The sequence below is a fragment of the Mustela lutreola genome, chromosome 8 (genome assembly GCF_030435805.1).
Source record: "Mustela lutreola isolate mMusLut2 chromosome 8, mMusLut2.pri, whole genome shotgun sequence".
NCBI classification, from domain to species: Eukaryota; Metazoa; Chordata; class Mammalia; order Carnivora; family Mustelidae; genus Mustela; species Mustela lutreola.
In genome coordinates this window covers 73862623-73973661 of record NC_081297.1, presented here as the reverse complement: position 1 = coordinate 73973661, position 111039 = coordinate 73862623, and the positions used below count along the sequence as shown (strand labels likewise).

Sequence of the window (111039 nt, the reverse complement as noted above, 5' to 3'; positions counted from 1 at the left end):
GACCACTAAACACTCATAACTGAAACAAAAATAGATCTCCAGTCAATGATCTCAGCTTCGAACTTCAGAAACGAAAAGAAAAAGCAAAGCAAACTAAGTAGGAGAAAGGAAATAATAAGGGTCAGAGTGGAAATCAATGAAGTAGAAGGAAGGATATAATAAAAATCAGAGTGAAAATCTGTTAAATGAAAAACAGTAATAATCAATGAAACTAAAGCTGGTTCTTTAAGAAGATTCACAGAAGTGATAATTTTCTTACTGGCTGATCAATGAAAAAAAAAAAAGAAGACACACATTACCAGTGTAAAGAATGAGAGAGGTGACATCATTGTACATTCCACAAATCCTAATAGAATAATAAGGGAATATTATAAATATCTCATGCCAAAAATTTTGTGAAATGGACATATTCCTTAAAAGAGATGAACTACACAAAAAGAAAAAGATAATCTGAATAGGCTTAGGTCACTAAGAAACCACTCGCGTGTAATTTAAAACTTTTCCATGAGGAAAATTCCCAGTCCAATTGGCTTCACTGGTGAAGGTTACAAAACATTTAAAGGGAAGATAATACGATTTCACACTAACTCTTTTAGAAAATTGAAGAAGAGGGAATACATTAGCATTATCCTAATTCTAAAACCACAGTCATTACAAGAAAACTACAAAACCTTCATGTACACAGATGCAAAATTTCTACATAAAGCTTAGTTAATTAAATCCAACAATATATTGAAAGAATAATACATCAGGACAAGTGGGTAGTCCTAGCAATGCAAAGTTCCACTCAAAAATCAATCAATATAATTCACTATATTAAAAACTTAGTTTAAAAAGCCATATGGTCATCTCAACAGATGCAGAAAAAAAATTGAAAAATACAAAATCCATTTCTGAATAAAGAAAAAAATTCTGAGCAAGGTAGGAATAAAAAAACAATTAGGGACCTGTGGAAAATATTTGCAAATTTTATATCTGATAGAAGGCTTATATCCAAAATAAATAAAATACTCTTGAAATTCAATTATAAAGCAAAAGACTCAATTAAAAGATGGGTGTAATAACCAGAAAAACACTACACCAAAGACAACATATGGATAGTAAATATGAACTTGAAATTATGCTAGACATTCATTAGTCAACCAAGACATATAAATTAAAACACATGATAAGTTAATTTTATGTACCTATTAGAGTGACTATTCTACACACCTAATAGAATGACTATGCTAAAAATAAATGTACTGACCATATCAATTGAACTTTCATCTGTCAGTGTGAATATTAAATGATACAACCACTTTTGAAAAAGCTTGGCACTTTCTTTAAAAAGTAAAAAAATACATACCTATTCAATCATCCCACTCCAAAGTATTGCTCTATGAAGATAAAAATATATGTCCATACAATACTTTGTTAATGTTTATAGAAGTTTTAGTTGTAGTGGACAGAGAATGAAAAAAAAAATGTCCATCAACAAATGAATGGACACACATGGCATACGTGTAAAAGGACAACTGATCAACAATACAAAGTAATGAGCTATTGGTGCATTACAATATCCAGGAATCTCAAAATAATCGCACTGAGTGAAACAAACATGACAAAAACAGTACACACTATAGAATTTACATAAATAAATTTATATAAATTCATTTGTGTAGTTATATAAAGTTTATATAAAGTTATTTTTAAAGTGAACTAATCTCTCATAAAAGAAAGCAGGTATTGGTTGTCTTGGGAAGGCGTTGGGGGAAGGAGGACAGGGGGAGAAAATTTCAAAGGGTCTCAAAGAAGTATCTGAGGCAGATGGTTTTGTTCATTACCTTGATTGTGGTGATGGGTTCTCAGTTGTCTACATATGTCAAAACTTACCAAACTGTATACTTTATATATATGAAGTTAACTGAATGCCAACTATACCTCAATAATGCTGTCTTTTTTTTTTTTTTAAGATTTTATTTATTTATTTGACAGAGAGATCACAAGTAGGCAGGCAGAGAGAGAGGAAGGGAAGCAGGCTTCCTGCTGAGCAGAGAGCCCGATGCAGAGCTCAATCCCAGGACCCTGGGATCATGACCTGAGCTGAAGGCAGAGGCTTTAACCCACTGAGCCACCCAGTTGCCCCAATAATGCTGTCTTTAAAAGCTTAAATACATCTTGTTTCAGGAAGACATAAAATAAGTTTTTTCTATTTTATATGCTGACTTTATTATTATTTAAGCATGTAAAATCTCTTGTCCACTAGGATGGGCAGGCTGCGGGCCAGAGAGAAAGAGCAGGTTTCCGCAGAGCATCATGAAGCTGCCGTATCAGCTATTTTCTGCCCAGTCCTGCATTCCTCAGACATTAGAAAAATGGAAAGCACCAATTTTGTAAAAACCACTGATCTTTGGATTTTTAAAATTTTTTTTTTTTTGGTTTCAAGCAGTTCAACCAAAATCTTGACTGATTCAGAAGTGATATCTGAATAGTAATACTAAGACATTAAAACATTAAAAATGGAATTGTTTATTATTATAATTCCCATAAAAGTTAGGTGCCCTAAGAAATAAGAAGTACATATTTTAAATGTAGAATTTCTTCTAGATCAAAAGTAGCCATAAAAGACATATATACATACGTGTGTGTGTGTGACATATATATAAAAATTCACACATATATATGTGACATACACACATATATATATAGTTTCACAAACTATGAATCATGTGATATAAGCATATCCTGCTTACGAGTGGGCTTATGAGACTTCCATGAGAAGGCAGAAGAATCAGATATTCATAAATTGAACCTGGTGATTTGATTTACATAAGCTGTAAATAGCACTCATGTGTGAATACAAGCAGTGCTAAACCTATTCCATCAGTCGCTAACAAGAAGCCAGTCACCGTCAAAACCAGAAGTTCTGGTTGTGAAACAAATCAATGACAGTTATGCTGAAATTTGATTGGGATGACAATGATTTCCTCACCAAGTAAGCATCTTTCAACTATTAAACTATTAGAACTAAGTACAGTTGATCCTTGGACAATACAGGTTTGAATCTCATGGGTCTACTTTTATGCATTTTTTTCTTTTTTTTTTAAGATTTTTTAAAGATTTTATTTGTTTATTTGACAGAGAGAGACACAATGAAAGAGGGAACACAAGCAGGGGGAGGGGGAGAAGCAGACTTCTGGCAGAGCAGGGAGCCAGATGAGGGGCTTGATCCCAGGACCCTGGGTTCATGACCTGAGCTGAAGGCAACAGCTCAATGACTGAGCCACCAGGTGCCCCTTTTCATTCTTTTTCAATAAATATATTGGAAAATTTTTTGGAATTTTGAAAAAACTCTCAGATGAACTACATAGCCTAGAAATACCAAAAAATTTTGAGGGGCTTCTGGGTGACTCAGTCGATCATTTACCCAGAGTCCCAGAATCAAGCCCTGCACTGCGCTCCCTGCTCACCAGAGAGCCTGCTTCTCCCTCTGCCTCTCTCCCTGGCTTGTACTTTCTTGTTTCTTATTTGCTCTCGCAAAATAAATAAATAAATAAAATAAATCTTAAAAAAAAAAACACCTGAAAATATTTGAGAAAAATTAGGATTTTTTTTTTTTTTCCTTAGGTATGTCAAGAATATATAAGCTAGGGAGGCCTGGGTGGCTCAATTGGTTAAGCCTCTGCTTTTGGCTCAGGTTGTGATCCCAGGGTCCTGGGATCAAGTACCACTTCGGACTCCTTGCTCAACAGGGAACCTGCTTCTCTCTCTGCCTCTGCCTGCTTGTGTGCATGCTCTCTCTCTGACAAATAAATAAATAAAAATAATTAAATATATATATATATATATATAAGCTATATGTAGATATCAGTCTATTTTATTGTTTACTTACCATACAATATACATGGATCTATTATAAAAAGTTAAAATTGATCAAAACTTACGCACACACAGATGTTGCATGATGCCATTGGCAGTCCAGAAGAATGGAAACAAAGATAAACATGATGCAGTACTAAATTATAACCGCATAAAATCAATTGCAGGACATGCTGGACTGCCGTAGTAATTTTTTTTCTTTTTTTTTTTTAATTTTTAAAATTTATTTTCAGCGTAACAGTATTCATTGTTTTTGCACCACACCCAGTGCTCCATGCAAACTGTGCTCTCCAATACCCACCACCTGGTTCCCCCAACCTCCCACCCCCCACCCCTTCAAACCCCTCAGATTGTTTTTCAGAGTCCATAGTCTCTCGTGGTTCACCTCCCCTTCCAGTTTCCCTCAACTCCCTTCTCCTATCCATCTCCCCTTGTCCTCCATGCTATTTGTTATGCTCCACAAATAAGTGAAACCATATGATAATTGACTCTCTCTCTGCTTGACTTATTTCACTCAGCATCATCTCTTCCAGTCCCGTCCATGTTGCTACAAAAGTTGGGTATTCATCCTTTCTGATGGAGGCATAATACTCCATAGTGTATATGGATCACATCTTCCTTATCCATTCGTCCGTTGAAGGGCATCTTGGTTCGTCCCATAGTTTGGCGACCATGGCCATTGCTGCTATAAACATTGGGGTACAGATGGCACTTCTTTTCACAACATCTGTATCTTTGGGGTAAATACCCAGGAGTGCAATTGCAGGATCATAGGGAAGTTCTATTTTTAATTTCTTGAGGAATCTCCACGCTGTTCTCCAAAGTGGCTGTACCAACTTGCATTCGCACCAACAGTGGAAGAGGGTTCCCCTTTCTCCACATCCTCTCCAACACATGTTGTTTCCTGTTTTGTTAATTTTGGCCATTCTAACTGGTATAAGGTGATATCTCAATGTGGTTTTAATTTGAATCTCCCTGAGGGCTAATGATGATGAACATTTTTTCATGTGTCTGATAGCCATATGTATGTCTTGATTGGAGAAGTGTCTGTTCATATCTTCCCATTTTTTGATATGTTTGCTTGTTTCATGTGTGTTGAGTTTGAGGAGTTCTTTATAGATCCTGGATATCAACCTTTTGTCTATAGGTCATTTGCAAATATCTTCTCCCATTCCGTGGGTTGCCTCTTTGTTTTCTTGACTGTTTCCTTTGCTGTGAAGAAGCTTTTGATTTTGATGAAGTCCCAAAAGTTCATTTTTGCTTTTGTTTCCTTTGCCTTTGGAGACATATCTTGGAAGAAGTTGCTGTGGCTGATATCGAAGATGTTACTGCCTATATTCTCCTCTAGGATTCTGATGGATTCCTGTCTCACGTTGAGGTCTTTTATCCATTTTGAGTTTATTTTTGTGTTGCGGTAGTAATTTTGTAAACACCTTCTGTTGCTCATGCAGGGAACTCAAGCTTTGTGAGCAATTGTTTAAAATGCCCTGTGATGCTAATTGTCTCCAAGTGAGCAGTAAGTGGCCCTATCACAATAAAAGGTCTCCTTTCCCTGTTCTTGCTATTAGAGTGGTTTTGGGGAGCCAATGTCATACTTGGGTTTTCACCTGCATGTCCAGTTGGTGCTCCTGAGCCCTGCACCGTTCAAGAGTCAAGTGTACAGCGATGCTGAAGAGAATCAGAATTCATCATATTAACATTCGCATGTTACGAAATCTGAGCATATTTGAAATGTCCTTGTATTTTCTTTTTTAGTTCTAATTAAATAATTCAGTGATTGATTTTAAATTTGGTTTTAAATTAAGCCCTTTTTAAGTATATATATTGAAATAGTTGAGAGAACTTAAAGATCACATTATTTAGAAGATTACTATCCTTATAAGAACTCATTTTATGCTTGAAAAAATTTTAAGTCCTATAATCAGAGGTCTTAAGAAGGAAATTGAATATTTTATATTTACAAATATATTTTCAAAATATTTAAACATATTAAGTGGGACCTATCAAACATATTTCAGAAACTACTGAAATTTATTTTTTTAAAAGATTTATTTATTTATTTATTTGACAGACAGAGGTCACAAGTAGGCTGAGAGGCAGGCAGAGAGAGAGAGAGAGAGAGAGAGAGAGAGAGAGGAGGAAGCAGGTTCCCTGCTGAGCAGAGAGCATGAAGCGGGGCTCCATCCCAGGACCCTGGGATCATAACCCGAGCTGACGTCAGAGGCTTTAACCCACTAAGCCACGCAGGTACCTGAAATTTATTTTTTTTTAAAGATTTATTTATTTATTTTAGAAAGAATGGTGGGGAAGGAGGGGCAGAGGGAGAAGGGGAGAGAGTCTCAAGCAGACTGCACTGAGCTTGGAGCCCTACACCAAACTTGATCTCATGACCCTACAATCACAACCTGAGCTAAAAATAAGAGCCTGAGGCTCAACCAACTGAGCCACCCCTGTGCCCCCAAGATTTACTGAACTTCAAATAGAATAGTTACGTATGTTCAACTTGAGACTTTAAAGAAGAGTCTTGATAAATTACTTCAGATTTTAAAGTCAAAGGAAATCCTAGGATAATCTCTTTTACACTGAGTGTTCTTTTTTTAAAAAGATTATTTATTTATTTGAGAGAGAGAGTGAGAGCATAGCGGTGGTAGGGGCAGAGGGAAAGGGAGAAGCAGACTTCCCAGTGAGCAGGGAGCCTGAATCAGGGCTCAATTTCTGCCCTGGGATCATGATCAGAAGTGAACGCTTACCCAACTGAGTCATCCAGGCACCCCAGACACACTGTTCTTAAGGGCATAAAATTCTCACATTTAATGAGATTTTCCTGTTTTCATTATAAACTTTGTCCAACATTCCTATTGTCTCTTAAATTCTTACATTTTTTAGCCTACAAGTTATCCTGTCAGAGTATTTTCAAAGTATGTAATTCTCAAGGTTGCAGAGAACTATATATGTATATGTATGTGTTTCTTCTATTAGACTTTGAGTTTCATGAAAGTGGAGATTGCTTTTTATTCTTGTCTTTTATGCACTTGGCAGCAAGGCTGGCACAAAGTAGTTTCTTTCTTTCTTTTTATTTTTATTTATTTATTTATTTATTTATTTAAAAAAAATTTTTTTTTAAAGATTTTATTTATTTATTTGTCATAAAGAGAGAAGCGAGAGTGAGCACAGGCAGATAGAGTGGCAGGCAGAGGCAGAGGGAGAAGCAGGCTCCCTGCCAAGCAAGGAGCCTAATGTGGAACTCGATCCCAGGACGGTGGGATCATGACCTGAGCTGAAGGCAGCCGCTTAACCAACTGAGCCACCTATCGTCCCACAAAGTAGTTTCTTGATAGGTGCTCAGCAGGAGCTCAGAAATCACTGATGAACAAATTTGCTTATTTTTCTTAACTAGAGCTCCTCTCTAGACCTTGTATGCAATTAATCCCGGTATGAAGACCCTTGGCTCTTGTAAGCATACCTCTGGAGGCCTTTGGCAGCTTAGTATCTGACTCCCCCTCTGATGTTTAGAATATTTGCTAGTCTGCCAGTCTTGGTAAAGGTCTCTACAGTAAACAAAAAAGCCGGATATTTGTTCTCCATAATCTCTGGCAGCCACCCAGTGGGTTTATGGTGTAAATTAAGCCAGAATTTCACGTAGAGTTGGGGAAACATGCTCTGTTTGTAAAAGGTAACCTTAGGACAGAATCATTAATCAACCATTGTTTATCTTGTGCCTACCATATGCCAATTCCCCTAGGAGGTCATAGGTTCACAACAGTGAGAACACTGGAGAGATACCGTCCCTTCCCTTATGGAGCTTAACTTCTAGCTTTGAAATTAATTTCTAGTCTTAAAAATAAAATAAGTGCAAATTTTGGTATGTGTTCTGCAGAAAACCAATATAAGGATAGCTGACTTAAAAAAGAATGTCAGTCAGTAGCCATGGGGTAGCATTGGGATGCTTCATGTTTCCTTTAATGGGAAACATAAATGGCCAGGATAATATTTTAAACTAAAACTAAAAATGGAAAAAAGCTAGGTAAGCAGAGGAGATGGAAGACTGTTGGTGGCATAGGAAACATTGTTATCAAGGGACATGAGGTTGGGCGGAGTTTGTCATGTTCAAAGTAAAAGCAGATCATGTGACCAGAACAGGGGGCAGTGCGGTGGCGGTGGCGTGGGAGGGGGGGTGATTAACAGAGAATGAGATGATTTTAGAGAAATAGAAGGGAGGGATCTATGAAATCTTCTAGAAGGAATGTATTCCACTGATCAACTTCTGGTAAATTTTTTTGATCTTCCTCGATGTTTTCTTCTCTTCCCTTGATCTTTGGAACTCTAGAATAAGATGCCAAATCAGTCATTTACTCTTTAATATTCTTGCAAGGTGTTCTGCTCGTTAGCACTTTGTGATTGTATAGCAATTAAAATTTATTAATTTTGTTGTAGTTCAAAATAATTAAAAAAAATTTTTTTTTTAAGATTTAAAATCTTAACATCTTATTCATGAAAGAGAGAGAGTGAGAGAGAGAGCCGGAACAGGGGGAGGGGAAAAGGAGAGGGAGAAGTAGACTCCGCACTGAGCAGGGAGCCCAACACAGGGTTTGATTCCAGGACTCTGGGATCATGACCTGAGCGGAAGGCAGACACTTAACGAACCCACTGAGCCACCCGGAGCCCCTGATTTTTATTTTTACTGTTAATTCTCCTATCATCAGTGTCTCTGGTGCTTTTATTTTTTTATTTTTTATTTTTTTAAGGATTTTATTTATTTATTTGGCAGACAGAGATCACAAGCAGGCAGAGAGAGAGGAAAAAGCAGGCTCCCTGTTAAGCAGAGAGCCCAATGTGGAGCTCGATCCCAGGACCCTGGGATCATGACCTGAGCTGAAGGCAGAGGCTTTAATGAACTGAGCCACCCAGGTGCCCCTCTGGGGCTTTTAAATGCCTGCTTCTAACATAATCCCTGTAACGATGTTCCACCCATATGTATTTTTGCCTAGATATTCTTATATTTTCTCTTCGGTTTCACAACTTCCTTAAGGCATGTATTTTTTGTTTCCTTACGAACAGATAACCATCTTCCCCATTTACCTCTCAAGCAAAACTATAGCCTTCTATGTCATTATAGTGAAATATTTTTAAGAGTACTTTAGAATTTTTTTAAAGTTCAACTGTGTTTATTTTGTTTTTGTGGATGAATTTCCTCATTAATCTTTTCTTGTTTTGTTGCTCAAAGAAACATAGACTTGAGTGGACCGTGGAGCTTCTTCAGTCTTCCAACTTCATTTTACCAATAAGCTCCCTTTATTATTCATTATGCAGTGTTTAACAATCTCATATTTGAATTTCTTTTCATTCAACATGGCCTAATTTTTCACGATTCTTTACAATTGATATTATAAATGTCAATGTAGGCTCTCTTAGCAAAATTAGAAAATAGAATGTTTAAAACACATATGCACACACACACTGAGGATTACTCAACCCTAAACTCCCAGGTAAACAGATTTATCTGTTGCCCATCTTTTATACCAAATTTACATTCATATCCATAAAGTAATAAAAATGTTATTGCTGATATTAACCGTTTGATTGGAAGTAAGCAATGGGACAAATAAGTCAAAAGACAGGTAATTAAATTAGGTCCTATTGTGATACTCAGCCCTCCTTTGTAGAGCTGTCCAGGAGAGGAGTAAGGAGAGCAGTCAGGCTTCCCCAGTTCCCAGCTGGAGTCCTCCAGCCAATCTGCTGTCCTCTCAAGGCTGGGAGGAGGTCTGCACATGTCTTTCTCTCTCATTCTCCTTCATTTGCCAAGGCTGTCCTTTCTTGCTTAAGTAGTTGGCTGACCCAATAACGCTTTGCAGTTTAAACATGTTTAAATGTGTCCTTGGTCTCTGGTTGTCTAATCTGTTACTGAGAAGAAATGCCTTAGCAGAATTTCAGAGAAATGATGTTTTCAGGTATTGACAGAAAAATGCTGATCTGCACGTTGCTATGGCGTTTGTGTCTGTTTACAGTTACATTCCTTCAATGGCAGGTAAAGAACAGTCTAATTATCTGCAAAACTCAGCACTTCATCTTGGCAAGGTAGTTCATTAGACTTTGAAATATCTCCATAAATCAGTTGTTTTCTTAGTCTACTGCAGGCTCTAAATATATCTGCCTTAACCAATATTACTATTTACAAGAGCAGAATCCTGTTATTAAAAAGCTGCAGAGATTTTATGATGAAAACCATGAATTTTTTTTTAAGTGTCTTGGCAAAGAATAAGATTCCATTCGTGAGAAACTCTTCATAAGAAGAAAACGTTCCTATATTTTTAAGTGTTCTATCAGTAACAATACTGTCTATCCGATAAGAAAAGGTCATTACTGATCCTCTCTGCATCTGCCCTTCCTAAGGACAAGAATATAATGCCAGATGTTTTCATTTCCTCTTATCTCACACACTGCTGCTTTCACATGTGGAATTTCTATTAACTTGAAAGGTGGCACTGAACCCAGAATAAATAGGTATGTAAAGAGAAAATAAGGAACGTTACCACAGACGTGGGAAAATGTATTAAATATACACATGTACATTGCAACCCTATCTTTCACCTTCAATCTTGAGCATTAGGATACAGCAAGAGGAAAGTGCATATTGACTAATAAATTGTAAATTGATTGCTGCTATTTAAAAACAATACATCTAGGGGTGTCTGGGTGGGACAGTGGGTTAAGCCTCTGCCTTCAGCTCAGGTCATGATCTCAGGGTCCTGGGATCGAGCTCTCTCTCTGCCTGCCTCTCTGCCTACTTGTGATCTCTGTCTGTCAAATAAATAAATTAAATCTTAAAAAAAAAAAAACACATTACATCTATAAGTTAAAAAATAGATAAAACCACACTAGTGGCTCTAAAATGAAAAATAGAAACAGCCCTCTTCCCTTCTTCCCCACCCATCCCAGTTCTACCGGCACCATCCGCAAGGAGTAAGAAGGACCCATGATTTTTTTTGCTTTTAGTTATTTGGGTGGTTATCCTCCAGCTTGTTACCTTGTGGCTAGAGGAACTTCAATAGGGTCCTTCAGGTGCATAGGTCTCTGCCAAACCCCTGGGAGTGGTGCCATCGTGGATCTAAGTTATAAAGGGCCTCAAATTTATACATTAGGTAGGATACACCTTTAAGAAAAAGAAACACACAGAAAATTGCTAGTGCTCCTCCCTGGAAGGAGTCTTTGCAAATCAAGATTCCCAAAGCTTAAACTTTACTTGTTTTAGGGTCAGTTCACTCTGGGTTGCCGTTTATACATTTACCAACAACATTAGACAGTGTCTATTGATTGCCTACTCAGAAGCATATACCTATAAATAAACGTCTCTTTTTCCCACTTACCTTCTAGTGTTAGTCGTGCTGTCGTGTTATTACATCGATAATCAAGGTTTATGACAGTCTCCCAAATTATGTTTTTCATTCTTTGTAGATTCTTACCAAAGCCTAATAAATGGCAAATGCAATATTACTATATAAATTATATTTTCTATTGTATCAAATAATGTGGTTGAATGGCTAAAGAAGTATATGTAATCTTGTATCATTAAATTTTCCTACTTTAAGGGAAATCTTCCAAGCATCTTATACTTATGATATTCTTAATTTCTCTCTAGAATTTTTTTAAAAAGATTTTATTTATTTATTTGACAGAGAGATATCACAAGTAGGCAGAGAGGCAAGCAGGGAGAGAGGGGGAAGCAGACTCCCTGCTGAGCAGAGAGCCTGATTTGGGGCTCGATTCCAGGACCCTGAGATCATGACCTGGGCCAAAGGCAGAGACTTAACCCACTGAGCCACCCAAGCACCCCTCTCTAGAATTCCTTTTTAAAACTTTTCCTGGGTAAGAATTTACTGGCCCTATTTCTTGAATCTTTGCTTTCCCTTTCTTGTATTTCTTTTATACTTCCCTGGATTAACCCTTCAAGTAATTTTTTATGCCGTTTTGTAAGAGGTAAAGTTTATGAATGCCCTTCAAAATTGAAAGACTTCACAGACAATTGCTAGTTTCAGAAAGTGTTCTTTATGCAAAATTTTCAAAGACATGTTTAATTTAGTTGTCCTTTATGGATTTTAGCATAATAGCATGTCTTTAAGATAAGTTTCAAAGCAAATTATAGGAATGAAGGGAAGCATGGTAGGCATAGTGAGGTAATGTTTAATTCATCTTAAAGTAAATAAGACCATTCTGAAATGGAGTCACCCTTTGTAATTGCTAAAAGGCATGCATTTATATGGGTAAAAGCAAAGAGGAAAGAGTAGACATTACACTATTCAACCAAAAGAGTTACAATTTTCTAAAAATCTAAACATTTTCCCTAAAGGGTTTTTCTTCCTTTTTTGTATTCTTAGTATTCAGGTTAAGAACAGCCATGCCTTATGAACAACCAAAAACTACTCCAAATTCATATCTCAGAATGAATTCAGCCATAGAATAAACACTCCTTCAAAACAATTCAATACACTAAAAGTAAATCACCCTTTCTTATTGAGGTTTTTCTGAAATAAATTGTTTATATTCTGCAAGCTGAGGAAAATAAGCCATTCTACTACATTTTAATACTCTTCAAAATACTACATTTACAGTATCTAATAAGATTATATTTTCATTCTGGCAATTTCCTTAATATTTTCAACAATCATTACTGCTGGTGAAAGATGAGGATTCCATTCTATGTAACTTTTTATATATGTGTTAATGACTCCTTGTTCTATGGGCACCCAATCATTCTAACTCTTCCCCTCGTGGGAGAGAATAGGTTTGAGTAAACACAAGCTGACCTGCACAACATGATTGTTTTTTTGTGTACTTATTTTAAGTCCGAATTGCTGTCCTGTGGAGAAGGACGCTTTTGCAATCGTCACGAGTAGGTTGAAGCAGGATTTAAGAACTGCTTTGGCACCCCCTGAGCTTTATGTCCATTTCCTATCCCTGACTTTCCCAGTACCTCACACTTTACCACTGTGGCCATTGTATCCGTTGCTATTGTTTTTTAAGTCTATCCATCCATTTAGCTTTATATGACGTAGCCCTGTGCTACGTCATATAAAGCAACACTAAAATACTGGTAGAAATGCCCAAGTAGTTCATACTGAATTGGAATTAGAGAATACTGATGCTGAATTGTGTGATGTGGACTGACAATACAACAGGTATTTGGAGAAATAAATGGTCACTCTTGCTTGTAATTGTATATAATTTGGAGTTCTTTGGTTGCTAGTGAACAGGAACTGACTATAAAGGAAGAAAAAGAAAAGTTTTTTGGAAGGAGATCATGGTATCCTTACAAAATCTAGAGGAAGACTGAAGAGCTGCCCTGGGAAATGACATAATTCAAAGGTGGAGATGCCTGAGTTCCTTGTTTGTGTTGTTGCCCAGGAATAAGTATACTCCTTCTGTTTTTTTCCATGTTGTGTCACTTCACTCACATATCAAAATGTCAGGAGAGAAAATGTGACTGGATTTAAGTGAAGTAACAACTCCTTGACTGTGGGAGACAAGGGCACCTTGATTTACAACTCAAGAACTATATATGGACTCGTGCTTTTGCCTCTGATGGAGTGACACAACAACCAGCTGTTAGAAAGCAGCAGGCTGCAAATGACCTCTCTGTTCCTCATTGCACCTTTGTTCTTCATTTGGAATCACAAAACGACAATCCAAAGACTCCAAATCTAAACGTTTTTTCCACTATATTCACACCTGGAAACTGAATGATTCTTTTTACTATTCCAGATTAGTAATATCTTAAGCAACAGGTTTGGGATTGGAATTGTGGCCTAGATGTTTGATTTTGGATAAATTACTTCCTATAACCCCTCACTTTCCTGCATAGTGTGGGGATTGCAGCCCATTCATATAAGAACCTATCACAACAGATGCACAAGATACATGAAGGCATTTGTATTATTACTGAAGAAGCGAATGCATCTAGAATAGGCATAGCCAATGAAGCAGATAAAACTACTTTTCTGTTGGAGCACCTGGGTGGCTCAGTGGGTTAAGCCTCTGCCTTTGGCCTGGGTCATGATCTGAGGGTCCTGGGATCGAGCCCCGAATCAGGCTCTCTGCTCAGTGGGGAGCCTGCTTCCTCCTCTCTCTCTGTCTGCCCCTCTGCCTATTTGTGGTCTCTGTCAAATAAATAAATAAAATCTTAAAAAAAACACACAAAAAACTACTTTTCTATTAAATAAAATCTCTCAGACTTCGGTCCATACTTGCTAAAAATGATAATCCAATGCATCCCCTTCAAATTATTATTGAATGAGAGAAAGTATAATATTTTAAAGAGAAAGGAGAGAAAGGAAGACAGGAATTAGAGTTTTCTGAATTGGTTCCTGGGAAAAAAATTTCATATAACCTAGTCTTGTATTTTCAGATATGTTCACCCCCCTGTTTCTGTTTTGTTTTTTGTGTTTTAAGTTGATTGATGGTTTGGGGTCAAGTTTGTAACAGTAAAGCATGTCACCTGGTAATGGTAATTAGACTATTTGTGACTTCGATCAGTACTCTGTTAACTATATTTAATGTTATATTCTAAAGTATCTCATTGGCAATCTGTACATTGTTATGTTCCAGCACTTAGAGTCCTGAAATCTAACAAGAGGCAAAGAAAGTCACTTTGTGCTGCTGGTGGTAATTACTACCTATTTTTATGATGAGAAACTAGGTTTCCTAGTTTCTCCAAAATGAAGACAGGGAGACATACAGTGTCTAGGGAAGGCTCACTAGGTGTCTCTTGGTGCCATCATGCCTGGTGACAATTGTGGATGAAAAATTGCCCCGACCACAGCCTGACAAGCACAAGGAAATCAAGGGCCAGGGTAAGAGAATTCACAAATTGGCAGTGGAGAAAGGGGATAAATCATATCTACTATGGCCTTGGAATCAGATGCAGCATTGGGGGGACTTCCGTTTATTTCACTAACTTTCTTACGTTTGATCTTTACAATTCCAGCTCGCCACCATATTAAAGGGAATTCTGTAACTGATTGGACTTAATGGAAGGGAAAAAGAGACATGAGCAGCAGACACAGAGAATGGGCTCCTGGGTGCCTCTTCTAATTCTTTTATTCTCATTTTAGTTGTGGAGACTAGCTCCCATGAAGCCCTCAAACAGATGCAATCAGGTGCAGTTTGTGAGTACATTGCCTCGGGCTGACACTGAGCACCTCCTTCTTCCTGCTGGAGGGCTTCTATTATGCCTAGTCATTAGACATGACAGAATTCTCCCAGCATTCATGCTCCTGTAACTAAGAAGTTCAAAGGTGTTAATGCCCTGTGGCCTAGCCCTTGACCAATGGAGAAGGGAGATGACTGATAAATGCTTTCTCTTTTCTTTCCCTAGTGGATGATTGTGAGATGCATTTCATGAGGCTTTCAGATGTTCTTTGCAGGACTGAGGTTCCCATCATCCGAAAGTGGTTAGCCAAGTCAATGAGCATTCCTCTACTAGTTTTCTCTTCTTCCCCATTTTTACTCTCTCTGACTCTTGATTGCTATTGCCTGGGATCACATTCCCAAATAAATTGCTCTCAAATACAGTTTTTTCTCGGTTGCTACTTTTGGAAAAAGCTGGAGTGAGATAAGAATATAATATGTGTTCATTGAAACTCTATTAGAAATTAACTGTGATTCAAGGTATGCTTTATTTTTCTCACTTGTTTTTAAACAGATAAACTTACTTATTTCACAAATGAATTAAATAAATCTGGAATATTTTAAAGCAGATATCTGACATCTCATTTCATCTATAAACATATTAATATATATCTCTAATATATAAGGCTTGGGAAAACTGAACTAATAATCTCATTACCACATTCTTACAGTTAATAATGTTTTCTTAATATTATCTAATGCCTAATATATGTTTAGTTTTCCCTAATTGTCTCATAAGTGTCTTTTTACACTTAGTTTACTGGAGTCAGAATTATAACAATATTACACATTATATTCGGTCTCTCTTAATCTTTAGCAATTCCTTCTTTCCTTCCTTCCTTCCTTCTCTTTCTCTCTTTTTCTTTCTTTCCATTTACTTATCAAAGAAATCAGATCATTTGCCCTGAAGAATTTTACACATTCTAGGTTTGAATGATTGTTTCTTCAAAGTTCACTTTAAATACAAATCCTTTTTTAAAAATGTAAGCATCGTTCCTAGAAAGTTCGCTCTGCAAAATGTGTGTTACTGATTACTCTGGGAATGGTTTCCATCTCTGCTTCCTTGGTGCTGAATTTCTGATTTCCGACTTAGGAGTGCTTTGCATTCTCTAATGAGCAGAGGCAAAGGAAAGCTGATTTCCTGCTCACTTGGAGGAAAAAGTGACTTCTTGTATCTGTGCTGAAGATGTACTTCTGCACTGAGTTGTATTTAGTTATTTATATCACACCTCATTGCATAATTATTTGAGGTGTCATACAAACATAAATACAAATCAAGAAATTTAAAATATCATATAAAGAATTAAATGCAAAAGGAACGCTAAGGTAGGAAAAATAAGTATAAAACTCAAGGTGTCACTAAACAGAATGATGGGCACCAAGATGCTTCATGTAAAACACTATTGGTCATTCTCTATGATCATAATGTATCAATGGTACCCTTGTTTTTTCACTACTGTATGCCAGGTCTTATAATCATGTCCTGCCCATAGAAGGAGTCAAAAACTGGCTGTTGACCAACTACTTAACTATTTATGCCCAATCACATAGTCTCTATATGTGACTGGCTGAGGATATAATATGAACATAAATTTTATTACATATGCATTCTTGGTTTAGTCTTTCTGGGAATATGAAGACATCGAGAGTAGACAGCATGTAAGAATACGTTCAGTGGGTTTCATAGGTTTAGGTTCAAGTGAAGGACAGGGGAGAAAGCTATTTCTAAATCCTGGAAATAACAATTACTGTTTTCCTTCCATTAAAGAAAAAATTAGATTTATACATATTGATATATATTATATTTATAATAACACTGCAAGAATAAAGAGCCACTTCAAAATGAAATGGTGACTTGACATTTTACTTTAGTAACTGGGAAAAACACATTCTGTGATAAACAAAGAACAACAGTCTTCCGATTATGGTCATAGAAGTAATTTGCAGCTGAAGGTCATAGGAGACATGGGAATACTTAAGTCTGGAACTGTATATTTGCCTGAATGAAGCCTCAACTTTAAATAGAAAGTAAATAATTTAAAGCTCATTTAAAGGCATTATAAAACAAGAGATAGGCCATTTTCTAAAATTAAAAAAAAAAAAAAACTGAAACACCACGGAAATTTTCTTTAAAAATATTCAGACAAAAAAATTTAGACAAAATAGAATTTTAATTTTTAGAGCAAAATGAATCTACACTTTTGTTTATTAGAACCATTGAAGTTTCAGGAAGTTTAAATAAAATTAACATATCAACAAATGAGTCCTTTAAAATGTAAATTACTACATAAATATAAAATAAAATAATCAGCTCTTACTCTTAGCATTGTCAGGCACTGGAGGCAAGGAAAAAAGAAGCAAACAAATAAACCAACCATAGCATTTGGTTTTTGCCTGAGAGCTGCTGACAGGAACCCCGTGTCATGATAGTGTAATCAACTTTTCTGAAAGTCTCTTGTCCCTTTGTTCCATTACTTAGATCAAGGTATTGTGGTGGCCAGTGGTTTTTATACTCAAGTCCATACAAATATTTAACCAACTGAATGTTAAATCAAGCTCAAATATTTTTTTTCCTCAGAGCATACATACATGACAGATTGCAAAAATGGAGAAAATGAAACTGTCTAAAATATAATGAAATGACTTCTGTAGTACACCAAGCCTTCCTGCCTAAGAATTAACCAAAGTCAAACCCCAGTATTTAGTAGGTTTGATTTATGAAGGAGCATTTCAAGTAGGAGGACAGTAACTCTGAGTTTTTATGTTATAATAAAAACTATTATTATTATTAATAATTAAACCTAATATAATTGAATTGAATAATAAACCTAAGTAATAATTGAACCTAAACCTCTGAAACCCACTGAACGTATTCTTACATGCTGTCTACTCTCGATGTCTTCATATTCCCAGAAAGACTAAACCAAGAATGCATATGTAATAAAATTTATGTTCATATTATATCCTCAGCCAGTCACATATAGAGACTATGTGATTGGGCATAAATAGTTAAGTAGTTGGTCAACAGCCAGTTTTTGACTCCTTCTATGGGCAGGACATGGTTATAAGTCCTGGCATACAGTAGTGAATAATTATTAATATTATTATTAATAATTATTATTATGTTATAATAATGGACATATATTTAAGGCAAAACAAGTTTAGTTGATTCAGTTCACTTCTTTATTCATTAATTCAACAAATTTATCTTGCTCACTACTATATCCAAATACTGTGCTTAGTTCTAGGATCACAGAGGAAAGTGAAGTATATTCCTTTCCCTCAAGATTTGACAGATTAGTAGAGGAAATAGAAATAAATCTGGGATTACAATTTACTCTGATATAAACTGAGTTAGAAAGAGGTATGTAAAGTCAGGTTTATGTGAGCAAATAGGAGTTTAAAAGTTGGCCTGAGGGTATGCCTGGGGAGGTGGGGGTAAGAACAAAGAACCCTTCTTGTGGATAGTGGTACCCTAACTTATTTTTAATGGATAAAGGAAAAGTGAGAAAAGTATTTTAAGAAAAGGAAAACTGCATTATATATTGAAGGAAATCTAATTAATTCCATTTGGCTGGGGTGAAAGGTGATTATTCGGGATGATTGGAGTGGAGGATATAGTGGAAAGTGGGAAACAGCATGAGAATCGTGAGGCAAGTTTAAACTCTATTTTGAGAGGCATTGATGGATTTTTTAAAATTTTTATTATGATGGAATTATTTTTTAAAGATTTTATTTATTTGAGAGAAAAAGACAGAGGGAGCACAAGCAGGCGGAGAGGCAGAGGGAGAGAGAGAAGCAGACTCCTTGCTGAGCTGGGGGTCTGAGATGGGGCTCAATGCCAGGACCTAGAGATCACTGACCTGCTCTGAAGGCAGATACCCAACATGTGAACTATCGCCCTTGACACGCAAGGACAACAAGAAGCCCCAGTTCAGATGTATCTTCTCTCTCTTTATTTCCGCAAGTCTACACACTTATATATGTTTACATGACCAATCAGCGAGCAGGGTACAGGAGGGAGCGAATCAGGCTGTACACTTAAAGGAACAACTTTGCTAACAACCAATGCTGTTTACTTCCTCTTTTGGGCATTCCTCTTAGTCTCACGTGGCAATCCTATCCTGGCAACTAGCCAGGCGCCATCTTTTAATGGCAGAGGCCGCCCTGGTCAGGGGCCTGCCTCCGACAGTGAACCACCCAGGTGCCCTGAGAAGAACTGATGGATTTTTTGAGTGAAGATGTGACATGATCAGATTTTAAAACTAAAGAGATGACTCTGGAGCAGTATGGAGATTCTAAGTGAGTGACTGGGCAACTGGTTGGATGCTAGTGCAGTAAACAAGCTCTGAACATAAGGCACAGCATGATGAGGGAGGCTCATCATAAACAGTGTAGGGAGAGAACTTGATGGGACCGGTAGCTGATGCTGTGTAGGAGTGAAGGAAAAGAAGTCAAGGGTGGTGCTCAGACTTGAACAACTGGGTGAATGGTGGTGACTTTCACTGAGATAAGAAAACATCTAAGGAGTGGAGGATTGGAGAGAAAATACAGAACTGAATTTTGAACTGAGTTTGAGATGTGCTATCCACTTATAGAGTTTAGTAAGGAGTTGGAACAGGAAACATCAACAATTGAGAAGAGGACAGGGAAAGAAAAGTCCATGAGAGAAAGTGAAGAGGACTGAGAAACACGGAGAACTCAGAGAGCAGAGTGTCACATAGGCTGCTGCAGGAAAGATTCAAGAGTAAAAATCCATAAAATCATCACAAGCAGAGAGAGGTCAAGTAAGAAAACAAGATGTATCCATTGGCCTTCGTTGTCTCAGCATGGGCAATTTCAGTAGAAGCCACATTCTACTAGATGAAAGAGGGAATCATGGTGAGAAAGTGAAGATGGGATGTCAGTCCCCTGTAAAGAAGTCAGGCTGTGAAGTGTAGTAGAGATCTTAAATATTAGCAGGGTGGACCTAGGAGAGGTAAGAAAAAGAATTTTGATTTTTGATTTTTATATTTTCAAAGCATGAAAATATCGGGGGGAGAGAACCTACAAAATTTGAAGATAAAGCCGCTGAAGAGAAAATGATTGATAGCCAGTCCCTAAGGAGGACAAAAGACCAGGCTTAAAGAAGGAATGACATGAAGGGAGAGGACAAACTGAAGAAATTTGAGCTTAACTGGGTAATTCTCTTAGTCAAGTGCATGGCTATGTTTGCCCTGTCTGCTATGGTCAGATAGACATGATGTTGGAGTTTGATGTCAAGAAAGAAGAAACAGGAGCAGCTGGCACCACAATAAGAAAACATAGTGGATGTTAAAATATCTTAAAATATCTTGTAACAACTTCTGTCTAATACTTCCAAAGAGCTATTAATAATCTTACCCATTAAAAAAAAAAAACACTGTCATTCTTACTTAATGAAAATATATTCTCTGCTACAGCTGAGAACATCTCTGCTACAGCTTATCAACATCTGTCCACGCCTTATGGAAGAGTTTGTTTTCCAAATGAAACTAGAATAACAAGCCTGACATTTAATATACTTAATATGCAGTCTGTCTCATGATGCATCAATGAATTTATTTTCAATAGGAAATCTTTGGGTTGTAAAAGGAAATTACAAGTATAAATATATTTTAAATGTAGTTCCACAAATAAGTGCCACATATTTATTAACAGGGTTACTAGTTCATCTGAAGCCTTATGATAGCGTCCTTTATTGGAGGTATGATTTTACTTTAATAATAAAAGGTATTTTGTAGATTTGATTATATGTTTGAATTTTTACTTTAATAATAAAAGGTACTTTGTAGATTTGATTATATGTTTGAATTTTCCATTGAATTATTTATATAAAAGTCATCTGCTATCACGATTTCCTAATCATGTGAATGCATTTAATGGCATTGAACTGTACATTTAAAAATGGTTAAAATGATCAATTTATGTTATGTATATTTTACCACAATAAAAACGTCATTTGCTATATAATTTAATATTATGTAGGTTGGACAATTTCTTTATTGTAAAAATATAATATGGATAGTGAATTAGAAACTTCGATGTTGCAATGAAAGGGCAGTTGAGTGTTAAACAGTAGGCAAGCACATCAGAGAAAGGTCAGATAAGAATGAATGTCCCTACCCACCTCTATTACCCTCTGTTGGTGTGCTTTAGGAAAATATATTTTTAAAATTCTGCCCACAAGGCCCCATAGCTAATGAGAACTATGACTTAAGAAGAATGTAATTTTTCATAAATTAATCAAGGAAAATATGAAAGGAAACACAGGCATTCACCAAAAAGCTGATCCCTCTCCTTGGAAGCTTCCTCTCCTTGTTATCTTGGAAGGTAACATGGTTGGCAAGAGTACACATTTGACACATTTAGGATTTAGAAACCGAATATTTGAGCTATGGGGTTTGTTTTAGTCCATTTAGGTTGCCATAACAGACCCAAAGAAATTTGGGTAAGGACAGACTCATCAGCAATTACTCTCCATTCCTCTAATCCCCCACTTACCATAGGCAATCCTTGATTTACTTTCAATTTTTATAGCTCTATCATGGGTATTTCTTACAAATGAGATCATATAACACATGGCCTGATTGGCTTCTTTCACTTAGCATAATGTTTTCAAGTTTCATCTACATTATAGCATGTATCAGTACTTCGTTTCTTTCTTTTTTTTTTTAAAGATTTTATTTATTTGACAGAGAGAAATCACAAGTAGATGGAGAGGCAGGCAGAGAGAGAGAGAGGGAAGCAGGCTCTCTGCTCAGCAGAGAGCCCGATGCGGGACTCGATCCCAGGACCCTGAGATCATGACCTGAGCTGAAGGCAGCAGCCTAACCCACTGAGCCACCCAGGCGCCCAGTACTTCGTTTCTTTTTGTTGCCAAATAATATCCCATTTGTGGATATATCACATTTTATTTATCCATTAATCTGATAATGGACATTTGGGTTGTTTCTACTCTTTGGGTATTGCGAATAATGCTGCTGTGAGTATTAATGTCCATGTTTTTGCATGGATATATGTTTTCGTTGGGGGAGGCATTTTTCCTAGAAGTGGAATTGCTGATAATTTTATGTTTAACCTTTTGTGGAATGCCAGATTGTTTTCCAAAGTGGCTGCACCATTTTATTTATTTATCTTAAAAAATATTTTATCTATTTATTTCGCAGACAGAGATCACAAGTAGGCAGAGAGGCAGGCAGAGAGAGGAGGAAGCAGGCTCCCTGCTGAGCAGAGAGCACGATGCAGGGCTTGATCCCAGGACTCTTGGGATCATGACCTGAGCTGAAGGCCAAGGTTTTAACCCACTGAGCCACCCAGGCGCCCCAGTGGCTGCACCATTTTAAATTCCTACCAAATTCCTTCCTCTGCATTTTTGCTGACACTTGTTACTGTCTTTTTATTTTAGTCATTATCATCATTCATCTCCACATGATTTTGATTCATATACATTTGATGGCTAATGATTTTGAGCATCTTTTAATATGTTTATGGGGCATTTGCCTATTTTCTTTGGAGAAATGCTATCATTTGTTGAGTTTTAAATTGGATTATTTATGTTATTGAATTGTAATAGTTGTTCATAAATAGAAAGACTAGTTCTTTGTCCGTATATGATTTGCAAATATCCCCCCCCCCCCATTCTGTGGGTTGTTTTTTCATCTTTTTGTTGTTATTCTTTAAGGCAAAAAATAATTTAATTTTGATGAATTCCATTTGATGTGTCAGTTTTCTCTTTTGTCATTTGTGCTGTGGTGTCATACCTAAGAAGACTTTGACTAACCCAAAGCCATGAAGATTGACTCCTCTATTTTCTCCTAAGAGTTTTATACTTTTAACACATAAATGTAGGCTACAATCCATTTTGAATTGTTTTGTGTGTGTATGGTGAGGGAAACATCAACTTCATTCTTTTGTGTGTGGATATCCTGCTATCCTAGTATCATTTGTGAAAAGGCTATTCTTTCAAAACATTGCTCTTCTTTTACAAAATTATTTTGGCTCTTCTGGGTCTCTTAAATTTCTACATGAATTTTAGGATTAGCTTATCAATTTTTGCAGAAAAGCCAGATGATGTTTTGAAGAAGAATTGGATTGAACCTATATGCCAGTGTGAGTACCCCCTGCCATCATAACAATATTAAGTCTTCCCAACTATGAGCACAGGATGTCATTCCATTTATTTATATTTTGTAGTTTTCAGTATATACAAGTCCTACATTCCTCTTACTAAATTTATTCTTAAGGATTTTATTCTTTTTGATGCTATTGTAAAATGGAATTGCTTTCTTAATTCCATTTTCAGGTAGAACATTGCTAATGCATAGAAATACAGTTGAGTTTTGTATGCTGACATTGTACTTAAGTAAATATAGAAAATTTATTTCATTCTCTTTTATGTGGCTTTTTATACAGTTGTGTGTTTTTATGACCACCTTCATAATCATGATTCTTAGAAATCTGAATGATCTGAATGATGATTTAGCAGGTTACCTAGCTGCCTTTCATATAAATCTTGCACCTACTAATGCCTTATATCAGACACTGGCATGTTGGTTTAGGAAAGGGGCTCCCCAAAACTGACAGCTCTTCAGAAATACCTTCAGATACCGTTATCTCTCTTTTCATTCTAGACTGACTGAATCAGAATCTTTGGGAATGGAGACTGGATTCTGTGCTTTAAAAATACACTAAGTTAATTTGATGCAGTCTATCTGTGAGTTTTTATTGAGGAAACACTATGTTAAGTACAATTCTGTGAGGCAAATATATTCTTGCTTTAATAACTCACCTTGGTGCATCTATTAGAAAAGCAGTTTATTGATTCATCCAAACATTTCTCACTGTTTGCAATGAAAAAACAAAAACAAAAACAAAAAAAAACAAACAAAATAGTGAGCCAAATTAAATCCCCTGGTTTCAGGTAGCCGATATTTGAGTGTGTGGGGGGCGGGGAGTCAGACAATGAACAAGTAAATGGCAAGAAGGAATGTAAAGCAGGCTAAGGGTTTAAAGGATGACAGGGGCAGTTACAGACTGCGGTCAGGGACGGCCTTTCTGTAAGGGGATATTTAAGCAGAAACCTAAAGGAAGAAAGAAAATGAGTCATGAAAATGCTGAGAAAAAATGTCCAGTGCAGAAAGATTAGAGAGTGCAAAGATCTATGGAGGAAGAGGACGCTTAAAGCTTTCAAGAACAAGAAGGTCAGTGGATTTGAGGAGGGTGAGCCACTGAGAAAATGATAGCAAATGAGATAGAGAGGTGAGGACATTCCACATGACGCTGTGTGCGATGAGATCCATGCAAGGTGTGTACAGAAGGGTAACGTGATGTGATTTAGAGTGTTAGGTGGAGAACAGATAAAAGAACAGCGGGTAGAGGACTGTGTGAGTGGTCTAGTGTAGATCTCAGTATGTGGTCTAAGGAACCCCAGAGGAATATCAAGAACCTTTCAGGGGTCCCTGAAGTCAAAATTATTTTAATGGAAAATAAGATATTGTTTGTCTTTTTCACTGTATTGACTTCTGTACTGATGGTGCAAAGGCAGTAAGAAGGAACATACTGGCCCCTTTGCATGAATCAAAACAGTGGCACCAGACTCTACAAGTAGCCACTGCATGCCCCACAACCACAAACTCACATTAAAAAAAAAAAAAAAAAAAGTAAAGGGGTACCCAGGTGGCTCAGTCATTAAGCATCTGCCTTCAGCTCAGGTCATGATACCAGGGTCCTGAGATGGAGCCCTGCATCAGGCCTCCTGCTCAATGGAGAGCCTGCTTCTCCCTCTCCCTCTCTGGCTTGCCCTCCTTGTGCTCTCTCTCTCTCACTGTCTCTCTCTCTGTCAAATAAATAAATAAATAAATATTAATATAAAACAAATAAATAGGCTCCTTCACTTAAGTATATCCTTGATGAAGTAGTAGACATTACTCTTATTAAATATCAAACCTAGAGTACATTTTTAAAAAATTTTATTTATTTATTTGAGAGAGAGAGAGAGAAATAGGGAGAGAGAGAGAGCATGAGTGGGGAGGAAAGGGAGAAACAAGCTCTCTACTGAGCAGGGAGCCCAACATGGGGTTTGATCCTAGGACCCTGGAATCATGACCTTAGCTGAAGGCAGATCCTTAACCAACTGAGCCACCTAGGCACCCCTCTAGAGAACACTTTTGTTAATAATTCTGTATTATGAAATGGGAAGTGCACATAAAGCTCTTTTGCTGTTTATGAAAGTATGATGGTTGTCTAGAAGAAAAACATTTGTGCAAGTTGCTAGTTAAACTTGCCACCTTTTTTTTACTGAACAGAACATCATTCAAAGAACACTGATAGGCAAACTATATTCAGACTTGGCAAATATTTTCTTGAAAATGAACAAAGTAAGTTTGCTACTTCAGAGAAAACAGCTAAAATATTCGCTGGCAATGGTTAGCTTTGATTTTGAAGGAAGCACTAAATTTTGGAAAATGGCTGTCTATCAGCAAGAACTTGATGGTTCCCAATAATTCAAACATTTTAATGAGATTGTGGTGATAAGTAAAACTATGCCACTCTTTTTAACTGATTTTTTTGGAAATATAGTTATTGTTATAAATGTTATTTATTTATCATTGTTATTTTTCAAAGAGTAGTAAATTATAGCATAGGCTTTCAGTAGGACAAATACTGCATGATTCCACTTACATGAAGTATCTGAAATAATCAATGTGAAGAACAGAATGGTATTCCTGGAGTCTAGGAGCAGGGGGAAATGGGTAGTTGCTACTCAACTGCTATAAAGTTCCATGTGTGACAGGTGATTAAGTTCTATAAATCTACTCTATAACTTTGTGCCTATAGTTAACCATATTATACTGTACACTTAAAATTTTTTTAAAAGGGTAGATCTTGTGTTAAGTATACTTACCATAGTAAAAAAAGAAAAAGGAAAAGGAAAAAACAAAAGACCAGAGTCAAAGTCACTTGTGACTTTCGGAAATTAATTTAATCTCTTTGGGATTCAATTTCTTAATCTGCACATGAAGAAAATATCAACAAATCTTATAGGCTTGTTGTGAATATTAAATAAGAGGTGGTAAAATATTTAAAGAACACAGTATAATTATAAGCATATAAATGGTACATTATAATAGTGTCTTTATTTAAATATTCCTTCTTTTCAAGATTCTTTAAGTTTTTCTCCAGCATTATGTCAAACATTGGAAACAAAGTGTCTGCACTATGATGATTTAGATATGAGTTTTCTATGTTACAATATATTACAATATGGTTCCTTAAACTTTATAGAGATTATTTATCTGATATTTACTAGGGACAAATGAAAAGGACAAAGTAATATCTAATATGTGTAACTGAATTCATTTAACACAATTCTAAATCTCAAAATATAGGAGGATAAAATTTAAAACCTTTACTAATCAAATATTAAATCCCTGAGGCAGATACAGGAAATCATCCATCCATTCATTCACTCATTCATCCATTCATGCATTCATTTCTTTATAATAAATTCACCAAGACCATACTTTGAGTTAGGTACAGCTAGGTACTCGTAATTCAAAGATAAGCAATACAAATTGCCTCCAAACAATTTATGATTGCTGAGTGAGAATCACAAATTCAAATGAGCCAATGGAGTGTTTTGGAAGCATGTAGTAAAGTGTAGAGTAGAAAGACGGAGTACCAAGGATAGTAAGTTATTCTGCCTGTGGGAGATGAATGGCAGTCAGAGGAGGTTATCTAGGAGGTGATGGGCTCAATCTGAAAACGTATGTATTTTTGCCTGGTAGATTTTGGCAGTGGGGGTTGAGGAGAGCATTCTAGGGAGAGAAGATAATTTAAGCAAAGTCACAAAGGTATGAAATAGCAAGACATATTTTAGGGTATGCTGTTAAGTTGCACATGATGGGAAGAGGATTTAAAGATAGGTGGTAAGATAAAAGCTATGGTTGGGGGCTTGGGTGGGTTAGTTGGTTAAGCCTCCGACTTTGGCTCAGCTCATGATCTCGGGGTCTTGGGATCAAGCCCTCTGTTGGGCTCCCTGCTCAGTGGGGAGTGTGCTGCTCCCTCTGTCTGCCACTCCCTCTGCTTGTGTTCTCTTTCTGTCTCTCAAATAAATAAAGAAAATCTTAAAAAAAATATATAAGCTATGGCAAGAACAGGAGAAGCCCTGTATGTTTCCCTATAAGTGAGCCACTAAAAGACAAAATAAAGATCCATATCTATTCTCTGGCTCCATTCAAGTCCATCTAAGATATATTTCCAGGAATAGTGGTGCAGATTTCAAAAGTGTTTTTTAAATGAAATTTTAAAAGCTCTAAAGTACTTAAAAACAATCTGATACCTACTTCAAAAGATGCTTGAGTATGATCGGGAGATTTCCAAATACTGGACTAGAATTTATCTTTGTGATTCTCAGCCTTTTGCTGGCAGTTCCATGATGAACATCTGCTTGAATCATTGTAGTTTTTATGAAATTGTGCTGATCCGCAGAGAGAAACACATATTGTCGGTTTAGTTCCAACATGTAGTTTCTTCCTAAGATTTTGAAAAAAGAACAAAAAAAGTTATTAAGTTGATGTGGTACTTAAGAGACTTAAAACATCAATGCAAAGAGAGGTCTAGGGTTGAGCATTTGAAGATATTTATAACTTCCATGCACAAGGAAAAAGAACTCAAACACCTTCCCAGAGTTAATTCAAAATCAGAGACCAAAATAAGGATGTTAATATATTTTGGAGAGATTCTTTCTTGGCTCTATTTTCCATTGAACAAGAGATTAATCTTTATAGCAAACAAGAGAAAACAACAACAAAAACATCAATAAAACAACTTTAGAAAAAGATATAACTGTATTATCCTTATGCATGAAAAGTTTTGTGAAGGCCTCAATGATGTACAGTAAGTTGAGCTGAATATACGTAGCAAGACAGTCCCTTACACAGGGCAAATGTTATAAAGAAGAAAAGGAAAAGACATGTTGATATAAGATAGTGTGTTCCACCACTTTGAAGCTCTTCCTTTAGATCTTATATTCCTCTATCACTGGCCTACTGAGGTAATAATCAGAAATATCAGTGCTTCTTATTGTGGAGGAAAAGTCCCTACGGGAACATTGAATAGCTAAGTAGAATGATATCTGAAATATATGTTATAGGCGGGCATAGTTGTTCCTTCAAAAATAAATTGTGGATGTTCATCCATTTATTTCTGGTAATTAATGAAAAATTAACTCAAGGATAAACAAATTGACCAATGAAATAGAAAAAGGAGTCAGATCCATGTATAATTGAAACTTTATTTATGACAGAGTTACTCTTGCAGATAACTATAGATAGAAAGACCTTTCAAAACAAATTGTTGGAATAACTCTTTATGCAAATGAAAAATATTGAAAACGAAACGCTACCTTACATAAATGATGTACTAATTGTCTATTACTGTGTTACAAAGAAGCCCCCAATGTAGGGCTCCAAACCATAATAAGTATTGATTTCACACAGTTTGTATAGGTCAGAAATTCAGGAGCAGCTTATTTGGTAATTCTGCCACAGAGTCTCTCATGAGGTTCCAGTCCAAATGTTAGTCTTGTGTTATAGTTTTCTGAAAACATGGCTGAGACAGGAGAATCTGCTTCTAGGTCGATTGTCTGCATGGCTATTATCAACGAGTTTCCCACTGACTCTTGGCCAGGGAGGTCAGTTTCTAACTACATGGACTACTTTATAGGGCTATTCGAGTGTTCTCACGAGATGGCACCTGGCTTCTCCCATAGTTAGTGCTACAAGAGGGAGAGAGCAAAATGGAAACAGCAATTGCTTTTATTATCTAGGCACAGAAATCAAATACCATCATTTCTTTTAAAAAATACTATTCATTTGATAGAGAGAGAGAGCAGGGGGTAGGAGCAGAGGAGGAGGGATAAGCAGACTCCCTGCTGATCAGGGAGCAGGACATGGGGCTCAATCCCCGGGATCATGACCTGAGCCAAAGGGAGATGCTTAATGGACTGAGCCACCCAGGTGCCTGCAAATACCATCATTTCTGTGCATCCTATTTATTATCCAGGTTAGCCTTATTCAATGTTGGGAGATAACACACAAGGGTATGAAAACAGGCAGAGATTTTGGGAGGTGGTCCTGGAAACTGCTTACCACATGCACAAATTAATTATAGATGGGTTAGAGAATTCTGTAATACTTTTATAAACAATCTATGAAAATATCCTTATGATCTCAAGGCACAGGTTTCTCAAACAAGAATCAAAATGCTCCAATTATAAAGGACAAGATTAATTAATTCAATTACATTAGAAATAAGGCTTCTTTGTATCAAAGGACAGTATACAGAAAGTGAAAACCAATCGCAATTAAAAGATATTACAGCAAATCTAATTAAAACATGTTAATATTTAGAATATATAAAGAACTGCAAACCAATACTAAAAAGATAAAGAACTCAAGAGAAAAATGAACAAAATACTTGAGCAAGTTCCTCACAGAAGAAAGAATGCCCTATAAACATGAAAAACGGTCAACTTCATTAATAATCAAGATAAAGATAATTATAGCCAAAGTATGATGCAATCAATTTGATTTCACATCCATTTGATTTGCAAAAACTAAAAAATCTGGGAATATCAACTCATGATGATGTGGAGCTATGGTAACCCTTACACATGGCTGGCAGATGCGTAAAGGGTAGAACCAATTTGGACCATAATTTAGCATTATGTAGTAGAGTTGACAATAATTCCTCTCCTGAAAAAAATCATATGTGCATATAAACACACCCATATATATACATATATATGTATACATATATATGTGTGTGTGCACACACATATTAAAAAAACATGCACACGTATATTTGTAGAATCACTAATAGCAAAGAACTGGAAACAGTTCAAATGACCAATAGTAGAATGGATAAATAAATTATAGGACATTTATACTACTATACAGCTGGGGGAGGGTGGGTGTAAAGCTGAAGGGAGTTAAAAAAAAACAAAACAGAGAGACACTAGACACTAGATCATATTTGAATGCCCATCAGTAAGGAGGGGAAGATTGGTGATATAAAGAGAGAGGTGGCCCCTTCCATTTCTTCATTTTACATGACGGGTGAGGTAAAAGTGGTGTGTATTTATTTTAAAAATATTTATTGTTTACCTACTTCTGCCAGACCCTGTTGTTGATTACAAGGGATGCAGATAAACTTGAAAATTGGGTGAAGGAATTTGTAAAAGCTTCCATTTCCTTCCGAGGAAGGTGGTAAAGTCATCTCATGAGATGAGTAATATTGTTACACATGTATCTGATTAAGAATATTGAGGTTTAACACCACAAGTGCCCAGAACATAATGCCCCATCAGAAGGAAACTGATATTGAGAGACAGGCAATGGAAGGAATCTTGCGGATATATTTGCCCCTGCCATCCCCTGGCTATTTGGAGATGTAGAAAGTCTACACGTCCTGTGATACTTCAGTTGTGCGTCCTACTAAGACTACAACCAGGTCAGTAATGAACCCCTTTATGTTTTCCTTTCTTCTCTCCCTGCTTCATTTTTCTTTTTATCTCCTTCTTGCTTCCCTGGAATTTGACTTCTTGATAAAAACAACACAGCTTTATACATGCTCTGTCTTTCAGGGTACTCAGGGGAAGATAAAATTAATTATTTCTTGCTGAATTTGGAGGATCCAGTAGCAATTCAGGAAGGGGAGGGCAGGGAAGAGATGAGACAGAAGTGAGAAGATGAGAAAGGAGCCAAATGGATCACATGAAGCCAGGTTTTTAAATTTTTTTTTTTTTTTTTTTTTTGCAATGAAGTAGCAGTGAAAAATCCCCAGCAGTGGATAAGATGCCTGACATATCTTTAATAACTAGGATGTTTATTATTAGATATAAGATGATCTTCCTTTAAAGTCCCTCCTACTCCTCTCACTTTCCCAAATTTAGTAAGTTATATCACATACATATATATTTTATTATTTTTTCTTATTTTGTGGCACTATAATAAATGACTGTGTTTCATATCTGGGTTAACATGACCTATAATAGAAATGGTATTATCAGGTGGAAAGGTTATTCATCAGCTAAGCTAACTCAAAGAGCAAAACGTTAGAAGCCAGAAGGACCAAGAAAATGTTAGACCTAGGTAATTTCCAGAAAATTGGAGAAAAGTTTTATACTGACCCAGGCATGGAATGGAATGATGGAGGAAATTTGATTTAGACATTAGGGGGACTGGAGATCCCACAGGTCACCTGGGCTATATATAAAACACCTATATTGTCCAGCAATGGTCGTCATCAGGGGCTACTACTGCAATGATACTGATTTTTAGAGGTCACTTTAAATAAATAAGTAAATAAATACAGAAGTCTTTTATTTAAAAAAGATACACTTATTTCTTTAATCAATAAGGGTTTCTGACACTATTTATTGATGTTAGAATTGAATTACGGATGCTTCTTCCAGATATGAGGTTTTGTTGCTATGACTGTTGATATTTGGGAACTGCCATTTGAGACCATTTATTCAGTTCTGGGCAGCTGTATTAGGGATGCCATAAGCTGTTCACAAGAATCTTTAATTTCATAAAGGGAGTAGTTGGAGATGTCCATGCTTATTTTTTATAGGTAGTGTGACTGTTTTAAATAGAGCAAAAAAAGCACTATGTCTACTAAAAAGATAATACTGTAAAAGTTAGAAGTTATTTCTTCTTGTTCTGGTAGATATTTCTACTTTCTAATTTATTAAACAAACAATCATTTCTAAGATTACACTCATATGCACTTATCATGTATAGACAAAAGTCTTCCTAAAACCTTTCGTAAGTCACACTTCATGCATGTCAATGAAGCTCACAGATATCTGACATTTCCTAAATCAAAGTGACAGTGACGCTGCCTGTCATTTTTAGCATGATTCAAAATAGTTCAGATATGAGTAGTGCAGGACAACTATACATACTCCTCTTGCAAATAATTTATGTGAAACAAATATACTTTATTTTTAATGTTTTGATTGAGAAAAGATTTTTTAGTGATACTGCAATGACCTAAGGTCATAAACTCCTGCAAATCAAATCAAATAAAATTTAAAAAAGTTTCAGTTGTTATATTTATCTAGAAATTTATGTGATTTAGCAATTTGTCTTATGCCAATCAGTAGGTGGAAAAACATCTTTCCATTTTTCACTAAGAGTATAACAGTAGTACTTAACTTTTAAAAAACACCTTTTGTAAAGTGTTATTTGATAAAATAGGGACACTATAATTTCCTTTAATGTTATTTAGCAAGGAAACAGTTCAATGAGGTGGGTAGGGATATAGAACCTGGAATCAGACACACTTGTTTTTGAATACTAAGCACCAATTAGATTTGTGAGCTTGTACTTTCATATTTGAGTTTCCTCATTTTTAAAATGCAGATACTGAGTAGCTATTGCAAAGTATTATTGTGGTAAATAAATGTTATAATACTTTTATAGTGATTAGCATTTTGCCTGGAATGTGGAAAACATCTATTATTACCATCATCAGTATTAACTTTTAAAGAAAATTGAATATATTGATCAAAAGTCATCACAGTTCAGATATGATTTTTTCAAACTGCCTATTTTTCCATTTGACACTCCTGGAGTTCCCCTAATCCTTACTCTGTATCTCTTCCTCCCACCACAAAAATCTTTGGGCTCTGTCTTAATATATTAAATCACATCCTGAAAAAATCAATCTTTTATGATATGATGATCTGAAAATTGTTTTTCTAAAACTTATTCCTTTACATGCTATGTATAGATGGGACTTTGTTTAATCCTGAAACTTGATGACTGTGAACTGATGATATGAATTCCTTTAAAGTCTTTGTATACTAACCCTTGAAACTGGAATATGCATTTCAACACCCAAATATGATATAACAAACCAGCACTGGCTGGTATTTCATAGCACATATAATCACAATATCAGACCATTCCACTTATGAAGAAATTACTGTTCTATTCTTCCACATGGGTTGTATCAATTAAGACTATGTTCAACTTTACATAACAGATTGCAGTAGCTTACCTAGTATGAGCTCACTTCCCCCATGTAACAAGAATTCTGGAGGTAGTCACTGTAGAGTTGGTGCAGTTGCAAAATAACTCATCAGACCATCTCCTATCTCCCAGCTCTTCAATCTTTACTGTATGGCTTTTATCCTATTGACCACAACGTGGCTGTTCCACCTCCAGATGTCATGTGCATGTCTCAGGAGGAAGAGAGTAGAATGAAGAACAAAAATGTATTTTATTGGGAAAACAATAGCTTTCTTGCATGTTCTACCTAGGAGCCGCTTTTGTGTATCATAATTCTAAATTACATAGGAGCAACTCTAGCTTAATGACCATCTGGGAAGGAGAATTTTTTAATTGGTGCTACCTCTACAATTTAAGGAACAAAGACAAGATGAATAAATATTAGGTAGACAATAAGCAGTGTCTGCTACATAGGTCAAAAAGCTTTTACTTGACTTATAGAGAATGATATAGCAACATGATTATGTCACCAAAGGACACTGGCAGTGGCTTAGTAGGGAACTTTATTTAGTAATATAAATTACTATAAGTTACAAAATAATCAGCTAATAAGAGGAGGTAAAGTTCAAGATTTAAAAAAATCACACAGAGGACTAGAATAAATCCTTTTGTACTGGATTGGTGTCAGAGACTTCAGTATGAATTCCTATCTAACTGTCTACCTACCTACTTATCCATCCATCCATCCATCCATCCATGAAGCATCTATCTATAGCTAGAGAGATACAGAAATAATTATAGATATATGTGTATACATAGGTCAATATACATACATGTTTCCTGTTAAGAGGACTTAAAAACAGTGATGCCAGTAGCTATAGCACACCAAGGGTGCAGATCTTGGTCTCTAAATACCATTTGCCAATAATAGCATTAGGAGCTTTTTGGGAAAATAGTTGATTTTAGGGCTGGGTCAAGGTAAATATTAGAGGAACCTGGAGCATCTTGCAATACCAAAAAGTAAGGAAGTGCTTAAGAAAACAAAAGAATGGGGGCATGTGAAAAGGTCACAGGAATAAAAAAGAGATGTCAGTGGCCAAACCTGGAATGGCTTGGGCTGCAAAATAAAGTAGTATTGGATTATAATACAAAGCATAAAATATACACAGGTCCATACTGATATAAAGAAATCACTGAATAAACAAACAGATGGGGGAGAAGAGATACATCTTCCTTATGGAAAATTCCAAATAACATGTGCAGATACTTCCTCTCCCCCTCCAGAAGGGGGGGCTTAATTTTCTAATCCTCTTCCACCTTCAGTATGGGCTGGACTTAGTGATCCCCTTCCAAGGAAGAGTGAAAACAAAAAATAGAAAAAACAGCAACTTCATGTGGAAAACATGGCAAGCACTATTTTAACCTAGTGACTGAGGTCACATTAGTAATCATATTATGCACCTCTGATATGATGTGATGAAAAGGATAGTTATCTATACAAAACCTCCACTCTAGTCATCAGAAAAACATCAGACAAAACCACATATGGGCACAACTTACAAAATTCATATTCCTCGAAACTGTTAGGGTCATGAGAAACGGGGAAGTCTGGGAAAGTGTCACAGATCAGAGGAGACTAAAGAGACATGATGACTAAATGGAATGTGATTTCCTGGAAGGGAGTCTGGGGTAGGGAAAAACGTTAGAAGATGGAATACATTTTGGAGTTTAGTTAATAAATGTATCAATATTAGTTTCTAAATATTGACACATATAACATGTTAGTGTAAGATGGTAACATAAGGGGAAACTAGGTGAAAGGTATATGGAGAATCTCTATATTACCTTTGGGATTTTCTGTAAATCTAAAAATCATTGCAAAAGAAGAAGTTTTAAAAATCCCCACATAGTTAGAATTGAAAATGATACTAGACTATTAAAGAGATTTATAATGATAACATGAATTTATAACAAATGGTCTCCAAATCTTCGGATGGATAACTACAAATTGCTTAAGTTACTTAAAGTTACTTCATGAGTACTAGACTGGTTCAGGCTCTAGATTCTAAGGAAAGAGAAGCCTAAGTATAGAAAGTGTTTCTAATGAGATTTCTGAAAAACTCTAACCTTTAATAGGTCAAGTGAAAGGGGCCAGTAGGTGCAATTAATCATTCTATTGTCTTCTTCAAATTAAGATATTTGTTGTTAGGAACCTCTGTTTACAATTTTTAAAAAATCAAATCCTATAAGTTATTCCCCCCCCCCAACAAAATCATAGAATCACCTTGAAAAACCTCAAGGAAAAAATTGCCTCTACTTCAGAATATACATTTTTAGAGCAACAGCATTGGTAATCAGCTAAGATTAGTGTAAGACATCAGTACCCAGAATTTTAATCTTGCTTTCCCACTCATTCTTTCAACGACCTTGAGAAACTTATTTAGCATGTTCTTTGGCCATCAAATGAGATTGTTAGAATTCTCTAGGTTAAAAAAAAATATATATATATATATGTCATCATAATATATTTTTTATGACGACATAAAAAACAAAACAAAACTTAAAGTGTTAAATAAAAATATCTACTGAGGAAGGACATTTTACCATTTTGTGATAATGAAAGGGATATTTATTTCCTCCAGTTTCCTACTATTATAAACAAAAGTAGATGTCAGTAACAACAACAAAGTCATTTCTGCTGAAAAACAGACCCAAATGCTGTAATGAATGAAATAAAGTTAATCTTCAAAAGCATACCCCCCAAAAGACATTCAAAATATTTTTTTCTTTTAAAGAACTTCTTCCAGAAACCCGGTATGAATTTAAATACCTTAAGTTGCAATTAGCATAAGAGTCATTGAGCTTCAACCGTTAAAACTTTCAAGAAATTTAATTGTCAATTGCCTATCAAGAAAGACATCGAGTGAAAGAATCTCTCCAAAATATATTAACATCCTTATTTTGGTCTTTCATTTTTGAAGAAACTCTGGGGAGGTGTTTGAGTTCTTCTGTTCTCAAGGAATTTAAGTGTGGGGTTACACACAAGAACCAATTCAGGGGCACCTGGGTGGCTCAGTGGGTTAAAGCCTCTGCCTTTGGCTCAGGTCATGATCCCAGGGTCCTGGGATCGAGCCCCGAGTTGGGTTCTCTGCTCAGCAGGGAACCTGCTTCCTCCTCTCTCTCTGCCTACTTGTGATCTCTATCTGTCAAATAAATAAATAAAATCTTAAAAAAAATAGAATGTATAATTCAAAAGTGTTTAGGAGGGACATCAGGCTTATTCATTATACATTTTGCCACCTCACAGAGGTCCACATGGGGGCACTCTTTTGCTGAGATTTTTCTACACATTTTAAGACTAAAGATTTTATGATAAGGAAATTTGGTAATACACACACACGTTTCATTTTTCACATTTATTTCAATTTTATTATCCTAATCAATCTCTTCCTCTGCCATCTTTCTGCAGGTGACTTTTTTTTTTTTTTTACTGTGGTAAAGTAGACATAAGTTTTGTCATTTTAAAGTATACAGTTCTCCAAAAAATGAAGTGTACAGTTCTGCAGCATTAAGTCTATTCACATTATTTTACAACCACCATAATCATCCAACTCCAAAACTTTTTCATCTTTCCCAACTGAAGCTCTGTACCCATTAAACAACTCCATATCCCCTTTGCAACAGTCTCTGGCAACCACCAGACCTTTTGCCTCTATGAATTTGATTACTCAGGTACCTCATTCAAGTAGAATTCAAGTAGAATAATACAGTATTTGTCTCTTTGTGACTCATTTATTTCACTTGGTATAATTCTTCAGAGTTCACTCATGTTGCTCTAGATGATTCCTAAGATGATTTTTCTCTAACTCCACTAAGTACCCAAAACTTTAGAAAAAAATTAAGTTAAATGAGGCTCAAATTATTGGCACGTCTATATTTGTGCTAGAACTGTGTTGATCTGTTATCCATTTTTTTCTCCATCTGTCCACATCCCTCAACTTCCTAACTCACCATTATTTGGTGAGTCAAATTCACAACCATTATGTTTACCAAGTTCACTACAGAAAATGATGCCTTACTGTGAGGTTCAATTCCCATTTAAAGGATTTATCATTTCACATTTGCAGTTGAACATAATGGCAACTTTTACACAAAGTGAGCAATAGGGGCACGTGGGTGGCTTAGTTGGTTAAGTGTCTGGTTTTGATTTCTGCTCAGGTCATGATCTCAGGGTCATGAGACTGAGTCCTGCATATCCATGCTAGGCATGGAGCCTGCTTAAGATTTTCTCTTTCCCTCACCCTCTACCCCTCCCCCGCAAAAACAAACAAAACGAAACAAAAGTGACAGCACCAAAAAGCAAACATAACTGCCTATAAAATGCTTCCTGATCCAGTACTATGAAGACAGGTGGGGGAAAAGGGTGGTGGCACTGTCTCAATTATATTTACTTTGAGACTTCTCTCACCTGATACTATATATCCTTTTAAACAGTAACAATAAAAATGTCAATTTCTTCTTCTTCTTCTTCTTTTTTTTTTTTTTTTTAAGATTTTGTTTATTTATTTGAGAGAGCGAGAACATGAGTGGGTGGGGGCAGAGGGAGAGGGAGGAGACTTCCCACTGAGTGCAGGGCCCGACCTGGGGTTCAACTTGGCTGGATCCCAGGACATCGAGATCATGACCTGAGTTGAAGGCTGTGGCTTAACCAACTGCCACCCAGGTACCCCCAAAATGTCAGTTTTGTCACACAGGCAAGAGAAGAAAGTGTCAACTGGGAAAATTTTAACAGGCTTAATGAACTCTGAGATGAGATGATCTTCATTATTGTCATTTTCCCCGTCTGCATTGATGTTTCCAAAAAAACCATACACATAAATAATCAAACAGAAAGACCCACGATGTCTTTTGGGGTCCAATGTACCATTAAGAAAATGAAAGAGCACTTTTTCATGTGTCTGTTGGCCATCTGGATGTCTTCTTTGCAGAAATGTCTGTTCATGTTTTCTGCCCATTTCTTTATTGGATTATTTGTTCTTTGGATGTTGAGTTTGATAAGTTCTTTATAGATTTTGGACACTAGCCCTTTATCTGATATGTCGTTTGCAAATATCTTCTCCCATTCTGTCAGTTGTCTTTTGGTTTTGTTAACTGTTTCCTTTGCTGTGCAAAAGCTTTTGATCTTGATAAAATCCCAATAGTTCATTTTTGCCCTTGCTTCCCTTGCCTTTGGCGATGTTCCTAGGAAGATGTTGCTGCGGCTGCGGTCAAAGAGGTTGCTGCCTGTGTTCTCCTCAAGGATTTTGATGGATTCCTTTCTCACATTGAGGTCCTTCATCCAACACAGACACATGAAAAAGTGCTCCATATTACTTGGCATCAGGGAAATACAAATCAAAACCACAATGAGATATCACCTCACACAAGTCAGAATGGCTAAAATTAACAAGTCAGGAAATGACAGATGCTGATGAGGATGCAGAGAAAGGGGAACCCTCCTACACTGTTGGTGGGAATGCAAGCTGGTGCATCCTCTGTAAAACAACATGGAGGTTCCTTAAAATGTTGAAAATAGAACTGCCCTATGACCCAGTAATAGCACTACTGGGTATTTACCCTAAAGATACAAACGTAGAGATCCGAAGGGGCACGTGCACCCAAATGTTTATAGCAGCAATGTCCACAATAGCCAAACTATGGAGAGAACCTAGATGTCCATCAACAGATGAATGGATCAAGAAGATGTGGTATATATACACAATGGAATACTATGCAGCCATCAAAAGAAATGAAATCTTGCCATTTGCGACAACGTGGATGGAACTAGAGTGTATCATGCTTAGTGAAATAAGTCAAGCAGAGAAAGACAACTATCATATGATCTCCCTGATATGAGGAAGTGGTGATGCAACATGGGGGCTTAAGGGGGTAGGAGAAGATTAAATGAAACAAGATGGGATTGGGAGACAAACCGTAAGTGACTTTTAATCTCCCAAAACAAACTGAGGGTTGCTGGGGGGAGAGGGGTTGGGAGAATGAGGGTGGGATTATGGACATTGGGGAGGGTATGTGCTTTGGTGAGTGCTGTGAAGTGTGTAAACCTGGCGATTCAAAGACCTGTACCCCTGGGGATAAAAATATATGTTTATAAAAAATAAAAAAAAATTATTAAAAATTTAAAAATAAATAAATAAATAAAACAGTTATATAGAATGGCAAAAAAAAAAATAAAGAAAATGAAAGAAATATTTTTGGAAGAGCAGATTATAATATTGTAATGAAGCTAGCCTGAAAATACCATGGCAGTCTCCTTATAGGAGTCAGAGAAATTACTCCAGAAATATGAACGATCTGAAAGCTCTCGGTAGATGCTCCAGTTGCTTGACCCAGCCCTGCTGGAGGAGGTCATCAGAGGACATGATGTCTGATTGACCTCTGAGCTGAACTCCAGCAATCAGAGGCTACTTACCCCTTCCCTTGTCCTTGAGGTGTATGCTCTGCCCACTGTTCTCGAGATAGGAGCCACGTGAAGAACACAGCTGTGAGAAAGTGTTGCTGAGACCCTCCAGACTGAGCCCTTAAGGCCTATATAAACTTTCATGGGTTTGGTGGGCGGGTGCGGAAATCTGCTTGTTCTGAAGCCAAGAAGACCATCCTCATGTGTAAGTTTCCTTGCTTATTAAAACGGCCACCTACCAATCTAGAGTGGCCTGCCTCTTTCAACGGTCTTTCTGTCCTCTGTATGTGAGGGCCAGTTTCAGATTTTCTCTGTTGAACTTCCACGGTTGCAAAGTAACAAGCTAATTCCAATGGCTTCTGCTTTTCTGTATGTGATAAAATGACACTTGGGCATTGTTTGAGGAAACATCCCTGGTTCCAGAGAGGCAAGCTGAAGGAGTTTGTGATCTCTTGAAATTGTATGCTCATTTTTACTGATCTTTGAAGTTAGAGAAGGAATGGGTCTCCTCAAAGAAAAGACAACTGTAGAAGAAGAAGGTGTTCAAAATTCATAATCATATCAATAGGCATGGAGAGAACTAAGAGTAATATTCAAAATTATTTTCCTCCCAAAGAATCTACTTAAAGGAGGGAGCTGTATAGGTAGCCCCCCACCTCACCCTTCCATTTTCTGTTTGTTTTGCTTCCTGTTTGTTTTGCTTGTTATTTTATTTATTTATTTTTTTTGCACTTAAAATTTTTTATTGAAGTGTAGTTGACACAATGTTATATTGGTTTCAGGTGTACACATAGTGGTTGGAGAAGACTTTCTGCTATGCCACGTTCACCACAAATGTGGCCACTATCTGTTATCCTACAACATTGTGACAATATCATGGACTGCATTTCCTTTGCTGTACCTAGCAGTACATGGCAAACTTTTAAGAAAGAAAATGAGAAAAGATAGATCACATATTTTTTTTTCAGCTCTTTTTTTGGTAAAAGATATTAGTCCAGTCATGTTCTCTTACCTCTCAGCATTGGAAGAATATCCAAGACTTCCTAGCTCAGTACATCTCAAATTACTTACAGCAAAGAACAAGCTTTTTCTCAATTTGTTTTGAACATATATATATTTTTTTTAAAGATTTTTTTTTTTCATTTATTTGAGAGAGAGAGAGAGAGAGAGAATGAGCATTGGGGAGGGGCTGAGCAAGAGAGAGAGAGGGAGAGAGAGGGAAGCAGGCTCCCTGCTAAGCAAGAAGCCCCATGCGGGGCTTGATCTCAGGACCCTGAGATCATGACTTGAGCTGAAGGCAGATGCTTAACTGACTGAGCCACCCAGGCACCCCTGAGCATGTACATTTAAAAATACAATAAAAGTGTCATGATAATGTTAAACTGCTGCAGAGGTTTCTTTTCTTTTCTTTTTTTTTTTTTTTTTGGATATTTTCTTTTTTTAAAATCTTTTCATATAAACATATATTTTTATCCCCAGGGGTACAGGTCTGTGAATCACCAGGTTTACACACTTCACAGCATTCACCAAAGCACATACCCTCCCCAATGTCCATAATCCCACCCACTTCTCCCAAACCCCCTCCCCGCAGCTTGTTTGTTATTTTTGAGGAGAGGAGAAAACCTGTCTTGTTCCTTTTGAAAATCTGGATCTTTGATAGAATAGTTTCTGAAATCTTTTTCATATCCTCAACCTGGATTATTCTGGCTAAGATTAATAGGCTAACCAAAAATAAACTCTCCCAAATGTTATCTAGTTCATTGTTGATCTCCAAGAGAAAAAAATATAATTAGTGATAATTAATCACTGAGGCTTTTCTTTAAGAGAATGTTTAAACCATGGCTCAAGGCTCAAATCAGACAGGGCTCCTCATACTTCATAAAGTTTTGTTTTGTTTCTTTTCCTCTTCTACAAAAGAGCTAGAATCTGGTTTAAAGGCTCAAATGAGAGTTTTGATGGAAATTAAAAACCTTTATTTGTTAAGCTCTATATTATATGTGATTACTGTTCTGGGCCAGTTGCATTTGCTGAAAGCTTAGGATAATTGTTCCAAAGATAGCAAAGAGAGAATTTTAAAAGGACTGAATAATGGGAAATCTAGATATAGCTTTAAATTTTGGGAGTTTATTTGACTTTACAGTTTCATTGAATATAAGGTGTTCCCTTCTTTTGAAGATCTCAGTAAGTTATTTTGGGATCCGACAGGTTTACATTTTCTGGACCACTGAATAATATTAATTGCTAGCATGTACTTAATTTCTGTAAGGGGCAATTACACAAATATTATGTGGCTTATCTCATGTGCTCTTCAAAATGACCCTGTGAGATAGCACTGAAGAACCTGAAGTTGCTAAAGGTTAACTCAGCAGCTTACATAGAATTGGAGAATTAAAACACAAGCCGAGGCAGTCTCACTCGATAACATAGCACACGTCATGCTGCCTCCCTGGTTCTAAGAATCTTTAATTTAAGCAGGAAGGTTTTCGCTTCTACTATTTTTGCAATTAAATAACTGTTTTCCGACTTTGGCAAAGCGCTTGACCTGAATTCTGACCTGTGCAATGGAGGTCTTGGATTAAATGATTTCTCAAGTCTTTTTCTTTTCTATTGGCAAGGGAGTGTCCTCCTGCTGATCGAGGTCATTTTTCTTTCAGTGGCTGGCAGAGGGGCTTTGGCTCACCTATAATTCAGAGTTTAGCGGAGCCAGTAGACTATGAAGTCTGTTTCACTCCACCAGCCAAGAAAGAGCAGGGGGCTGTGGATTTCACAAGTACTGGGGGAAGCGATTTGTCAGTGACAACCTAGATAACTTTGGGGAGCTGCAACAACAGCGCTCGCTTGGCATGTGGTATGTTTTGATGCTAATTGCTGCCTCATCCATGAGCACTTCGGTTCTCATTCCACACACCAGCCTGGAGAATATAAAAATAGAGGTAAATTTAGAAACGAACAGAATCAGTAACCTGGAAGTTTATTTCCTCTCTTTCTGGTTGTTAACTGAAAAATGTTCCACTAGTTGTTAGGAGCTTTAAGATCAAAGTGAAACGAAGAAGATGCTTGAGAATGTGGTCACCATGCACACCTTACCACTCTATAGGTTCCTATCCTAGTAGGTGACATGAAGGGAGTAATAAAGAGCGCTCGTGCAGTGAGCACATGGAAGAAATTTGCCATGTGACAGAGCCACAGTCTGAGATCTGGGGTTGAGGAATATATGGGTAAGAAAGAAATGACATAAATTAGGTCTCCATTGATAGCAAGAATATGGGACTTATATTACACAGTTGGTGGGCGTGCTCTTACCAGAAATGGTCTTAGCTTCAAGGAAGGGAGACACACACATTGGGCCTTTGGTGGTGGTGATTTTTTTTTTTTCTTAAGATTTTATTATATGAGAGAGAGAGCACGCATGTGGGCATGAGCAGGGGAAGGAATAGGGGGAGAGAAGCAGAAGGAGAGGGAGATAAGCACACTCCCTGCTGGGCAGGGGGCCTGACAGGGGGCTCTATCCCAAGACCCCAAGATCATGACCTGAGCCAAAATCAGATGCTTAACTGACTGAGCCACCCAGGCACCCCAACATTGGGCCTTTGAAACAAGATTGCTTTAACTGAATTTCAGGAAAGATGAAAAAATAAAAAAGGAAACTAAGAGTATGATATGCTTTACTCTTATTTAATAAGCCTTGCCAAATTTAAGCTTTACAGCAATTTTGTAATGTAGGTGGTACTGATATCATTGTATAAGTGAGAAAATGGATACTCCAGAGATGTGCAAAACTTGCTCAAGATTACAGTGTAGTTGGGAGTCAATCTGGGATACGAGCACACAACTTGTGGCTCAAATCTAGTATTTTTCTTACTACTTGTGTCTGGTAGAACCCTGCTGTGACAACTGGGGAAGCTCACCTTTGCTTTACAGGTCTCTTGTCTTCTAGCAGGCTAGCTGGCACATGATCTCATGGCGGTGAAAGAGGGGAAGAGCAGGCGAGTGCTGGTGCTTTCCAAGATCAGCATAAGGAAAACAGTCAATGATATTGTAATAGGGATGTATCGGGATAAAAGGTAGTTACACTCATGGTAAATATAGCATAATGATAAACTTGTCAAATCACTGTGCCATACATGTGAAACTAATATCGTGAGTCAACTAAACAAATAAATAAGTAAATAAATAAGTAAAAAGTTTTAAAATGATTAAAAAGAAAGATCTCCTTGTGTCATCTTATCTAATCTCCCATTGACCAAAGCCAGTCATGGGCCAAGTCCAGCATCAGAGCACAGAAAGACATGGATATAAGACGAACTCATAAAGTAGTTGAAAGCAATGAGAGGACCACATTTCCGTCATTTTGAAAAATCTACCACATTGTGAGAAAAACTGAGAATTATAGTTAAGTCAGTTACCACCTGAAGAACTTGAGGTTTTCATTGCCAGAAGTAATTATCTGTAAGTTATCTGAAATGACATAAGTGAATTTGAATGTCCTGTTTCAATTTTAGAAAATGCCTGAAGTGATTTTTTTGAACTTAAAAAGTAACTTGAATGCAATATGTTTATTTTTAATATGCAAAATAATAGGAAAAGACGTGGTTTTCTTTTCCTTTTTTATCTTTTCCTTTGCTATTGTTATTTTTTTTTAAATTTATTTATTTGACAGAGAGAGATCACAAGTAGACGGAGAGGCAGGCAGAAAGAGAGAGAGAGAGAGAGAGAGGGAAGCAGGCTCCCTGCTGAGCAGAGAGCCTGATGTGGGACTCGATCCCAGGACCCGGAGATCATGACCTGAGCCAAAGGCAGCAGCTTAACCCACTGAGCCACCCAGGCACCCCTGCTATTGTTATTTTTAAAAGATGAGCTGAGAATTGGATGTAGAAATTAATATAAATTATATTACGTTATTATTAACTTGTTTAATAGAGAGTTGAACTTGCAGATTAGATATATATGGGAAAATCTTTGTAATTCGTGATTCAGAATATCTAGTTAAATTTAGGAAATGCCCATAGAAAGTAAAACTGAAGTACATTTAGGGAAAAACATTTAAAAAATATCTATTTCCAAAATACTATGTGGCCCTCTTTTTTCCTCTTAACTAAAAAACAAAGTTTCCTGTTGTCACTTGTGTATAAAAATACATCTGTTACAGTGCCCATTTTTCCTCATTTTTGCTTTAAAAATATGTTGCTCAAGAAAGTGGATATTATAATAGTCTTGACATTTATGGTAGCATAGAGGATATTATCTACTCTTAGTTTTACTGAAGTGAATTTTTATTTGAAAATAATTTTAAGAAGACATAAAATAAAACCACCTCCAATATACCTTACTTATTCTCTTTTTGAACGCTTGAAATTTTTGTAAGATAAAAAATTGGAAATAGGACAAGAAAAGTATTTTCTCAAACAAGAGAAGTCAAGTTATAGCCATGCTGTCCCTAATTGCCTTGCTAATTTTCCTGAAGATTTAAGTGGTAATTAATGTTCCCTGAACACCATTAATGTCTATCTAACTTTTAAAACCATTTAGGAATGCTCTGGTTTCTCTTCAGATCATATAAATCTTTCGCCTTTTTCATAAAACCATTTAGGTCTTTATAGTTAAATATGAAATATGACATTGGACATAAAGTGCCCAGTGATAGCATCCCTGGTGATTTCTATTTACTAGACCTTTTTCATGGACCCATTTTATCATCCATGGAGAATTTGGAAAATACCAGCAAGAAAGAAGAAAATAAGTATCACCTGGAATCCCACATTAGGGAGCAGGTGTATATCCTTTCGGTTTTTTCAATGACTATATTCACATATTCACTGATATACATGTTTATGAGTGGAATCATATGCCATTTTGCAGCCTTCTTTTTTCACTTTATGATATATGGTGAATATTTTTAATACCATTTTATGTTTTTCTGCTACATAAAACTTCAACTGTGGCTTAGTTTCTACTCTATGAATATACCACAATTGTATTTAGACCACAATTTTAAAACAATTTATTATTGGATATTTAGATTATTTGCATTTTCCCCTATTGTGAACAAATTTCTGACAAATATATATAATCTTCTTCTTCTTCTTCTTTTGGTTATATTAGTTGTAATTTTTTTGGGGGTGGTGGTTCTTGTTTTGTTTTGTTCTGTTTTGTTTTTCTTCAGTTTGGGGAAGAGTGACCAGAGTGTTTCACTGAATTTTGTACATAAAATCGTAATGTCTTCTCCCTGAAATCTCAGTTCCCTCTGAACCTCATTAAAATTTCCTTCAATTGCACATTTAATTATTCTGCTGTTGCATTTGTACTGATCTTTCTTTTAGAAACAAGAGCTTCTGTGTGTTCACTGTCAGCCATGTCTAGCATGTTCTGTGCTTGTCAAGTGTTCCCTAGCCGCGTCGCACCAGAACTGCCACCGTAGAGCTTGTTAGAGACGCACAATCTTAGACCCCAGACCCACTGGGTCAGAACCTCAGGTGACCCCCATGTTCCCTGAAATGTGAGAAATACAGTCTACACTGAGTATATTTTCTTTAGTATACATTGTGCTGTTTCCAACTGTCAGTGCCGGTTTTAATTTCATCTTGTATTTTGGGCTTCCTTGCAAAAACATTCTAATCTCCGCATGTTCGTCTGCTTGAGCTTCCATAACAAATACCACAGACTGGGTGGAATAAACAACAGAAATTTATTTTCTCCAGTTCCGGAGGCTAGAAGTCCAAGGTCATGTCCCATGTAGTCGGTTTCTGATGAGGAAGCCTCTCTCTTTTGGCTGGTAGTCTCCTTCTCACTGTCCCCACATGGCTTTTCTTTTGTACACACACACACACACACACACACACACACACAGTGGGAACAAGTTCTCTGAGGTTTCTTCTTATAAGGACATCGATTCTATCAACCAGGGTCCCATGCTAATGACCTCCATTAATCTTAATGATTTCCTTAGAGACCCTATTGCCACAAAAAGCCACACTGGAGGTTATGGCTCCAACATATGATTTTGGGGAGGTTACAAATATTTAGTCCATAACTCGGCATTTTCCCTTTTTATCTCATTGTGTTGATCTTCCTCTTTCTTCTCATTCTATTCTTTTTTACTTCATAGCGTTGTTTTTTGGTTTCTCTATTATTTTTTTCTGATTCTCTTTTAATAGAAGCTGTGGCTCCTTTGTTGATAATAACAGCTTATTGAAATTTTCTCTAGAATCTTATTTTTTAGAATTTGTTTCCTTTAAATATTTTAGTTGTCACACTTTACTTTTTTTATTGAGTGTAATTGACACGCAACATTATATACTTCAGGTGTACAATTTTAACCATTTTTCCTACCCCTCACCCTTGCCTCTGGTAACAACCAGTATGTTTTCTGTATCTATGAGAGGTTTTTTTTTCTTTCTTTTTTTGGTTGTTGTTGTTGTTATTGTTTTAAGATTCCACATATAAGAGGGAGCTATGGTATTTGTCTTTCTCTGTTTGACTTATTTCACTTAACATAATACCCTCAAGGTTTATTCATGTTGTCACAAATGACAGGATTTCTTTATCACTTTTACTTCCACCGCAAAATTCATTTCCTTTTCTTCCAGAGGTCCAATATTTTTTTGTGTGTGTTTTACTAATTCCCACCCAAAGAGATTCAGTCCTAAGTCAGTGTTTGTCCATAGACCAGAGAATAAATGGCTAAGGTTCCACTCTTGGCAAACTTTCCAAAGCTCTAGCTGAAATGCAGAATGGTATACTTAGAGTTATCTCATTTCCAGGTTCTTGCTGGCTTTCACTAAAAGTTTTTGTTGATTTCTGAAGCAGTTTTCAAAGCTAAGCCTACTGGTTAGTTGATACTTTTAAAAAACTATTTATTTGTTTTTTTGAATTTCTTTTCAGTGTTCCAGAATTCATTTTTTATGCACCACACCCAGTGCTCCATGCAATACGTGCCCTCCATGATACCCACCACCAGGCTCCCCCAACGTCCCACACCCCTCCCCTCCAAAACCCTCAGATTGTTTTACAGAGTCCACAGTCTCCCATGGTTCGTCTCCCCCTCCAATTTCCCCCAACTCCCTTCTCCCCTCCAGCTCCCCGTGTCCTCCGGATTATTCCTTATGCTCCACAAATAAGCGAAACCATATGATAATCGACTCTCTCTGCTTGAGTTATTTCACTCAGCATAATCTCTGCCAGTCCCGTCCATGTTGCTACAAAAGTTGGGTATTCATCCTTTCTGATGGAGGCATAATACTCCATAGTGTATATGGACCACATCTTCCTTATCCATTCATCCATTGAAGGGCATCTTGGTTCTTTCCACAGTTTGGTGACTATGACCATTGCTGCTATGAGCATACTTTTAACTAATGGGGATATTTGAAGGATCATTATCACTAGAATATTTCCCTCATGTCTTTAAATCAAAGAGCTACCCCCTGCTGCCCCTATATGCTGGGAGTTTCTGCCTTTGTTTACTTATAAGAAACAAATAGGGAAGGTGATGGGTTGCTTCTTCTCTGTGGGGTTATAGAGCAACACTGAAATAGAGTTTGGCCACTGATCTACACACTGAGGTGCAGGTACAAAGCAGTTTCTAGACTCCTTTTCTTCCCCAAATTCTCTTTCTCAGTCTTAAATAAAATAATGCCTATCTGTGAGGCAAAACTTAAATCATTTTCTACCAATCCTTTGGTACTAGCCTTATCATTAGCAAACTTTGCTTACAATTCCAGTGCATGGTAGTCTACATAATTTGAGAGTAATATTGTGAATTTCATCTGTTTTTCTGTGCTTTCATTGGAAATTTAAGAGAAACTGAGGCTTCCTTCGAGTTATTGATTAATTCATATTTCTAACCAGTAATTCAAGTGGTTTTACTTTACTTTGTGTTCATCCAGGGGATAGTCAAGCCTTCCTTTAAAAAACTGAAAAATGCTGGTCATGAGAGACAGAGAAATTAGGATTTTCATGAGAAAGTCAACTTCTAAGGAAGATGGCAGAGTAGGAAGATCGTAAGCTTACTTTACCCCGTGGGCACATGTAGGTAACACCCACATCAGAATAACTTCCCCAGAAAATGATGTGGAAACTTCACAAGACAGACTCTCCACAGTTGATCATAGAGAAGAGGCCATATTGAGAATGGTAGGAAGGGCAGGGATGCAGTCAAAACCCAAACTAACCTGCGAGACTAACCACAAAAGGGAGGGGCATCACACTTGTAGAGTAGAGAGAGGAATGGACCCCATGCCAGGGGACACAGGGAACAAGCACTGGGAATATAAGTCTCCATAACATTTGGATTTGGAAACCAGAGGTACTTAACTTTGCAAATTTTTGCAATTAGTAGGATGTAACACCAGAAATTTTAAAAGATCAGTAAGTTCAACTCTGGGACAGCCGAAGGACAATAGGAAACAACCCCTGCCCTTGAAGAGATAGAACAACAAGCAGCCTGAGTTACATCATAGAAATACCATTTTGAAAAGGGTATATAAGAAGGAGATTTATTTATTAAGTTCATAATGTGTGCTGAAAGGTCAGGAATCTTTAGGAGACTTCTTCTAAAAAAAAGAGCTGGTGGACACCATATTTCTCCTGTGCCTGCCCCCGCTTCCAGCATGGATACAGGAACACCTATAGAAACCAGTAAGAACACTTGCAACTGAGCTTGCTAACACTGTGTGTCCAGCCCCTGTGCTCTTCTATGGATTGTCCCATCCAATTTACCACACTAGGAAAAGTCCCTCCAAGGTGGCTCCAGTTCTATCCTGCAAGCAGACAAGTGCATTCTTTGCTAACACCATGTGCCTTGCCCCCCACCCCCTGTTCTCCTGAAGAAACCCCCTTCAACCAGCCCAGCTTGGCAGGAGTCCATCCAAAAGCAGTTCCACAGTACCCAGTACCACTCCAAAGTGATTCTTGGGAACAGGAGAAGATAACCACACATACAGGTTCCCATTGCAGCCCTAGCAGTAGGCTGGAAGCATACATCTGACCTCACTGTTGACCTCACTCACCAACAAAAACATCACAAGGGGCAGCACAAAGAAGGAACCTGGTAGTTTGGGGTTATTACAACTCAAAGAGATTGACTGGGGGCAGACATTTAGCCTGACCGTAGGTCCTGCCCAGTTAAAAAAGCCCCTCAGGTGACAACACAGGCAGAGTGCCTTGCAGTATGGAGCTACCACAGTTAAGACAAACATCTGGTCTAATCCAACTCAAGCCCAAGACATCCCAACTAGTCCCTTAACAGCAGGGGGAGCAAACCCTGGCCACAAGGCAAAAGGGGACATTGTAGATGACTGGACTATACAAATATGGCACAATCAAAAGAGTAAAGTGAACACAGCACACCTAGCAGATATCCCTGAAGCAACAGTTTCTAGTAAACAGGTGACATGGCACTATAGGGCACTATAGAACCTCTTCTTCATGAGGCCACTACTTTCAAGATTAGGAGATATAACTTACTTTCCTAATACATAAAAAAAAAGAAAGAGAGCTAGAGAAAATGAAGACACAGAAGAATATGGCTGAAATGAAAGAGCAGAAAAAAACACAGCAGAAGATCTAAATGAATTGGGGATGAGCAATATGCCTGATAAAGAATCCAAAGTAATCATCATAAAGATACTCAAAAGGACGGGCGCCTGGGTGGCTCAGTGGGTTGAGCCGCTGCCTTCGGCTCAGGTCAGGATCTCAGGGTCCTGGGATCGAGTCTCACATCGGGCTCTCTGCTCAGCAGGAAGCCTGCTTCCTCCTCTCTCTCTCTCTGCCTGCCTCTCTGCCTACTTGTGATCTCTCTCTGTCAAATAAATAAATAAAATCTTTAAAAAAATAAAAAGATACTCAAAGGACTAGAGAAAAGATTGAAAGACCTCAATGAGATCTTCAACCAAGATGAAGAAAATATAAAAATAAATCGATCAGAGATGAAGAACTCAATCTCTGAAAGTACAAATACATCAAGTGAATCATAACAGATTAGAGGAGACAGAAAAACAGATCAGTAAGCTGGAATACAGAGTAATATAAAGAAACTAAGCTGAGCAGCAAAAAGAAAAAAAGAACATTAAACAATGAAAATAATTTAAAGGAACTCAGTAAACATCATTAAGTATAATAACATGCACTTTATAGGGATTCCAGAATGAGACGAAAGAGAGAAGGGGCAGAAATATTATTTCAAGAAATAATAGCTGAAAGCTTCCCAGATCTGGGGAAGGAAACAGAAATCCAGATGCAGAATACACAGCGTACCTCCAGCAAAATCAACCCAAGGAGGTTCACACCAAGACACATGATCATTTAAACGGTAAAAAGTGAGATGCCTGGGTGGCTCAGTGGATTAAAGCCTCTGCCTTCGGCTCAGGTCATGATCTCAGGATCCTGGGATGGAGCCCTGCATCAGGCTGTCTGCTCAGCAGGGAGCCATTCCCCCTCTCTCTCTGCCTGACTCTCTGCCTACTTGTGAGCTCTCTCTGTCAAATAAATAAATAAAATCTTTAAAAAAAAAAGTAAAAAGTAGTGGTAAAGATAGAATTTCTATTTATGTATTTATGTATTTATTTATAAAAGATTTTATTTATTTATTTGAGAGAGAGAGTAAGTGAGCAAGCATGAATGGGGGAGGGCAGAGAGAGAAGCAGACTCCCTGCTAAGCAGGGAGCCCAGTGTGGGGCTTGATCCCAGGATCCTGAGAGCAGGACCTGAGCTGAAGGCAGAGGCTTAAGCCACTGAGCCACCCAGCCTTAAAGACAGAATTTTTAAAGCGGCAAGATAAAAGAGGTGTATATGAAGGAAACCCCAGAAGGCTGTCAGCTGATTTTTCAGCACAATCTTTGAAGGCCATAAAGGAATGACATGATACATTTAAAGTGCTGAAAGAAAAAGGTCTTTAATGAAGAAAAATCAATCCAGCAAAGGTTATTCTCCTTCAGAATAGAAGGAGGGAGGGAGAGTTTCCCAGGTAAACAAAAGTTAAAGAAGTTCATCATCACTAAACGATACTTAAAAGGAACACTAAAGGGGATTCTTTGAGTGGGAAGAAAAGGCCATAAGTAAGAGGAAGACCATTAGGAAAGGACAAAATTTTACGGAAACATAATGAGATTAGTAGATTAATCACTGATAAAACCAGTATGGAGGTTAAGGCACAAAAGCAGCTGAAATCAATTATATGTATAAAAAGCAGTCAAGATGAGTGCCTGGGTGGTTCAGTTGGTTAGGCAAATGCCTTTAGCTTGGGTCATGATCCCGGGGTTCTGGGTTTGAGTCCCACATCGGGCTCCCTCTGCTCTGTGGGGAGCCTGCTTCTCCTTCTCTCTCTGTCTGCCACTCCCCCTGCTTGTGAGCGCTCTCTCTCTCTCTGTCAAATAAATAAATAAATAAATAAAATCTTTGGGGGGAAAAAAAGCAGTCAAGGGAATCCCAAATAAAAGAATGTAGAATATGACATCATATACATTAAACATGGGGAAGTAAAAATTTAGTGCTTTTAGAAAGGATTCAAAGTTATTTGACAATTAGGTGACTTAATATAGATTCCTATATGCATAGGATGTTATATATAAGCCTAATGGTAGCCACAAATTTAAAAAGCTGTAATAGATATGCAAACAATAAAGAGAAAGGAATCTAGTCATACCACTAAAAAAAAGGTCATCAAAGCACAAGGGAAGAGACCAAGAAAAGAAATGACAGAGAAGAACTACCAAAACAACCATGAAACAATCACAAAATGGCAATAAGTACAACCTATCAATAATTACTTTGACCATAAATGGATGAATTACTCTAATGAAGAGACATGGGGTGACTGAATGGACAAAACAACAAGGCACCTCCATATGCTGCCATGAGAGTCTTGCTTTAGACATAAAGACACATGCAGGTTCAAAGTGAAGGGATGGAACAATATTAATCATGCAAATGGAAGTGAAAAGTAAACAGGGTAGCAATACTTATATCAGACAATATTGACTTTATTGTTTCAAATTTTTAATTAGACAATATAGACTTTAAAACAAAGAGTGTAACAAAGGACAAAGAAGACATTACATAGTGATAAAGGGAATGATCAAATAAGCCAATAAAACAATTGTATAAATTGATGTGCCCAATATGGGAGTATCTAAATATGTAAAATAACTATTAATAAACATAAAGGAAGAAATTGATAGTATATCAAGAAATTGATAGTAACAATAGGGGATATAATACTCCACTTACATCAAAGGGTAGAGCATCCAGACAGAAAATCAAAAGGAAAAAATGGCTTTGAATGACACATTAGATGAGATGGATCAAACAGATACATTCACAACATTCCTCCCCGAAACAGCAGAATATACATTCTTTTCAGATGGACATGGGACATTCCCCAGATTAGGTAACATGTTAGGCTAAAAAATAAATCTCAACAAACTAAAAAAGATTGAAGTCACACAATGGTTTTTTTCAGACACAATGCTATGAAACGTTATGAAATCAACGAAAAGAAAAAAATCTGGAAAGAACACAAATAGGTGAAGGTTCAATACCATGCTACTAAACAATGAAATGGTCAACCAAGAAGTCAAAGAGGAAATGAAAAGCTACGTGGAGACAAATGAAAATGAAAACACAACAGTTCAAAATCCTTTGGATGTAGCCAGAGTGGTTCTAAGAAGGAAGTTTATAGCAATATGGGCCTACTTCAAGAAGCAAGAGAAATCTCAAATAAACAACCTACATTTACGCTTAAAGGAGCTAGAAAAAGAAGAACAAACAAAATCTAAAACCAGTAGAAAGGATAGGGATAAAACTTTGAGAGAGATTTTTTAAGGTGTATAGGGTTGTTAAGTAAACTTGGGGAAATATTTGAGAATATTGAGAATAGGTAAATTATTACTAGAATATTAAGCTTATGTTAAATGTTCTTTATAATAAATAAGTCAATCAGAGAAAGACAACTATCATATGATCTCCCTGATATGAGGAAGTAGAGATGCAACATGGGCGCTTAAGGAGGTAAGAGAAGAATAAATGAAACAAGATGGGATTGGGAAGGAGACAAACCATAAGAGACTCGTAATCTCACAAAACAGACTGAGGGTTGCTGGGGTGGGGGGTGGGAGGGGAGGGCGTTACAGACATTGAGAAGGGTATGTGCTAAGGTGAGTGCTGTGAAGTGTGTAAACCTGGCAATTCACAAAACCTGTACCCCTGGGGATAAAAATATATGTTTATAAAAAATAAAAATTAAAAAAAACAAAACAAAACAAAACAAAAAAAATAGAGATAAAGTAAATAACACCGTAGTGGATTAAAAACATGTCCTCACATTTTTGACATTTTTCCCTTTAAAAGGTGCAGCCGCATTTCCCTCCCCTGGAGTGCATCAGACTTAGCGACTGTTTTCTTATAACTAGTATGTGGTGGAAGGGACAGTTAAGACTTCTGAGTCCAGGTCAAAAAAGACATTGTGGAGGAGGAGTCAAGATGGCGGAGAAGTAGCAAGCTGAGACTGCTTCAGCTAGCCGGAGATCAGCTAGATAGCTTATCTAAAGATTGCAAACACCTGAAAATCCATAGGCAGATCGAAGAGAAGAAGAACAGCAATTCTGGAAACAGAAAAACAACCACTTTCTGAAAGGTAGGACCGGCGGAGAAGTGAATCCAAAGCGACGGGAAGATAGACCCCGGGGGGAGGGGCCGGCTCCCGGCAAGCGGCGGAGCAACCGTGCACAAAATCAGGACTTTTAAAAGTCTATTCCGCTGAGAGACATCGCTCCAGAGGCTAAACCGGGGCGAAGCCCACGCGGGGTCAGTGTGGCCTCAGGTCCCGCAGGGTCACAGAAGGATCGGGGGTGTCTGAGTGTCGCAGAGCTTGCGGGTATTGGAACGGGAAAGCAGGCTACAGAGACAGAGCCAACAGTAAGCTCACAGCTCCGTGTTACCTTGAACCGGTCGCAGGCTCGGTGAGCTCGGAGCGCGGCCGGAGGTCAGGCAGACGGGAGTAACTGGGCGCGGTTCTCTGAGCGCGCACTGAGGAGTGCGGCCCTGGGCTCTCGGCTCCTCCGGGCCGGAGACCAGGAGGCCGCCATTTGTATTCCCGTCCTCTGGAACTCTAAGGAAAGCGCTCAGGGAACAAAAGCTCCTGAAAGCAAACCCGAGTGGATTACTCACCCCGGCCCCGGGTAAGGGCGGTGTAATTCCGCCTGGGGCAAAGACACTTGAGAATCACTACAACAGGCCCCTCCCCCAGAAGATCAACAAGAAATCCAGCCAAGACCAAGTTCACCTACCAAGGAGTGCGGTTTCAATACCAAGGAGAGCAGCAGAATTCCAGAGGAGGAGAAAGCCAAGCACGGAACTCATGGCTTTTTTCCTGTGATTTTTTTTTAGTCTTGCAGTTAATTTAATTTTTTCTTTTTCTTTTTTTTTTTTTTTTTTTCTCGCCTTCGGGTAAAATTTTTTTTTAACTGTTACCTTTTTCTTTTTTAACGATTTTATACTAGTTTATCTAATATATATATTTTTTCTTTTTTACATTTTTCTTAGGTGTATTCTTTTTTAAAAAATTCTTTTCTTTTTTTTTCTTTTCTTTTTTTTTTTTTTTTTTATTTCTTCCTTTTTCAACCTCTTTTTATCCCCTTTCTCCCCACTCACGATTTTGGATCTCTTCTAATTTGGTTAAAGCATATTTTCCTGGGGTTGTTGCCACCCTTTTAGTATTTTACTTGCCCCTTCATTTACTCTTATCTGGACAAAATGACAAGACGTAAAAATTCAACACAAAAAAAAGAACAAGAGGCAGTACCGAAGGCTAGGGACCTAATCAATACAGACATCGGTAATATGTCAGATCTAGAGTTCAGAATGACAATTCTCAAGGTTCTAGCCGGGCTCGAAAAAGGCATGGAAGATATTAGAGAAACCCTCTCGAGAGATATAAAAGCCCTTTCTGGAGAAATAAAAGAACTAAAATCTAACCAAGGTGAAATCAAAAAAGCTATTAATGAGGTGCAATCAAAAATGGAGGCTCTAACTGCTAGGATAAATGAGGCAGAAGAAAGAATTAGTGATATAGAAGACCAAATGACAGAGAATAAAGAAGCTGAGCAAAAGAGGGACAAACAGCTACTGGACCACGAGGGGAGAATTCGAGAGATAAGTGACACCATAAGACGAAACAACATTAGAATAATTGGGATTCCAGGGGCGCCTGGGTGGCTCAGTGGGTTAAGCCGCTGCCTTCGGCTCAGGTCATGATCTCAGGGTCCTGGGATCGAGTCCCGCATCGGGCTCTCTGCTCAGCAGGAAGCCTGCTTCCCCCTCCTCTCTCTCTCTCTGCCTGTCTCTCTGCCTACTTGTGATCTCTCTCTGTCAAATAAATAAATAAAATCTTAAAAAAAAAAAAAAAAGAATAATTGGGATTCCAGAAGAAGAAGAAAGTGAGAGGGGAGCAGAAGGTATACTGGAGAGAATTATTGGGGAGAATTTCCCCAATATGGCAAAGGGAACGAGCATCAAAATTCAGGAGGTTCAGAGAACGCCCCTCAAAATCAATAAGAATAGGCCCACACCCCGTCACCTAATAGTAAAATTTACAAGTCTCAATGACAAAGAGAAAATCCTGAAAGCAGCCCGGGAAAAGAAGTCTGTAACATACAATGGTAAAAATATTAGATTGGCAGCTGACTTATCCACAGAGACCTGGCAGGCCAGAAAGAGCTGGCATGATATTTTCAGAGCACTAAACGAGAAAAACATGCAGCCAAGAATACTATATCCAGCTAGGCTATCATTGAAAATAGAAGGAGAGATTAAAAGCTTCCAGGACAAACAACAACTGAAAGAATTTGCAAATACCAAACCAGCTCTACAGGAAATATTGAAAGGGGTCCTCTAAGCAAAGAGAGAGCCTACAAGTGGTAGATCAGAAAGGAACAGAGACCATATACAGTAACAGTCACCTTACAGGCAATACAATGGCACTAAATTCATATCTCTCAATACTTACCCTGAATGTGAATGGGCTAAATGCCCCTGTCAAAAGACACAGGGTATCAGAATGGATAAAAAAACAAAACCCATCTATATGTTGCCTCCAAGAAACACATTTTAAGCCCGAAGACACCTCCAGATTTAAAGTGAGGGGGTGGAAAAGAATTTACCATGCTAATGGACATCAGAAGAAAGCAGGAGTGGCAATCCTTATATCAGATCAATTAGATTTTAAGCCAAAGACTATAATAAGAGATGAGGAAGGACACTATATCATACTCAAAGGGTCTGTCCAACAAGAAGATTTAACAATTTTAAATATCTATGCCCCCAATGTGGGAGCAGCCAACTATATAAACCAATTAATAACAAAATCAAAGAAACACATCAACAATAATACAATAATAGTAGGGGACTTTAACACTCCCCTCACTGAAATAGACAGGTCATCCAAGCAAAAGATCAGCAAGGAAATAAAGGCCTTAAACGACACACTGGACCAGATGGACATCACAGATATATTCAGAGCATTTCATCCCAAAGCAACAGAATACACATTCTTCTCTAGTGCACATGGAACATTCTCCAGAATAGATCACATCCTCGGTCCTAAATCAGGACTCAACCGGTATCAAAAGATTGGGATCATTCCCTGCATATTTTCAGACCACAATGCTCTAAAGCTAGAACTCAACCACAAAAGGAAGTTTGGAAAGAACCCAAATACATGGAGACTAAACAGTATCCTTCTAAAGAATGAATGGGTCAACCGGGAAATTAAAGAAGAATTGAAAAAAATCATGGAAACAAATGATAATGAAAATACAACGGTTCAAAATCTGTGGGACACAACAAAGGCAGTCCTGAGAGGAAAATATATAGCGGTACAAGCCTTTCTCAAGAAACAAGAAAGGTCTCAGGAACACAACCTAACCCTATACCTAAAGGAGCTGGAGAAAGAACAAGAAAGAAACCCTAAGCCCAGCAGGAGAAGAGAAATCATAAAGATCAGAGCAGAAATCAATGAAATAGAAACCAAAAAACCAATAGAACAAATCAACGAAACTAGGAGCTGGTTCTTTGAAAGAATTAATAAAATTGATAAACCCCTGGCCCGACTTATCAAAAAGAAAAGAGAAAGGACCCAAATAAATAAAATCATGAATGAAAGAGGAGAGATCACAACTAACACCAAAGAAATACAAACTATTTTTTTTTTTAAAGATTTTATTTATTTATTTGACAGAGAGAAATCACAAGTAGATGGAGAGACAGGCAGAGAGAGAGAGAGGGAAGCAGGCTCTCTGCCGAGCAGAGAGCCTGACGCGGGACCCGATCCCAGGACCCTGAGATCATGACCTGAGCCGAAGGCAGCGGCTTAAACCACTGAGCCACCCAGGCGCCCAAAAATACAAACTATTATAAGAACATACTATGAGCAACTCTATGGCAATAAATTTGACAATCTGGAAGAAATGGATGCATTCCCAGAAACATATAAACTACCACAACTGAACCAGGAAGAAATAGAAAGCCTGAACAGACCCATAACCAGTAAGGAGATTGAAACAGTCATTAAAAATCTCCAAACAAACAAAAGCCCAGGGCCAGACGGCTTCCCGGGGGAATTCTACCAAACATTTAAAGTAGAACTAATTCCTATTCTCCTGAAACTGTTCCAAAAAATAGAAATGGAAGGAAAACTTCCAAACTCATTTTATGAGGCCAACATCACCTTGATCCCAAAACCAGACAAGGATCCCACCAAAAAAAAGAGCTATAGACCGATATCCTTGATGAACACAGATGCGAAAATACTCAACAAAATACTAGCCAATAGGATTCAACAGTACATTAAAAGGATTATTCACCACGACCAAGTGGGATTTATTCCAGGGCTGCAAGGTTGGTTCAACATCCGCAAATCAGTCAATGTGATACAACACATCAATAAAAGAAAGAACAAGAACCATATGATACTCTCAATAGATGCTGAAAAAGCATTTGACAAAGTACAACATCCCTTCCTGATCAAAACTCTTCAAAGTGTAGGGATAGAGGGCACATACCTCAATATCATCAAAGCCATCTATGAAAAACCCACCGCAAATATCATTCTCAATGGAGAAAAACTGAAAGCTTTTCCGCTAAGGTCAGGAACACGGCAGGGATGTCCATTATCACCACTGCTATTCAACATCGTACTAGAGGTCCTAGCCTCAGCAATCAGACAACAAAAGGAAATTAAAGGCATCCAAATCGGCAAAGAAGAAGTCAAATTATCACTCTTCGCAGATGATATGATACTATATGTGGAAAACCCAAAAGACTCCACTCCAAAACTGCTAGAACTTATACAGGAATTCAGTAAAGTGTCAGGATATAAAATCAATGCACAGAAATCAGTTGCATTTCTCTACACCAACAGCAAGACAGAAGAAAGAGATATTAAGGAGTCAATCCCATTTACAATTGCATCCAAAACCATAAGATACCTAGGAATAAACCTAACCAAAGAGACACAGAATCTATACTCAGAAAACTATAAAGTACTCATGAAAGAAATTGAGGAAGACACAAAGAAATGGAAAAATGTTCCATGCTCCTGGATTGGAAGAATAAATATTGTGAAAATGTCTATGCTACCTAAAGCAATCTACACATTTAATGCAATTCCTATCAAAGTACCATCCATCTTTTTCAAAGAAATGGAACAAATAATGCTAAAATTTATATGGAACCAGAAAAGACCTCGAATAGCCAAAGGGATATTGAAAAAGAAAGCCAACGTTGGTGGCATCACAATTCCGGACTTCAGGCTCTATTACACAGCTGTCATCATCAAGACAGCATGGTACTGGCACAAAAACAGACACATAGATCAATGGAACAGAATAGAGAGCCCAGAAATAGACCCTCAAATCTATGGTCAACTAATCTTTGACAAAGCAGGAAAGAATGTCCAATGGAAAAAAGACAGCCTTTTCAATAAATGGTGCTGGGAAAATTGGACAGCCACATGCAGAAAAATGAAATTGGACCATTCCCTCACACCACACACAAAAATAGACTCAAAATGGATGAAGGACCTCAATGTACGAAAGGAATCCATCAAAATCCTTGAGGAGAACACGGGCAGCAACCTCTTCGACCTCTGCCGCAGCAACATCTTCCTAGGAACAACGCCAAAGGCAAGGGAAGCAAGGGCAAAAATGAACTACTGGGATTTCATCAAGATCAAAAGCTTTTGCACAGCAAAGGAAACAGTTAACAAAATCAAAAGACAACTGACAGAATGGGAGAAGATATTTGCAAACGACATATCAGATAAAGGACTAGTGTCCAGAATCTATAAAGAACTTAGCAAACTCAACACCCAAAGAACAAATAATCCAATAAAGAAATGGGCAGAAAACATGAACAGACATTTCTGCAAAGAAGACATCCAGATGGCGAACAGACACATGAAAAAGTGCTCCATATCACTCGGCATCAGGGAAATACAAATCAAAACCACAATGAGATATCACCTCACACCAGTCAGAATGGCTAAAATCAACAAGTCAGGAAATGACAGATGCTGGCGATGATGCGGAGAAAGGGGAACCCTCCTACACTGTTGGTGGGAATGCAAGCTGGTGCAGCCACTCTGGAAAACAGCATGGAGGTTCCTCAAAATATTGAAAATAGAACTGCCCTATGACCCAGCAATTGCACTATTGGGTATTTACCCTAAAGATACAAATGTAGTGATCCAAAGGGGCACATGCACCCGAATGTTTATAGCAGCAATGTCCACAATAGCCAAACTATGGAGAGAACCTAGATGTCCATCAACAGATGAATGGATCAAGAAGATGTGGTATATATACACAATGGAATACTATGCAGCCATCAAAAGAAATGAAATCTTGCCATTTGCGACAACATGGATGGAACTAGAGCGTATCATGCTTAGCGAAATAAGTCAAGCAGAGAAAGACAACTATCATATGATCTCCCTGATATGAGGAAGTGGTGATACAACATGGAGGCTTAAGTGGGTAGAAGAAGAATAAATGAAACAAGATGGGATTGGGAGGGAGACAAACCATAAGTGACTCTTAATCTCACAAAACAAACTGAGGGTTGCCGGGGGGAGGGGGTTTGGGAGAAGGGGGTGGGATTATGGACATTGGGGAGGGTATGTGATTTGGTGAGTGCTGTGAAGTGTGTAAACCTAGTGATTCACAGACCTGTACCCCTGGGGATAAAAATATATGTTTATAAAAAATAAAAAATTAAAAAAAAAAAAAGACATTGTGGATATGACTTTTCTTCTTCAGTTATTTACTCTGGGGAAGCCAGCCACTGGTTCTGTCATGAGGACACTCAAGAAGGCTGTGGATGGAGTCACATGGGAAGGAACTTAAAGCCTCTTGCCAGAAGCCGGCAGTTGGCAGCCATGTGAGTGAGCCACCTTGGAATTTGAACCTCCAGCCCAGCAAGCCTTCAGATGTCAGTTCCCCTGTCAGCTCTGACTGCAACCTCATTAGAGACCTCAAGCCCAAACTCAGCTAGTCTGTTCCTACAGTTTCTGAGCCACAGACACTGTGAAGATAATAAACATTTATTGTGTTCAGTGACTATGTTTTGGGCTGATTTGTTATGTTGCAATAAATAGTTCTATACAAATTGAGGTTTATTAAATCAGGAATTGAAGAAGAGAAAAAAAATCAAATTCTAGAATCCAGACAGCAAATTCTAAAAATTTATGATACTAGTTATTTTTATTTTTATATCATAATATAATTCCTTCCTCATTTTTTTCTGGGCAAAAATTGGATATGGAAAAACCCAAATCAACTGTTAATGAGAGAGAAATATAATTTTTATTTAAACAGGAAGGTACAGGGGTGCTTGGGTGGCTCACTCTGTTAAGTGCCTGCCTTCAGCTCAGGTCATAATCTTGGGGTCCTGGGATTGACCTTTTGGGGTGCTCCTCTTCCCTTCCCCCCACCTGTGAGCTCTCTCTCTCACAAATGAATAAGGAAAATCTTAAAAAATATTAAAAAGGACAGCACAACTTTATTATAGGTTCTAGATAAAACTAGATTGTATGATCTTTTCTGAGCATCTTCCCACAAATGTTTTGTTAGTTTATGCTATCCTTTTATGGGATTATTGAACTGTTAACTAAAAAGTATTTCAGAAGACAACCATCATAAGATTTTTGACTTATTGTGAAATGAATAGAATTGCTTGCCACTTGCACAATATACCTACTATGAAATATAATTGTTTTCATGCTTTGGATTTATATATGTTCTTACAAATAACAGTAGAGGTTTTGGTAGAAATTTGACTTCACAGTTAGGCTCCTCTTAAACACCTGTTCTAAACTAAGAAAACTGTCTAGCATATGTAGTTGGATACATAAAGGAATATCTGAATATGGACAATTGCCAAAATTTGGTGATTTTCTAAAGGACTTGGGCTATGACCAGATTTCGTTTTGAAATAAAGCACATGGCTTGTTCTTTCTAAAGGGACCTTTTTTTTTTTTTTAAGATTTTATTTATTTATTTGACAGACAGAGGTCACAAGTAGGCAGAGAGGCAGGCAGAGAGAGAGGAGGAAGCAGGCTCCCCGCTGAGCAGAGAGCCTGATGCGGGGCTCATGACCTGAGCCTAAGGCAGAGGCTTTAACCCTCTGAGCCACCCAGGTGCCCCCTAAAGGGACATTTTATAGGAGAGTGTTTTAAAGAATTTCTTTGATCTTAGATATGGTTCGTACCTACATAAGTTGTTATTTGTTGTATTTTTAATAGACTTATGGGGCAAATATACTCTCTTATCCCCCCAAAATATAGATGATTCCTTTAAAGAGGTTTTATGCACATCTTATATTTATTTATTTATTTAATATTTTATTTCTTTCTTTGACACAGAGAGAGAGATAGAGAACACAAGCAGGGGTAGCAGGGGAGAGAGAAGCAAGCTCCCCACTAAACAGGAATCCCAATGAGGGGCTCAATCCCAGGACCCCAGAATCATGACCTGAACCCAAGTCAAATGCTTAAACTGACTGAGCCATCCAGGCGTCACCTGGGACATTTTTAAAAAGTCATTTTAAGAAGAGTATGAAATAGGCACAGCTGGTGGGCTCAGTTTGTAAAGCATTCTACTCTTGATTTGGGCTCAGGTCATGATCTCAGGGTCATGAGCTGCCCAATGAGGGGGCTCTGTGCTCAGCAGGATTTATGCTTGAGATTTATGTCTTTCCCTCTCCTTCTGCCCTTCTCCACCATGCTCTCTCTTTCTTTAAAACAAAGAAATAAACACCTTTTTAAAAAAGAAGAGTGTGAAATATAAAGATTAACTAGTTGAAATACCTATATTTTAAAAAATGAAGCAGTTGCAATGTTTTAATTCAGTTATTACTGCTTTAGTTAATTTAAATAATGGTGTGATGTATATATATACATATATATACATAAATATATGACTATCTTGTGGAAAAAATATTACAATATTAGACAAGCCAGGTATGAAAGACTAGTAGTCATTTTAAAACAGTAACATGAAGCAGAAGTGAAGCAAACTTTGTTAATAGAACTTAAAGAAGCACAAGCATTTCTTAGGAGAAATGTTGAGAGTTTAGATATCAGGCCAGACAAAAGGAAAAAAAATAATGAGATATATTCATGTGCAGTTGTTTTAAAGGATGGTACTTAGAGAAAGAGGCCAAATTTACTTGTGCAAACAAGTACAAACAAGGTTTGTAAAGGCAATATTATGTAATGGAGTGGACCGTGGCCTCGCTAGCCACATTGCTAGGGTTTGAACCTCAGCTGTTATTTTTTAAGACTCTGCGCTTTAGTTTCCTGATCTAGAAAACAAGAATAACAAGAATGTGATCTCCTAGGATTTTTGAGACAGTTAATTGAGATATCTATTTATCTATCTATCTCACTCAACATAGTACCTATGAACTATTATTATATTATTATTATTACTATTAATACTACTAATAATAAGATAGGAGCCTAGATCTCAGGTAACAAAGTAGAATGACTACTCTGAAGGAAAATACCCAGATCTAAAACCTGTTGAGAATTGTCCTCTCACAGTGGGACACATGAAAGATTTATTGTTGGATTAAGTCAACTCTTGAGGATTGAAGGAGCTAAATATTGCAAAGAAAGTTCACCCAGGCCAAGAGCACCAGAGAGACCCCATGTTGAGACTGAGGACAAAATGGAATTCGAAAGGAAAAAACATTGAACTTTAATTTTTTTAACTTAAGTTTGCAAAATGAAGGACTTTAATTTCCTTCTGAGAAATTAATAATGGGAGTAGGAGCTTTATTTTCAAAACCAAAGCTGAAGATACTATTCCAGTTTATAACCAGTCTCTGGTGACTACGTGAAGAGTAGTGGTTGAGCATATTTTGAAGTAGGAAATAGAAAAGAAAATACATTTTTGGCCTAGGACATACCATGTCTGCAGAGTTGAGTAATTAATACCTCCTTCTGACCAGTTTCAGAGATCACTGGCTCTCATTGCTGAATCTCCAGTTCATCGGTCGAGGGAAACACAGCACAAAGTCTTTTGTAGATTTTTAACAAATAGTAGAAGCTGAAATGCATGAGAGAAACAGAAAAGTTCTCAATTTCCAATATTTATCCTCTCTTATTCCAACAGGGAAAAGCCTCTTTCTTCCATCTGAAGGAGAGTTGGAAGGGAAAAAAACACTTCCAGACTTTGTCTCCAACTTATTTCTTTTTCCTGCCTGTATTTGTTTTTTAGGGCTGCTGTAACAAAGTATCTAAACTGAATGGCTTAAAACAACAGAAAGTTGTTCTCCCACAGTTCTGGAGACTAGGATTCTGAATCAAGGTGATGGTAGGACCATGCTCTCCTCTGAAGGCTTCAGGGAAGAATCCTTCCTTGCCTCCTTCCAGCTTCTGGTGGCCACCAGCACACCTTGACCTTCCTTCTTGGCTTGTGTCTGCACAGCTCCCATCTCTGCCTCCATCTTACACGACATTTTGCCCTTTGGTGATCATCTCTGCAATTGGTTTCCCTCATCTTAGAAGGATCCTAGTCATTGTGTTAAGGCCCCGCCTAATTCAACACATCTTAAATGCATTACATCTGCAAGGACCTTTTTGCTAAATAAGATCACATTCAAGGGAACTGGGGGCTAGGCCGTGGAGGTGTCTTGAGGAGATGCATTTCAACCACATCCCTGCCTAAATTAGGAGATGGTAATTCTGATTACTTAGAACTTGGCATTCATTGGTGCACATTTAATATTGGGCAGGTTCTTTTTGCCCTAAGATTAGGACTTGAAGATATACCATGCTCATCTACCTTCTTCATCCAGGCACAAGTGGCTTTACTGCGCTTCTTTTGGCTGAGGGGTATTTATACCCAGTAGGTCTTCCTACCACAGTGAGAGAGGATCACTGTCCTCTGACCCAGTTACGACTTTTCCTACAACTGGGTGAACAATTCAAGCTGGGCATATGCCATAGATTCAGCTGCCTTTAACACAGAGGGAAAAGACTAGGAACTTTCCCTTACCTTCAAATCTGAAAGACACTCTTTAATACAGTTTACCCAAAGCACCAATTTTAGAGATGAAAACATGCTTGTCTAGTTTAAACACGTTGTACTTCATTCCCCATTTAGGTTGTGATTCTATGTATGTTCCAGTACTCACTGATTTCTCACTGGTTTCTATATTATTTCTGTAGCATCTCTTCTCTCAAAAGTCTAATGTAACAGGATGACCACCCGAAAGTCTATTTCATGGTATATTTGCTCAGCCCTACCTACATGGATTTAAAATTTCTAAAGTAGATGGGGAAAAGTTAAGCTTGTATCCTGATTGAGCAGAGAGCTCAATTGAAACAATATCAATATCAAACACATACACATATATAATTAATTATATATAATGTATATTATGTAGGTCTAATATATTTAATATGCACATTACATGTACATTTTTATGTACATATATACATATACATGTATGTATGTTATGTACATATGTTATGTATAATTATATATAGTTATATATGCATGACTTGGTAATATCAGGTAGTGATAAATGTTAGGAAGAACAATAAAGCAGAGAAAGGTTCTAAAAAGAGATCTAGGAAGGACTGGTGGAGAAAGTGACTTTTGAATAGAGAACTGAATATAGTGAATTAGCCAGCCATGGTAAGATCTTGAGGAAGACCATTGCAGACAGAGAGAGTTACAAGTGCAAATGTTTGCAGGTGGGAACATAGATGCCCTATATGAAGGTCTGAGTGATCTGAGGTTATGAACAAGGAGAAGAATGTTAAAAATGAGACCAGAGGGGTGCCTGGGTGGCTCAGTGGGTTAAAGCCTCTGCCTTCGGCTCAGGTCATGATCCCAGGGTCCTGGGATAGAGCCCCACATCGGGTTCTCTGCTCAGCAGGGAGCCTGCCTCCCTCTCTTTCTCTCTGCCTGCCTCTCTGCTTACTTGTGATCTCTGTCTGTCAAATAAATGAATGAAATATTAAAAAAAAAAAAAAAAAAAAAAAAGATGAGACCAGAGAGGGGCCCAGGGTCTGGAGCACATAAGGCCTCTTAAAACCTGACAGAGTCCTTACTCCATTCTACACGTGGTGGGAAGTTCCTGGCAGATTTCGAACAAAGAGGTGACATTCTGTGATTGGAGTTTTGAAGACTCACCCTGGCACAGTGTGAAGAGAGAGTGTGTGTGTGTGGGGGGGCTGGGGATGGGTAAGGGCAGAGTGGGAAACCAAGTAGGTGGTGACTGCACTAGTCCAGATGGAGAGAGATGATGGCGAGAAGTCAGATTCAGAGGATTTTTTTTAAATTAAATTTTATTTTATTTTATTTATTTGGCAGAAAGAGAGTGCACGAGCAGGGGGAGTGGTAAGCAGAGAGAGAGAGAGAAAGAGAACCAGGTTCTCTGCTGAGTAGGGAACCCAATGCGGGGCTCTATCCCAGGATCCTGACATCATGACCTGAGTCAAAGGCAGCTGCTTAACTCACTGAGTCACCCAGGTGCCCCTCAGAGGATGTTTTAAACAGAGAGAAACCACTATCTTGCTGATGATCAGATGTGGTTAACAGACAGAAAGTCTTGGTTGACTCCAAATACTGGACGTACCATTGAGTAGAAATCTCAGCTCATTATGCTGGATTGAATAGTGTTCCCCCTCCACCCTGGCCCCTCGCCTTCATGTCTACGGGGAACCTCAGAATGTGACCTCCTTTGGAAATAGGGTCTTTGTAAATGTAATCAAAATACGGTGAGGTTATGCTGGATTAGGATGAGCCCAAGTACTATGACCGGTGCCTTTACAGAAGAGGGAGTCTGTACACAGAGATGCACAAGCAGTGGCAAGAATGCCAGGTGGAGATGGAGGCTGGGGTTGGAGAGATGTAACTGTAAGTAAAGAAACAGCAAGGATTGCTGGCTACCACCCAAAGTTTGGGAGAGGCAAGGAAACATTCTTCCCTAGAGCCTTCAGAGAATGCGTGTCCGTGACAACACCTTCATTTCTTATTTCTAGCCTCCAGAACTGAGAGAGAATACATTTTGCTCATTTTAAGCCACCCAGTTTGTGGTAATTTGTGAAGGCAGTCTTAGGAAACTAATACAGTAGTTAAGGTGAATATTGGTATTTTGCTTTAATTCACTTTCTTTGAGTGCTTAGAACATATTCCCATAAGTCTGCAGAGTGCTGTTCCTCCTTTTGGTTTTCTTTTCATACTTTTAGCCTTCTTATCGATTGGTGTCTTTGCATTTTCTTATTGATTTGTGAGGTTTTTTTTTTTTTTTTAATTAATAAGAACTGTTTTATCTCAAGGTTACATTTTCTACAATGTAGTAAAGTACAATAGATATGGTAGTCTCTTGCAAACTTTCAGACATTCTGCTCTATATTTTAAGCATGGAATTTCAAAAGAAAAGACATGGGTATTTTGAAAAGGAATTTTAAAGCAAATTTCTCCAAAACCAGAATTACTTATTTTACCTGCATGTTATTACAATATTGAATGTGTGATTGCAAAGGCATTGCTTTCAGTGGAAGAAAACAAAAACCAACGAACAAAAGGTATTACTGTGGAATATGTATTCTTTCCACACAGTGTTTTTGCAGACAAATCTGATTTTTCATTAAAAAAAAGCCAAGCTTCTCTGGTGTTTCCATTCTAGGTATATACAGAGGAGTCAGAGGAGAATAGGGGCTTCAAAATTATGGGCTTGCATAAGGACTGTATTTAAAGTAATAGAATTTTTGGAATAAATTTTGAAGTTAATAAACTACACTTTTTTAAAAAAGATTTTATTTATTTATTTGAGAGAGAGAGTGAGAGAGAGCATGAGAGAGGAGAAGGTCAGAGGGAGAATCAGACTCTCTGCGGAGCTGGGAGCCCGATGCAGAACTCGATCTTGAGACTCCGGGATCATGACCTTAGCCGAAGGCAGTCACTTAACCAACTGAGCCACCCAGGCGCCCTAAACTACACATTTTTAAGCGCGCAGTACATGGTGTAGATGTTGAAGCTATGTAATTTTTTTAAACAGCTGATACACTGTTTTAAGTGTAAAGATTAGGTTTATAGTTTTCTGTGTACCTGTATTAAGGTATAACTGATTCCAAGTCCTTATTCATTTGTTGCATTGAGCTTTTTCTTGAAAAATATTTTATTTATTTGAGAGAGAGAGCAAGCACAAAAGGGGGGAAGGGCAGAGGGAGAAGGAGAAGCAGGCTCCCCACTGAGCAGAGAGTCTGACGTGAGGATTGATCCCAGGACTTTGAGATCATGACATGAACTAAAGGCAGATGCTTAACCAACTGAGAAACCCAGGGGCCTCAAATTTTTTTTAAAGATTTTATTTATTAGAGAGAGAGAGAGAGAGTAAGTGAGTGGGGAGGAGCAGGGGTAGAGCAAGGGAAAGAAAGGGTCTGAAGCAGGCTCTGCACTGAGTGCATTGAGGCATTGAGGCAGGGATTAGATCCCAGAACCCTGAGGTCATGACCTGAGCAGAAACCAAGAGTCAGACGCTCAACCAACTGAGCCACCCAGGTGCCCTGAGTTAAACTTTTAAAACATCTTTGTAAGTATCCTTGAGTCATTTCTGCATGTATAGACTGTCTTCCCAAATTAAGTAAGTTCCCCCATCAAATATGAAACCCAAAGTCATGGGCCATACTTGCCTACTTCTTTTGTATAGAAAACACTCAATTTATAGATGGCTTACAACTGGCTTACAATTTATAGTGTTGGAACTGTTTCCTTGTAAAATGAAACGATTAAGAAACTTATCCAACACATAAAGATAATGCAAAAATGTCACTGAGGGTGCTTTCACTGTCATACCAAAGCACTGTCTAATCAATCAGCCTGCCTAAAGTCATTTAGAGATTGCAATTTTTGTTGGACTCAGTCAATAACTTAGTGTTAATTGGGTCCAGGCTATGCAAAGGTAGATGTTACTTTGATAAAGATTTTTAAATTGCGAATTATTTTTCCTCTGGTAGAGAAGCAAACAATGTTTTTCTAGTAAGAAAGATAACCCCAAAGGTTATGGTTTTTTTTCCCTGAAGGAAATTAATCAGTGTCTTGGTCTGTTTGGGCTACTATAACAGAATATCATAGACTTGGTAGTTTATAAATGACAATTTATTTCTCACAGTTTAATAGCTGAAAGTCTGAGATCAGGGTAAAAGCATAGGTGGGTGAGGGCTCTCCTCCAGGTTACATAGCAGAAGAGATTAAGGATTTTTCTGGAGCCTCTTTCATCAAACACTACTCTTAGGGGTGCTGGAGTGGCTCAGTAGGTTCCATAAATGCCTTTGACTCAGGTCATGATCTCAGGGCCCTCAGATCAGGTCCCACGTCAGGCTTGCTGCTCAGCGGGGAGTCTGCTTCGCTCTCTCTCTCCCTCCCTTTGGTCCTCCCTGCTCCTGCCCTTGCTTGTCTCTCTCAAATTAATAAAAAAAACCAGACAAACAACCCTCCCCCCCCCAAACACTAATGCTATACACGAGGGATCCTCCTCATGACTTAAGCACCTCCCAAAGGTTCGGATTTCAACATACGAATTTTGGAGGGACACAAACATTCAGATCATAGCAATCAGTATTATAAAATCGAACTTAGCAACATTTTTTCACCATTCTTTTTTCCACTTACTGTATATACTGGTCTCTCCTTCTCTCTTTGAAACCAGCTTCATCATTCTGTCTGTTCCCTGATTAAGAGGCAGCTATTCTTATTAACATGCCTGCCTCACAAATAGGAAACCAAGGTATGATCAGTTAAATAACACACTCCCAGCCATCAAACTAGTAGTCGAGAGGCAGAGATTTCAACTCAGGCAGGTTCAAGTCAGAATTCACCTCTTAATCTCACTCCAGCAGACCAGACCTTCAATTCTGCCTTGCAAATACAGCTCACTCAACCTTCGCTGCCAGGAGGAAAAACTGAGGTCCTGGAAGGCTCTGGCAATTTGCCCTAGGTTAACTAGCTACTTGATAGTAATTGGATTATTTTGCTAGTCCATAATTAAAAAAGAGAAGGAAAAGAGAAAGGCTAAGATCTAGAGAGGGAGTGAGATGTGATAATTGAGAAATACCTCTGAAAAAGGAAATACAAGAAAGAGGAATTTGCTAATGAGGGTGAATTTGCTTATTGAAAAGTTGCCTCAGGTAGAACTGTCTGAACTGTGCATAAATAAAGAGAGAGAAAAAGACTGAATAGGGCTGAAGGGAAAAACTGAGCGGAAGGAATATTATTGTGAAAGTCTCTTTATGTAAGAGCTCTCTGGGGTGGATGGATATTGTGTGACAATCTTAACCCAGGACAACTGAGTTATTGTCCAAAGAAGTTGTAGAGCAAAGAAAATTCAGAAAGGCATAGTAAAATTTGGAAAACTGGTCTTCAGATCTTTGGACGTGTCTCCATAGTCATTTATGATGCTTCTAAACAGTCATTCATGTTTCCTCAGCTATATTGCTATATTAAAACACATGTTCTATGAGGCTCGTGTGTGTACAATAGTTGCACCCGAGTGACTTGAAGGTCTTCTGTAACTATTTTATGTCTACAGGCAAGTACGTAAATGCCAAGCTTTTAAATAATTTGGTGAAGTTTTTGTAGCCATTCAGAAAAAGAGCACATTTTCATGAATACTGTTACTGTTGATAGAACTCTAATTTCGTAATAAAAAAGCTACCAATGTAAATTGGGACCTAGAAAAGTGCAGAGATTTCCAACTCAAGAAAAAGTCCCTGGTCTTAACAATTCAGTTTGTTTACACCTACTTTTCGGATGGATAGCTTGTTGAATGTCCTTATTCTCAGGAAAAGCATGCAGAGGTATCTAGGAATGAACTGTCATGGTATTTTTCACGTATTCTCAAAAAAGAAAAGATTGAATAGAGCTGAGGGGAAAAGATGAGGGGGAAAAAATAATATCATGAAAATCCCTTTCTGAAAGAGCTCTCTGGCGTGGATGACTATTATGTGACAATCTTAACCCAGCACTCTTCACCCAGAGTGTATGCATGTGTATGAATAGACTAAGAGAAAATATGGCAAAATGTTGAATGTCCTATTATTGGCTCTAGGTGAAGGGCATATAGACACTCATTGTTCTCAAAGTCTTCAACTTTAATGTAAGTTCCAATGTTTTTATACAGATAGAAAAATAAAAAACCAGCATATTGAGTAGAAAATACTTTTGGCTCCATTGAATCATTATGCTGTACACCTGAAACTAATGTAACATTGTGTGTCAACTATAGTCAAATAAAAAAAAATTTTTTTTAAAGAAAATAGTTCAGATTCTGGCTTATGCTGTCCAACCAGAATCATAGTCTTCAATGTTATTATTTTTAAGTGAATAATTTTTCTATAATTTGTCTTAATTTTTTAACATTTTCTCATTTTGGCATATTCTTTATAATTTTGATAATCATTTTAAAGTTAACATTATATGTTAAGAATTTTTTATTATCATTTATTATCATTAATGTTCACAGCAATCTTGGAAGGTAAATGCTATTGTCTCCATTTCTCAAATAAGAAAAGAGAGGAACAAACATATTAAGTTTTTTGCCAATGCAACTATAAATGTTGGAGCTTTGATTTGTGCTAGTGCATCAGAATCCAAACTCTGTGCTTTATTAATTTTTTTTATTCATATCGCTTGTTTCTCATGCAAAGAGATTCAGTTTAGATGGGTGAGCCACAGTCCTTTGGAGAAGACCCCTTTATGCTATGAGAATGATATAAAATTTCTGGACAAGAGAGACTCCATTTTGAAGTTTCATTTTCCTTTCTAACTTAAATTCTTGCACTGGGTGAAAAGACCTCTTGAATTGGTTCAGAGATACTAATTGTTTTGCAAGCACTTGCTCGTAGAATCCACAGGACCACTGGGATCCAGACCATAAAACTGTCAATGGGGACTTTCTGAAGACAGAGTGGTTAATGAAAACATACCAGGGATAGTTTTGTTTTATAACACCAATAAAGTCGTCGATCAAAGTGTAAAAACAGAAGTGGCTCATCATGTTGGTACCAGTTGACAGTTTTTTATTTCCTTTTCCTCCTTTTCTAAGTCAAGCGTTTGCTCCCCTCCTTCTTCTCTCTCTTATAAAACCCCTTGCTTTTCCTCACAGGCAGGAAACATTTCTGATTATTGCCAGAATCTGTGCTCCCCAAATTGCAGTTCTGAGAACCCCTCCCAATAAAGGCCTTTGTTTCTTTTTCAGTTTCACCTCTTCTTCTCAGTTGACAATGTCAATTAAAACCTATCAAAACGGATACTCCTGCAAAAAAAGCAGAATAAAGTAGTTCTGCTGCTTTTATCTGTATCTCAAAGTTATGCAAACAAAGCTATCAAAATCCAAATGCTTCTCTAAAAACTTAGTGCAGGTTCATTGCTTTATTTAATTGGCTTATCATAAGCAAAGTCAACCTACCAATTGCATGTTTGATAGTATTATTTCATAATTTACTGGCATTTGGCTGTTCCTTCAAGTTCCTGAAATTTTCTACTTTGAAACATTATATTCTTATCATTAAGTGACACTTCTTCCCATAAGGCCAAACATCAGCCATTCACTCAACAAATATTTTTTAAGCACTTCATAAGTTCTTAGCATACCAGGTATGCATTTTACTGACAATCCTATTATAATCTTAACTACATTTTGATTCTGTTAAAAATAGTAACATTTCACATTTTTTTCTCATTATCTTAAATTTTTCTGGCATTAGCAAAACTCTTAAAGGACACTTGTTTAGTGGACAACTTTTAATATAACCGTCTAATTATAAACTATAAACTAAATAAATAGGAATGTTTATGTGCACAATTCAAAAAAAAATCACACTAAAAGTTCTTGATAAAGCCCCCAGAATATTTCAAAATAAGGGATCTTGTTGTCTTTGGGAAGATTTCAATGTGAGAGGAATGATGAGATGAGTCCTTGAAATCACCTCCAACATGTGTGCTTCGGTGACTAATGGTGAGTATAGAGATCATTGCTTACTTTTTAGGTTCTTAGAGAAAAAGGGTATTTGCTTGAAATCTTGCAATAAAGCCTGGGTACAAGACTATTTTTAAAGTAAAGAAGCTTGTCTATAATGAATAATTTCCCCACGTTCTACTTAATGAAATGAAATGCTGCCAAGATTCTCTTTAACAATAGCCCCAGGGATTGGTGAGCTCATTTCCCTGTAGATTTTTATCTCTTTAGACATACAGACTCAATAACTAAATATACTTCAATTTATGTTTGCATATCTTTATGTAGTTTTCCCCTTTAGGGCTTGAATTGACAAATTCTGCTTTAGAAGTAATGAATCATCCTCCTTTCTTCTCTCTGTAGAGATGGACAAGTTTTCCTTTCTTCCCTTTTAGGTTCTTCTAGATAGTCTATAAATAAATTGATTTAAGGCAGATTAACAGAGAAAAACAAACAGAATTTTAATAACATGTATATATTCTGTATATAGGGAGATACCCAGGAAAACTGAATAATTCCTTAAAATGGACAAAGACACCACCTTAAATACCATCTTCAGCTAAAGACAAGGAAGATACTGGGGTTGGGAAGCCAGTTATGGGAAGTTACCAGGAAAACACAGTGAACAAGAGTAAGATTGACATACAGATTTAAGTTGTTCCTTTGTCATTGACAAATTTGAGATTGTGTCATTCCCCTCTTCCTGGTACAGCCTCTACAAATGGATATTTCCTTTATAAATATAAGTGTCTCTGATAAGAATGTAACTTCTACTCAGATTTCAGAGCCTCTGTCTGCAGTTTCATAAAATTAATTGGCTCACAACCAACTATAAATCCAAGGCACCTACATACTGACCAATTAACAGCATAGAGACCAAACCCTGCCCAGGGCACCAACAACAGGCAAAATGGGCCTTTTAAGCTGACTAGACTGAAGACATATGCAGCTCATTCACAAGCTCATTCAGTATATGCAGTGCACATAGCAGACACCCCTGTAGTGTCTGGTGAACAGAGGATATTCTACTACAGGGGACCACAGGACCTCTTCCTCATCAGCCACTACTTTCAAGATCAAGAGAGATAGCTGACTTTCTTAATACATAGAAACAAACACAGAGTGTTAGATAAAATGAGGAATATACCTAAATGAAAGAACAGGACAAGACCATAGCAAAAGAGCTAAATGAAATGGAGATAAGCAATATACCTAATAAAGGATTCAAAGTAATGATCATAAAGATACTTACTGGACTTGAGAAGAGTGGAAGATTTCAGTGACATCTTCAACAAAGAGATGGAAAACATTAAAAAAAAGAAGTACCCATCAGAGATGAAGAACTCAGTAACTGAAAGTAAAAATACACTAGAGGAAATCAATAGCAGATTAGAGGAAACAGAAGAATGGATCAGGGACCAAGACAGAATTAACAGAAATCAACCCAGCTTAATAGCAAAAAGAAAAAAAATAATAATAAAGGAAATTGGGTTAAGGGAACTCAGTAACATTATCAAGCATAATCACATTAGCATTATAAGAATCTCAGAAGAAGGAGTGCTTGGGTGGCTCCGTCAATTAAGTGTCTGCCTTTTGCTCAAGTCATGATCCCAGGGTCTTGCCTCTCCCTCTGTCCCTCCTCCTACTAGTGTTTTTTTCTCTTTCTGTCTCTCAAAGAAACAAAATCATTAAAAAAAAAAAAAAAAAAAAAAAAAAAAAAGAATCTCAGAAGAAGAGATGAAAAAGGGGATGAAAAAGGGGCAGAAAATTTATTTGAATAAATAATAGCTGAAATCTTCCCAAAGCTGGGGAAGGAAACAGAAATCCAGATGCAGGATACACAGATCACCCCCAACAAAAAATCAAGGGGGTCCACACCAAGACACATAATCATTAAAATGGCAAAAAGAAGTGATAAAGACAGAATTTTTAAAGTAGCAAGAGAAAAGAAAACAGTTGCATACAAGGGAAAAATCCAGAAGCCTATCAACTGATTTTTCAGCAGAATTACAGGCCAAAAAGGAGTGGTATGATATATTCAAAGTGCTGGAAGAAAAAACCCTGGAACCAAGAATATTGGAACAGATGCTGGATTTTGTCAAATGCTTTTTCTTCATCAATTGAGAGGACCATATGACTCTTCTCTCTTCTCTTATTGATTTGCTCTATCACATTGATTGATTTGTGAATGTTGAACCATCCTTGCCACCCAGGGATGAATCCCCCCAGTCATGGTGGATAATCTTTTTAATGTGCTGTTGGATCCTGTTTGCTAGGATCTTGTTGAGAATCTTAGCGTCCATATTCATCAGGGATATTGGTCTGTACTTCTCCTTTTTGTTGGGGTCTTCGCCTGTTTTGGGGATCAGGGTAATTCTGGCTTTGTAAAAAGAGTCTGGAAGTTTTCCTTCTGCTTCAATTTTTTGAAACAGCTTCAGGAAAATAGGTGTTATTTCTTCTTTAAAATTATGTAGAATTCCCCGGGAATCTGTCAGGTCTTGGGCTCTTGTTTTTTGGGAGGTTTTGACCACTGCTTCAATCTCATTACTAGATATTGGTCTATTCAGGTTGTCAGTTTCTTCCTGGCTCAATTTTGGAAGTTTATAGTTTTCCAGGAATGCATCCATTTCATCTAGGTTGCTTAACTTATTGGCATATAACTGTTGATAATAACCTCTGATGATTGTTTCTATTTCCTTGGTGTTAGTTGTGATCTCTCCCTTTTCATTCATAATTTTATTAATTTGGGCCTTCTCTCTTTTCTTTTGGATTAGTTTGGTCAATGGTTTGTTGATCTTGTTGATTCTTTCAAAAAACCAGCTTCTAACTTCATTGATGTGTTCTACTGTACTCTAGTTTCTATCTCATTGATCTCTGCTCTAATCTTGATTATTTCCCTTCTTGTGTGTGGAGTTGGCTTAATATGTTGTTGATTCTCCAGTTCTTTAAGGTGTAGACACAGCTGGTGGATTCTGGATTTTTCAATTTTTTTTTGAGGGAGGCTTGGTTGGCTATGTATTTCCCCCTTAGGATTGCCTTTGCTGTATCCCATAGGTTTTGGACTGAAGTGTCTTCATTCTCATAGGTTTCCATGAATTGTTTAAGTTCTTCTTTGATCTCCTGGTTGATCCAAGCATTCTTAAGCAAGGCAGTCTTTAGCTTGCAGGTGTTTGAGTTCTTTCCAAACTTTTCCTTGTGATTGAGCTCCAGTTCAAAGCATTGATATCTGAGCATATGCAGGGAAAAATCTCAGTCTTTTGGTATCAGTTGAGCCCTTATTTGTGACCCAGTATGTGGTTTATTCTGGAGAAGGTTCCATGTGCACCTGAGAAGAATGACTATTCTGTTGTTTTAGGGTGGTATGGTCTGTATATATCTATGAGGGCCATCTGGCCCAATGTGTCATTCAATGCTCTTATTTCTTTATTGGCTTTCTGCTTGGATGATCTGTCTATTACTGAGAGTGGCACGTTAAGATCTCCTACTACTAATGTATTTGTATTAATATGTATCAATATATCAAAAACATAAGTTTTCTTATGTAATTGGCTGCTCCCATATTGGAGCCATAAATATTTACAATTGTTAGATCTTCTTGTTGGATAGTCCCTTGAAGAATTATGTAGTGTCCATCTGTATCTCTGACCACAGTCTTTAATTTAAAATCTAATTTATCTGATATGAGAATCGCTACCCCAGCCTTCTTTTGAGGCCCATTGGCATGAAAGATGTTTCTCCATCCCTTCACTTTCAGTCTGGGTATATCTTTAGGTTCAAAATGGGTCTCTTGTAGACAACATATGGATGGGTCCTGTTGTTTTATCCAATCTGCAACCCTATGTCATTTTGTGGGCACATTCCGGCCATTCACACTGAGAATGATTATTGAGAGATATGTTTTTATTGAGATCGTGTTATCTGTGAAGTCTTTGTTTCTATAGATTGTCTCCATATATTTCTGTTCAATGATATTCTTAGGATTTTTCCTCTTTTATAGAACCCCCCTTAATATTTCCTGCAGTATTGGCTTGGTGGTCACATACTCTTTTAAGCCTTGCTGGTCTTGGAAGCTCTTTATCTCTCCATCAATTTTTAATGTCAGTCTTGCTGGATAAAGTATTATTGGCTACATGTTCTTCTCATTTAGTGCCCTGAATATGTCTTGCCAGCCCTTTCTAGCTTGCCAGGTTTCTGCAGACAGGTCTGACATTATCCTGATGGGCTTTCCTCTGTACATAGGGAATTTTTTTGTCCCAGTTGCTTTCAAGAGCTCCTGTCTACAATTATGATTCGTCATTCTCACTATCAGGTGTCTCGAGGTCTTTCTAGATTCTATAATCTTGGGGGACACCATTCGGCCTCTAGTACATGAATGCTGGTTCCATTTGCAAGATCGGGAAAATTTTCATGGAGAATTTATTCAACTATATCTTCCAGCCTTCTTTCCTTCTCCTCCCCCTCAGGGATTCCAATAATTCAGACATTGGAATGTTTCATGGCTTCATTTATTTCTCTAAGTCTGTTTTCATGGCTCTAAGCCATTTGTTCCAGGCTTCTTCCTGATCCTTTTCCTCTATCTGTTTGTCCTCAGGATCACTAATCCTATCTTCAGTCTCAGTTACCCTAGCTTTTAGAGAATTTAGATTAGATTGGAATTCATTGAGAACATTGTGAACTTCATCCCTGGTGACTTTCACTTCTGCCCTAATCAATTCCATTTTGTCATCCATGGCTTTATCCAACCTAGCTATTGCCTGGATAATTGTTAGCCTGAATTCCCTTTCTGACATATTGTCTATGTCCATAGCCATTAGCTTTGTTGCAGAAGGCCCAGCCTCTGAATTTTTCTTCTGTTGGGCATTCCTCCTCCTAGTCATTTTGGTGAGAGATGGCTGAATAGATGTAGCTGAATGTATCTGCTGTAGTGCAGGCAAGATGCATCCTGGAACACTTCTGAGCAATCAAGAGTCCCCACGTAAAAGAAAGAAAAAAAAAAAAAGAAAGAAAAGGGGAGAGAGAGAAAGAGAGAGAGAGAGAGAGAGACAAGAAATAAAAAGAAAGATAAAAGAGAAGACCCAGCCCAAATGGACCACAAGGTAAGATTTATGAAGTATACAAACAAAAGCAGTCAAACAAAAAGACTGATAAAAGTAGATGACAAGAGGGCACCTGGGTGGCTCAGTGGGTTAGGGCCTCTGCCTTTGGCTTGGGTCATGATCCTGGGGTTCTGGGATTGAGCCCTGCGCTGGTCTCTCTGCTCTGCAGGGAGCCTACTTTCTTCTCTCTCTCTCTCTCTCTCTCTCTCTCTCTCTCTCGGCCTGCCTTTCTGCCTGCTTGTGATCTCTGTCTGCCAAATAAATAAATAAATCTTAAAAAAAAAAGTAGATGACAAGAGGAAAAATAAATATATAGAAACAAAACAAAACGAAAAAAGAACCTCATCAAAAAGAACCCCACATATAAGATATATATACTACCAGGACAAAAACAAATACACAGAAACACTGGCAGAAGAAAAAGATGGGAGAGTGGTTATAAATTCTCAGTGTGGGTGAGGAAGGTTATTTTGATTCTTCCTGGATGTATCTTGGTATCTTTGTTAAAGAACTCAACTTTCCTAAGATAAAGGGAGATTAAAAACTGGTTTACCTATAGGGGTAACATTTATTGGGGAAAGGAGATTACCTTGAAGTTTAATTCTATATGAATATTAAAAAATAAAAATAAAAAAAAGAATAAACTAAACTAAAATAAAATTTAAAAAATTAAAAAATAGAAAAGCAAAAGAAAAACACAGGTATATGTATCAAAAAGTTCAGGTTAAAATGTTATTATGGAATTTGATGTACTGGACATCTCACTGTGATGGTAAATAGGTTAAAAAATTATCTATAAAAAAAATGGACCAGAATAGTGGGAACAAATTAAAAAGTTGTATCTTTGAAGTAGTGGTGGTGGTTCTCTGGTCTTTTTATTTTTTTGGTTGGTTGGTTTTCTGGGGGAGGGGCCTGCTTGTGGGTTTTCAGGCATTGTTCCTTGAGTTAAGTCCTCCTGTCCCCATCAAGGGGGTGGGCTCTGAGGAAACTGGTTTTTCAGGCTTTTGCACTCTGGAGGTTTTTTAATTTGTTTGTTCATTTATTTTCTCTTGCCTTGGCAGCTTTTGATGGTTTTGGAGGTGTAGAGGAAAGTAAACTGCCCCAGACCTCTTTCTCAGAAAGCAGCCTCTGTCTGTTCCCCTCTGGGTGCTCCAGAGCACAGAAATTCCCCCTCGGCCTCTGGCAGAGCACGTTCCCAGTGGCGGTCCCTGGGATCACAGGAACTCCTGCTTGTACCCAAAACCATGATAGCCACAGCTGTCTGGGCAGCTCCAGACTCCCAGAGAGGTCCCAAGCAGTGATAGAACACTGAGATTTTCCCACTGGCCCAGGCTGGGAGTGCTCAGACTCTCAGGGTCCGAGAGAGCCCCGGCTGGTGCCTGCACGCACCTCTGGGGGGTGGGGAGGGTACAACTCAGACTCTGTTAGCACAGCGCGGCGCAAGCCTGGAGAGTGCAAAAGGCTGGGGTACTGCTGGCTGGCGAGGCTCCCAGCCACTCATGCGAGCTGCCACCCAGACGCTCTCAGGCCCACTGGAGGCTCAGGGACCCAGACCTGGCTTCTTTGCCGCACTCTCTGGCTCAGCACCAGGGGTGGCTGTCCTGGCTCTGGGGACTTAAGACCCTGTCCCTAACTGCCCCGATTCTCATAATTTCCCCCTGTGATCCTTTGCTCTTTTTGAGTGTTTTCAACCAGACTCCAAGTTAATGCTGGTCCCCATTCACAGGGCACTCTTGTATTGGGGTTTTACTTTCCAATCGGTCACTTCTGGTGGTTCCCTCTCCCTGATATCTTCCGATATCAGTCCGATGTTCCCACTCTGCTTTACCTGCTCACTGGCACCCCCGTAAAGATCCAGAAGACTATAATTCTAATCTCAGGCTGATTTCATGGGTGATCAGAGTCCTTTGGTAGGTAATCAGCTCACTTTAGGGTACAAGTTGAAATGGTGCCTCTTCCTATTTCCCTGCCATCTTGTCCCCCTCGATGACATGATCTGGTGTGGAACTATTAATGTTATTCACCGGAAAGACTCTGGGAATAGCTTTTTAAGATCAGTTCCTCTTTTGTGACCTTTTTCTGTTTCCTGAGAGGAACCAAGTTGGAGATTGAAGATCTCAAATATTACTGTTGGAATGATGCCATGCTGCCTTCTACATCTATTTTTGGGCTTAAAGATCTGCCAGCCCAGGGTCATAGGCCACAGTGAAGACTCTAAGTTGTTCAGAAAACTTTTAGGAATCCTCCTTAGGTTGAGGTAATTATGGCCCTTAGTTTAGTTTTTGACCAAGAAAGTGAAATACCTGAAGGGATCACCTGCAGCCTTGGGTGATCTTATTTTAAAAGAGAATGACTTGATAGTCTCTTCAGAGTGGAAATGTAATTCAAACAGAGCACTAGTAGTACTCAGATAAAGAAGGATAAAGGGGAACAGTAGGATTCACAACAGTCTTACAGTCTTTAGTTTTGGGTACACCTTGCATCTTTAATTTTTCATTAGCTTTTTACAATGAATCTTTCAATAAGATATTTTAGAATCTTGAAGCCTTTTGGATGCTTCTGTGTGCCAGTTGAAATAGGCATCCTGTTCTCTTTGTTAGAGAGCCCTTGCTTTCAAGTGCACTTCTTTAGGGCATTGACTAAATCCTTTGGAACTTGAGGATCCTATTTCTTTAGTTAAATCTTGTTTCTCTCATATTAAATTAATATCTAGGAGGGCTGTGGGTTGAAGATTTTTGTGGTGTTTTCTAGCATAAACTTATTGCATGGAAATTTTCTCAAGCTTTGCCTGTGACTTAATGTTAATCTAATGTTGTATGACCAACTTATCCTATGATGGGGATCGTAGATTTATGTGATGATGTTCTAACAGTTTCAAAGTTCTTGAACCATGCCTACAAATTTTGCCATTTGGATATTGGGATTCTTATTAATGATAAATCAATCATTCCTTTGCCTAATGTGCACATAACATAATGCAACAGTAAACAAGGAAATGGTGTTGTGGACACCAGCAGTAACCAAAGAAATGGTACTTGCCAAGTGGAACTGTCTGCCAGTTTAAGCTGACTTGCTAAGCACTCCAGGGCTATTAAGCTGGTGGTCTATTAAGCTTCCCAGTGGTAAAGATTGACCTGTTAACCTTGGGTTGGAAATTTAATAAAAGTAGAGAGTTCACATGCAAAAAGAAAAATAAGGGGTTCAGATCCAAGAGGAACTTACCTATGACTCTCTGATATGGTGAGAAAGAGAGAATGAAGAGGGTTCAGTGAGTATTGATCTCTCTGTTCCTCATTGTCTCTGAAACTTTGAATCCCGCTTCTAGCATCAAAATAGTTAAAAAAATAAAATTCAGTGGTAGGTTTTAAAGACCTTATCGACTTTGTTAAGTGACTCATGAATCAGACAGCAGCCAGTCTAGCAGATAGAAGGGAGCTCTGAAGAGCTATACAAGGTAAGAGTTTATAGCAGAAGGAAGGAGGAACAAGGATGTAGTACTAGAGGTAAAAAAGCAAATTAGTTATTGAAAGGTTATTTTCCTGGTAGTGGATGGCAAGGATCTGTTAGGCCAGTTTCCTAACTAATACTGATTAGGTATTCCTGATCAATTAGCTTAAAATTCTATTTCTGGGAGAATCAAAACTGTAATTAAGTCTCAGTTGATGGCATAGGCTCTAGCATAAATGACTCCATTTTGAGGATATTTTCTTATTTTTAACAAGACCTAGTGGGTATCTAGGTTGTAGAATTTTATTTTTTAAAAAAGATTTTATTTATATATTTGAGAGAGAGAGAAAGATTGCATCAGTAGGGGGAGGGGTAGAATCAGAGGGAGAAGCAGGCTTTCCACGGAGCAGAGAGCCCAATGTGGGGTTCGATTCCAGGACCAAAGATCATGACCTGAGCCAAAGGCAGATGCTAAACAGACTGAGCCACCCAGGTACCCTAGGTTCTACAATATTAGAAAGTCCAAGAGAATGGCCCTGGCTCTCATTATCTCCGACATCACAGACTGGTGGGGTAGACATTTGACTCTTTGGTTTAGGACTTTCTCAGTTTAGTTCTCTTTGAGGGTGCTCAGTAGAATTCCATGGAGGAGATAGGACATAATTATTGTTCTTTTTACCTTAGAATAAATTATTTCAGCTGTTGTCTGATTCAGAACTGCAAAAAGGAGAATGAATTGAATAGGCCCCCAAAGAATCCATGGTAAAGCAGCATTTCCCAGCCAGAGTTCTCTATGAGGCCTCAGAATGGAGTCAGGAGAGTAGCAGACTAGTGGACCAGTAGACTAAGACTCAGCTTAGCTATTATCAGCAAGGTGTCCTTGGGGAAGTCACCTTACTTCCCGGGGTATCAATTCCTTATTTTCTTTTAAGATTTTATTTATTTATTTTATTTTAGAGAGAGAGTAAGAACAAGCAGGAGGAGGGGCAGAGGGTGAGGGAATTTCAAGCAGACTCAAGCATGAAACCTGACACGGAGTTTGATTTCATGACCCTGAGGTCATTACCTGAGCCAAAACCAAGGGTCAGACAGTTAACTGACTGAGCTACCCAGGTGCCTCACCAGTTTCCTGATTTTTAATAAGGATATTGGATTAGGATGACTTCTAAGTTTCTGCATAGTCCTGCTGTTCCATCAAGTTTGTCCTCTCCCATTCTAACGCTTAGTGATCTGGTAAAGAAGTTTGCATGTGTCCTGTATAAACCTGTTACATTATGAACTTTGATTTTGTCTTTTTTCATCTTTTCAGACTAACCAGTCATAGTATGCTAGTTATGTAGTTTTCTCACCGTCTCAAAATTTAAGTCGTCTTTAAAATTTCTTGACCCAAAACTTCCTTTCACTGCCTTAGAGATAAGATGCATAGCAAAGAAACTAAAAGCAAACCTCCTGTTTCACAATTTGTTTCCTTCCTAAAAATGACTGGCATTATGTTGATTCTTTCGACCAAATAGCACCTTAGACTGATATCTTCAAGGCCCAATGATGTTCCTGTCTTTACTAAGAGAGAGATGAGTCATAGTCATTGTCCTATTAATAGAATATGGCTGGTTTATTTTTACCTCAATAGGTTATGTTGCTTTTGTCCCTACTGAATTTTATCTGATACTTTAATGCCTGGCTGTAATGCACGATCCATAGATACTGTCCTTATAATGTCTTAGGCACTGCCATATTCTCAAGTAGGAAATAAGAGGAACAGAACTCCTTCCTCAAACTAACTGGTACTTTTTCATTTTTCTTCCTACTTCATGTTCAGGAACATAAATTTCAGCAGTCTCTAAAGAGTCTCAGCCATTAATAAGATTATATCCCCCAGTGTAAACTCTAGGGCTTAAGCATTGATGTATGCAAGATTACTGAATGGTGTATGCATTTCTGGAACTGGACTGGGGATTTTATATTGATGGCTTTGGCACTGCTATGTCAAATGCATGAATCATAGATGACTCCTCTCCCTATCCTAAATGCTCTCCTGTCACAGAGGTAAAACTTATCTACACTAGAGGGGGAAGGATATCTATAGCTGATGTGATTTCCCCTCTGTGAGGTCAGTCTTAACATCACCCTGATGGGGTTCCTATGGTTACTGAATCATTGTCATCATACTCTTTGTCACTGTTTCCTCTATTCCTCTTTCAACATATTTTTGTAAGGTTAGTAGAAAGATAAGATTTAGACTTGCAGTCTACCTTATATCCTTATTATGTTTTTTTAAAAAGTATAGGACAAGAATCCAGAGGTAGGTAGAAGAAATTCTCAAATCAATTGGCCCATTTTTAGCAAAATAACTCAGCAGATCACCTACATTGCTGATGAGGACTTCATCAGTTTAGTAAATATTTAGTGAGTGTGTAATAGATTCTAAACAATTATCTATTTGCAAAAGCCAACATAGTAACTTCTCTTTTGGAGGCTTACAAATTAGCCCAAAGGGCAAATGTTAAATAAGTAAATATAATTATATATAAAAAGGAAGTAAATTTTAAGAATTGAAGATATAGGGGTGCCTGGGTGGCTCATGGGTTAAGCCTCTGCCTTTGGCTCAGGTCATGGTCTCAGGGTCCTGGGATCAAGCCCTGCATTGGGTTCTCTGCTCAGTGGAGAGCCTGCTTTCCCCTCTCTCTCTGCCTGCCTCTCTGCCTACTTGTGATATCTCTCTGTGTGAAATAAATAAATAAAATCTTTTAAAAAATAAGAGTACTATTTTAAAAAAATTGAAGATCTAGAGAAATTGAGGCAAACAACAACAGTAGAAAACTCATATTACCAATAATTTTATATATATTAACTTTTTTTTTTTTTTTTTTTTAAGAGAGGGATCGAGAGAGAGAGAGAGAGAAAGAGAGAGAATCTTAAGCAGTCTCCACACCCAGGGTAGTGCCTGTCTGGGACTAGATCTCACAGCCCTGAGACCATGACCTGGGCCAAAATCAAGAGTTGGTCACATAGCTGACTGAGCCACCCAGATGCCTATGTGTCTATTAAGTTTTAGTCTTTATAACAATCCTATATTATTTTGTTAGGGTTGTCATAGCAAAATACCACAGCCCCCGTGGTTTCAACAACAGATATTTAATTTTCTCATTTTAATATGATTACCTCTTTAAAGATCCTATCTCCAAATGTAGTTACATTCTCTGATACTGATGGTTAGGACCTTAACATATGAATTTGGCAGCAGAAAACTATTCAGCCTATAATAAATCCTGTGAGGTAGGTCCAGTGACTATTTCCACAGACTCCAGAAGTAAAGAACTTGCTTAAGATTTGAACTCTAAGATCTATGCATTTAATCACCTTGGTCATATTTAAGAAAAAAGTTGGCTGAGGAATTTGGGAGGTAAGTTATCAGAAATCAGCAAAATTGCAATGCATCATACTGCCAAAAGCATGTATGGTATGGATTCAGATGGTCTGAACTGAAGTCCTTACTCTCCTACTTGTAAATTGTGTAAGGCTAAGGCTATTAACCACACTGAGATTTTTTTTTTTTTTTTTAATCACTTTCCCTCCCCCAAACCCCAAGGCACTCTGCAATTTTCCATTCTATTTTATTTTTCTTTTTAAAACTCCTGGTGATAATCTGTTAAATTGATTTCTTGACACACTAGTGAGTTGTGGGTCACATCTGAAAAACCCTGCATTATGTAGCTTTTATGGCCAAATGTGAATTCTGCTCAATAGTGATGTAAAGCTCAGAGTTTTAGTGTTCTATGGTCTTCCGTTACCTAAAGAACTCCTAAGAAGGAAGTTGCATTCTCTTAATGAAAGAAACACAATGTAACATTTTCTTTTTGCTCTGCTGAGTGCAGCTCACCTGTCCTCTCCTGCAGTGTCTTGATGGATACAGTGGGCATGCAGAAATGAAGAGCCGAGGGATTGAAGGCCAGCTTTTTCATGGTACTCTCTTGCCATGGGTGAATGCTGCTAGGTTCCTGCCTCCCATCAAGGTTTGATCTTAACTTTCTTGGCAGAGGATGAAAACTGGGAGAATTGCAGACTTCTCAGATACTCACTGGTCCAAGTTTCTTTACTGGCCAAGTTAATGTATTTTAAAGGTCGGTGTTCATAACTTATTGCTTGGAAATAATTCTTTCTTTCACTCTCTGCCCTCGGCTTTTGTGCATATGCACATGCAAACACAGACACAGACACAAACACAAACACCCACACCCTTGCAAGGCTACAAGTGTTTATACATTGCTGTTATGAAGTGTAAGTGCCCCTTATCATACCCTACATGAAAAGCCTATAATTGTCCCAGTTTTTTTCCCGTGCCAAGAAAGTTAAGTTCAAACCATGATGGGAAATATGGGGCCCAGCAGCATTCATCCATGCTGGGAGAGTGTCGTGAAAAAGCTGACATCCAAGCCCCTGGCTGTTCATTCCTGTGTGCCCACTGTCAGTCAAGACACGGCAGGAGAGGACAAGTGAGCAGTATGCAACAAAGCAAAGTAAAATCAGGTGCTATGGGGCACCTGGGTGATGCTGTGGTTAAGCATCTGACTCTTGGTATCAGCTCAGGTCCTGACTGTAGGGTCCTGAGATTGAGCCCTACATCAGGCTCTGTGCTCAGTGCAGAGTCTGCTGAAGTTTCTCTCTCCCTCTCCGTCTGCCCCTCCCCGCACCTCACATTCACCCACTTGCATGCATGTTCTCTCCCTAAAATAGATAGATAAATCTTAAAATAAATAAATAAAACAAAACAATAGAAATATTAAAAAATTGGTGTGCCTGGGTGGTTCATTTGGTTGAGCACTGGTCTCTTGATTTCAGCTCAGGTCATGATCTCAGGGTTGTGAGATAGAGCCCTGCCTAGGGTTCCATGCTCAGTGGGGAGCCTGCTTAAGGTGCTCTCCCTCTGCCCTTTTCCCCACCTTCCCCCGCACTATCTCTCTCTCTTAAATAAACAAATATATCTTTAAAAATATTGTAAAATTATAATGTTCAAGTTGATTGTGCCCATCAAAAAACTAATTTTAATCTCTCAACATGGGCTTTCTATTTTAAGAAAATTTCCCAGAAATTTTCATCTCTAATTTTATCCAGAATATTTACATTCAGAAAACCTGTTAGAGAAAATACTCATCTCAAATTAAAATGGTTTGCCCTAAGGAAAAAATCCAATAATGTAGGCCACCATGGTGGCTATTACAGTTTAAGTACTGAGTTAAAATGCACAGACATAAAAATGTTTAAGACATTTAAGATCTATATACATTTTAATTTTTTTTTTTGCCAGACTTAGAAATAGCTACTTAATAAGGGGCTTACACCTTCTTCTTATATCTTATGTCTTTCATAATACATCTTTAACACTGCTAAATTGCAAAGACCATTTATTTTGGATAATCTTTTCCAGATATTATCTACATATGTTTTTTGAGCACTTACTATAAGAAGAATGTCATGCTAAAGGCTGATGCCAAATTTCATGTTTCATATTTAAAACTGATTCAAAGTGCCCTCAGTTTTGGATTCCTTGCTTTAGTTACAGAGATATGAGAGAAATACACAGACATTTGAAAATATTTCTTTGACAACAAAGCAGAATCTTAAACTGTGTTGAACAGTAATCAGGAGACAGAATGATAAACAGTTTTTTTTTTCCCTTAGATGCTGAAGAGTTTGTAACAGCCTATTTAAAAGTGCTGCAATACTCATATTTTATATTTTTTTTCTTCCAAAAGCCTTAAAATAAGTCATAAACACCACAAAGATTTTACTTTTGAAAGAACCTCTTGGTGACAAGTTGTCACCAAGACATGCTCTGGATGTGATGCTCTGGAAAAAATAAGCATCTGTTGTGACCTTGGTGGCTGGTCAGGGGACAGGCCCTGGCAGAGGTTTCAGCCAGCAAAAATCAAGGGATTCCTCAGCTCTGCTAATGGCCAATGGGACTCTCAGCAAATGCTGTCCTTAGTAAGTTTTATATCCTCAAAGTAAATTCCACGCACAATATATAGTAAGTTCAAAAGAAACATTGTTGGAAATGAAATTTTAAAATAATTAATTACCATTCAGTATTTTTTTTTCTTGGAATCAGAAATCTTGATATGGAGGAAATAATGTCATTACTATGTTAATTAATGTCATTAATAAGATAAATGTAATTTAGTAAATGGATCCCGTATCATGTGCACATTACTCAGTGAATTTTAGCACTTGCTACTCAGTGTTTAGTGTAAAAGGACTTAAGGAAACGAAAACTGTCAGATATTAAAAAAAAAAAAAAAAGTATAGTAAATGGCGGAGCTGAGGCTACAGAGCAGTTGTTTGACTCCAAAGCTTATGATGTTTATCATCATAACAATGAACTTTAAACTGATGAGTGCCTACTGTATGCCAGGCACTGTTCTAGTGCTTTATGTATATTTTATCATTGAAACCTCATGACAACCCTGAGAGATAACTATGGTTTCATAGGCACCTAGAGGTTGAGCATGACTGGCTCCAGAGCAATGGGGTCCTTATTATGCCTCAGTCTTTGGTTGAATACCAAAGTTAGCCTAATGGAATTTTATTTAGTCCAGCCTCACAACTTATCTTCCTCTAACTGCCTTTCTAAGACACTGGCTACCTGATGGCTCCAGGGGTGAGTAAATTACAATTTCCCAAAGCAACAAATTCCATCTCTGGAATATTTGTCTTCCTTGAGTTTATACCCATTAGTCAGGGCTTTACCTATTAGGATAATATAAAGAAAGTCTCCTACTTTTAATCTACAACTGAATACGGAGTTGAGGGTTTGTTTTTTGTTTTTGTTTTTGTTTTTGTTTTTTCTTCAGATGCCTTTACAGATTTCTGGAGTCACAAGATGAATTTAAGAGTTTTTGGCACATTTATATTAACCAAGATTTGTAAGCTTCCTCTTTACTTTGTGTAATCTATTGATCTTTTACTTCTGGTTATATTTATAATTTTTAAGAAATTTAAAGTGTTCCACTCAAAAAATATTTCATTATAAACACGTATTGCATGGAGCAGTGGGTGTAGTGCATTACAATGAATTCTGAAATGCTGAAAAGAAATAAAAAAAAAAAGGAAAAATATTTTCAAAATGTAAAGGAAGCCTAAATATATCAGTAACTTCATAATTTTCAATGTTTTGCCACCTATGCTTTATCCATCCATTTTTTCCCTTTTCTTTCCTGTTGTTTAAGTATTTCTTTTTTTTTTTTTTTTTTTTTTAAAGATTTATTTATTTATTTGACAGAGAGAGAGATCACAAGTAGGCAGAGAGGCAGGCAGAGAGAGGAAGGGAAGCAGGCTCCTTGCTGAGCAGAGAGCCCGATGTGGGACTCGATCCCAGGACCCTGAGATCATGACCTGAGCCGAAGGCAGCGGCTTAACCCACTGAGCCACCCAGGCGCCCCTGTTTAAGTATTTCAAAGCAAATAATGGACATTTTATTATTTTAGTCCTACATATCAAATTATAAATATTGCTGTACATAACCACAGTATGTTCTTTGCATTTTGAAAAGGTGAACCTGATTTTAGAAAATATTGCTTCTGAGCTGCTTAAACTCCACACTTTGGGAGGAAGGTCAGCTTAAATATTTCTAAAAGTTGTATCATGGTTTTAAGAAATTTTTAGTAGTTTTTAAACATTTCTTCCTCATTTCTAAGTGAATCAGTGGCTTTGAAATCTTATTTTTGAGTACTCATCAAACACCCCCATCCTTTTTTTATGTTGAAATTGTAAGAAGAACATAAGATTTTGAGAGCTGCATATCCCTTGTAAACAGCTTCCTTTTCTTCTAAATGACTAATATGAGAGAAAGGAAGTTTTAAATAGCTCCTGGTTCACCACAGGAAGTGTAGGGCATAAAGTTAATTGTGTAAAATATTACACACGTTTTCAAAAAAAAAAAAGGAACAGACAGAAAAGAAACACAATGAGCTTCTAACTTTAAATATTCTAACTTCCAGGTCCTATATTTTTCTTCTAGAAGTTCAGATCTGGGCATTTTCTTGAATTTTACAAATTTGTTTTAATGTTTTTTTCCTAATGTGTCATTTCCTTTCATTGTTAAAATAATGAAATGCCTATGCTAGAATAGTTGTAATGAACAACAATAAACAGAAGAAATAAAATCACCCAGGAATGCCAATATTAAAAAGTAGCTAGATGTTGGTGCTATATAAGAGATGTAAGTAGACATTTTTTTAAAGATTTATTTATTTAATTTAGAGAGCAAGAGAGTAAAAGAGAGCTGATGCACATGTGAGCAGGAGGAAGGGCAGAGGGAGGGGGAGAGAAGCTCAAGCAGACTCTGCGCTGAGTGTGGAGCTTGATACGGGCCTCGATGCCACGACCTTGAAATCATGACCTGAGATGAAGCCAAGAATCTGACGCTTAACTGATTGAGCCACCCAGGCACCCCAGATATAAGTGGATTTTAATATTTTTTATACCCTAACATCATATTGTGCAGTATTTCACATATACTATTCCAACTTATACTTGTACCATGATATTGTCTAACTATTTAAAAAGTTCCTGGATATTGGTGGTGTTTTTTTTCTTATTTGCTATCAGACATACTACGTTTTTTAATTTATTGAGATATAGCTCACGTACTGTACAGTTCATCCAATTAAAGTGTGTAATACAATCGTTTTTAGAGTATTTACAAGTATGTGCAACCATCACCACAGTAATTTTTAGAACATTTTCATCAAAAAAGAAACTTCACCCATCTCATTGCCTCTCTGCCCCCCCCAACCCTAAGCAATAACCATTACTCTACCTGGTCTTTTGTGATTGGCTTCTTTCACTTACTATAATAATTTCAAGGATCATCCTTGGTGTAGCATGTATTAGAACTTTACTCCATTGGATATACCACTTTTTGTTTATTCATTTGTCAGTTGATGGTATACACAATGTTTGAAAATGAATAATCTTACACTTAAATCTTTGCATTATTCGTATTATTAGATATTAGAATTTTAAAAGTAAAATTGGTTGAATAAAGGGTATGAGTTCTTTCAGGGTTTTTATTTTTTATTAAAAAAAATTTTAAGGATTTTATTTATTTATTTGTCAGAGAGAGAGAGAGAGCGCGCACGTGCAAGCGCAGAAGCAGAGGTGGAGAGAGAAGCGGGCTCCCTGCCAAGCAAGGAGCCCAATGTGGGACTTGATCCCCGCACCCTAGGATCATGATCTGAGCCGAAGGCAGCAGCTTAACCACTGAGCCACACAGGCTTACCTCTTTCAGGCTTTTTAATACAAACTGTAGAGTATTTAAAAGTTGATATCACATGGGGTGCCTGGGTGGCTCAGTGGGTTAACGCCTCTGCCTTTGTCTCAGGTCATGATCTCAGGGTCCTGGGATTAAGCCCCATATCGGGCTCTCTGCTCAGCGGGGAGCCTGCTTCCTCCTCTCTCTCTGCCTGCCTCTCTGCCTACTTGTGATCTCTTTCAAATAAATAAATAAAATCTTAAAAAAAAAAGTTGATATCACAACTGATGGTTCAATTTGCATTTCTTTGATTATTTAGGAGGACAAGCAATTGTTCATATTCTCTGATTAGAATTCTATGCATTTTAGTGTATCTTGCCCCATTTTATCTTGTGATGCCTTATTTTAAATTGCTTGCAAGTATTCTTTTCAAAAGGAGGATCTTGCCCTCTCATGTATGTTGCTCTTTTTAAAAAATAATTTCTTTCTTTCTTTCTTTCTTTCTTTCTTTCTTTCTTTCGAGAGAGAACACATGCAGGGCAAGGACAGGCGCAAAGGGAGAAGTAGTTTCCCTGCTCAGCAGGAAGCCCTGCTCGGATCTCAATTCCAGGACCCCAGGATCATGACCTGAGCAGAAGGCAGTCGCTTAATCCGCTGAGCCGCCAGGCGCTCCTGCAAATATGCTGTTCTGCTCATTCTTTTGTTCTCAGTATAATTGCCACTTCTCTCATCTAGCCTCCCTAGACATCTCAGTTCAAGTTAAGGACTCCCTACTCAGTTATGCCTTGCATCTTCATATAAAAATTGTTCAGTTTACCTTTTTGCCTGTTTGACTGTGAACAGGGTGACTGGAGAGTCCCCACGTGGGGCTGTACCTATATTTTGCCCAGGGGCAGCAGCTGAGGAGAACCAGCGGACCCTGAAATCCAGCCCTTCTTAATTCCATAATTTGCCAACAGGGGGCACCTTTTCCCTCCAGTTTCCACTGAGGTACCTGGTGGCAGCAGCAACCATGGAGAGACTAATCTACGTTGTCATTGCATTTTCAATTTCTACACATTGTTGACTCAAATACATTGTTGGAGGAGAGAAAGGAGGAAAGAAAAGAAGAAAGGACATTAATCTCTAAACTACCATGTATTTTATAAATATATTATCTCTGTCCTTTTCCTAATAAAATTCTAGTGTATTTTTGTGTATAAGATTTTAAAAAATTAAAAATTCATTTAATGTAATATTCCTTTTTATGGTAGATTAAAATATATATGTATGTGTGTGTGTGATACACACACACACATACAGAAAGTACTTCTGCATCTTTAGTTTTTTACATTATAGCCCCATAATACATTTGGAACTTACTGTGATATACATTGTAAGAAATAAACCTGATACCCTCCTTCAATAATTTGTATTTCTTCTGAACTATTTAATAATTCATTTCTTCCCTATTGATTCATGATGTTTCCCTGATTACCTCTAAACTCTCATATACACCAAGCTCTCCTTTATTTTTATTTATTTATTTGAGGTCGAGAGAGAGCATGAGTGGAGAGGGACAGAGCAAGAGGGAGAGAGAAAATCTTAAGCAGGCTGCATTGCCCAGCAAAGAACCTGTTGTGGGGCTCGATTACATGACCCTGAGATCATAACCTCAGCTGAAATTAAGAATGGGTCGTTTAATAGACTGTCACCCAGGTGCCCCACTAAGGTCTCTTGGATCAATTGTTTCATTGCCTAACAATATTTGCAATGATTTTCTACTCTTCTAATATTTTTGCCTATAATATACTTTAATGTCTAATAGAACAAATCTCTCATAATTTCCTTTTTAAAATTTTTCTTAGTTTTTCCCACAAACTTGTTTTTCTGGTGCTTTTAGACACATCATGTTTAATTCCACTGATGGAATAAAACCAATGACATTTTGATTGAGATTATTTTATATTTGTAAATTCATTTAGGATTAATTAATATCTTCCCATATATTTATTACTTAATTTATCCAGAAACAAAAACATTTACTCCAATCTCATCATATACTTTAGTAATTTAAGTGTCTTTTCTGTGTGTGTGTGTGTGTGTGTGTGTATGTATTTGTGTATTTAAAAGACCCTGTACACATTTCTTGTTAGAACAATCTGGGTTTTTAAAATTTTTTTAAATTTTTTCTATTTATTGTTTCATTGCTATTTATATAAACATTTTTCCCATTATGTTTATAAAGTCTTTACTGTTATTATACTATAAGCTAATTTTTAGCATAAAACTTTAATTTCATCTTTTTAATAAACTCTTACTAATTCTAAGAAATTGGTGATCACTCACTTCGGTTTCTAGAGTCGTATTACTTGCAAATAGTGAAACTCAAGGAGTTACTCTTTTGTTGCTTCTGTTTATCTTACATTCTATCCCAAATTTACAAAAGAATGTTAAATAATCTAGCTGTGTTCATCATTAGATATTAAAATATGCTTCTGATAGCAAATAATAAGGGATTTTGAGTTCCTTGGGGTCTGCTCTCCTTTTTCTGTTTTTGAATCTTCAGCACCCATTACATTACCTAGAATAAGGGAGGTGCACTATAAAAAAGTTTCATCAACAAATTTGTTTAAATAAATGGAAATGCCTTTGTGTAAATACCTGGCAGTGAAATTGCTAGATCATAAGGTAGTTCTGCTTTCAACTTTTTGAGGAACCTCTATATTGTTTTTTCAAAGTGACTGCACCAGTTTGCATTCCCAACAACAGTGTAAGAGGGTTCCTCTTTCTCCACATCTTTGCCAACAGCTGTTGTTTTATGTGTTGTCAATTTTAGCCATTTTGACAAGTGTGAGTTGATGTATCATTGCAGTTTTGATTTGCATTTCCCTGATGATCGGTGATCATGAGTATCTTTTCATGTGTCTGTTGGCCATCTGGATGTTTCTTTGGAAAAATATCTATTCATGTGTTCTGCCCATTTTTAATTGGATTAGTTGTTATTTGGGTGTTGAGTTGTGTCAGTACTTTATATATTTTAAATAGTGACCTTTTAATAGGTATGTCATTTGCAGATATCTTCTCTTATCCCATAGGTTGCTTTTTAGTTTTGTTGACTGTTTCCTTTGCTTGGCAGAAGCTTTTTATTTTGGTGATACAGCCCAAGTGTCCATCAACGGATGAACAGATAAAGAAGAGTTGGTATATACACACAATGGAATATTACTCAGCCCCCCAAAAAACAAAGAAATCTTTGTCCTTTGCAATGACAATGGATGGATCTAGAGAGTATAATGCTCAGCAAAATAAGTCAAAGAAAGACAAATACCACATGATTTCACTCCTATGTGGAATTTAAAACAAAACAAACAAGCAAAAGGAAAAAAAAAAAAAAGAGAGGCTAACCAAGAGATAGACCCTTAACTATAGAGAACAAACTGATGGTTACTAGAGGGGAGGTGGTAAGGAATGGGGAAAACAGGCGATGGGGAGTAAGGAGGGCACTTGCCGTCAGGAGCACTGGGTGTTGTATGGAAGTGTTGATCACGATATTAAGTTATTCACCTGAAACGACTATTACACTGTATGTTAACTAACTGGAATTTAAATATAAACTTAAAATAAATAAGTAAATAGGAATGTCTCTAAAGTCTCCCTATTGATTATGATCCACATTGAGCATCCATCTTTCTATTCCCAAATGTATGAGTTTGTTTTTTTAAGTGATGTTTAGTAAAGTGCTTTCTAATTTTAAGAGTAGGAATTGCCAATATTCTTAGTTATATGTTTCTAGAGGATTATTTCTTAAAATATAGATAATATGCATGTTCTTTATTAGCATAAACTTTATAGTTATGGCACCTGGGTGGCTCAGGCAGTTAAGCTTAGGTCATGAGATTGAGCCCCACGATGGGCTCCATGTCTGTCCGAGATTCTTGCCTTCTCCCTCTGCACCCACCCACCGTGCTCCCTCTCTCTTTAGATCAAAGTAAATAAATCTTTAAAAAACCCCAGAACACTTTACTGCAGGAGTTATGCCAATAAAAAGAAATCTACTAAGTGCCTATTTATGTAAGTGTGTTTTCTTCATGATGTTTTCAGTCTTTTATAATGTTACCAAACTAATACGGATGTAAAGTTTTTGTCTTTGCCAAATGACATAGGAATATAAACTTTAGTTTTTCTTGGAACTAAGCCAGGCTTATATAAATAAACAATGACCACAACCATTTTAAACATATTTTAGATATTAATCTGGAAGTTTTACCCATGGCATTTTTTGTTACTGTTAATTTCACCAAAGGACTGTGGACGAATACATTTTGAAGTTTTTAAGTATTTTTTAAATGTCACCAGTAGATCCATTTTCATAAAATTGTCTTCAAAACCTTCCAGGTAAATGATAATCTCCAAACCTATGTATTTTAGACGGACACAGTAGAGATAAGCATTATGACTAGTATATTATTTTGTGATCTTTCTTCACATCCTCAGTCTCAAGAAATTTCTTGGGTTTGGTTTTATCAAGAGCTCTGTATTTTAATTCAGCTTCATAGAATGCTCTTTTTAAATAAAACTCGGATGTTAATGATATTCTAATATAATTATTTATTTCTACGCAGCATTCATCTTTTAATGTAAGTCTATCTTAGCAATTTCTTTACTTACTTTTCGATAAACCCCTGGCCTCCAGGTTTTGCCCAGGGGCTCTAAAGCTTATAACTTGTTGGAATGAAAGATTCCCACCCTCTTTTTTCCCAGTGTGTATTAATGTAAGAGATCACAGTGACCACCACTTCCCTCAAACTCTGGCTTTAAATGGGTCTCACATTTAGAGAGGCACAGTGAAGTCACAAGTAATTGTGGTTGGAAGCTGCACTTCTGGATCACACAGCAATGCTCTGTCATTAAACATTCAATCTTGTCTCCTACCCTGGAAGATGGCCCGAGTGTGTGATGGCTCTCCCTCAGTGATACAGCTGAAACCAAAGAGTAGCTATGTTACGTCAATAACCCCTTAAAAACTGTAAACTTACTGCTTTCAAAGATTGAAACATATAAAACATCTTCGGCCACCCAGGCTGCTTATACAGGCTGCCTTGTCTCCTCCTAGAATATTAGACCATGTGTTAGTAGATATTAGGCACAATTGCATAGTATAAGCTTATGTCGTGAAGACCTGATGTATGGCATTGCTGGACATTACAGAGCAGAGAAAAGATGGTATTTACACAAAGTTTTTAGCAGTTCACATCATGGATCCCAGATAGGATTCACCCAAGCTGGTAAAGTTCAAATATAACAAAGTATTAGATAAATTATCAAGCTAAATGAACGCAAAAACATATCACCTTATAAGTTAATTTTACTCTCTAGCTGGCTAGGATACTATTGTGTAGGTTGACCTTTTTTTCTTTCCTCTCCAGTTTGCCTCTTGCCACTGAGGAGTACAAAAAAAGGCTTGAGATCTCTTTTTGCATCCATTGTCTGCTTTCAAATGTTTGAGACTTCCTTTAAATTTGAAGCGACAACTCTGTTGCACACTGAATATAAACTCAGCTGCATAATGAAGACTTGTTCATCCAACTGCCTTGAACAGGTAGAGCATTCATTGGAAGCTTTCCAGCCCTTGGAAAATGGAAATTTTTAGTGATGGGAAAGGTGACACTCCTTGCATTTTAACCAGTGACTTGAAAGTTAATGTTTAAGCTGTCTTCAACTTTTCAAGTGCTGGTGACACAGCTGAAGAAAGATTTAAATAAATAGGACCATGTCGGATTTTTACTGTAGGAGGGCTTATGTTTTGTTGCTCTAGAACAAAGCACCCACCAGCGGTGAGCCCCATGTTGCCTGGGTCTATGTAGTTCTGGGTGGGTGGTAAGGCCTGGTTTAGTACGTCAGTTAATCTGGTTAGTTTTTTAATGGAAGCCTATTTTCAGAACCGAAATATTAAAAGGTGATGACTTAAACCTAAATTGAAAGTAGAAGCAGTTTCTCCCTTCCTTATTTTACACAGAAGCAGACCTGAGCTGCCGCAATCTTGGGGATGTTCAATATTGCAACAAAGGAAGCAAAACAGAGATGAAGGACTCCTGTGCAAGGAGGGGCCATTTTCATAATAACAGGATTACAAACTGCCCTTTTCTGGTGAAAACCGTCTGTGACTCATAAAATGTCCTTTGCTGTTTACTGCACAGCATAGCTTAGAAAGAAATGGAGACAGAAACCAGCAAATTTGCAAATCAGAGAGGCTCTTCTGGCTGTATCAGTAGCCTTAACCACTTAAGTGTGCAAAATGCAATGGAAGAAAGAAAACCTCCTTAGAAACCTGCTGGACTCCTTTCTCACCACTCCCCACCTGGAACCCCATGCCATCTGGCTTTCTGAGCACCACCTTGGGCTCAGTGCACTCTCTACTGCGTAAGCCTGTTCCAGAAGGAACACCATGTCTGCTCCCTAAGTCTGACTTAGTCTCTTATCTCTCCTCTAACTTATCTTACTCTATCATTATTCTTAGCACTCTGTATTTAATTCCATTTACTACACAGGCTCTGGCCTATGTGTCCTGTTCCTCATTCTATCCCAAACGCCTGGCACTTAGAAGTCCTTCAATAAATATTTATTGAATGAATGAGTTCATTGCAGATGCATTAAGGAATTTTTGCAATTAAAATTTTAAAAATAATAGCAGGATGCAATCTTGGTTAGCACACTCAAGTGTGCAAACATTATGGCTGTCTTTATTTTCTTTCAATCAATTAAATTCAGACTTCAAACTGTAGTTCTGCCAGATGGCAGACAATTCCATCTCTGTGATTTAGGGGCTGGATCCTTCCTTGTGGTTGCACAGACTCAGGTTTCTTTGTGATCCAGGAATTGGCAGAAAGACCTCTGAGGTCCTTATGGTGCTGCTCCCAGTCCAAGACTGCAGAAATCCTACTGATTCCTGTCCTGGGGCTCCAAAGGGTTTGGGAATCTGAGCTCCTGACCACAGCCCAGCTTTCCTAGTCACTCCTGGAAGGAATTTGTTTTGGAGCCTGATCACTGCCTTCTTACCTGGCAACCCAGGCTCTGGCTCTCCCACATCTCACTTTTAACTTTAAAAAAAATTTTTTTTAATCTTAGGGAAATCTTACCTAGCCCACTCTCTTGCCCTCCCCCCCCCCAAAATAACACCTCACTTTCATTGGCATTTAACCTAATCTCTTAAAAAGGACAGTCCGTAGAATAACAAAAGCTGGGAAGGAATCTTCTCTCTGAGCCCATAAATCTTGGGCAAGAAACACAAAAGAGCATAAATTATGAGTAAGAAATGCTCCCCATTCCTATTTCATATCTAATACAAGAAAAAACACTGAGAGCAAAAATCCAACATAATTTCCAGCAATGATGACAATTACAACATCTTGTTACTTCTTGACTCACCTAAGTGATGATTTGGGCTAGGTGACCCAGGATGCAAATAATCCTGTTTAGATACAAGATTCATAAATAATGCAAAGGGGCAAAGAAGGTCAGAACTATTTCCCACAGGTACTAGCTAAGCTGGGCACCAATTTCTGGAAAGGAATGTCTGGAAATTAAAACCTCAAACACACTGTGCTGTATTTAAAGTTTTTTCCTCTCCTTTCCCTTTCATATATATATGATACGCATGTATATATATGTATGTATATATATATGTATCATACATAGGCATATATAATAAATTACATATAATTATAAATTATTTATATCATGTGTATTATGTGATATATAACATATACCACATATCAAAATATAATTATAGGCCATATAATAAACATGCAACATATACTATGTTATTACATATTGTATACCTATATGAATATATACATATATATGCATGTATTTAAAAGCTTACATATAGTAAACAAGTACCTTTATAATAAGCTTAAGAATGGTTATTCTAGGAGGAAAAAGGAACTATGGAAAAAGGGTTATTCCAAAGGTAGTGGGAAAAAATTTTGAGGGGTGAGATATTTTAGAGAACAGTGAAGAATCTGTCATGTGGACTGGCCTTTAGACTAAAGCATAAGACAAGAGGATTACAGAAATCAGGTAAATAAAAACTAAAGTCACTATATCATTAATGTCTTTTGTGCAGTATTCACTGTATCCCAAGGGCATCAGCAGGTTTGGTATCAAGAGAATTTGGCCACAATAGAAGGACATGTTTGCTGTTTCGGAGGGACTGGAGATGACTTCCTTGGCTCAGGCAGAGTGGCCTACAGTATTCTCCGTCATGTGGTCAGCATTAGTCATCTTGCTTTTGCTGTATCAGAAGCAGGGACAATTCCCCTTTGACTTAATATTTATTGACTGTCTTCATGAATTTAGGAACTTGGCTAAACTCTGGGGATTCAGGAGTGAGGAAACCTTAAGGAGCGTCATGGAGTTTATAGTCCAATCAATGAAAAGCAGAAAAAAATACAGTTAAATCCTTCTTGGTAGGCTAAGTAATACACTGATGGACACATGAGATAAATAACTTAGGGACCTCAGGCATATTTGGAAAAATATAGGTAAGAGTTCCCAAATCCTGCTATTTGCCTGCTGTGAGTCTCTGTGGATTCCTAGTCTGGTATGGCCAACCAACAGAAGTGGGTTATAGCATACAATGTGTAAATTAACCATGTAGGAATCCAAATTTTGATCTCAATTTTTGGAACAGGTCTCATTTTGTTGTCTCTAAGTCATGAGTTATAGTCAAAGAGACTCTTATTTGATCTTATTTGAGGTTTTGACATATTCTTAGCCAAAGCAAATTTTAACAACTGCAATTACGATCTGGACCCCATGCCTTCCACATTGTTGGGTACCTCTTTTCTGTCCCTACAGAGTCCTTTCAGGTGAGAACTATCTCCAAGTTACACCGTTCTGTGTTTGAATACCAGCTTCCCCTCTTCCTTAGACAATGTATAACTTCTCTAACATGATTTCTTAAAAATTAGGAGTAATATTTACCTGTTACTGGTGTTGAACTTAAACAGGTCATATGTGTAAAATATCTTGAGTAAAGCAGGATTCATAGGTGCTCAGTAAATTTTGTTTCCCTTCATTTCCAACTGCCCATCCCCACTTTTATTTCCTATGTAGCTGTTTAAACTATAGAAAGATCCTTCTAGCCCTACACAATCATTGCTGAGAACTGAAGAAAATGGCTTTAAGTTTTACCCTTGTTGTTTCCACAATGTCCTTGAGCCAGAAGTATGAAGAAATATCACATACTAGAAAAGCAGGGTCACTCTCTCACATAATTCCACATTTGCAAAGTATGGTTTCTCTTCTCTTTCTTGTTTCTGCTACAGCAAGTGCTTTGGGCACTAAGATGTTAGTCTTTTAAAAAATTTTTACTCCTCTTTAGGGTCACTTATAGACAGAAAGTGTGTGCATGTGTGTGTGTGTGCAGAGCGTCAAGGAATAAAAAAAATCCTGACTTAGCTTTTGTAACCAGCAGAAATGCTTCTTCTCTTTCATCTCTACTTCTTATTCTTGCCAGACATCTCCTTGGAATATGGTGAAATGTGTATTTTTGTATTATATCCCTTGTTACTTGCTTTTTTAGTATTCCTTTTTTTTTTAGCCTGGTGTCTAGAGAACTTGTTATGATATCCTCAAAAGATGCAATACATTTTGATGATAAAATCACTCCAAATGTTTATATTAATTTATTATTATATAGTTTTTATTTTTATTGATATTTCTCTTTCAGTTGCAACACTGTGTATAAATGTCCTCTATCATTCTCTTCTATTTATTTTTCGAATAAGAAAAGTAAAGGCCATAATTCCTTGACGCCTTATCCAACTTTCTTTTAAGCAATGCAATCTCCTTTTTAAATGATTCTTTAGTACCTTAATATTGTTTTCTATGGTGAATATAGCACAAGATTTTTTTGGCTGGTCTCTATCAATTGTTCAGTAATTGGATTGAGTCACAGAAATTTGCCAGTAAGAGACTGACACAGTTGAATATCCTCTCTATTCTGTTCAAGTCTTATTCCCTCTGCAGACTTTTCATCTGGACAGTATTTGTAACAGATACTGCAAGAAATGGAGCTAATCTTAGCTGTTTATACCATCTTGCCATTAAGTGTTCAATAGTATTTACTGAATGAGAACTGATGTGCCTTTTAAAGAAGATGGTTGCCTTGACTGTGATTACATCAGAAGTTTTACTCTATTTTCTATCAAAATTTTCCATTTCTGATTCTTTCCTTCTGGAATTTACCTAAACTGTTTTCTATATCTTGTTGTGATACTTCCAGGTCTGTTTACCCTAGTTTGGTTCTAGTTTGGGTTTGTCCCATAATTGATAATAGAAGCTTAAAATAATACATGAAACTCAAGACAGAAGAACAATGAAGACAGGGATAGTCTAGTTGGCTGTCTTCCAAGAGGCCTTCTCCCAGAGCGCAGAGCAAACCTGGCACAGTCCTGTGTGACTGTGGACTTGGCGGCCCAGATACTCATCCCCTATAGTAACACATTCCCACTGAACTGGTTCAAGGACATTCACATAAATCAAACTCACCATCCCTCCAGGTAGTTTAAAACAAAAATGTTAATGTATCAATTTAGAATAAGAAATATAACTGTTGTATGGACCAGAATACACATATCATCCTGCATAGTGCTTTTCTCTCCTGTAATAATAATAAATGCCATAATAATAACTCAATGTTTTGACAGAACTAGAAGGAAGTCAATACTAGCTGCTCCGTGAGCATGAAATCAGAGAAGTGACTAGGTGATTTAAATGTTTAGAAATAATAGACTACCTAGTTAAGGTGTTTTCCCCTTCAACACAAATTCTAAACTTTATTTCTTCCAATTGCCAGTTCTAATATTTCCCTGATCCTTCACACTCACAAATGATCTCACTGCCCTCCTACTTTTACAGTAGGAACTCTGATTTCCTGTTACTCCACCTACAAACTTATCTGTCTCCATCAGTGCCCCTTCTTCCTTCCTTTAGGTTATGCCAAAACCTTCCTAAGGTTAATTCCAATCCTGTTATTTATACTCCAGATCACACATCGATGGGGCCTCTACTTGGAGTTCATTCAATAGATTATCTCCTCAGCCTTTTGCTCTTTCTATATTAAAAAGTAATACAATGTTCAGTACTCTTCATGCCACCCCTCCATCATCTCTTGGCCAGATTTGAATTTTGAATTGAACTCATTGTCTCCCGACCCTGTGGTCTGGCTTCAGCCCACGCCATTTTCCTGAAATAGCTCTTGGCATGAGAACCACCAAAGTCCCTGCCACGAATCCAGACACATGGTGGCACACTTGTCCGTTGTCTCCCTGGTCTCTCACTCGTTGTTCTCCATGGGTGTTCCTAACTCTCTGGCTACTCTTTATCCTCTTTTTTGGATATCTTCTTTCTTATCCCAAGTGTTCTTTTGCTTCCCTATAGCTTTTTTTTTTTCCTGAAAGATTTCATTTTTTGCTCTGGGTCATTTATTATTTTTAAATTGGAAGGAAACCTATCTGTAGCTCACGTTTTTCTCTTAGCTCTTTCCCTGTAGGTATAAGGACTTACTACTCATATGTTTTTGCAGACATGTAACATCTGCGATTCTAAAATTGAACTTGCCTTTGCCTCTTTTCTCCTTCCCATTGGGTCTTGCTCCATTGCTGGTGGTTGTTGGCGTGATAAATGGCAATACCCTCACTTAATTGGTGAATTTCATATTTCCTCCTTTGTACCTTCACATGAAATTGATTGCCGAATTCCGTCTATTCTGTGACCAAAATTTTTTTTCAAATCCATCAAATTCATTCTTCCAGCAAATCCATTCTTACTGCATGGCCCCACTTAGGATATCATCATCTCTTTCCTTGATTCCTTCACACCTCTCCAAAATTTTTTCCTCCAGGTTTGATCTTTAGGTCTCTTTTGCACCCTAAGAGTACCCCTGGCATAGTAATCACTTGAAAGCACGAGTCTTTGTACATCACCATTTTAAGCAAAACTCTGTGGTACCTGGTACCTACTCTGTTGTTTTTGGGTAAAATCCAAAGTCCCTGACTTACAAGGTCCTTCATGATGCAGCCTTGGCTCACCTTCCCAGATTTATCTTCTACCTCTTTTGCGATTATTCTATAATTCAGCTATTAGATTTGCCTTGAGGACTGGAAGGCTTATTTTGCCAGCTACTGGGACTATTGTTAGTAGACAGCCCTTAGCTGTCTTCCCTCCTCAGAATTATCTTAGCTGAAGAGAATTCTCTCACACAAGTTCAGCACTCTCCATTCCCAAATTGCTTCTATCCAATGACTGGTCCACATGGAGTAATAAAGACTTGCTCCCATCATCTCAACTCAGAACCATCCTGAGGATTACTTCAACTTCAGAACTCTTGACAGGTATGGCCTTCTCTCACCTTACTTTTCTATTCTAAAAAGTTTCCCTTTTTAATGTATTCTTATAGTAACCTATATACCCCTCATTACAGTATTTACTACCCAACACTAATGACATCCCTAGATTGTAAACTCTATACTTTTATATCCTAGTGCCTATATAATAGATATTCATTAAACAACTGTTGAATTCATTCATTCAATTATTCATTCATTCATTCATTTGTAGGATCCCAAATCCAATGGTCAAGACATGCTCTCCAACAGTGCAGTCTGCTTTTGCTACACTTTCTATCAAAATTTATCTAATCATGACTTCTCCTGGATGAGCACTCAAATTTGCCTATTTTTTCTTGAAGGTTTTTTTTTTTTTTTTAAGTTTGCTTATTATGTTCTTTATCTGAGTTTTCCTGGTTGACCACCAATCCCTTTCAGAGAAATATATTTGTTCTTGAGGTATGTTAATATATTTAATTAGGTAAGGATAGTGTGGCTAATCTGAGTGCATTTGTGTCTCTTTGGAATGATTTCAATGTATCATGTTAGGTCTCATCTGCTTTTGTTGATTTTATGCTTCGGTTTTTTCCCAAGTTCTTGTGGGAGTTGGGAGCTCCCCTTTGTATTTCCCATGTTCCGGCTGCCAGTAACAACATATCTTTGTGGTGGAAGGGACTGTATCAACATTTTTCTGTCTCGGTTCTTTTTCTGGTTTGCAATAAAACAAATATATTTTCCAACTGTTGGTAGCAACTTATCATGTTTTCTTAGGCAGATTTTTACTTGTAAATGGAAAGAAACACTCATTTAGGGGAAAAGGTAACACTGGAATGTAGAGATAATCAGAACTAAGAGTTAAGATTCTGAGTTGTGTTACAGACACTGTAATGTGAAAATTAATGCCTCATTAATATTGAAACAATAACCGAAGTCTAAGCCATTCGTAAAACACTTAGCATTCCCATGCCCAGCTCACTGTACATACTGCCTTGGGCTTTAGCACTCACCACTGTGCAGAATTGCTCTCCGGTGTTACCCAGTCCAAAGGGTACCTTGAAGTCTTTCTAGCTCTTGTCCTTACTTGTAAACACTTCCTCTTCTACATACTTTCCTCCACTCTTCCCCCTGTTTTCCCTCTCATACCTCACTGTACCTCCTGGGGCACTTCTTTTCTCTTTCCTTCTTCACCTTCCAGGGTTCCCTCTCTTCTCCTTGCATGCATAGTGGTTTCTTGAATCCTCAAATTTTGTCATGCAGTCTTAGTCCTTCTCTTTCTCCCGTTAGAACAATTACTGTGTTGTGTTGTTTCACAGTTGTTTGAAAATTAGTTTCACTAGAATGTGAGTGACTTCAGAGTAGAGAGTGTCTTTTGTGTACCTAATACACAAAGCAGAGCCAAACTCAGTAGGTATACAATACAGTAGTCCTCCTTCCTCTACCTTATCTCTCACTGGAGGGCTAAAACCACAATAATACCAAACCTATATAAAGGCATACCTCATCTTACTGTGCTTCACAGATACTTTTTGCTTTAAAGATTTTATTTATTTATTTAGAGAGAGTGCGTGAGCACAAGGAGGGGGAGCTGCACAGGGAAAGGGAGAAGCAGGCTCCCCGCTGACCAGGGAGCTGGACATGGGGCTTGATTCCGGACCCCAAAATCATGACCTGAGCTGAAGGAGAGGCTTAACCAACTAAGGCACACAGGCACTCCCCACCCCCTGCTTTTTTAATTGAAGGTTTGTGGCAACCCTGCAAAGAGCACGTTTATCAGCATCACTCTTCCAACAGCCTTTGTTCACTTCAGGTCTCTTTGTCATATTTTGGTAATTCTCCAACACTTCAAACTTTTTCGTTATTATTATACTTGTTATGGTGATCTGTGATTATAACACATTGAAAACTCAGATGATGAATTCACTTTATTTGTTTGTTTATTTATTTATTTTTGAGAGAGAGAGAGAGTATCTTAAGCAGGTTCTATACCCAGCATGGAGCCCAACATGGGGCTCAATCTCATGACCCTGAGATCATGACCTGAGCTGAAATTGTGAGCCAGACACTTAACCCACTGAGCCATCTAGGCACCCTGATGGTAAACACATTTTAGCAATAGAGTATTTTTAAATTGAAGTATGTACATTTTTTTTTTAGATATTATGCTATTGCATACTTTATAGAGTGCAGTATATTATAAACATGTTTTATATGCAGTGGGGGAAATAATTTAATTTGACTAATTTTATTGCAATATTCACTTTATTGTGGTGGTCTGGACTGAACTTCAATTATCTCTGAGGTATGCTTGTGTACTATGTTTTTTATGCATACCTACCTACCTATGATAAAGTTTAATTTATAAATTAGGTGCAGCAAGAGATTAGCATAATAACTATAATAAAATAAAAGTGTTATGGCAATATACTATAATAAAAGTTATGTGAATGTGGTCTCTCTCAAAATATCTTATTGTATTGTGCTCACCTGTTTTCTTGTGCTTATGGATGGTCATCTGCTCCAGTCTGCAGTTGACCGCAGTAGCTGAAACTGCAGAAAGCAAAGCTGCAGATAAAGGGGGACTACTGTAATTATTGATAAATGACTGGATATCCTGAAATAGTCTTATTTTGGCAGTCTAAATTTGCCTTCTTATTAATCTCAATTACTGTAAAATAATTTGACAATAAAAGTTTTAAATATTATAGGAAGATGTGTGCTTTTTAAAACAGATTTAAAAGAAATCATCCACTTTGGATAGTCATCTAAATTTTCCAGAAACTAGTACTTGTTGTGAAAGATATGATTGATACATAGCTCTTCATTTGGAACTCAAGCATGTATATGCCTTTCTATTATAATTACTTTTGCTAGTGCTATGAAACTATGTTCTAATGATATCATTTATTTATTGAGTTTGTAAAAACAATGCTGCTCCTAAAAAGAAAATTTCCAGTCACTTTTTTCCTATAAAAGAATATAGAGATTCTTTACGTTCATCATGTCATTATTTTTATTATTTTACTAGCAGAGATTAAGTATCATGACCAATAACTTATTTTATTTAACCCAAGAAATGTTTTTGATCACCTATAATATGCCCAGCATCATGTAGGCAATGACATATTTTGGGTGAAATTGATATCAGATTCATTTTTTATACTACTATTCCTATTTTTCTGTGATCCTCTTAATAGACATTTGCACTTCTGAAATTTTTATTAACATAATATATTATTTGTTTCAGGGGTACAGGTCTGTGATTCATTACTCTTACACAGTTCATAGCATTCACTACAGCACAGATCCTCCCCAGTGTCCATCACCCAGCCATCCCTTCCCTCCCACCCCACTGCCCTCCAGAAATCCTCAGTTTGTTTCCTGAGATTAAGAGTCTCTTATGGTTTGTCTCCTTCTCTGGCTTCATCATGTTTCATCTTTCCCTCCATTCCCTTATGATCCTCTGTCTTGTTCCTCAAATTTCTCATATCAGCGAGATTATATGATAATAGTCTTTCTCTGATTGACTTATTTTGCTCAGCACAATACCCTCTGGTTACATCCATGCCATTGCAAATGGCAAGATTTTGGCATTTTTTGGTGTCTGCATAGTATTACATGATAGTTTGACTTCATCTTTGCCAATTAATATGCCTCTTATTTCTTTTTGTTGTCTGATTGCTGAGGCTAGGACTTCTAGTACTAGGCTCAATAGCAGTGGTGATAGTGGACAACCCTTCTGTGTTTTTGACCTTTGGGGAAAAGATCTCAGTTCTTCCCCATTTAGAATGATATTTGCTGTGGGTTTTCATAATATTGAGGTATGTACCCTCTATTCCTACACTGTGAAGAGTTTTGATCAAGAAAGGATGTTGTGCTTTGTCAAATGCTTTTTCAGCATCTATTGGGAATACTATATGGTTCTTATTCTTTCCTTTATTGGTGTGCTGTATCACATTGATTGATTGGCAGATGTTGAATGAACCTTGCAGCCCAGGAATAAATCCTCCTTGGTCATGGTGAATAATCCTTTTACTGTACTGTTGGATTCTGTTGGCTAGTATTTTGGTGAGAATTTTAGCATCCATGTTAATTAGGGATATTGATCATAATTCTCCTTTTGATGTGGTCTTTGACTGGTTTGGGGATCAAGGTAATGCTAGCCTTATAAAATGAGCTTGGAAGTTTTCCTTCAATTTCTATTTTTCAGACCAGTTTCAGGAGAATAGGTATTAATTCTTCTTTAAATGTATGGTAGAATTCCTCTGGGAAGCCATCTGTCACTGAACTCTTATTTTTTGGGAGATTTTTGATGACTGCTTCAATCTCCTTACTGGTTATGGGTCTGTTCAGGTTTTCTGTTTCTTCCTTGTTCAGTTTTGGTAGTTTATACCTCTCTAGGAATGCATCCATTTCTTCCAGATTGTCAGATTTGCTGGTGTGGAGTTGCTCATAATATGTTCTTATAATTATTTGTATTTCTTTGGTGTTGCTTGTGATCTCTCCTCTTTCATTCACCATTTTATTAGTTTGGATCCTTTCTCTTTTCTTTTGGATAAGTCCAGCCAGGGGTTTATCAATCTTATTAATTCTTTCAATGAACCAGCTCCTACTTTCATTGATCTGTTCTACTGTGTTTTTGTTTCTATTTCATTGATTTCTGCCCTGATCTTTATTATTTCTCTTCTCCTGCTGGGTTTAGGCTTTCTTTGCTGTTCTTTCTCCACCTCCTTTAGGTGTAGTGTTAGGTTGAGTATTTGAGACCTTTCTTGTTTCTTGAGAAAGGCTTGTAGTGCTATATACTTTCCTCTCAGTACTGCAGTTGCTGCATCTCAAAGATTTTGAACAGTTTTGTTTTCATTTTCGTTTGTTTCCATGAATTTTTAAAAAAAATTCTTCTTTAATTTCCTGGTAGATCCATTCATTCTTTAGTAGGATGCTCTTTAGGCTCCATGTATTGGAATTCTTTCCAACTTCCTCTGTGGCTGAGTTCTAGTTTCAAAGCACTGTGGTCTGAAAATATGAAGGGAATTATCCCAGTCTTTTGGTGCTGTCTGAGGCTTGATTTGTGACCCAGGATGTGATCTCTTCTGGAGAATGTTCTATGTGCACTAGAGAAGAATGTGTATTCTATTGTTTTGGGATGGAATGTTCTGAATATATCTGTGATGTCCATCTAAACCAGTGTGTCATTTAAAGCCTTTATTTCCTGATTGATCTTTTGCTTGGATGATCTGTCCATTTCAGTGAGGGTGGTGTTTAAGTCCCCTACTATTATTGTATTATTGTTGATGTGTTTCTTTGATTTCATTACTAATTGGGTTATATAATTGGATGATCCCATGTTAGGAGCCTAGACATTTATTTTTTTTTTTTAAAAGATTTTATTTATTTATTTGACAGAGAGAGATCACAGTAGACAGAGAGGCAGGCAGAGAGAGAGAGAGAGGGAAGCAGGCTCCCTGCCAAGCAGAGAGTCCGATGCGGGACTCGATCCCAGGACCCTGAGATCATGACCTGAGCCGAAGGCAGAGGCTTAACCCACTGAGCCACCCAGGTGCCCCAGGAGCCTAGACATTTAAAGTTGTTAGATATTCTTATCAAACAAACCCTTTAAGTATAATATAGTTTCCTTCCTCATCTCTTATTTTAGTCTTCGGCTTAAAATCTAACGTATCTGATATAAGGATTGCCATCTCAGCTTTCTTTTGATGTCCATTAACATGGTAAATTGTTTTCCACCCTCTCACTTTAAATCTTGAGGTGTCTTTGGGTCTAAAATGATTCTTTTGAAGACAGAATATTAATGGGTCTTATTTTTTTTATCCATTCTGATACACTGTTTCTTTTGATTGGGGTGTTTCACCCATTTACATTCAGGATAACTATTGAAAGATATGAATTTAGTTCCATCGTATTGCCTGTAAAATGACTGTTACTGTATATTGTCTCTGTTACTTTCTGGTCTGTTACTTTTAGGTTCTCTCTTTGCTTAGGAGACCCCTTTCAATATTTCCTGGAGAGCTGGTTTGGTGTTTGCAAGTTCTTTCAGTTTTCATTTGTCCTGGAAGCTTTTTATCTCTCCTATTTTCAATGCCAGCCTAGCTGGATATAGTATTTTTGGCTGCATGTTTTTCTCATTTAGTGCTCTGAATGTATCATACCAGTCCTTTCTGGCTGCCAGGTGTCTGTGGATTGGTCTGCTGCCAGTCTAATATTTCTACCAGTGTATGTTATAGACCTCTTGTCCTGAGCTGCTTTCAGGATCTTCTCTTTGTCTCTGAGACTTTTAAGTTTTACTATTAGATGATGGTGTGTTGACCCATTTTTACTGATTTTGAGGGAGATTCTCTGTGCCTCCTGGATTTTGATGCCTGTTTCCTTCCCTGTATTAGGGAAATTCTCTGCTATAATTTGCTTCAATATACATTCTACCCCTCTCTCTTTCTTCTTCTGAGATCCCAATTATTCTAATACTGTTTCATCTTATGGTATCACTTATCTTTTGAATTCTCCCCTCATGGTTCAGTACTTGTTTGTCTCTCTTTTTCTCAGCTTCTTTATTCTCCATCTTTTGTTCTTCTATATCACTAATTCTCTCTTCAGCCTCATTTATCCTAGAAGTAAGAGGCTCCATTTTCGATTGGACCTCATTAACAGATTTTCTGATTTCAACTTGGTTAGATTTTAGTTCTTTTATTTCCCCAGAAAGGGATTTTATTTCTCCAGAAAGGGATTTTCTAGTATCTTCTATGCTTTTTTCAAGCCCAGCTAGCATCTTTATAATTATCATTCTGAACTCTAGTTCTGACATCTTACTAATGTCCATATTGATTAGGCCTCTAGCAGTACTGCCTCTTATTCTCTTTTTTCCAGGTGAGTTTTTCCACCTTGTCATTTTATCCAGAGAAGAATAGATAAATGAGAGGAAAAATGCTAAAAGGGCAACAATAACCCCAGAAAAATGCACACCAACCAAATCAGAAGAGATCCAAAACTGTGGGAGAAGAAAGGGAAAAAAAAAATATAATGAGACTGGTGAATAGAACAGAGCCACACACTTGATTTTGTATGTATTCTATCCTATTAGAGGAAACTGCTTCCCAAAATGTAAAGGAAAGAAAAACATATATACATATACAAAAAAAATAAGGGTAAACATGATGAAGGGATGAAATATGGTTGTAAAGAGGAAAATTTATTTTTTTTAATTTTTTTAAAAGATTTTATTTATTTATCAGAGAGAGAGAGGGGAGAGAGCAAGCACAGGCAGACGGAGAGTCAGGCAGAGGCAGAGGGAGAAGCAGGCTCCCCGCCGAGCAAGGAGCCCGATGTGGGACTCGATCCCAGGATGCTGGGATCATGACCTGAGCCGAAGGCAGCCGCTCAACCAACTGAGCCACCCAGGCGTCCCTAAAGAGGAAAATTTAAAAAGATTTTTAAAAAGGACTTGATAAGAAGTTGGCTGAAAAAGAAACAACAACAACAACAAAAGAGAGAATGTAATCAGGCTGGAGACTAGAACAAAGGCATGCACTAGATTTGGGGTATATTTTGCTCTGTTAGAAGAAACTGTATGCTAAAATTTAAAAGAAAAAAACTTATATGTATATAAAAAATAAGGTTAAATTCAATGAAGGGATAGAATATGACTATAACAATGAAAATTTTAAAAGATTCTTAAAAAGATAATGATAAAATAGTTAAAATAGGTTAAAATAAGAAAAAGGAAAAATTAAAAAAATAGAGTAAGGAAAAACAAAATTTTAAAAATTTAACTTAGAAAAACTAAAGAATCATAGGG

The 111039-nt window shown here is 37.5% G+C and overlaps 1 long non-coding RNA gene across 5 annotated transcripts; it reads right to left on the bottom strand.

Moving 5' to 3' along the window:
• Positions 1–4211: 4211 nt before the first annotated feature.
• On the bottom strand, positions 4212–96412 carry LOC131838875 (uncharacterized). 5 transcript variants are annotated; one of them, XR_009356730.1, is made up of 6 exons: positions 96252–96412; positions 81387–81485; positions 64006–64145; positions 27408–27597; positions 11226–11327; positions 4212–5529 (listed from the first exon to the last, which is right to left on the bottom strand). It is a non-coding gene; the product is annotated as an uncharacterized LOC131838875 (long non-coding RNA). The 5 variants fall into 5 exon arrangements; XR_009356727.1 differs by lacking the exon at positions 96252–96412 and adding an exon at positions 85492–85741; XR_009356726.1 differs by lacking the exon at positions 81387–81485.
• Positions 96413–111039: the final 14627 nt, after the last annotated feature.